General features: G+C 41.7%; 1 protein-coding gene across 2 annotated transcripts; it reads right to left on the bottom strand.

The window, feature by feature from the left end:
• Positions 1 to 28,369: 28,369 nt before the first annotated feature.
• On the bottom strand, positions 28,370 to 123,013 carry LOC132210978 (uncharacterized). 2 transcript variants are annotated; one of them, XR_009447243.1, is made up of 2 exons: positions 122,893 to 123,013; positions 28,370 to 28,655 (listed from the first exon to the last, which is right to left on the bottom strand). XR_009447243.1 is itself a non-coding variant. In XM_059654795.1 (2 exons), the coding sequence occupies exons 1-2, from the start codon at positions 122,903 to 122,905 to the stop codon at positions 78,278 to 78,280; spliced, it is 699 nt and encodes a 232-aa protein (XP_059510778.1). In that variant the 5' UTR covers positions 122,906 to 123,013; the 3' UTR covers positions 76,722 to 78,277. The 2 variants fall into 2 exon arrangements, 1 of the variants encoding a protein (XP_059510778.1); XM_059654795.1 differs by lacking the exon at positions 28,370 to 28,655 and adding an exon at positions 76,722 to 78,963.
• Between the last annotated feature and the right edge of the window lie 21,166 nt (positions 123,014 to 144,179).

Here is a 144,179-nt window from a genome sequence, read left to right as displayed (position 1 = left end):
TGGTCTCTGGTAGTGTTGCTGCTGTGCAAATGGTCTCCTTGGCTCTTTTTGGCCAGCAGTTCTCATCAGAAGAGATTTCCTTCTCCCAGAATAAGTCCTGATGTTGTGAAAGGCCTCAGACTTAAGTTACTTTCACAAAATTCAAAACTTTGAGTTTGTAGAATCATGGAATCCTGACAATGCGAAAGAGGCAATTCAGTCCATCAGCTCAGCACCAACTCTCCGAAAAGCATCCCCTGTCCCTACCTGTCTCTGTAACCCTGCATTTGCCATGTTTAATCCACCTAACCTATACATTTCTGGACAGTTTGGACAATTTAGCATGGCTAATCCACCTAATGTGCTCATCTTTGGACGTCTGTGAATGCTGTTTAAGCCACAGAAGATACTTGAGCACAAAATCGAGCCTAACACTCCAGTGCAGTACTGTGGGGAAGGGGGGGGGTACTCCATTGTTGGTGATGATGTTTTCAGGCTGAGACTTTAAACTATTTGCCCATTTGCCCTTTGAAGTAGATGTAAGGCTCCGAAGCCATATTGGAGAAAAGCTGTTGAATTCACTTTGTTCTGGCCATTAATATCTATTCCTCAATCGAAATCATTAAAATTAAAACTTAAAAGGTGCATTATCCAGTTATTCTTGTTATTAGTGGAACTTTTCTGCGTGGAAACTCATTGCTTCACTTCCAGCAATACAACACTTCAAAATGTGCTTCACTGGTTGTAGTGCATTTTACCGTGCTGCCATAGCATGGAAAATGCTTTTCCACATGCTCATGCGTGTACTGACGCAACAGGTGGCTTTACTGGATTCTCAGCGGTACCCTTCCAATGGAAGAAGCATCCAAAAGAAGAGAAAGTTAACAACATCCCCCTCCAGCATTCAGATTCCAAAAGGGGTCGAAATGGCAGACAGATGAAAGGTGCCCTAGTGCCTGACAGTGCGATGAAGACCAAGTTCATCTGAGCCATTTAAGGAGAAACTGGATTACTATCTTTCAAGGAAGAATGTTGGAGAGTGGCACGCAGTAAATAGTTGCTTTGGGGAGCTAGCACAGATATGATGAATAGTCAACTTCTGCACTGCCTCCAATCTGTGATTCTAAGTTAGTGTTACCCAGCAGATTCGTACAGTAAACACATCCATGGAAAACTCATGGAACAAATTGTGACCTCAGAACCTGCAGCTGTCACGTTGGTTTATCTTCATGTAATCTTGAATTTGTTGAGTATATTGCCACACAGTAGCATGGCACATATACAGGCCAAGTGCTGTATGTCACAGCTGTCGATACACTAAAGGCTTCACCCAGAAAATTCGGCCAATACCCTGTAGTTACATTTTGCATATTCGATTTGTGACTTGTGGGATAGACTGGATGATGATCACAGGGATACCATTCTTTTCTTGATTTTCAGCTGAGCGTTTAAATTAAGCAGAACAAGCCTCGCTATCAACATCAAACTAGTTACTGTTGACTAGAAATTGAACTGGGAAAGCATTGAATTCAGAATAAAAAATTAATGAGTGGTACAATAAATTTTGGTGATTGGGTATCATTTAAATAAAACTGCCAAGCTACTAAGTGAACCACATAATAAGTGCTAATAGCCGATGCTCTGACTGAGGAGGTTGGGCAGGAAACCCAACTTGGTAGTTGATTTTGGAGGGAGAGCTTAGTTGTATGCGATAGCTTAGGGCACTGTTATGAAGAGACCAAAAGTAAATGAGGCACTTCTGGCAGAACCACTCATGCTCCTCTTGACTTAACAGACATTGGCTTAGGAAATGTCTTGGTGCCTTGTTTTTCTAAGCTTGCTCCATTGATTCCTTTTAAGGATTGCTGGCTTGGCAACTCTACATGCAGTTCCACTAGGTGGGGTCTTGCATACTACCAACATAGAGAATGCATTCATTACTGAAGGAGTCATTAATTAGAAAATGTCTTGTGTTATGAGCAGGCAACACCATGAGATCAATAAATCTCCATTCCAGTCCCTCGTCACCCAATGGGGCTAATAGTACAATGCTGAATTGATTCTGCTGCCATAGACCACAGCAAGGACACTTTTAATACTATAATGTTATAGCCACTAAAAAAAAGGTCAGTGAGAAAGGTGCAAATTTATGCCCTATTTTGGAAGCAAATGTTTGTAACTAATTTTTGTTTCAACACTGTCCCTATATGTGAAGTTGGTGTTAGGAGATTGGAACATAGAGGTAAAGAAAAACAGCAGCACAAACACATAACTGTAACTTATTACCATGTGGGTGAAAAGTATTTTTCTGTTGGAAATGTTACTTAAAGGGGCATTGTCTTCATGAATAAAATCATTTGGCAAACCTCTTTGTTGAGCAGGGAAAAGTGCCAGAAGAGCTGGGTGCCATTTTCACCACAATGACGTCATGCACAAGAGATGAGATTATGCTTTTTGGTGCAAATTATATTGCCACCTTGTGTGTTTGTAAACAAAGGAAAAAGGTCCCATTTAAAGCTGGTTAAGAAGGCATGCTGTTTATTTGGAAAGCAGAAAATAAAATAAAGACTGGATTGTTGCCCTTGAATGAATAAGCCAGAAGCTTACTCCCTTTTCAAAATTTCAGCCCGTGTGTAGGAAACACATGCTCACTGAAACTGTAAGAGGCAGAGACTCCAATTCACATCACACGTGCCAAATAAGAACTGATGGATCAATTGTCTCCTGTGCAGATTTAAGCTAATGTTTGGAAAAAAGATAGATTTCCTAATGCTGCTTCTCCTCCACCCCACATACTGTGCAAATGTTGGACTTTAATGCAATGACTCTCATCTCCCCACCCCAAGCACTCTTGCAATTTCTTTAGCAACTCTATAGCCTGTGTCAGTATTGATAGATTATTTAAGTTTGTGAAAACTGTTGTTGACCATAAATCACAAGACATACCACACTGACACAGGTTTTGTGGCAGTAGGAACATTTCAGACTGTAATGGTACTATCACAATGTGTTTGGGGAAATTTCTTTTGAGCAGACAAAGCTAAGAGAAGGTTTGATATAGGTGTCACTTGGGTATCTTGAAGAAATTCAAAACGCAGCAGCCTGTGTCTTAACATACATTAATCATCTCTGTGCATTTCGATCTACACCCAATCAAGCAATATCTTGATTAAAATACCTTTTTATATTTCAAGCTGCTGCATGCCATTGCCTCTCCTAGCTCTGTGATCTTCTCTACCCTTACTGGCCTCCAATATATCTGTGCTAATCTGATTCTTGCATTTTGAAGATCCACAATTTTATTGGTGATTGTGCCTTTGTGGCCTGGTTCTAATGTTTTGGAATTTGATACCTAAATGTCTCTGTTTCAATATATCACTTCTTTTTTAAGGCATTCCTAAAAACCCACCTCTTCGATCAAAACTTTGGTCAAATGTCCACCTATCTCCTTGTGTGATATGGTTTGTTAAAACTCCAGCGAAGTACCTTGGGAAATTTTTAAAATTTTGTTAAATGTGTGATGGAAATATAAACAAATTCTTGTTGAGCAGTGCAGATATTAATGTAGAAAATTGGGGGCTGTGAGGGAAAATATGGAATGAATGCTTCCAATATCAACAATGTTCATTGAAGTCACTCCAGTGGTCAAAATTCTGCCAATCTGCTTTGGATATTTTACATCTGTTAATACTGTGACAAATTGAAATGGGAATTGCTTATTATCTCAGATTGGTGCACATCAAAATAGCCTTGAGAGAATAAAATAAAAATATTATACCTTGGTACTGTGACAATTTAACAGGCGATGAGCTTTTTGGATCCAATTCAATTAACAGATCAGAAATGAACAGAGAACTAAATTGTCTATGTATTTTTCAACTATAGAGCTGTGATCTCAGAAGTCTGTATAATTCATTTCTAAATAGGATCTTCAAACGGTATCTGGCAGTTCAATCTAGAAAAACTCCAAATTGCATAATGTATTAGTTATTAAGTCAGTGTATTATAGAAAAGTATTTCCATGTTCAATATTTGCAGGATTATATGATTCGTATGCTATTTCTAACATAATCAACATCCTTTGAGTTGTGACTGTATTTTTAACATGTTCTTCTACCAATTGGTCTCTTATTTGCCAGTGGGCTGACATGTAATATACACTGAACAAAACAAGCAACAATTTGATGATATGAAAAACATGTAAAATTAAACTTTTCAAATTGAGGTTAAAGTGGAATATCAGATGGCGAACACACATTTTCCCAGACCTTGTTCTTACAATTTATGGAACTCTTCAACTGGATTACATCTGTAAAATGCAGAGTAAAGCTGCGAAAAGGTAACTTGTGTGCAACAGGTTAAAGACTCGGACAATAACTTATGGAGGAATGTGCTTGTCAGCTTTTGTGCAGTAGTATATTATTGGCTACAACACTTTGTATCGTACAGGTATAGATCATATGTCTTGGAAGTGTGTTGTTATAGATCTATTCTAAGGCATAAAACTTTAAAGTAAATTGTGTGACTACATTTCATAGCAAGTTACCTCAACCATCATTCAGTTATTCTGATAATTTTATAACAGCTGTTGCAGGTCCAATGACAGAGGTTGTTTATGATGCACTCCAAAGTAAAGCTGTCAAATACCACATTTACTGACTGAGCTATAAAAGCTAGACAATTATTTCCATATATAGAGTTGAACAATCCACAAATAGCTCAAATACTTCCAAGAATAGTTCAAAGAGAATAATTCTCTATATTGTTCCCAGAGATTTTGGACCCAATGAAGTTGAAATGCTTGTGAAATGCTTCTCATATTTCTTTGTCCCACCAATAGAATGTCAAATGAATTTATCAACTATTTGTTTTGTCTCATTATATGATTAGATTTTGAATGCAAACCACAGAACATTCGTTAATAATGCCATTCTCAATTTCAGTACATCTTGATTTCTGTTGTCTGGTTTGTCAAACAAGCTGCTGATCATGTGAGCCTAGCAATAATTTTTCCCTTATACGATCTTGCTTTCAGATGTCAAAGGAATCCTCTTTGCTCAGCCACAGGAATCCTAGGTTGAGAAAAGAGAGTAATAGGTTAACTCTGATGAAGAATCTATATTGTTTGATCTGACATGCTCAGATACCAGCTCAGTTACTGGGATAATGCACGTAACTTGGAGGTTTCACAGTGTTGGAATCAGCACACAGTAACTGACTGAATACAATGGGACGGCAGCTGCAACCAGGCCAAGAGTAAAGGATGGTTTGTTTGCACTTGTAATAGTGGTTGAATTGACAGACAGGCATTACTGCAGAGGAATTGGATAAGAACCACAATAACGTAATTTGCAGGCGAGTGCACATCTGAGCGCCTGGATACATTGGCTGGCTTGCTGGACAGCCTTGTGTCACTGTCAAGGAACTTGGAGGAGTCTGGCTTTAATTTGGCAAAGAACATGATGCTACAGAGAGAGCATTGAGACAGAGAAGCATTGTTACTGCTGTCCCCGTACCTGTTGCCTTGTGTGAACAGTTGCATTCTCCTCTAACATCCTCTGAACATGTGACAATACCTCTAGCAAATGCACCAAGAAATTTCCAAAAAACCAATTCCGAGTAATTTCAGATACTTACTGACAGGAAAAATTCCAAAAACATTACTCACCTGCATGGCGAACTTATAGACGACATTATTGCAAAGCCTATTGTTATTTCACGATAATTTATTCAGAAATGGACAACTCGGTTGTTGGCGGATTCTGTGTCGTCCAGATTTGGAATCCTGTCATCGCAAGAGTCACTTGGATTATGTGACATCAGATAATATAAACACACTGTGGTTAGGCACGCACAGGAGACACAGCTGCATCTAGCCATATCAACAGAGAGTCCTATTCCCCCATAGAATCTAAGTTTGGTCGTCTTATTTGAGGAAGGATAATTTTTCTATAAAGGGACTGCAGTAAAGGTTTTCTGAATTCATTCCTGGGATGGCAGGACTGACACACATGAAGCGAGAATGAGTCAATTAAGATTGTATTCACTGCATATAGAAAAAAGAGGGAGGAATAACATAAAAATCTATAAAATTCCAACAGCAGTTTAGATACAAGAAGGATGTTCTGAATGGTAGGAGAGTTCAAAGCCAGAGGTCATAGTTTCAGATGAAGGGCGAAACTTTTGAGACAGAGGGGAGGAGAAATGTCTTCACCCAGAAAGTGGTGAACCTGTGGAATCATTACTGCACAAAGTGGTTGAATCCAATATATTTTTTCTCTCAAGAAGGAGGTAGACATTGTGTTTGTAGCTCATGCAATTCAGAGATATGTGGGGAGTATGGGATTAGGGAATTGAGCTTGATAATCAGCTATGATCATAATGAATGGCAAAGCAGTGTAGAAGGGTTGAATAGCCCACTCCTGCACCTATCTTCTATATTTCTGTGCTCTCACGGTGCAATTAGAATCAGCCTCATGTGATTCCATTCCATGCTCAAAGTGCCTCAAGACTGCTTGCTGAAAATCAGGTTTCAGGAACAAATCCATTTCCAGTTTTGGCCATGTGTGGTTGAGGAGTATCCAGAATTTGTAACGGGAAATATGATCACATACCTCCATTGCATGTAAGAAAAATAATTTTAAAATCATTTTTGTGTAGCACTTTCATACTAAGCTATGAAATAATATTAATGTTATAAAACAATATTGATGGAGAAACTGTGATTATCAATTTCAAAAGGGGTCCTTCAAACAAAAATTTTGGAACAACCCTTCTGCTATTAGAAAGCTATATTTAAGCTCTGTACTCTATCTGCTGCTTTTTTTAATTGCTTTTGTATAATTTTGAACCCTAGGAGCTATTGGACAAGAAGTTATGTCTGGAGTTGGATAAATAAATTACCATGATGAGTCTTGCCTTGCAGCATGTACTAGATAACAGAAGCATATAGACCATCTCTGGAAGAGCCCATATTGTGGACCTCTAGCTCCCTAAACATACCTTTCTGTGAATGAAGATCCAAATGCAAACAGCAAAATAAAATTTTGGAATGCCAGTAGGATAATAAACACAACAGCAAAATTTGGTAAAATATATATGGAAGTGTCAAAAGAAGCCAGAGGTACATTTTTTAAATACTTCAGTATAGAATCTCTATTGTTCTGTTGGAGCAGGATTGTTCCTCCTGGTCCGTGGAGTGCCATCAGGCTTTTCCCAAACTTGTATAATGCCAGCATCTTTATCTGACCACTTCCTGAAAACTATCTGTAGGATTGGGGACTACTCCCTAATGGGAATTCTTGTGATTCTGAATTGGTTTCTGCACTTGTCTAATGGCAGTAACAATACTCCAGCTGATTTCAGGTAAGATTTAGAACCATTTTATTGAAATAAGATCAGGGAGTTTAAAAAGATTGGTTACTTAAAAGTAAACCTGAAGAAGCATAGGGCACACGTGGAGATTTTGGGAGTTAGCATTATGGTTACAAAGGTAGTTAGTGAAAAATTATTACTTCTACTCAGTGGATTACTAATAGTAGTGCCAAAGTAATCTTGGAATGAGAAGTATCAGGGGAAGAAATTATTTTCATACAGTAAGTTCCTGGATTGTGGAATTCATTCACACAACAGGCTATAGAAGTCATCAGCAACTCAATTGAAGGGATCTGAATGAACAAATGAGAAAAAAAAATACTGCGAATGTTGTGAGATACATAAAATTAGATGCAGTTACAATTGCAGCATAATATCCCAAATTATAACCCTGAAATTTCATGATTTATGGGCAAAAATATTTATAATGAATACTTTTCAATTAAGGTACTGTAATTTATTCTGTAGATTACATTTCTAAATGTTAACAAATGAAAATATTTACTCCATAGATTACCTTTCTAAATATTAGCAATCACATAAATAATACTGCAAGTACTAGAGCTAGATCATCTATATTTTGTTATACTGTTGAAGTATTATAATGCTGTAGAGGGAGCAAGATTGTTTAAGATCGGCAAGGCCGGTGCTGTTCAAGTATATGTGGGTCTTTTTTCCAAATAAGATCACATTTTGAATACTGTTAATGTGACTTGAAATGCTTGTAAATATGTGTACATTCTGTATTGGCTGTAAGTAGGTTGCATGTACTCTTGGATATATTTGGAATAATTTCTCAATTGAAGCTAAACACTTAAGGTGCAGGTGCTTTCATCTCCTTCTTTTGATTTATGTTCTGGTTGTGTTAACTCAGAAATGTTGCTTATTCATCCCCAATAGTTCTACTTTGTGGTAATTTAATCTGATATTGCAGTCTGAACATTACATTAAACCGGATGTTCCCTTCTGGGAACTCAATGTTCCTCGTGTGGCTGATCCTGTCCAGACAGCACTCGTTCATGTCCCTTTTCTTTGTTCCTGTCATTATGTTCACATTAAAAGTTTTCCCTCAACTTTTTGTTTATAAGGAGTTTATTTAATCTCTTATAATGTTTTCTATCAAGTAAATGTATGATGATATGAGAAGGACCATATTTAATTGAGGTTCACAAGAAGGCTACCAGAATGCTATCTGGTTTCAATGACCTTGATTACAACGAGCAGCTTAAAAGCTAGAAGATTTGACTGAAGCAATGAACGTAACAAAAAAAACTAGACTGTCAACAGATTGTTTGATTTCTAAAAAGAAAAGGAACAAATATTTTCATATGGATACTTCTATGATTCCAAAAGTTTTTACAACTAATAAACTACATTTTTTGAAGAGGATTCACTGTTACTCTTTAGGAAACAAAAAGGTTGGGGAGAATAGAAGCTATTCATTTAATTTACGTATAAAGGAACATTTTTTCTCTCTCTGAATGTCACAAACAACTTTACAGCCAATTAGGCACTCTGAAATTTACTGTAGTTTGTAGTGTATAAATCAATCTGATATACAAGATCATTTTTCATGTTTTTACATATAACTGGCATGTTATTTTCTACCATGACATGATATACTGATCAATAACCAGCCTCAATGTTTTTTTTGCCTCACTAATGAATGTCTCACTTACGTTATAATTGAGCACCGGCATCAGGCAGGCAGTACAGGCTGTTTTGCAAAGATATGTAGTAATTCAAGATACGTCCGCACTGAGCAATCCCTTTTAGTGAATGGCGAAGAGAATCTTTCAACAAAATGAAGGAAGATGAAGCTGATTTCAAGTTTAAAAGTCACAGCACTTGTTTTTAATCAAACAATTTGTCAAACAATTGTGCCTCAGTGAGAGAATTTGGTTAATATTTTAAAAAAACCTCGAGCAAGAACGGAAGTATGTCCTGAAGAAGATGCCCTAAACCAACCGAGTATGTCGTGTGATCAGGGACCAGCTACTAACTTGATCTGATGCAGGTTCTCAAAAAATTATCAGAATGGTTTCAATGGCATCAAAAAATATAATGCATATTTAGTCAGCAAAATGTGGGTCAAATCAACCCTCAGTAAGTTTGTGCAACTACTTTATGGGATAAAAATGCTGAGTGTTGCATCTGAAGGCCAAGACCACTACAAAAAGACCTCAATGCCAAATCATTCAGTGTCCAGTGCTTCATCTTCAAACATTGGCAGAAAAATAGATACCCATTTTGCTAGATTGATAAGTGCCAATAAAATTCAATATGCCTAGAAGCAAACTTTTAGAGTGAAAACATTTGAAAATCATTTCTGAAGAAAATCACAGGGCATTAGAAGAGACGATTCACAATGGTATTGGTCTGTTGGGTTGACAGGACAAAATGAAAGCTGATACAATTTTACAAACGTGGGGTTAAAAAAATCCTGTTCCCTGCAAAAGATTTTAGGAATAGCCATTATTGTTTGAATGTTTGAGTATGGATGGAAGTTGGGGATTGATGATATGTGGAAAAGGAATGCTGATGGCTCGTATGTAAGAATATAACTTATTAGTCTGGGAGATACTCAGATCTATATAAGCATCGCCAGGAGTTGCATGAGAAGAAAGAACATTCAAGTTATAGTTATAAAAGGATCTGACATCTTTAGTTTAAACTAAAGTAGATGGTTGACAGAGGAAAGGGTGAAAATTTGTACGCTGTCCCACTTAATGTGTTATGTCGTTTTGTCATTAAATCATAAGATGTTATTAGTGCACAAACTGTCATCAGCTCATTTTTAAAATGCAGAACATCCTATTCAAGCAATGGAGAGGAAGCTGATTTGTGGTCGAGAGATGATCCTGAAGCTGAAGATGCCACACTTGATCCAGAGTGGAATCCTAACAACGATGCCAAGTCAAGGTGACTTGGAACAAATTCAATAAACCATTCTGTGTTCATTTCACATGAATTACCAGTGATTTTTTTTTCATATTTCAGACTAGTTCACTCATACTGCCAGTTCACATTTTACAGTTGATGTATAAGCATTGACCCCCATTTTTGGAATGAATTTTGGAGGTTTCAAGAGCTAGTGTATCTATCAACTTGTTTGGTATTTGCAGTTGCAATGGAAGAAATGTGGCTTTTATTTTGCACACAGGGCTCAACAAATATGACAAAGACCAAATAAATAGTTCATGGATAATTATCAACCATGACACCGAGCAGAAATTTCCTCTTTTTCTTTACCACGGCACCATTGGCTTGTTTCTGCCCAGTTACCAGGATAGATGGGGCCTTGATTTAACTTCTTATCCAAAAGACCCCACGGTGCTTCCTTACTTATATATTGGCAGCCTTGAATTTGTGGTCAAATCCCTGGCGTGGACTTTGAGCCTGTGAACCTCTAATTCAGAGGTGAAAGAGAGCTCCCACAAAGCTACAGCTGTGTAAGCATAAAACTAGGTGAGATGCCAGGAGCATTTTCTTTTTCTAGAAGACCGTTGACATTTAGAACAAAATGCTAGTGTGTGCAGTGAGTATGGATTTGTTACAAGCATTCAAAATAGAGCTGAATGACCTTCCGGCTGTGACTGATATCACGACATTAAAAAGAAAGGTAAACTGATATCTTGTCTGGTCACTGTAGTCTCCCGGAGTTCACTTTGATTGTCTTTGGATGTTGAACTGGATTTCTCTGAATTTTTTTTTACCCTCACTTAGCCTAGAGATTTTATTTAAATCTGTTGCCTTCCTCAGGAGATCTCCTGGTTGTTGAAGACAGTGGTGCTTACTTATGTCATAACTATACAGGCCAGGCTCAATGGACCGGCTGGCCATTTCTTGGCTTGGTTTATGTATGTTTAAATGTTTCTGATTCCAAAAACCAATATGTTACATAATAAAAGAGGAGATAAAGTCTAGACCATTTGTTGTTTCCCAAAAGTGAGAACAGTGATTTATTTTCTAGGAACGGCATTTAGAAATTTGAAAGCTATTTGATACATAATTGAGGCTAAATAAACAGTTATTTACAACTAGATAGCAAATTGACAGTGCAGTGCCTTGTCAAAAGACAATTTTTTTGTCGTTCCATTTTTGTAACCATTGATAAATGGTACTATTTATTATTTCAGACTCAACTGGCATCATGATTGTGCTGTATCTGTGGGTAAGAGGTATAGGGGCACAGACACTTATTTGTACCACCTTATAATAATGCCATCTCTTTAAAAGAGATTTTGGTGTTTCTTGGTAAATGGTTGAAGCTGAACAGCTGCAAGAGGTGCTGCAGATTGTGCCACCATCAGCGAACATCCCTAATTCTTGATAACAAAGTGTGGAGCTGGATGAACACAGCAGGCCAAGCAGCATCTTAGGAGCACAAAAGCTCATGTTTCGGGCTTTTGTGCTCCTAAGATGCTGCTTGGCCTGCTGTGTTCATCCAGCTCCACACTTTGTTATCTCGGATTCTCCAGCATCTGCAGTTCCCATTACCTCTGATCCCCAATTCTTGATTTTGATTTGATTTATTATTGTCACCACGTACCAAGATGCAGTGAAAAGTATTGTTTAGCATGCTAACCAGTCTGACTGTATGATGGAGGGAAGGTCATTGATGAAGTAGCAGTAGATGGTTAGGCCTCGGACACTTCCCAGAGGAACTCCTGCAGAGATGTCCTGGAACTGAGATGGCTGACCTCCAACAACTGCAAATATCTTCTTATATGATTCCAACCTGATACGCACTGATTCCACTTTTGTAGGGCTTCCTAATGCCATAACTCAGTCGCATGCAGCCTTTATGTCAAGAGCTGTTACTCTCACCTTATCTCTGGAATTCAGCTCTGTTGTCCATATTTGTACCAAGGGTTTATTTAGGTTAGGAGCTAAGTGGTTCTGATGGAACCCAAACTGGATGTTGCTGAGCAGGTGCTACTTGTTAGCACTGTCGATGACACCTTCCATCACTTTACTGATGGAGTAGACTGATGGGATGGTAATTGACTGTGTTGGATTTATTCTGCTTTTTTGTGCTGAGGCAATTTTCTACGTCATCAGTAGATGCTAGTTTTGTAACTGTACTGAAAGAGCTTGGCTATGGGATCGGCACGCTTTGGAGCACAATTATTCAGCACTATTGCTGAAATGTTGTCAGGCCCCATCGCCTTTGCAATATCCAGTCCCTCCAACTGTTTCTTGAGATCAAGTGGCGTGAATCCAGTTTGCTGAAGACTGGTATCTGTAATGCTGGGGACCACTGGCTTAGGCCAAGATGGATCATCCATTCGGCACTTCTGGCTGAAGATGGCTGCGAATGCTTCAGACTTTTTTAGTTACACCGATATGTTGGACTCTTCCATCAAAAAGTATGGGAATTTTTGTGGTGCCGCCTCTTCCAGTGAGTTGTTTAATTGACCATTCAAGTCTGGATGTGGCCAGGCTGCGGAAGTTAGATCTGATCCATTGGTTGTAGGAACGCTTAGCTCTATTACTTAGTGCTTTTCCTAGAAGGCATGCAAGTATTCCTGTTTAGTAAGCCACCAGATTGACAACTCATTTGGGTGATTCTTCAAGTTGACAACTCAGCCTCCAGCTGCAAAATCTATTCGAAGTTTATCTCATTTAACATGGCGATAGCACCACACAACATGATGGATGTTATTCTTAACGTGAAGCTGGGACTTCATCTCCTCAAGCACTGGGGTCGGCCAGTCTTATTTATTACTGTCATGGACCTTTTCAGCAACTGGTCTACAAGGACACCAAATTCTTGGTGCATCTCCTCTTTTTCCAAGTTCTCACTATTTGGATAATAATCTACTTTCCTGTTTTTTTTTCTACCCAGTGGGTAACTTCTCATTTATTCCCTGTACTTTAGGCAAATGCATTACAGTTACTCATCAACCTGTCTAAATCACACTGAAGCTTCCATGCATGCTCCTTAGATCTCCCTCGCACCAAACTTTGTGTCATCTGCAACCTTAGAGATATTATAATTGGTTCCTTCATCTAAATCATGAATATATATGGTGAACAGCTGGGTTTTCCGGCACCGCTCCTTACAATATCCCACTAGTTGCTGGCTGCCGCTAAGAAAAAGGTCCATTTATTTCTACTCTGTTTCCTGTGTGCCAACCCTTTCTCCTACCGCATTGGTTTAGTGTCCCCAATCCCACGTGCTTTAATTTGTTAGACTTCTCTTGAGTGAAAGATAATATTTTATAAATGCAATTTTAAGATAAGGCATTTAATCAGCAGCTTTAGATCACATCTTCAAGGTCCACATAAGCAGTCAGATGTGTTAGCATTTCATTTAATTGGAACAGCTTTTAATAACTATTATTAAACAGCTAAATTCAGCCAGGAGAGAATTTAAAATAGAAATTATTTATTCACAAGTTAATCTTGCAAAGAACATCAAGTGCAATACTGCTTTAGGCACCAAAATGAAAGCAAAGTTGTCACAGATAATGGAACCTTGCTCCTGGCCTGCATATTCATCAAACAATTCAATCTATTTCATGACAGATAAAGGGGGAAAAAATTTAGTCCAGAGCCTTATGGATTTGCGTGAACTGCACATTTAAATAAAAACAAGCTTTGTTGTGAGAAAAATGTAAAGTTTTGGAAATGTTTACAAACTGAATCTAATTTTAATTGTTTGATGTTTGATATTTTTAACCTAAAGCTTCTGGTAAGTAAAATGCAGACGGAAGGCAGTGACTGAGTCATTGCTTCGTAAATGACTTACTTTGAAATTGCTAGTTTATTTGTGGTCGCAAATATCCTGGGTTGAGAGTTGAGCTCGAAAGAAAGAAGAGGAAAGAGGAGCATAGAAAGAAAATAATTCACTGTTGGGACAAAACAAATGCTGTGTGACTCTCTCTAATTTTCTCCCCCATCTTTGGATCAAGATTAGATAAGGGAATGCATAAATTTTCCGCCCAAGAGATCAACAAATATCAAGAATCTAGTTATTGCTGTTGATAATATTAATGAACAGTTTTAATGACTTGGTATGTTGTCCCTGCCAGTTTAATATCTGTTTATTTTAAACGGGTTAGTGCATTCAGTACGCAATTCAGTGTACAATTGTCATATGTACATGTTAAGTATTTGTCTGCCGATATCAGTAAAATTCAGTTCTGACATTTGACTTCAATGCAAACCACTGGGATTTGGCAACCATCCATATTATACATTTGGGAGTTTATAGATGATGTGATGAATTAGCTGAACTACTTTCATTTAATTCCTTTAAATTGAGTAGGTTATTCACAATGATAATTATGTATTATTTCTAAAAAGTGCACTTGAAGAAACATAACAGTCCCAAATCTTCCAATCTGCATTGGAATCACAATTTCAATACAGTTCAGACAAATTGGTACCTTTTTCTTACTCTTGAATGGTATTTCCATCCTGACCTCTGCCAAATCTATCCAAACAGATACAGTCCAATAAATCAAACAGGCAGCATCAAAGTGTACCTATGTAGACGTACACCCCCTTTTTTTATGGCAGTAGCTCCCGCATTCCAGAAAGTAAGTTGTAAGGAAAGGTCCAAAGGCATTTTGGCAGCTACTGAAAGAAGGTCAGTGTGTAAATCAAGTGAATGAGTAAGTAGGGTGTCAGGTGAGCAGATGGGGAGGCAAGGCACCAATCTGATGGAGAGTCTAGGCCCGAAACGTCAGCTTTTGTGCTCCTGAGTTGCTGCTTGGCCTGCTGTGTTCAACCAGCTTCGCACTTTGTTATCTAGGTGAGTAAGGCATAGGGCACCTTGTGGATGAGGGGATTGGATCATCAGGTAGTAAGGTTCCAGGTGAGCAATGCGGTAGGGGGTGAGCTAACACTCACTTTATCTCATCTGCCTAGCTCCCATCAAGGTTCATGCTCTACCTCTCTCATTATTGCCTGAGGTATGTTCCTCCACTCACGGTCACTCACACTCTAATCTCCTGTACCACAAACCCTGAATAGCCTCTGCACTGCCTCCTCACTTGACTGGGACACTCCCCATCTGCTCCAAAGTTAAAAGCTCTGCCACCCACTCTCTTCTCCCTTAATGCCCGCTTGTTTCTTATTCCAGGTGGAAAACAGGATGCAATAGGGCAGAATGAGAGAAGATGGGTAGTGGACTGGATGAGATTTAGCTCATCAACCTTTATATGGCGAGCATCCTGACTCTGACCTCCCCGAGTGGCTGACTGATTTCAAGCCCCAAACCCAAATTGGAGACTGCCCTTGATTTACTGTCTAGTTTTGAAATTGCTGGGTAAGTTTGGCAGGTCTAGCAGCATCTGTGTTCTGAGTCCTGGAGAAGGGTCACTGAACTCAAAATGTTAATTCTGCTTGCTTTCAGTAGATGATATACCTGCTGAGTTTGTCCAGCACTTCCTGTGTTTATTTCCATACTGTTAACCTCACACACCATGTTCCGATATAAAATGATTCCAAGCTTCACAAACATTACAATTATTTATCTCAAAAAGGCAGGACAACACACCTGAAAAGCTAAAATCAACATGGGGGTTAATGCTAACATATTGCCACCAAACTGCCTGAAAGGCACATACCTCAGTAAATAGCACTCCATGGTCTATGCAATACCATCTCACAGTTTATAATGCATCATCAATTCCATTCATGGGCAGAATCAAATAGTGTTAATATATAAGCTCATCTCTGTTTCCCAAAGCCGCCTTTCTGATAGATGCCAACAGCCCAGCAGTGGCATAATTACCAATATGCACAGACCTCAGTATGGACACAATTCATGAGATTCAAATCACACCCATTGTGGTGGAAGAAGCCACGAGTGATGCAATCAAATTGGTCAACAATCTCTAACATCTGCACCCAGACCAATTTGCCTGAACAGCAATTTTTAGTGTGATGCAATTCCATTGTATTCCTTGGAAGATCAATAAATGTGCACATTCAAGAAAAGCATTGAGTGGAACTAAATGATGCAGAATGAAAGGGTCTAGTTCAGATGGGTGATCACCATGCAGATTGGAGTTAGTCCATCAAATATATCTTAAGGAAGAATTCCACATGAGGGTATGTCTGGATCTAAGGTGTCTCAACCTTTCATTTAAAAGGTGCCCATGCCAAAAAAAAAGCCCTGAAAAATTCCAAATTTTCCACTGTTTGATGAATTAGGAACACAACAAATGTAACAGTCACTGACAAAATAAGCACTATTTATGTTTTATCCCAGGTCAGATAGAATCTGATAATGGACTGCAAACCACTGCCAAATGTTTCCTAGACAGCCATACAAACTAATCGGGGATGATCCACATCACACTGTCAGCATGTTATCTATGCTCAGATGGCCTAGCAGATCATACAGCATATTCTATCAAATCAATGATAGATGATCGCATTGCCTTACTGCATTTTCATGCAATGTCGATGGAGAAGGGATTATCATCCTCAACACAACTTTTGTTCAGAAGACCACTGCGAACAAACTTATCCAGAAACAAGTTGTTGAACCATTTTGTGATGAAGGACCTTCTCTGCTTCAGAGACAGAGATGGGTCAGAGGTATATATATATATGAACAAACAGATGGAGAGCCACCATAATTACACACTGGGCACAGTGTGCAAGTTGGAAATCAGAATACATACACTTGGATATCAGTAACAGAGAGCAAATATTACTCTCCAAACTGATATTGATAATTAGAATGGTGCGCTATCAAACCTCTAAAGCTACATTGATACTTCAATAGTCGGTCATGCAAACATTGTTATGCCTATTTACATGATTGATTATGCATGCCTTTGTACAACCTTGTGTATCCATGTGAATTTTTTTTAATCTTTGGAAAATGGGGGACGTTGGGTTCTGCTTCATGGTCATTATGTCAGTATATTTTTAATAGTACGTATTCTCTAAAATAAAAGCAGAGTGCTGAGAATGCTGGAGATCTGACACCTGGTTTTAATAGAAGAGGACTGGGTGCAGCACACAATCATGATTCCCAGGTCAGATTGTCATTGTAGACCTGACTTTCAGCCTCTGTTGACTTTGGTTCAGCTCCTTTTTGCATGCTGATATAAATACTCACATTTGTGTTGGTTTCTGATTTTTTGCCTGTATTTGATTGTCTCTGATTGAACAATGATAAGATGCAGCTCTACAGAGATCAATGAAGACAGGGTAGTACTAACTTAGAGGGTGTTTAGTTGCAATGTAGCTGTGGTGAGGTAGAATGAGTGATGTACCTCCATACCTCTCTTATCCATCTGTCACTTTATCCACTCTCACCTACTTCTCATCTCAGCCACTCAATGACTTGGCATGCTTCCTTAACTATTCTCCTGGTATTCTACCTATCATTACCTACATGGTTCCCCACTTACCTGGTACACTATTGCCTTACTTACTCATCTGGCACCCTTCCCTTTCATTGCCTTTAGTCACTTACCTTCCCACAGTGACTGTCAAATTGCCATTGGGGCCTTTAACCCCTGAAATACTCCAAGTGTAATAAAACGGGGTATGTCTTTGGCTGCAACACAGCACCTGTACTTAGTGGGCTTTTCCCTGGGTATCCCTGGTATGCGTATTTTTTCATTTACTTAAATTTCAAACAGAATCTGTTTAAATTGGGGTTGCGAAGTGATGAATACTGGTAATATTGTATGATGCAGAGGTTCATGTCATGTTCACTTCATGCATGTTACTGACGCCATACAGTGAGGGTGGATTCAAGGAGTTCTACTGCAGTTTTCAGAGGGAGTTAATGTATTTCCCTAAGGTCCAAGTAATTATATATTTTTTGCAATCAAGCAATAAACCATTATGTTTTCTAAGTGTCATGACTCTTCCGTAGACATACTCCTGTAATGCATCCACCCATCACTAGGTAGACCGAAGACAAACATGGAATAGCGGCAGGAAACTACTTCTTGCCAAGTACCACGTATTAATAGAGGTGGCAAATCGTTCAAGGCATCAGCAGTGGTCATCTGGCAAAAGACCATAAGCCAGTGGCCAGGTACATTTCACTGCTGTTCTTTAAATAGTGCTGTGGGATCTTTTCCATTTAGCTCAGTGTGGGTAGGTCAGCATTTCATCTGAAAGATGGCACACAAGGAACAGAGGCATTTTCTCAGTGCTGCACTGAAGTGTTTACCTGGATTATATGTATAAATAATGCAGGGAGTTTTGAACCATTCCTTCTGATGCAGAGACCAATAGGTACCAGGTATTTAATATACATTAATTTAATTGATTTATTATCAAGTCAATGCAAATAATCTTCTCTGTATAACTGTAAGGCAATGGAGCAAAGCATGGCAGCTAAAATAAAAATAGTTTCTGTACGTGAAATACAACAAATAATTGCAGATGCTGGAAATCTTTAAAAAAGCAGAAAATGGTGGAGAAACTCAGTAGTGCTGGCAACATCTGTGGGGGAGAAAAAGCAGAGTTATCGCTTGTTCAGTTCTGAAGAAGGATCGCTGAATTCAAAATGTTAACTGCTTTGTCTGCACAACAGGTTTGGCAGCAATCAATTTCTTCAGCAATTTCTGTTTATGTTTGTTTACGCATCTTATTGTGATTTTTTTTTTCCAATGTGCTAAAGTTGTATATCTGTTGCAGTTGATGGAAAAGCTACTATATTCGGGGACAGAGACAGGAATCATGAGACCTGGTGTTGCTACAGGCCGAACACTTTGAACCAAGTGTAGGGTTTCACGCTGCCCCCCCCCCCCCCCCCGCCCCCAAAAGCATAGCAGAGCAGCCTCATCCCAACCTGAGCATGTTGGTGTCCTTAGAGTTCCAGATCCTGGTTATTGGGTCCTACTGTAGCCCACTGCCTTAGGCTCTTATTATAATTATGAATCTGGACTCAATTTTAATTGCTGCCATCCAGGGGAAAAACTGGGTACCTGAAATTCATCTGAGAATTCATTCCTCTTGTGTCCCCATATTGACCTGATATTTTGAATGGGACATGCAGAGGAGTTGAAGGGATCCCAATTTAAAATGAAGATCGTGTCAATGATATTGGACAGACTTGATGGTGGCAATGTAAATGAATATCACTTGTACCCTCTAGGCACAAATTTATTGTATAGAGAAGAAGATTAGTGGTGAATGGGACATTTTTCTATTTTGAGTTTGCTTAACCATTTGCCAGTCAGTGTTATTCATGGTTTGTGCAGTTGGTATTACATTATGGCCCCAATGAAATTCAAATATTGGGTTGGTTCATTAAGTGATTTTCCACAACTAGAAACATTGAAATCCACCAAAAACCTTTCTGTCTTGAACATTATTTTCTGTTTGTAATGGGTCTACTCTTTAATGGCTATTATGCATGTGAAAACCTCTCTGGTACTCTATTTAACCGCAATCAGAAACTAGTGAATAAGCATGTTTTCTAATACAATGGAGAAAGAACAGTTTCACCTCATTGTATTAGGGTATCTGTTTTCATATCCTTTAATTCCTCTATTGACCAGAGCCTACTGTCCCACAATGCTGTGTATTCCCCTAGCTGACAGTTCATGTTTCATTTCATGCTGAACGCCCCTTATTCACCTCTTCTCTTCCCTTTCCTGCTCACAAGCTGCACTGCCCTTACCTAAAATGGCAATCGACATCAGAAACAGGGAGCTGATAGTTTCTGACATCCATGTACCTCCAGGAAATGGTAGACTTGCATAGCATTTTCACATGTCTCCATCAATATATCAGTATTAAATCTATGACATAGGCGTTTTAGTTCCTGCTCTCCACAAACCCTGACCTGTCGTTGCTAGCTTTAGAATTATGATGCAGCACAGGGATGATAGATGATAAAATAAAAATAATTCTGTGCAAAGTATAAAAATGCTTACGATGGATAATGAGAGTAAAACTAAGAATGTCTTTATAAGAGACATTCTACATATCATCCGTAGAGACAAATTTCAGTTCACTTCACAGATTCCAATCCCTTACATGACCAAAGATCACTGACCCATTAAAGGACAACTTAAAGACTGCAATGATTGGTTTTCAATGTATTGTATGCACTACCATCTATTGTTACCATTCGATGAAAGCTGACACCACATCTTAAATTTATAGCTACATTTTATTATGCAACTTAAATTTTCATTTTTTTTATTTCCATGGATGGTTTTAATTTGTCAAATATACAATGAAATATTTACATTATTGCTAATTATCAATTATATACAAGTTTTTTTTTGTACAATCATAATGCATCTGGATCACTGTTTGAACTGTTCATGGTGATTTCAGAACAGCTGGTATTTTAAATTTCAATTAATCTTTTATGAGTTTGCTGTATTTCCTCACTTTTTTTCTCTATAATTTGACTGGTGTTATAATTCTAGTCTGCCTCATGCTTCAATTCAAGATTTATCCTCTTAGACTGCTGTTTAGTTCCTTGTCCCAGTTCCACTGATCATTCACAACCTGTTTCAACTTCAAATCCTTTCTTTAACTGGTTTGACAAACATTAGCTTGTCTCTTTACTTTGCAGTTATTATATTTGACAACTTTTTCCCAGTGGCTTTTTAAAACGCAAAACCATGCATGACATGATGAGCCAAAACTTTAGGAAGAAATGTCTATGAGGATTCTCCAGCTCTGCTCAGTGGAATAGCTGTGGCAGGATGGAGAATGGTACGATATTGAACAGTTGTGCAACTGTGGCGGAGAAGAAACATATTTGAAACAAATAAATCCTGAGGGATCTTTTTCAGAGTGGTTGCGGAACGGATGTTTCCTCTTTTCGGAAATCTAGAACACATTTAAGAATATGGGGTCAACCGTTTAAGATAAAGATGAGGACAAATTCTTCTTTCTGACGGGAGCATCATGACTCCTTGGAACTCTCCGTCAAAAGGCTGTTGGAGTGGGCTGTTTGAATATTTTGTAAGGATTGCATCTTTTTTGATTTTTTTTCCCGTATTTTTGGTTGCCAATTGAAATTGGGAAAGGGCTGTTTTAACATCTAAATGCTATGGAAGTAATTGCTGCACTTTTAAAAGCACCTTACCATCACTTTTTGTAAATGGTGTTATAACTCTGCTTGTCCAACCAGGGTGAGGGACAGGAGGTTAGTTGCTGAAGAACTGGCTCCGTAGGGTGTGTTGAAAGTGAGAGTTTGGTAGCAACAAGTAGCTGATTGGTCTGTGCAGTGGTAACAAGTTGTCAATGACAAAGACCCTCTACTTGTTAACAGCTGTGTGATTGACATGTAAGTATCTGAAAAGTTGGTGTGTCAAAACAATATGGGTAGAAACCTTCAGACCTCCACAAAGACAGGTAGCCTCTGTCATTGTCTCTTCACCCCACCCCCTCCACTTCTCTATCTCTCTTTAGACAGTTTAAAAAAAACTAAAGCCTGAACAAAGCCAGTTTATCTTCCCTCAGCAGTTGCTGTAGGCATGACATTGAATCATTAATTAACAGGTACTTTAGAATTTGTAAACCAACCAGTCTTGTGCCTCCTGCAAGAAAATGAAAAACGTCTGGATAAGAAATGGAGAAGTGGACTAATACCGAATCTTAACAAGCAAAAGGGTTATCTCTCAAACCCTGTGATGGGGACCATTTGTGCTCCCTTCCTGTTTGTCCTCTCTGTCCATAACACCAATGCTTTGTTGTGTGTGAGTGTGAGCGTAGTGTTTGATAAGCTAATTCAAACTTTTATTGGTCAAGTTATTTGTTGACAGCTCATAGTTGTTTACCTATAGCTAGAATCTATTTATTTTGTAATAAATAGTAATGCTTGCTACGTACTGAATCTTGTCCTGTGCTGTATGTGGGCTGAGATCTAAATCAAAAGATCAATTAGGGAATTACATGTAATTTGATAAAGCCTTTTAACTTTTGAGATGACTCTAGGAATAGTGAGTCTTGATTTTGAGCATGCTACCCGAATATGAAAATCTTTAAGGCAAACCAAATAAATCCTTGATTATTAAGGGGTGAATGTATAACCGGGGTAGATGGGAAATTGGGGTTGATGTTACAATCAGAATATCTGTGATGTTATTGAATGTTGGATCAGGTTCAAGGGGCTGAGTGAACTACTCCTGCCCCTCCGTTGGTATGTTTTTATGTAAAAGATAGGTACAGTAGTTACTTCAGGGCATTTTTAAAGTCTGAGGGCAAAGAGAAAAAAGGACGAATAACTGATATTAATTCCTTTCGTGTTACTTCAGCATTGAAGTGCTGGGCAAGAACCCCATCACCCTGTTCAGACACGTTTTGATGCAAGTTTGGGGCAGGTGAAACTTGAACCCAGGACCTTCTGGCTCAGAGGTAGGGACACTGCCATTGTGTTACACAAACACCCACTGACTCACTTACTGAGGTCTTTAGATGTTTCTAGTCAACCAATTCAGAAATGGTGCTACGACACCACTGGAGCAGGTGGGACTTTAATACAGGCCATCTGACTCTGAAATAGAGACACCACCATTGCACCACAAGAACCCCCACATGTAGGACTTTATTGATTTGCCAGTGATGAGACTGTAAGTAATCAATTAATAGTAACTTAAGGACCTCCCCTCACCACTGATTCAATTGCTTACTTTCTTGTCTGGCATGAAAAATGTTGATTTTCAAATGAGAAACCAAAGATTTAAGTTTGGTCTGCTTGCTGGGGTTGGTTTAGGTCCTCCAACGGTCCCAAAACGTGTTCCCCTAATTTGGGAGCAAGATGGAGCATTTTAAGAGTTTTCATTTCTTTTCTTCTCATTATGATAGTTCTTGGACTACAAGAACCAAATATAGACAACACAGACCTTGTTCCAACTCAGGTTAGTTCTCTCATTGAACTCTTAAAAACACTCCGCTGTGCAAATCCTCCAATGACTCATGGGGAATTTACACAAACCCACAATACACTCTCCCGAGACAAGGTTTGTTTAAACTTACATGAATGACCACTGTTCAAACCTTTCTACAGTGTGACTGCAACTTAAAAATGATTGCAATGCAAGCCTTCTATGATTTGACTTGCAGCTTACACAATGACTCCCATTCAAATATTTTTACAATTGTGCTGTAATTTACAATCATCCAAACAGCTGGTCATTACTGGCTTTAAGTATAAGCCTGGATCTTGAGATGAGCAGTTCCTGTAGATCTTTTGACTGAAGTAACCATGTTCTAGTGATGTCCCTTTTTTATGATGTTTCATATCAACAAGTATATTTCCTGTTGACATGCTGCTGAAATATTTAATACCCTTTTTAGCTTTCATTTATTCCAAATCTTAGGGCTATACAGGACTGGATGGACATGTTACTGTTTGCATTGGAAAACAATGCAATGCTTACTTGATGATGAGGGATACCTGGTTCCAGGTTTGATGCATGTATGAATGCTCCTTCTATGCCATTGTACATGAGTATCATCTGTTGTAATCTTTTAATGAGCCAGAGGTTTGGCTAACTCACCCTTCTACAAGATTACAATGAATCCTTTTATACCTGTAAAACTCAGCTCTGTATGCTATTTGGGGTTGGTTTTTCATATATTGCACACGAGGTCATGTTTGTGGTTTTCGGTATTTTAGATCCCATGACTTGTGCTGAAAATCACCCTCTGTCCTTGCTTCAGTAACCCCTCACACCCTATTCCACCACACAACCCTTGATTCTCTACAATCCCAGGCCATGAGATTTGAAATAATTACCTCTCCGTGTTGGCTGGCTAGGCTTCTAATGATGACATTTAGGACACGTGTTTAGAAAGTGGTTGTGTGGGTGTATTGGACTTTGGAAATCAGAAAGCAACAGATGTGTGTGGCTTTGAGAAAGATCTTGAGTGAACTGTGCAGGAGTGATGTGAGTACGGGGACAGTAATGAATTGTCAAGCAAATCACTCCAAATATTTTTTCAGTTGATATTTTTCTTTCACCAGGTTACTGTATCCATGTAAAATAAGCACACAACATGATATGGGAGCAGAGGTAGCCTTTGGACCAATCGAGTCTGCTCTACCATTCAATGAGGTCATGTCTGATCTGATAATCCTAAACACCAATTTCCTGCCTTTCGTTAACATATCCACCTCTAAACTGTGAACATCCCCAAAGAATCTTATATGTTGTAGTAAAATGTCCTCTCAATTCTCTAAACTCCAATGAGTACAATCTCAACCTACTCACCTTCTCCTTGCAAGAATACCCAGAATCATGCTGGTGAAACATCTCTGGATTGCCTACAACACCAGTGCATGTGACCTTAGATAAGGGGACCACAACTATTCACAGTATTCCAACTGCGGCCTGACAAGTGCCTTGCATAATTTCAACAAAACTTCCCTACTTTTATACTTGATTTTCATCAAAATAAGGGCAAACAGTCCATTTGCTTTCCCTATTTCCTGCTGAACTTAGAGGCAAGCTTTTTTCTGATCCATGCATGTTAACCCCAAATCCCTCTGTTCTATAGCTGTCTTCAGTTTTTTCCCTTTTAAATAATATTCAACTCTCCCAATCTTCTTGCCAAAGTGCATAACCTCACATGTTCCCACATTATATTCAATCTGTCAAGTTTTCACCCACTCACTCAACCTGTTTATATCCATCTGTAGACTCTTTGTGTTATCCTCACCACTTGTCTTCCCACCTATTTTTGTATCATCCACAAACTTGGCAAAATAAAATGTGAAAAGAACTTGCATTTAAAATTATGTACAAGTAATGCTTCCATTTAATTATTTTACTTTTAGTTCCTTGTATCACTATGGAGCCTAAAGCTGATGTTTTTGAGAGTTATTAATCTGTCAACTGAAGATAGATAACGTTACCACATGTCCAAAAGTCACAGTATGCTGCCATCTGAGGGTAGATAGTGAGGTGAATCTACAAACGGGGCATTGTATAACCTACCCTGCACAACAACGTAAACTTGTCTTTTCTTAAGCCATAACAATAATTATGGCTTTGTTTTGAAATCAGCAGAAGAATCAAACTTCAGTACGTACTTTAGAACCTTTTATATGTGTGTGGCATCCGACAGTCTCAAGAGACCGTGGATCTGCGCCTGAAGAGTTTTGAACCTATTATATACAAGTAATTTATTTTATCATTACAAAATGGTGATGAGAAGGAGAGATTCATGGGCAGGGGAGAAAGATTCACAATGAGATAAAATGCTTTTAAGCCTGCTTTGTTGTTTATACAAAGTGGAAGAAATGGCTGTTCATAGAATACATTTGTTTCACAGTGACTCATTTAACAAACTCCATTGAGTAGACAAAACATGAAGGCCACAAAAGTGGGAGCTGTCTTTTGTGTATTACTGCAGTATATGTACTGTTTTTGCAGCCAAATTGTGTCCAGGTTATGGCAGCGTAGCTCTGGCTCAGTTCTTATCAAATGCCATCTTGATGTGTGTGAGCACCCAAAGTTACATGAGCCAGAAGTAAACAAAGCAGACAAGTTGTTACATCAGTCAGCACATAAAACTGATTTGATACCAGCACAGAGGGCGCTTATGAAATGCTGTGGACCTAAAGGGCCTGATTTCAGACAGCATCCCCTCCAGATGGTTGGATTTTCTGAATCAGGATTTTCTGAAGAAGGGTCTAGGCCCAAAACATTAGCCTACCTGCTCCTCTGCTGCTTGGCCTGCTGTGTTCATCCAGCTCTACACCTTGTTTTCTCAGATTCTCCAGCATCTGCAGTTCCTACTATCTTGCTTTATGATATACTGTGGTTTATCAATCTCACTCCTAGAGCAGGTGCCAGCAGCATGTATGATAAACACACTGCAATGTGCTTCAGCCAAAAGGCCATATCTTGAAGCCTAATGAGAGTAGTCCTCAGTCGAGTCTAGAAGGACACCCTTCCATTCAGAGGGCGCTGGCACAGTAAGTCAAGGGTAGCCTTCAGTATCAGTCCAGCCACTTGGACATGGTCATTTAGCCACTTGACACACTCAGGCCAGAGTTCCATGCCTCTGCAGTGCCTGGAGATGTCTGTGATCAACCCTATGGGTCCAGTTCAAACAGTCCAGGGAATTACAGGATGTCACTTCCAAGCTGCACGGAGATCAGTCCAGGGTCTGGTCAGTCATTAGTCAGGGCTGCCTGTCCAGTCAGTCAGCCAGTCACAAAGGTGGGCCAATGTCCATTAAATGTCAAGGGGATTATTGTTGCGGTGGGGAAGTCGGTTGTGAGGATTGAATGCAGCATTGTTGGGACACAGAGGAGTTGCTGATTATGAAGGACGATAGCCTAACATGTACAGGAGGGGAGATGAGAAAGCATTGGCTGGAATGGAATGATGTGGGAGGGGCCAGTGTCATCAACAGTCAGCACTACCCTGACTTCGATGGGGGTCATGTAAGACTATAACAGACATGAGAGTCAGTTAGCTTGCAGATACAGAGAGACACCAACAGTATGGGTTCAATTGCTGTATCGCCTGAGCCAACTATGAAGGTTCCACCTTTTCATCTTGGCCCATCCCCTGATGAATGGTTACCCTCAGGTTAATCTCATGACTCGACATCCTTATGAGACAGCAGCCTGATGGGACTATGACAATTTGATTTTCTTACTTATTGTGTCAGGCATGTTGATTCAAGGTGCCTGGGATTTTGGGATAAAACATGGAAACAAAAATCAAGAGATTGTTGGGTGAGAATCTGGGAAGTTCAAAGATGGTGTGGTTGTCAGAAAGGGATACCAAGAAGGAGCAATATACATTTTGGGGTCGACCAAGTTTAAGTGGTAGACTCTGAGACTCTCTGTGTGAACTGTGATCACTGTTTCCTTTTAGCATGTTGCAAATAGCAAGTGTGCATCTGAAAATGGCTGCCACCACAGCTGGGGTGAGCAGAGTAAGTGTTTCATTCTGTGAGAGAAGGAGCTTTATATTTGAGTGATGTGAAGCATTTCAAGAGGCCGTAGCATTGCACAGGCACATGTAGAACACAACTGGAAGTCACATGAGAACACCAAATATTGTATGTGAACCGTAGGCATTAATCTACTGTGTCGATACTAAATTCTGATCTTAACCTCTCTTGTCCACATCCTGCAGCTCATTAGGAATCAACCCATTAATGGCTGTAACATGCAAGAAATATATTGCAGCCTGGAAAGTTCCCCCTAGTTCCAAGCTCCTTTCAAGGTCCCATTTTTACACATGATGCAGAATCTGCTCACTTCACACTTTGGACCGTGTAAGCACGTAGAGCGTGAAGGATTGCTGTGCTCTGTGCCTTAATTCTTGTAGTTGCAGCTAGACAGACATTCACTCACACAGCTGATGATGAAAAGTGAACATATATTAACAAACCAATTTACAATAAACTTTCATCCGTGTCACCCATGTGTCCTCACAAAATCTTTCTTAAACTCCAACTATGTCCGTGTATGTTATGATCTGCTTGTCTTGGACACAAAACTTTTCACTGTATTTCGGTACATGTGACAGCAATAAATCAGATCAAAGATATCATCTAGCTACTGTCCTAAGGTCTACAGCTGGAATGGAGAGAGCCTGTCCGATAGTAGAGCTCGTTGACTTTGGATTTGGTTAGCAGATCCCAGGGGCATTTGTTGCTAGAAGGCTTCAACATGGCAAGTGTATCCAACACGGAGCAAGTTCATCCTCCCCAGCTGGACCTCCCACAGGACTAAGGATAGCAGGCAGTCTGGAGTAGGAAGGCTGGCTACGTTTCTAACATCGTGTGTGTAGACTTCTTGAAATCCAGTGTGTAGTTCCCTGCTGGTACCACTGTGTCTGCTTGTGTGATCTTGGCACCACTGCGAGGAACAAGTACCTGCATTGAGGTCAAAGTCCCTGGTTCAGCCATTGCTAACTGTTGGTGCTGAGGCGCTGATGACTAGGACAAAACATTGGTGATCAGCGCATATATCCTGCAGATTTTGTTGGTGTTTGATCAGCCTGTCAATGGGAACTCCATGGGCTCCCTGTGCTGCCTGGGACTGAGCAGGTACCTGGTGCCTGGCAATCCTTTGAGTGTCCATGGTTGGCATTTCTTCTTTGGCCAGCTGCATACACTATATATTCTGACCAGAATATGCTCCCTCCCATGTCACTGCAGCTAAAATACCCACTATCTGAGTGTCAGTATCTGAGCTGTTGGAAGGCACAGGAGGCAGCTTGGCTGGGCTGGGCATGGGGCTTTTCGCTCTCTCGCTCGCTGTCTCTCTCACGCCCTCTCTCTCGCGCTTTCTGTCTCTCTGGTAGAGGAGGAGACGGTCTTTAGGGCTGGACCTGTGACTGCCAAGATCATACAGTTGCCACGAGTATCTGCAGGAGACGAAAGGGAGAATGAGTCACAAATAAATGGTAAAAACTTGGGCATGTTAAGTACATACTGAAAGGCAGTAATGAGAAATTAGGACAGCAATGGGCAATATTTCATGGCCTCCAGGTCATGAAGGTCTCTGCATCACCAAATGAATGGTCATTGCTGTCACCTCCTTATAGGGAATGTTAGACACACCTCTGCTTTATTATGGGCCATTTCCTCCACGATTGAATCAAAGGGATGGATTGAATGAGATCAAAGTGGCTGGCCCAGTTGTTAATGCTGGAGCAGTTGGGGGTAAGTTAATGAGGTGTCCTGAACATTGGGTAATCAGTGCAAAGGCCATGCAAGGTTCATATTTTGCAGGAGTTGCGTGCTGGTGATAGTAAGTGAGGGAGGGTGTTGCACACAATACTGAGAGTGGTGGATCATGAGCTTTGCTGTGAAGTCGGTGAAGTAGCAGAGATAGAGACGGTGAGTGTGAGGAAGCAGAGACAAGATAGTGGCACCTCTGCTTGTGGTGCAGAAAATATTTTTGACCTTCTTGTGGCACTGCTGTGTGATCCATTGGATTGTAGATATCACATTGATTTGAGTGGCAACGTTAGACCAGGCTAGCAGGGTCTTTTTTCTCAGTTCTGAGGGACGAAGATGCCGCTCCTCTGCATGTTTCTATCCACCAGAATCTCCAGGTCCTTGCCTGCTTAGCAGGCTGTCAATTTTCCTTTGTCTGCAGGGTCTGGGGCAAGTTGAAAGAACCGTACAAGGCAGCTCCATTCTGCCTATACTTGACCAGGCAAGCACTGGAACGAGTGATTGTGGGATCTCAGTAGTAGCGAGTGTTGCTGGTTTTAGTGAGTGGTAGAATGCTATGAGAGAGGCATCATATGAGCATGTACATAGTTAATGAGGTGGGTTTGGGAAGTTCACGTGGGAAAACTTGCTGTGGCCTGTAGAGAGAGAACCTCTATGAAAATCCCTTGTAATAACCCATTTAATGCTCATGGAAAAGCACTAATTAATCTCTCTATGGAGCTTGCTGAGTATGAGCTCACCTGATAACAGGTTATGGCTTGCCTTACTGGAACTCATCACCTGAGCTCTATCTCTAGCAGAGCGAGGGATGGGTTGGCAGAACTGTGTCCCAGACATACTAGCCTGTGTATGCCATGATCAGTGGCTCTATTTTGGTGTTCAACTATAAATAATCTTTTCCAGTCAGGCTTTTGAGTTATTACATCATCAAAATTGTCACTTTGCTGATTTCTGATAAACTACATCCCGGTATGGTTTTGGTGATGTGCTTGTCACAGTGGAATAGCTGGATGTGTGCGCATTCTTTGATTTGTGGACGTGAAGCTTTCAGCAGCACTAAATGTATGAAAGTGAGGTGTAACTTTAAATGATCTCTTAAAGCATTTTACAGTTAATAAAGTTGTTTTTTTACATGAAGCATGACCACCCCAGAAACAAAAGTTAATGTGAGAAGTGAAAATATCGTGTGAGGGAGCTTGGAAGAGATGTTTGGAGCCCAAATCTTCATGAGATTGCATGGGAGTCCCAAACAAATGGTCTGACCAACAGATATGAAGAAAACTAGTTTCAGCTGTTTAGAGCTTAATGTTGGAATAAATAACTCTTTAGGATAAAATCACCCAGGCCTCGGTTCCTTTATAATTCCAAGTAATCTTTCTGCTTCAGGCCTTCACTGTGTCTGTACCATCCCAGCTTAAAAAGATCCAGAACTTGCGAGATAGACACACAAAGTATCAGCAGGTATAGGGAAAGGAGTACACCCTTACACACACACACTGGCATATATATCCTGGGTTTACCTTCTACTGGTAAGTACCTCCACTTCCGCCAGAACCACATTCTCAGACAGAATGGAGATTGTAATTGAGAAGATGAAGTGAAGGTAGCACTGCAACTGAGGCACCACAGCAAAGCCATTGGAAAGATTGAGGGGCAAAAGGGATCATAAATTTCAATAGCAGTTGGTTTCAGTAGACACCCATGGCTGATTTTTAAAAAAAATCTTCAAGGTAACCATGCCAAATCCTTAACATTCGTACACACTGCTTTGATCCCTGTTCTAAGAGGATGTTATGACAATATGCTATTATTATGCAATGTTGTGCATTGACGATCATCTCAGAAATTAAAAAGATTACTTGTAAATTGAAACAAAAAATTGGCTCATCTGCAAATAAGTGTGATTTTCTTTTCACAACTGCTGACTTTGAAAAGATTTGAGTGAAGATTCGAATTCAAGCCCTAATTCTACAGAATCTGATAAGTAAGAAAGGGAGGTAGAGAGGAAACAGAATGCAAGCTTATTTGCAGAATCATTAGCACAGGCTAAAAGAATGGATGTGGCCAATGACAAATGACCAATAAGTTAAATAAATAATATATTATTTTACTTGCGCTGCATCGTGTAATCTTCGACAAATCATTCAATCTTAACCTTTCTTAAAGGACAAATGTTTGGCCACAGAATTCAGTTCGGCACATCTGAAAGCTCCTTGTGTTTGATGTCTCCTGTCTGCGGAGACTGTTTTGTTTCTGCTGTGTGCCATAGGGGAACAGTGTGTACTAAACCCAAGCAGATGAAGCAGCCTCATGTCAAGCTGTTACAGAGACGAAGAAAATAAGCTGAATTGTAACATGAAGAGCACAGTGTTCTTCACGGTGTGCAAACTTAAAGCAAACCCTTGTTCCAGTGCTGTAGTTAATTAAAAATAGTTGACCTTTGTGTTACGCAGAGTACTACATTGAACAACACATCCAAGCTAAAGTCCTGCGCATACATTTCTGGACCTTCATTATACATCAGGATTTGTGCTTGCCTCTCTGTATCTGCCAGAGAGCTCACTAAGAGTGAACCTTGATCTGTTGGTTGTGTTCTATGGAATGGTTTTATTTATTTAAAACCTTCATGGAAATAGTGTGCCACTAATTACCGACGGCCGTCCTGATAAAGATCCCTTTATCCCTCCTCTTTTTACGCCAGCCGGCCATCCGCGCCAATATCTCGCCCCCTAACACCACGGACTCTGATATTTTTAAGCAGCTTCCTGTGCAGCACCTTGCTAAAGGCCTTCTGTAAATCCAAATACTATCATATCCACTAGCTCTCCTTTGTCTAACCTGCTCATCACCTCTTCAAAGACTTCTTATAGATTTGTCAAATGCAACCTCCCCTTGACAAAGCATTGCTGACTCTGTCCTATGTTACCATGCCCTTCCAAGTAGCCTGTGATTTCATCCTCAACGGTGGATTCTAAAATCTTACCGACGAACCAGGTCAGGCAAACTGGCGTATAGTTCCCTGTGTCCTGCTTCCCAATAGCTGTTTCTGAAATGGATGTGTTATATTAACCATTTTCCAGTTTTCTGGCACCCTCCCTGACTCCAGTGATTCCTGAAATATTACTACAAATGCCTGTACAATCTCCTTAGAACTCTGGGGTACAGTGTGTGTGCTCTGGGTGATTTACTATGTTCAGACCTTTCACCTTCCTCAGTGATGCCCACTACACTGACTCTGCACTGACTCTCTTGAAGATCTGGTATGCTGCTGGTCTTTTCCACTGAAAACTGATGCAAAGTAACTATTCATTTCCTCTGTCATTTCTTTGTTCATTAATACTTCTCCAATCTCATTTTCTAGCTGTGCAATGTCCAGTCTTGTTTCTCTCTTACCTTTCAGGTATCTTGTGTCTCTCTCTTACCTTACAGGTATCTTTATAAAAAAAAATCTTGCGATCTTCTTTCATATTACTTGCTAGTCTTATTTCCATCTTCTTCCCCTTTTTTTTCAGTTGTGCTATACTAGTTTTTAAAGGCTTCCTGATCCTTTGGATGCTCGCTAATCTTCAGCACATTGTATGCTTTTTTCATTTGCTTTTACACTGTCCCTAACTTCCTTTGTCAGCCATGATCATGCCATCCTCTGTTGAGTATGGTTTTTTTTATTTCCTTGGGATGGATTTCTGCTGTGGCTCCCAAATTGAGCCTCAGAAACTCCTGCCATTGCTGCTCTGCTGCCTACCTGCCAGCCTCCCTTTCCAATCAGGTCTGGCCAGCTCCTCCTTCATGTCTTTGTAGTTACCTCTACTTAATTGTAGAACTGTTACATCTGATTCCAGCTTCTCTCTCTCAAACTACAGGGTGAATTCTTTAGTCACTGACTGCTAGGGTTTCCTTCACCTTAAAATCCCTAATATAGTCTGCCTTTTACACATCACTAAATCCACAATTAGCTATTCCAAGTGATCTCTACCGTAAACTGCTCTAAAAATAATCTCATTGACATTCCACTAATTGTTTTTCTTGAGATAGAGTACAAACCCAATTTTCCCAGTCCATTGGCGTGTTGAAGTCACCACGGTTATTGCAAGAGTGCCTTTCTTACATGTATTTTTTATCTCTCGTTTCATCTTCTTCCCAAGATCCTGACTCTTTCTAGAAGGCCTCAGCAGAACTTCTTTCCTCTTTCAACCCGTTTTGTGGCACCCACGTGGACCATGACAACTGGATGTTGCCGCTCCCACTCCAAATTCCTCTGTTGTCCAGATGAGAGATCCTGAATTCAGGCACTAAGTAGGCAGTACCTTCAAGATTCTCAATCCTGGCCACAAAGAAGTGTCTATCAACCTAACTATACTATCCATGAATACAACTACGTATCTCAGTTTTCCCCATTCTTGAATGGCTCCCTGTACCACAGTACTATGGCCAGTATGCTCATCCCCTCCCCTCAGCCCCTGTTCTTAACTGCACACAGAGCAAGAATCTCAAGCCTGTTAGCCAAGCAGAAGAGCTGAGGCTCCTTCAGCACTGCCTCACTGATTGTCAAACCTGCCTAATCCTGACCACGGACAGAATTTGAGGAAGTCAATTTAAGAGGTGTGACTGCTTCCTGAGACAGAGGCCAGGTAACGCTTTCCCCTCCACAATGTGTTAGAGTGTTCAAAGCTATGGGCCAAAAAAATGTAAGCAAGAAGTATCACTTCCTCTCTGCACTGAATTCCCAAATCATCTCCAGATTCCCCAAACTATATACTTCTTCAACAATATATGTGGAAAATGTACTGAAGGACCATAGTGAGAATTTGGAAAGCTGTGCACTAAAGATAATCGTTGAAATGAATTTGAAAATGCCATTCTCATTGCTAATAAATAAAAAACATGGCAACCTGAACTTAGGCATTTGTCTAATTGAATTGATGATACTCATAAATCTTCTTTATTAAAATAAATGTTTGTTTTAAATACTGTATCCACAGCTGATTGAGGATAAGATTTAATGCAGAGAAGCTAGTGAGTAAAAATACTATCTGTGTTGTATCACGCTGACGGGCAGAATCAAGGAAGTAACTGAGATGCAAAACAAGCTGAGAGAATGCAGACTTACTCTAGTCACTGGCTGCTTACAGAGGGAGATTTGTTGAAGACAGGGTCTGCTTATAAAATTTGTTATTGGGAAGAAGAGAACCTACTTTAAAATGAAGCCAAAACATGAGGTCATTCAAAGGAAATCAAAAGCAAAAAATTTCTGAGCGTTCATAATACAGTTCAAAATAAACATAGAACATAGAACAGCACAGCACAGTACAGGCCCTTCAGCCCATAACGTTGTGCCGAACTTTTACTCTAAACCTAAGGACTATCTAACCTCCACCCTTACCTTATACTATCATCCATATGCCTATCTAATAGCCGCTTAAATGTCCCTAATGAGGCCAATTCCACTCCTTCTCCGGCAATGCATTCCACGCCCCTACCACTCACTGCGTAAAGAACCTACCTCTGATGTCTCCTGATATCCACTTCCTTTCACTTTAAAACTGTGTCCCCTTATAAAAGCTACCTTCACCCTAGGAAAATGTCTCTGGCGATCTACTCTATACCTCTGATCATTTTGTACATCTCTATCTAGTCACCTCTCATCGTTTGTCATTCTAAAGAGAAAAGCCCTAGCTCTCTCGACCTTTCCTCATAAGACCTTCCCTTTATTCCAGGCAACATCCTGGTAAATCTCCTCTACACCTTTTCTAATGCTTCCACATCTTTCCTGTAATGAGATGACCAGAACTGGACACAATACTCCAGATGTGGCTGAACCAGGCTTTTGTATAGCTGGAGCATAACTTCACGGCTCTTGAACTCAATCCCTCTATTAATGAAAGCTAACACACCATACGCTTCTTAACAACTCTATCCACCTGGGTGGCAGCTCGCAGGAAACTGTGAACGTGAGCCCCAAGATCCCTCTGCTCCTCCACACTGCCACGAATCTTTCCGTTCACCCTGTAGTTTGCTTTCAAGTTTGTCGTTCCAAAATGAATCACCTCACACGTTTCAGGGTTAAACTCCATCTTCCACTTCTCGCCCAGCTCTGCATCCTGTCAATGTCCCTTTGTAACCTAGAACAGCCCTCCACACTGTCCACAACAATGACCCAGCTTCATATTGTCCTTAACCTTGCTAATCCACCCTTCTACTCCTTCATCCAAATCATTCACAAAAATCACAAATAAAAGAGGACTCAGAACAGATCCTTGTGGTACACCAATCGTAATTGGGCACCATGTTGAATATTTTCCATCCACTAGCTCCCTTTGTTTTCTAAGGATCAGCGAATTCTGAATCCAGTTGCCACATTTCCCCCTATCTGAGGCCTCCTTATCTTCTGCATGACCCTACCATGGGGAACCTTATCAAACGCTTTACTTAAATCCAAGTATACCACATCCATTGCTCCATCTTCATCCACGTGTTTGGTCACCTCTTCAAAGAATTAAACATTGGTTAACAACACAGAATATTTTCTATCAGTGCCTAGTTTGTAATTCACATAACATAATCTGAGGTGGCTAAATAAGTTGAGTGAGAAATCATGCATGGATCCTGGGACAGAGGGCATGTGATTGTTCAGTTGGCAGGATTAAGGTGACCTGTACAGTGAGTAGCATTTTCTGAAGTGCTGCTAATTGCACACAATTCAAAGCATGTACAGTGATTAAGTTTTAACTTTTAAAAATTTAAGGCAATCAATTTGTTCAGATGTTTTATCCATTTTCAATTAGTCTGGGTGCATTCATTCTTGTTGAAAGGAAGACAAAAGCAACAAGATAACGTTTTGGGTTAGTAACCAAGAGGACAAGTTTAATTTTCTGTGCACAAAGGTTCAAATTTCACTGGCAGTTAGTGTAATTTAAATTCGGTAATTAAAACTGATATTGAAAACTAGTGATGTTGCTTGCAAAACTATCGTCATTTGTCATAAAAGTCCATTTCATTTCCTTGTGTCCTTTCGGGAAGGAAAACTGCTATCGTCTAACCTAGCTCCAAACTCTCTCAACATGGTTGGGTCTTAATCACCTGATGAAATGTCAAGCAAGCCATTCAGTTAAAGGGCAATTAGGGATCAACATCTAATGCCTAACTTGTCAGCAATGTAAATGGAAAAAAAATTGTAAAAAATAAAGCTGTAAAATATTCTCAAGGATACTGTTTTTGTAGCTACAGGAGTTGCACGCACCAATGTATAATTTGGTACTGTGTAATGGGACTTTCTGAAATTCTGCTAGGAAATAAGAGTAATGGAATGGGACGCATGATTATATGCTGCAATAATCTTGCAGTCGTCGTGTATGTTAAATCTTAACAACAGTTATCCAACCTGATTTACTACTTTAATGGTAATTTGCTAAATATAGATTTTAAGCTGAAATGCATTAGATTAAATGGATCTTTAAAACTAATGACAAGTGCATTCAAAGAGACAAAATGCCCACTTGTATTTGTGACGATTGTTTTTTTTTCCTGTCATCTTTGCAGAGTAGCGTAGAAAGGGAAGGAAGAGTACCTACACGTTACTGTTTTAATAATGCATTCATATTGTCATAGTTATTTAGGCAACAAGAAGTGGCAGGCTTAAATTACACAGTTAACATTGCAGTTCAACTTAATGCAGTTGTCAACATGAAATCATTACAAATGTACAACACAATGGACTAGTACCTAATTCATTCTTCACACAACACTACACATAGCCAAACAGATTATAAATAAGACCAGTGATTTGGTGCAGAGCAGCATCTCGTGACAAACCTATGAATTTCTATGATAATGGGAACTGCAGATGCTGGAGAATCCAAGATAATAAAGTGTGAAGCTGGATGAACACAGCAGGCCCAGCAGCATCTCAGGAGCACAAAAGCTGACGTTTCGGTCCTAGACCCATCATCTGAGAGGAGGATGGGGTGAGGGTTCTGGAATAAATATGGAGAGAGGGGGAGGCGGACCGAAGATGGAGAGAAGATAGGTGGAGAGGAGAGTATAGGTGGGGAGGTAGGGAGGGGATAGGTCAGTCCAGGGAAGACGGACAGGCCAAGGAGGTGGAATGAGGTTAGAAGGTAGGAAATGGGAGGTGCGGCTTGAGGTGGGAGGAAGGGATGGGTGAGAGGAAGAACAGGTTAGGGAGGCAGAGACAGGCTGGACTGGCTTTGGGATGCAGTGGGGGGAGGGGAAGAACTGAGCTGGTTGTGTGGTGCAATGGGGGGAGGGGACGAACTGGGCTGGTTTTGGGACGCGGTGGGGAAAGGGGAGGTTTTGAAGCTGGTGAAGTCCACATTGACACCATTGGGCTGCGGGGTTCCCAAGCGAAATATAAGTTGCTGTTCCTGCAACCTTCGGGTGGCATCATTGTGGCACTGCAGGAGGCCCATGATGGACATGTCATCTAAAGAATGGGAGGGGGAGTTAAAATGGTTCACGACTGGGAGGTGCAGTTGTTTATTGCGAACCGAGCAGACATGTTCTGCAAAGCGGTCCCCAAGCCTCGCTTGGTTTCCCCAATGTAGAGGAAGCCAAACAGGCTACAATGGTTACAGTATACCATATTGGCAGATGTGCAGGTGAACCTCTGCTTAATATGGAAAGTCATCTTGGGGCCTGGGATAGGGGTGAGGGAGGAGATGTGGGGGCAAGTGTAGCATTTCCTGCGGTTGCAGGGGAAGGTGCCGGGTGTGGTGGGGTTGGAGGGCAGTGTGGAGCGAACAAGGGAGTCACGGAGAGAGTGGTCTCTCTGGAAAGCAGACAGCGGTGGGGATGGAAAAATGTCTTGTGTGGTGGCATCGGATTGTAGATGGCGGAAGTGTCGGAGGATGATGCGTTGTATCCGGAGGTTGGTGGGGTGGTGTGTGAGAACGAGGGGGATCCTCTTTGGGCAGTTGTGGGGGCTGGGTGTGAGGGATGTGTTGCAGGAAATGCGCGAGACACGGTCAAGGGCGTTCTCGACCACTGTGGGGGAAAGTTGCAGTCCTTGAAGAACTTAGACATCTGGGATGTGCGGGAGTGGAATGCCTCATCATGGGGGCAGATGCGGCGGAGGCGGAGGAATTGGGAATAGGGGATGGAATTTTTGCAGGAGGGTGGGTAGGAGGAGGTGTATTCTAGGTAGCTGTGGGAGTCGGTGGGCTTGAAATGGACGTCAGTTACAAGCTGGTTGCCTGAGATGGAGACTGAGAGGTCCAGGAAGGTGAGGGATGTGCTGGAGATGGCCCAGGTGAAGTGAAGGTTGGGGTGGAAGGTGTTGGTGAAGTGGATGAACTGTTCAAGCTCCTCTTGGGAGCAAGAGGCGGCGCCGATACAGCCATCAATGTACCGGAGGAAGAGGTGGGGTTTGGGGCCTGTGTAGGTGCGGAAGAGGGACTGTTCCACGTAACATACAAAGAGGGAGGCATAGCTGGGGCCCATGCGGGTGCCCATGACCACCCACCTTGCCTGTAGGAAGTGGGAGGAATCGAAAGAAAAGTTGTTGAGGGTGAGGACGAGTTCGGCGAGGCGGATGAGGGTGTCGGTGGAGGGGGACTGGTCGGGCCTGCGGGACAGGAAGAAGCGGAGGGCCTTGAGGCCATCTGCATGCGGAATACAGGTGTATAGGGACTGGATGTCCATGGTGGACGCCCTCCACCTCCTCCAGAACTTCCAATACCCTGGCCCCCAAAACCTCATTTTCACCATGGACATCCAGTCCCTATGCACCTGCATTCCACATGCAGATGGCCTCAAGGCCCTCCGCTTCTTCCTGTCCCGCAGGCCCGACCAGTCCCCCTCCACCGACACCATCATCAGCCTCGCCGAACTCGTCCTCACCCTCAACAACTTTTCTTTCGATTCCTCCCACTTCCTACAGACAAAGTGGGTGGCCATGGGCACCCGCATGTGCCCCAGCTATGCCTCCCTCTTTGTAGGTTACGTGGAACAGTCCCTCCTCCGCACCTACACAGGCCCCAAACCCCACCTCTTCCTCCGTTACATTGATGACTGTATCGGCGCCGCCTCTTGCTCCCCAGAGGAGCTCGAACAGTTCATCCACTTCACCAACATCTTCCACCCCAACCTTCAGTTCACCTGGGCCATCTCCAGCACATCCCTCACCTTCCTAGACCTCTCAGTCTCCATCTCAGGCAACCAGCTTGTAACTGATGTCCATTTCAAGCCCACCGACTCCCACAGCTACCTAGAATACACCTCCTCCCACCCACCCTCCTGCAAAAATCCCATCCCCTATTCCCAATTCCTCCGCCTCGCCGCATCTGCTCCCACAATGAGGCATTCCACTCCCGCACATCCCAGATGTCCAAGTTCTTCAAGGACTGCAACTTGCCCCCCACAGTGGTCGAGAATGCCCTTGACCGCGTTTCCTGCAACACATCCCTCACACCCAGCCCCCACCACAACTGCCCAAAGAGAATCCCCCTCGTTCTCACACACCACCCCACCAACCTCCGGATACAATGCATCATCCTCCGACACTTCCGCCATCTACAATCCGACGTCACTACCCAAGACATTTTTCCATCCCCACCGCTGTCTGCTTTCCAGAGAGACCACTCTCTCCGTGACTCCCTTGTTCGCTCCACACTGCCCTCCAACCCCACCACACTCGGCACCTTCCCCTGCAACCGCAGGAAATGCTACACTTGCCCCCACACCTCCTCCCTCACCCCTATCCTAGGCTCCAAGATAACTTTCCATATTAAGCAGAGGTTCACCTGCACATCTGCTATGTGGTATACTGTATCCATTGTAGCCTGTGTGGCTCCCTCTACATTGGGGAAACCAAGCGGAGACTTGGGGACCGCATTGCGGAACACCTCTCAGTTCGCAACAAACAACTGCACCTCCCAGTCGCAAACCATTTCAACTCCCCCTCCCATTCTTTAGATGACATGTCCATCATGGGCCTCCTGCAGTGCCACAATGATGCCACCCGAAGGTTGCAGGAACAGCAACTCACATTCCGCTTGTGAACCCTGCAGCCCAATGGTATCATCGTGGACTTCACCAGTTCAAAATCCCCCCTTCCTCCACCACATCCCAAAACCAGCCCAGCTCTTCGCCTCCACCCACTGCATCCCAAAACCAGTCCAGCCTGTCTCTGCCTCCCTAACCTGTTCTTCCTCTCACCCATCCCTTCCTCCCACCCCAAGCCGCACCTCCATTTCCTACCTACTAACCTCATCCCACCTCCTCGACCTGTCTGTCTTCCCTGGACTGACCTATCTCCTCCCTACCTCCTCACCTATACTCTCCTCTCTACCCATCTTCTCTTCTCTCCATCTTTGGTCCGCCTCCCCCTCTCTCCCTATTTATTCCAGAACCCTCACCCCATCCCCCTCTCTGATGAAGGGTCTAGGCCCGAAACGTCAGCGTTTGTGCTCCTGAGATGTTGCTTGGCCTGTGTTCATCCAGCTTCACACTTTATTACCATGAATTTCTATACTTGCTGTATATAGCGCAATATGCTACCCAAAGCCTAAAAATGTTTAATGGCACTGAAAATGATTCTTTCAGAGGGGATTTGAGTGATAACAAATCACTTGTCCTGGTTATAAATAATCTTGAGTCTACATTGTGGACTTGTTACCTATTGATATGCTCAATGTTCAGTTATGTTGCAGTGTTGATTTTCCAGAAACAAAAAGGATGGAGGGAGAGACACTGACCTTAATTGGCCTCCTGTTTCCCCTTACGTAGCCTGATACCACATTACCAGCCAAGCGTCTAAAAATTAGCGTTGACAAAGTAGATCTCTAATCCACTGGCTATCTGCAGTAGCAAAAAGATAAATCCCACACAATTCCTTTTTCATGTTTTCTGCCCTTTATGTCATTTTCCCTCTTTTTGTCTGGAAACCAATGCTGGGTTATGACTCTTTGGACACTTACTACTCTTCAGTATATTACCCGAGTGGACATTATTTGTACGTGAACCTAAACGGTGAATGTTGCCAATCTATTTGGCTGTGAAGTGTTCTGGGTGGACAATATCGGTGCGCAGTTAGCAAGTAGATAGCAGTTAGAGAAGACCTCATGACTAATTTTTCACTGTGCTAGTATGGATGCATAAAACAGCTTTAATAATATTCATTCTTCCTTAACCAAGGCTTGTCAGGATGATTTGGCTGCATGGAATGCCAACCAATGAAATCGTGGGTAGTTGTAGATGTTCATGTTGCCTGGACAATCACGTGCAGGACCTGTCTCCAGCTATAAAATCTGGTGCTCTAGTTTTTGGAACTTGAGCAGCAAGGGAAGCACTGTAGTGTATCATCAAAGTTGACAAATAAGTGGATAGCATGTTAAACGAAGTGCTCAATCTGAACATTTAGGAACACGAAGGCAGAGAGTGATTGCTAGACAATCTAGAAAGATCGGGCAGAGGGGACAACAGTCTCTTGAGACAATCTCGCTCACGAACTGGTTAGTTGTTTTGGGTTTAAAGGAGGAACGATAGTTTATCTGAGGAATGTAGCAAGACCAAAGTTAGTGGCAGCACAAGTAGCTTAGCTGCACAGGTTGGCAGAAATTGAGTGGAAAGGCATTTGTTATAGGCAAAACACTAGATAGATATCTCTGTGGTATAGATGTCACTGGGGAAGATATGTTGTCTCCCTGATGCCAGGGTCATGGATGTCATAGAGCAGCTGTACGATATTCTTTTGGGTGACGATGAAGAGGCAGAGACCTGGATCCACTCTGCACTAGCATAGGCAGAAAAGAGGTGCTGAAAGCAGAATTTAGCTAACAAGGCAAAGATTGAAATAGTGAGCTTTAAGGAAATTAATAAAACAAAAATCATTCAAAGAATGTGGCCATTGGTGGTTAGTGCAAAAATTATTTTCCATTACTAATTGCTTGGGATTGCTATGGTTTGGAGGCACATGTAGGCCAGAACAGGTGACAATGACAGTTGCCTTCCCTAAAGGGATGAATAAACCAGGTGGGCTTTTACAACAAACAATAATAGTCCCTGGTCACCATTTGAACAGCCATAATTTTTAAAAAATTGAATTCAGGCTTTGTCATCTGCCATGGTAGGATTTGAACCCATGACCCCTGAACATTAATTTGGAATCTGAATTGCTGGTCTGATGACATAACCACCTTCTCTTAGGTCTCTGATTGTTGTGTTATGTCCTCATGCATACAGAAATGAGATGATTGAGCGATTGAACAAGTAGCTGGAAAAATTATGATCGAGGGAAGGCTTTAGATTTCTAGGGCATTGGGACTTTCTGGGGCAGATAAATGGGTGTATGTCCCTGGGTTCACAGTGTCCTTGAAGCAACATTGTAGTAATAGTTGCTGGTGAAGCACTAGAATGAAGAAGGATAACGTAAGTGGATTGGTGATGTGCCGTAATCGTTCTGAGAGCTTGTCACTTGTTGAGTTCCAATATTGTTGGACCTGGAGTGCTTATGGCTGGTGTCCATGGAGCATGCCCTGAGACGTAGGGACAGAACAGTGTCTCAGTGATCAGCACTGCTGCCTCGCAGCACCAGTGACCTGGGTTTGATTCCACCCTGATGACTACCTGTGTGGAGTTTGCACATTCTCCCTGTGTGTGCCTGGGTTTCCTTTGGGTGCTCTGGTTTCCTCTCTCACAGTCCAAAGATGTGCAAGCTGGGTGCATTGACCAAGCTAAATTGCCTATTGTGTCTAGGGATGTGTAGGCTAGGTAGATTAACCATGGGAAATGCAGGGTTAGGGGGATAGGGTAGGGGGATAAATCTTGGTGGGATGCTCTTTGGAGGGTTGGTGTGGCCTGATAGGCAAAATGGCCTGCTTCCACTCTGTAAGGATTCTATACTTTTGTATTGGTCATCGGTATCCAATATGGAAGTATCCTGATGCATTACTGCCACAAAGCTCGACATAGCCCACATTGCTCAGGCCACTTTAAGATTCTACTGTTTGTTTCTTTCTTTACAGAGGAAGGCACAAGACCCTGGTTAAGACAGCATCTGTTTTGCTTCTCTGTATTTTTAATTGTGCACTGAAATAGGAAAAGAACTGTGTAACAACCAAAGGTTATTGAGAGATTATTGCACATTTTGAAAGCTAGTTACCTAAAACTCATTAAGTTCCGTTTACACTGTTGTTTGTTCAAGCAGTAGTCAAAGTGTTGTTTGAAGACAAACTGGAGCTGAGGGATGTGTACAAATCAAGAATCAACTAGCAACAAGTGGTTGATTGGTTTGTTGATGACCAGGCCTTCAGCCTGCCAATGCTATGTGTTTGGTTTCCAGAGAACTGAATAGCTTGAGGCTGCTGACAGGATAGTGAGAACCATATCACCTCTACAGCCTCGGAAGCTGTGTGACAGTAAAGGATATTCTATTCTGATTTCTGAAGTAAAAGGCACTTTAAGCCTGAAGAAAACAGTTCAATGCTCCCTCAGCAGTTGCTGTCACTTTTATAAGTCAGAGATATGTATAGGTGTGAACCAGTTATGCTGTGCCCCTTGCAAACAAATGAATACATTCCAAAAAAGGAGGGCCAAGAAGTAGTCCCCAGATCAGCACAAGAATAGGCACAGTGGCTCGTGGTTAGCACTACTGCCTCACAGTGTCAAGTTCCTGGGTTCAATTCCACTCATGGGCAGCTGTCTGTGTGGAGTTTGCACATTCTCCCCATGTCTGCATGCATTTCCTCCAAGTGTTCTGGTTTCCTTCCACAGTCCAAAGATGTTCTGGTTAGGTGGATTGACTATGGTAATTTACCCATCATGTCCAGAGATGTGTAAATTAGTTGGATTAGCCGTGGGGTAAGTAGGGTTATGGGGTTGGGTGGGGGTGGATCTGGGTGGAATGTTCTACAAAGGATTGTTGCAGACTTGATGGGACAAATGCCAGCTCCCACACTAGAGATTCCATAACATCTCAACAAAAAATCATTGCGGCACATTGCGTAAATAGGGACCACTCTGCTGCTTCCCTAGACTTTCCCTTTTCCCATGACATCTTCGTTTTATTTTCCTGTGTATGTATATGAGGGATTTATAAGGGGGTTAGAATTTTAACTAGTGTATGCAGACTATTATTATTATTTATAATAATTGGTCACTCCTGTTAAGTACAGAAGCCTGGTCTTTGCTTTCTGTCAACCTGGGTCCAAAAGATGGGTAAATTTGTGAATTCTACATACTCTTTAAAATCTTTAACCTTCATTCTGACTCTGGGAATAACAGAGTTAATTCGGGGCAGACTAACCAGGGAAGCATTTGCAGTCTCCCTGAAAAATTAACATGCAAAATTGTCAGTGTATGATACTGAAAGAAATACATAACAGTTAAAAATAAGTAATTTTGGAGAAATTAGTGGGACTGAAAGCTAATAAATCAGCAGGAGCCAATGACCATCACCCTAGAGTATTTAAAGAGTTGGATACAGAGGAGTAGGTTGGTGATTATCTTTTAAAATTATGCTGATTCCTCAATGGTGCCAAATGTTTAAGGAAAGAAAGAGGGAGGAAACAGGAAACCAAAAACCTGCTAGCTTGATGCCAGTTATGTGGAAAATGCTCGAATCTCCAATAAAGAAAATGATTACTGGTTTTCAAAGTTTTATAGTAATTAGTTTAAAAATACTGTGGTGTGTTGAAGTGGTATCAATGCACTCTCTCTCACTCCTCTCCTCTAAAAGCTATTTTCTTTCGTCCAGTCTTTGTCGTTTTCAATATACAGTCGAGTAAATTCCCTTTATTGTGGCTTTCATCACGCAGATTGTTAGTCATTAAGCTTTCCCTAATCACTAGGTTTATGGTCAAAATCATTTGCAGTGCCATGTGTGACTGCTCTTTTGAGGCCACCTCACTCAAATTCCAACTCTATGTCAAACCTAATTGGTACACTAATCAATATTAGTCACAGGTAGATTTCTCTGTGATAAATATTGATTCAAACTTCAGTTCGGTACGAAAAATAAATAAATTGGTTTTGATTTGATTCTTTCAGTGGACAACTCCTTTGTTGTGGTTATTTTGATCTTTAACTTTGAAGTAACTTTGTAGTTAATAAAATAATGTGTTGATTTTCTTTGTAGTATTCCTATTATTTGTCTTGAGTTTCTGCCCATGAATGTAATTCACTGTCATGAAAAGCTAAATGAGTAACCTATTATTAGCATAGAGACAAGAAAATCTGAGACAATTAGAATTTTCTGGTCAGTTTCATATACCTTATTGCTGACTCACTAAACTTCAAGCTGTACTTGAATCATTAAAATTGCAAAGTCCTACGGAAAAGTTATATTCATTTTCCAAGGTCATAAGAAGTACTCTATGCACTCAAAACAAAAGCAGTTACTGCCATGTGCAAATATTTTACAATTACTCCTCTTTCATCTGCAGTAGTACAGCAAAGTCATATCTTGCCACCATAAAAGGGTCAGTACATTTATTTTTCAGTAATTATCCTCTCTGGCTCTCAGGTACAAGTGAAACTGTACCATAAATATATTCAAATGTTTATTCAGCACCACTTAGCTTAGCGTTGCAAATTTCAATGAATGTATTTTAATGCTGTAGATGTATGAGTTTCTGTTGTTTCTACCATTAATGTAAAGACTACTAACTTAAAAAAAACATTGTTCAAAGGGTGTAATTTTGAAAAGGCTGCTGTTGTATCCTCTCTCACATTTCTGGATTAATTGTTTTTTATCGTGCACTTTCTTGCTGAAGTAAAGGTTTGTGAAGAAAAGCAATGTTAGGACATGGTCCATGTATAAATCCCAATGGGAAAATTAGTTGGTGGATCATGTGTGGTTTCCCGAGTAGACTGAAAGTCATTCGTCGGAATGTCTAATCACCAGAGCTTTCAAACGAGGACTGTGTTGCAACTTGGCTGTGGTGAGAAGACCAACACCTCTCAGATAGCTCGTGAGCATCTTTACTCTCAGCACCATTTCACAATGCCCTCTAAGAAATTGTGGCATGCAAGAGACCATTGCGTACTTACTGGAAAGTGCAGTTACAAAGAAGTGCTGGAAAAAGATGCCGTTCTTTTTCTGGAAGTACCACCCCAAACAGCTCAATGTCACAGGACTCTTCCCAGGAACACACAGATACCAACTCTGGAGGAGAAGCATCACCAAAAGGACTCTATTTAGTCTGTCTGAAACTTGTTGGTCCTTTGATGCTAAGAGTTATCTTCTATCCAGAGTTTCTGACAACACCAAGGGGTTGGTAACTGAGTACAACATCTCAGGCTTTGTTCTTAACATTCGGTGTTTATCATAATTATGAAATATAGTGCAAATATACAGAGGTACCTTAAAGGGCAATATGTTCTATGGAAAAAAAAGTTGAATTTGACCACACTGTCTGCAATGTCGAATTTTAAAGTTTGTCTAAGATATATGCTAAGATTTTATGAATAAAGTTTAGTTTTAGTGAAAAAGTGAAATAAATGGTGTTGTCCTTAGCCAGGACAGCTGAATATGTCAGGGGAAACCTCAGCTTTTTGAGTTTTAGGCGATTTTCACACTCATCAGAGAAAATCAACTAACATTTACAATGTGTACAATATTCCCAGGCACTGGATGACACCTGGTGACTCCAGCTCACTGCTTACTCCTCTAGGCCTCCAGCTTGAACAGCAGTCACCAAATTCTCAGGGCACACTCCACAAGCCATAACCACGTCCAAAGATATGGGCATCTGGCATGTACCCGTCTAACTACACACTCGCGGCACATCTTTGGCCTACTTATAAAACAGTTCCGCATTTGAAGCGACACTTTGGAGTGCACTCTTCAGCCCATTTTGACTACGCCAATCATTGAGCACCTTTTCTACCCGAACCTCTTTTCCAGTACTGGGTATGTGGCCTTGTGTGCTATGGCACTTCAAGTGATCATCTAAATACTTCTCAAATATTGTGATGATTCCTGCCTCTGTCATATTTTCAGACAGTGAGTTCCAGTTACCCACTACTGTCTGGATGAAGTCTTTCTTCAATCCCCTCTCAACCTTCTGCCCTTCACTTTATTTCTATGCCCCTTTGGTCATTGATCCCATTATTATGGAGAAATGGTTCTTCTTATTTATTTTATCTATGTCTCATAACTTGTGCACTTCAATCAGATTCCCCTTCAGCCGCCTTTACATAAAGAAAAACAACTGCATCCTATTTCATCTCTCTTCATAGCTGAAACACATTATGCCAGGTAACGTTCCTGGTGAATCTCTTCTGCATGTTCTGTAGTGCAAGCACATTCCTTCTGTAGTGTGGCAACCAGAGCCGCACACTGAACTCAATCTGTGGCCAAGCTAATATCTTGTGCGTCTCTATTAAAAATTCCATGCTCTTTTATTCAACATTTTTAATAATTGACTGAAATTAAATTCAAAGCCAATTTATTGGTGAATAAAAATCAGTGCTATTAAACACTGATCTGATTACACAAATGAAAAGATCAGGTCAATGTTTTTTTATTTTTCATGCAGTGCTTGCTTGAAATCAAGTTCTCTCTCAATCCACTGGAGTAATCATTGATCAATTCCACTGCCAGACAAGATCTCAGACTGACTCAGCAAGTTTATGCATTTAAGTAGCTGAGTCACACAGACCAGAGATGTCCAACGTTCAATTTTCAGTTTTGTTGAGCTGGCTGATTCAGTAATTCTTCATATTGGGAGGAAACTTCTTTGAAGCTGATCCCACTCCTCTGCTGTGACCATAAGTACAAAATGGACTGCATTTCCACAATACAATTTATTGCTTACCTCATAATAGAAACAATTCAATGCCAAATGGCCACTTAGATGAACTGTAATTATGTTAGGTACGTGTGATAGGTGAAAGTATCCTACATGCAGCGTTAAGCATAAAAGATAATGAACAAAAATCTATGGTGCAAAACTAAATGTAAGGAAACAAATACAGGCTTATATGATTCAAAGATAATTCTTCACATCTTGTACTATTGAAGTATGTGATGACATTTCCATTTAATACAAAACAGTAGACTGACATTGGTTATCAGGTGAACACTTAGTATGTGCTTGTCAAATTTCTGTCTTATTTTAACAGGCATGTTAGCTCATTTAATATAAATGTTAATAACATCATTAAAATAGTGGGAATAAGACTTCAACATGACTGTTTTAAATGTCATTTCACATAGTATCAGATCAGGAAATGATTCTCTAATTGGATGCTGCAAAATAATTGGAGATTTGGTTTGCTCTTCTCAAACTATTATTTCAAGAAAAGCAAACCAAACTTTCACTGTAATGTTTGGAATGTTGTTCTGACAACTGATTAAAATCTTGAGGTAATATCAAAATTTTAACTTTAATTCCAAAATGTGTAGCATATAAATTCAGTGCTGTCGAGCAAAGTCCTATGTGACACTCAATATCTCCCCAATAAAGTGTCAGGGAAACTTCAAACAGAGACAACAGCATAACTGAAAATAAAACAAATGTGTGGCTGGTTTTGGGATGCAGATGCCGGAGGGGTGACCAGCCCAGCTTGTCCCTACCTCCCACCTATGCCCTCCTCCCACCTCAAGCTGCAGCCCCATCTCCTACCTACCAGCCTCATCCCACCCCCTTGACATGTTCGCCCTCCCTGGACTGACCAATCCGCTCTCTACCTCCCCACCTACACTCACCTTTACTGGCTCTACCCCTGCCTCTTTGATCTGTCTGTCTCCTCTTCCCTATCCATCTTCTACCTGCCTCCCCCCTCACCCTATTTATTTCAGAATCCCCTCCCCCTCCCCTATTTCTGAGGAAAGGTCTAGGCCCGAAACATCAGCTTTTCTGCTCCTCTGATGCTGCTTGGCCTGCAGTGTTCATCCAGCTCCACACCTTGTTATCTCTGATTCTCCAGCATCTGCAGTTCCTACTATCTCTGGATTTGAGAGCTAGTGTGCCGAGAAGAACCATCTACTCGACACACCTTTGTTGCAGGCAAGAGGACTTCTATGCTTTGGGCATTAGAAGGCAGCTAGATAAAAAGCTAATCAGAAAGAAACAGAAAAAGGACTATTTACACTGAGTGTTACTAGCTAGCAACTGTCAAAGGAAACCGGACAGACAGAATTCATCAGCAAAAGCCAAGAATCCTAAGACTCCAATTTTCAAAGCTCCACTATCTACTCTTCACAAACAGAGAAACATGTTGTTTTAAGTTTATCTTTTTTTGGATTCCCTTCTTATTTCTAATCTGCGGTGCACTATTAATTCTTTCCTTGTTTAGCAACTAATAAACTCACTCTCTTTTGTTAACTCAACAATGCCTGGTTAATTTGGCTCCTTTTAAGACGTAGTCCAGTTGTATCTGGGGAGAGAGAAGCCGAAACAGACACATTACGTGTCCAATAGCACTCTCCTTCAGAACCCAATTTCAGTTCCAAAAAAGGTTCATATCGGACTTAGAGTCATTGAGATGCACAGCACGGAAGTAGACCCTTCGGTCCAACTTGTCCCTGCCAACTTGTCAGGTATCCTAAATTAATCTAGTCTCATTTGCCAGCATTTGGCCTGTATCTCTCTGAACTCTTCCTATTCATTGTGTATTTTGATTAATCTTCACAGTGGTTCAAGGGACAGATTTCCAATAACATTTCAACTTTGAAAGACTATTTACATATCTTTGCTCTGGACCTGAGTATCATAAATTATTTTTTTCATTTAAATAACTTTTTGAACATTCTGGTATATGACAATGCAAGAAACTGTGCAATAATTTCTCACTGGAGACGCAATCATGAAAAATGTTATTATCTGTAATTCAATAGTGCCCTTTGCTCCATTAACCTGTGATATTTTAAGAGTAATTAAAAATACCCTAAGTTATAAAAGCTCCAACTTGTTAAGCTGCTGGGTGAGGAGGGAGGAACTGACTCCCTTCTTGAAACTGCTCTTTTAACCTCACTCCCTTCTTTATTTACCTGCCTTCTGAGTTGAATACAACAATTTTAATTGAGAAAAGCATCCCACACTTGTGGATGTTTTCCTCCTAGATTAAATGAATTTACTTTAAAAGAGGCCAATTTAACCAGTCTTTACTTGAGTTAACAGAACAGAGAGTCTATTAGTAACTAAATACAAGAAGAAATAATAATGGGATATCTACATGCATAATAAAAGCGAGAAATGAATCTAAAGTAATGAATAAGAGACATTGCTCAGTTTCTGAATCATTCATGAAGAGTAGATAGCAGAATGTTAATGGGAGATAATTGGTCTAGGCCCGAAACGTCAGCTTTTGTGCTCCTGAGATGCTACTTGGCCTGCTGTGTTCATCCAGCTTCACACTTTGTTATATAGCAGAATGTTAATGATGGGTTTTGAGATTCTTGGCTTTAGAGTTAGTTGAAATTCTTTTATCTTATTTACTTTTCTTATTGGCTTCCTGGCTAGCTGGCTTATAACACTGAGTAGTGCATAATGCAGTGGTGAATAATGAGTGGTGCTTTGCCTGTGACCTTAATGACACACTAGCACTCAAACTCAGGCTATTACACAGGTACCATAGCACACTGCCACACACAAGTAAACCAGCTCACTAGAATCCTCGATAACAAAGTGTGGAGCTGGATGAACACGGCAGGCCAAGCAGCATCTTAGGAGCACAAAAGCTGACGTTTCTGGCCCAGACCCTTCATCAGAAAAGGGAGATGGGGAGAGGGTTCTGAAATAAATAGGGAGAGAGGGGGAGGTGGACTGAAGATGGATAGAGGAGAAGATAGGTGGAGTGGAGAGTATGGATGGGAGGTAGGAAGGGGATAGGTCAGTCCAGGGAGGATGGGCTGGTCAAGGGGACGGGAGGAGGTTAGTACGTAGGAAATGGAGGTGCGGCTTGAGGTGGGAGGAGGGGATACCTAACCTGTTCTTCCTCTCACCTATCCCCTCCTCCCACACCAAGCCGCACATCCATTTCCCACCTAACCTCATCCCGCCCCCTTGACCTGTCTGTCCTCCCCGGACTGACCTATCCCCTCCCTACCTCCCCACCCATACTGTCCTCTCTACCTATCTTCTCCTCTATCCATCTTCGGTCCACCTCCCCCTCTCTCCCTATTTATTTCAGAATCCCCTCCCCATTCCCCTTTTCTGATGAAGGCCAAGGCCCGAAACATCAGCTTTTGTGCTCCTAAGATGCTGCTTGGCCTGCTGTGTTCATCCAGCTCCACATTTTGTTATCTCGGCTTCTCTAGCATCTGCAGTTCCCATTATCTCTGATCACTAGAATCCTCCTTCCACGAGCAAATACAGACCTGATACTGAACTGGTTTTTAATCCCTGTTCCTACCCATTCCTGAAAAGGAAACGCACAAAGCTTTATCTCAATTCTTTTATCCCATCATATTCATAGTCAGGGATAACTTCCAGGAGATTACTGTTCAGTTTGTAGTGCATTTCTTACTTTTAATTCCATCAGTTTGAAGCTCTCTTGATATCTCATTAATTTTGACATTCCGAGTCCCTCTAACTCGGGACAAACGGTGAACTTACACCTGAAGCCTTGGTTGTCTCAGTCTTCTTTTTAAAAAAAACACGTGAAGATTAAATCTTGATATGTCCATGTATCTTGGAGTATGATCCATGGTCATGACAATATATTAAAAATTAATAATTTACTTTTAAACAGGTTTGTGTGCAGCAGTGAAACTAGAAAATAGCTTGGCATGGCTTTTCTTAAATTATTCTGTGAATAAAATGCAGGTTATTCATGGGAGGACTAGAAACACTTGTAAAAATACTTATTTTTCGTGCTAAACATATTTTCAGCTCTTTTATAATAAAACGGTTTATGTTGTCATGCTTATATTAATGAATATTTTTGCATTGCAGATAGATAAAACAATTACATTCTAATACACAGACTGACTGTGATGGCTTGAGGATTTGTGTTTACTCAATTGGCATAAACTGGATCTTTATCTGCACTGTGTAAAAATAGTGTAATTTACATCCAGTTCCTTGATTAAGTTGTAAGTGGAAAATATTTACCCTGACCTCATCAATTGTTCTCTGTGAGAAAGTGGACAGGCTGTGTGCTGCAACGGCTGTGTTTTTAATTCAATCCACCACAAAACAACCCAGGAATCACCCTCAATGAAAGGTTGAGGAGGCGTATGGTCTCCTTGATCTTTCACACTGCCTGAATCCTCAGAGCCAATAACATTATCTCAATTTGTTTGGATGTAAAACTGAAGTAGAAGTGACTCTATACAAATCCCTAATCCCATTACCTTGAGGTGGTCTAAAGAAATGGAGTGTTGGAAAAATAGTATATAACTGGTGTAGAATACTTTTTATGAACCACTATTCTACCATTTTTTAGCTCATGAATAACAGAAGATTAGTATGCATGCACAGCAAGTAATTAGAAAAGCTAACAATGTTAACTTCCTTGGGATGAAAATTAACTGCAGAAATAGGGAGGTTACTATTGTGATTGTAACAGTGTCAACCAGGTGGACCTTGTAGAATATGAGCTCCCTGATTTGGGCTGTTATTTGGGTGCAATCAGGAAGCCCTGGATGACAGAGATAAACAGGAGCATAACAAGTCTTGTCCACCTGACAGCTGGCTCTGAGGGACGTAGATCATGGTCAAGGACTGTCCACATGGAAATAAAGGGTGACTTAGTGATGGGATACTGGCCTCTGCGGAGTTATTTCAGTGATGCTTCAGTTATACGGAGGCCTTAGGTGAGGCAAATCTGAAGTGTATTATATATAATATTAGTTTCAATTTTAAGGAAGGATCTAAGCATGTTGGAAGCTGTTCGGAGAATAATTACAAGGCTAACTTCAGCTACCTGCTGAATTTGGTGTTCATGTATTACTTGTAGCTGTTAAGGCCATCACCTCTTTCAACACTTTTGCCTTTGATTTATTTCAAGATCCTGTTGCAGACAAAAGTAGATTCTTCCAACTGGCAACTCACCAATATCTAAGATAAATGACTGATGGATTATTGGCCAACATTAACACTTATATTAACCTTGCTAACATGATGCCAGTCAGAATGAACAGGTGCTCAAATTTCATGCTCGGTCATCCCATGGGTGTAGAGTCTTTTTGAGGGCTGAAATGATAGTTTGAGTAGCTGAGAGGCTGGGAGATTTCATCAACCAGAAGGACTTCCACTTCATCAATGTGCTTCCTAAATACAACCATCGGAAGATATTTATGCTGTTGTGCACATGGTTCCCAATCTGTTGCCTTTATACATTCATCCTGGGAGAATGTTCAAAAACCTCTAATCTCTTTGCACCAGAAAGTAAAGTTAATGTATAATGGAAATGAATGTAGTGTCAATCTAGACCATTGTAGTCCATAACACATAGGCAGCCATCTGCACTATTTATTCTTATTTCTTTTTGAAGTGTGACGTGATATAGCTATATATTATTTATCATCTTTAGTTGCTTTGAGAAGGTGGACTGCTTTCTTGATTCATACTGATTATACACTTTTTAACAATTGAGCGGTTTAAGTAATTTCAGAGGACATTAGAGGTTAACCACGTAACATAGAACAGAACACAAGAGCAGACCAGTCCAATGGAGATGGCAGGATGTATTTCCGGAAGGACGTTTACATTTATGCTTGAATTTTTATGAATAATGACAGCAATTTCCTGGTGTGTCAGCCGTTAAATTACTAGACCTGCTTGTTTCAATTTCACAGCATGATGGTCTTTGAACTTAGCCTCTGAATTTGTGGGTAAGTTTCATAACCATTGTGTTATCATAGCAATATATTAGATAATTGGAAGAAGGCCTCTTTTTTGATTTTAGGGTCTTGGGATTAGTGTATTGAGATGCTGAGTAGTCCATGTATTAAACACATTTGGTAATGAGGAACTTTAACCTGACAAGCCACTGTAGATTTTTTCCTCCTGCTGTACAAAGAAGCTCTGTTTCCAGTTCTCGGTGTGTTGATGGATGAGTTGTTCAGTGGTTCCAGTGGTTTTGGAATCTAACCTATTCCCTGAGGGTGGGGTTGGGGCTGGTGACAGCAAAGCTTTGATCCAGTCTTTTAATGTGAATAGATTTATTTTGTGATTTGAATTAATCATACAAAACGCTTTGATCTCTTTTCCCCACTCTGCCCAAAATTTGATTACTTTCAACTTGTGCCTGAGTAATAATTGAGGATGTGCGAGTGGCAGGCATGGATCTTGCTCATTAATCTCAATCCATAACATGGAATTGATGTTGGGCAAAATCACCGTAGGACAGAAGGCATGGTGACCAGGGAATGGGGAACCTGATTGGTCCTTTCCCACAAGGAGACAGGGCAGTGCTAGGATTTAGCTAACTAGATGAGGAACCAAAAGCAGCTCCTTCAGAAGTCTTTACTCACAACACGCTAGAGTGGGGCTCCATGTCTACCCCACCTGCAGCCGTTTGACCGTTGGAAGTTCAAGGCAAGGCCCTTGGCATGTCTGGCACTTCCAGACACAAGAGTCCCAACCAAGGTGTAGTGGGAGGAAGGGGAAGAAGAGAATGTGTAGAAGGTAATCTAATGATATATAATGGCTTGTAAATTATTGCCCTCTTCTGTAAATATTTTCATACTGCCACCATACAGCTGTTTGTAAGTCTCTCTGTGTAGGCTCAAAAGGCCTTGCAACACCACTCCGCATCACTTCACATCCACAGACAAGGTTCCATGGACAGCGGTCTGTGCTGCAAGCATGGTGTATCATTTGGAAACAAATGGAACAACGTGAATACACGTGGGGACAATGCTTTTAGTCGGACCATGACTAGGCACCCTGCAGGTCTGACGCCCGTACAGTGTAAGTTTCCTTCCATTCAAAGTTGTATCATTGATGTGTTGCTGCAGCTGCCTGTGTCATGGATAGAGTTGCCTTTCACACCTACTCTTGAGTGTAATCACAACCATTTTCTGCCCCACTGCAAACTTTTGATTTTCAGCATGGGGGAGGGTGACAGTGAGTGCTCCCCAGCCAGTAGTGTGCAGCCTCTACCTGAATCTGTCAGTGAGTCTCCGAACATGCATATTCCCTTCACAGTAACCCATACGGTAAATCTCATGGGCTTCACAGCGCCCCAAATCCCTAGTCAACCTGTGTACCTGTTCCTGTAGCTGTGTACCTTTCCCTCCCAGCTACTGGCATTTGAGGTGTCGTTGGCTAGGTTTTGTCATACACTCTGCACTTCTGCCACCTCCTTACTTGCCCCCTCTCTTTCCCCCACCCAACACCATCTTAAACGAGGGTTGTCCTTACTATGGACAACCCTGCCACCCCGCATTACTGCCTTTCTGTCCATGTCTTATCAAATCCCTCTTTGGGAAAATTCTGTTACTGCAATCCCCAACCCTCAACCCCACCTCACTATTGTAATCCTCCCTTTGCCAGAACCTGTAGCCTCTGTCATGAACATTAACTTGCTGACTTTCAGATAATCCCCATTTACCTTTATGACAAACTTATTAGGATGAATGCTAAGCTAGGTCTATTTGATTTATGGAATTGGAATCTAGAGCAGAATATGATGAAATGATTATTTCAGTCCAGTTGGATAGATGATTCGGGATACTCGGAATAGAGGGTATGGATATATGTGCATAGCCAAAGCATTTGGTTGAATGGCAAGAAGTATTCTTTTTGTAAAGATTGATCATTCTCTGGAACAGTTTATTACAACATATGTACCAATTGACTACAACCTCTTAACTGGGAAATTGGAAAGTCCCTGAGAGAAGAGGGCATTTCCAGTTGTAGACAGCAACTTGTAAATTATCCTTGATTAAGAATATGAACTGCATAAATTTCTTTGAGCCTAAATTGATAACAGGGAATTGAAGCAGAGTTTACTGTAGTTCTTTTTTTCCTGAACTGTGTCCAATTTTGTTTTTTGCTTCTCTTTGATGGTGCAGTTATGAGTTAACAGTGTAAGGTTGTGCAGATTGGGACAGGTTTCTGAAGCTTATGGTTTTCTCCACTTATCTTTTTCTAAGATTCTTTTATTCATGCCTCACCTTTGATGTTTGTAACTTTAACACACACCGTAATCATCTTCAATTGAACTATCACAAACATCAGTAATTATCTGGTAACCATACATTCACTTTCTTTGATTATTTGGAAATTAGTATTCTCAGCTATGGCTCAGTAATTTATCCTCACATCATCAAGTATGCCAGAGTTTCCCTTCTTGTGAGAGCCATAAGTTACGTTTTGGTTCAGCAGGAATTAATGATATTATCACTGAGATCACATGACAAAAAGTCAAAACTCCAGACGTCTATATTTTTGAAGAGCATTTTAGCTTTTGCAGCCTGTTTGGCGATGAACCAGGGTTCATTACAGTCGGGAATATATATATTAAATACATGCACATGTACCTTAGACAAAAGTAACGCACAGTTGTTTGTAAAAATCAATCAGGATTCAGAGATAGGAATCCTTTGAGCTTTGGGAAGCTCACAGAACTTTTCAACAACAAAGATGACATTCAAAATAATCATTAACATTTAGTTTTAATCATTTTTGAAAAAAAATTTCTATATGCATTCAGTTGGTCCATCTGAAATGTTCTGGTTGATAGTTACAAACTGAAGAATTATGTTAGAAATGGGAAAATGTTCAAAAATTGCACTTAATATTAATTTTTAATTGCTCATGTTTGTCTAACATTATGAAGCAAATTCCATGGGGATCAAAGTTTTGAGGTGTGTTATGTCTGTGCAAGAATCCAATAAACACCATGATACCTGTCAACTATTCCACTGCCATAATCTTTCTTCAAGTATTCTATTTGACAACAACACTGAAACACAGATTGTAAAATGTATGAGATGTTCACTGTACTATCATACAATCAGATATCAGACGTTCATTAACGATAACCATTGTTCACATTTTCTGTGGAAGATTAGCATTTTGGACCGAGTTTACCACAATGTTTAACAAAGTAAAGATGAAATAGCATGTAACCACACATGCACCAGTGTTAAAACTTCAATGGAATTTTAGCAACGCTTCAAGTGTAACATTACAATCCAAATTTTCAAACATCTCCTGAAATTCAAATTGCAAGAGTGCAATGGAACATTGATTATCCTTGTTATAGGGTTTCTCCTTTTCCTTAAGCCGTTAATGAAATAAAACTGATCACTGAGCAGGAGATAATTAGGACTGCAGATGCCAGAAGCCAGAGTCTGTAGGTGTGGGGCGGGAAAAGTGCAGCAGGTCAGACAGCCTCAGAGGATGTTGATGCTGATGCTGTCTGACCTGCTGTGCTTTTCCAGCCTCTCACCTATAGACTCTGATCACTGAACATCTCCAACCACTTAGTCTGACACAATCAGAGCGATTTTGAGCAATGGTGTGAATTGGCTACATTAGATCAGCTGGATTTTAGAAATATCCCTTCAGTTTCTGTAAATCTTAAGATGCGCAGAATTAATGGGTGATCTGTTACTGTCCAGTTTACATTAATATCTGAAGTCAGAATTATGCCTGCTGTATTTCAGGGTTCGATGGTGCTGCCACCATTCTACCCTTGACTGGCTTTAAGTGCTCATTTGGTTTACAGTTGTAGACAAACAACCACTGGTGAGTCTTAACAAGGAGAAGCTTTCCTCTTAATAAGATGTAGTATCTTGCATGATAGGAATTTAATACAAGTTACAATAGTTTGTTACAATAGCTAGTTTGACATTGTTACAAAGACTGTTGAGAGACATAGATGACAAATCAGTCCATTTTGAGAACTAGGGTTATTTTCCCAATTTCACCACCCAGACTATCATCAGATTGAGTGGAAGTTCATTCCAGTCTCCAACATTAATCCTTTCAGAACCATTACTTTCAACAACAAAGTCCTAAGCATTTTTACGGAGTCTCCACTTTGCACAGATAAGAAGTATGTTTAGCCTTTTTTAATAATTAGGTATTCTTGACAAAGTGCAGCCAGCTCAAGCTGATCTCGTTACCCTGCATTCCTAATGCTGTTGGTCCTAAGATGCATGGTTCAATTGAAAAACCACGTTGATGTGAGTTCTCTCAGGCACTGACCATCCAGGTATCAACCTCTTATGTTCTGGATCGATACATTACATTGTGCTACCAGTGTATCTAAATGTGCAACATACTTGCATGCAATATATTTCTTTCTACAGGTTTAAGGTGCTCGAAGTAGTAGCTTCAACAGAGACAAGGTACAGGATTCAGCAAAGGTGAAAGATCTGCACTTCTATTTTGTCAATATTCAGAAGATACTAAATAGGAATGGTGGCATGAATAATCAAAGATCTCAATCCAGCACTTCAGTGAAAGCTGACTGGTTTGATTACAGATAAAGAACTGGGGGTGGAGTGGGATTTGCAACTTTTGTTGGCCACTGAAGGGTTGGAAAAGAGATCAAGCAAGAGGCTTTAGATAAGTTAGCAATGAATGTACAAATAATCATATTCCCATAAAAAATATAAGGGCCTGGAACGAAAAATGTCATCACTTGGATTAAAAGCAGTGAGATATTTGACAGTCCTATAGATAGCAATACAAAATGGAGTGACAGAATAGAAAATTAAGAGCAAAACAAAAGCAAAATATTGTGAAAGTTAAGAGGAAGGGCATTAATAAAGTGGTAGATATAAAGTCCACATCTTTTTTATTACTTTATTTCTGAGCTTTGGAGGTAAAAAAACTACTTTAAATTATAGACACTACTGAAAGTGATGGCTGCAATTTCAAAAATCATGCTTACTGGAGTACCTTTTGAGCACCTGATACACTCTGGAGGCAGGAAGTATGTTTCCACTGATGGGTGAGTCCGGAACCAGGGGACATAGATTAAAAATAAGGTGTAGGTTATTTAGATCAGAGTTGAGGAAAAACTTCTTCACCCAGAGAGTGGTGAATGTATGGAACGCTCTGCCCAAGAAGGCAGTGGAGGACAAGCCTCTGGATACTTTCAAGAAAGAGATGGATAGAGCTCTTAAAGATAGTGGAATCAAGGGTTATGGGGATAAGGCAGGAATGGGATACTGATTGTGGATGATCAACCATGATCTTAATGAATGGTGGTGCTGGCTCGAAGGGCCGAATGGCCTGCTCCTGCACCTATTGTCTATTGCCTATTGAGTTGTAAATAATACTGACTTTTGCTGCAATATCGAGTGTGAAAGCAGACAGAATTAAGCCAATAATTTCTTACCAATAGGACAATTGTTTAACAGCAACATTTGACTAATTCTTAGCGAGGTGACCATGAGTTGTGTGAGGCAGTGTAGTAGGAAACATCTACTCTGCAAAGAGAAAATATTTGAATCTCACTCTCTCTGCACCTCTGTTTCTTCTGTTTAGGGACACTAGAAAGTTTCGAGTAATAGCTCGCTGGCTTTGACTCAACTTTCTCCGAAAATCCCCTGCTAAAAGAGGGAAAAATGCCTTCCGAGACATTGATAGGATAAAGTCTCAGTGACTGAAAGATGGAACATTGATGAGCAAACAACCTTGTTTCAATATCAGAGACTAAAAGAAACCAAAGAAATTAAGTCATTAAATCATATAGCCCAGACTGAAGCTATAGAATTGTATTTCCCTGAGGTTTTACTAATCCATCCTTAATATTTATGTTTTGTCTGCTGGATAGCAAGGGTGGGAATTTAAAAGGAGTAGATGTTTTGCATAAGAGTTGTATTTATACAGATTTATACAATTTTTTTCCCATTGGATTGAAAAAAAAATCCATGGGGAGTGTCAATCTCATACAAGGGGTTCTGGATTTCTGAGAAGAGATTCTGATCAATTCTTCCTCAGAAATACATAGCCACACTCCCATTCTGACAGTTCTTTTGTCACACGTAAATGTCGGAAGAAGGTGAACCCTGCCCTCTTTTTACAGAAGGTAGTTAGCTTTGACAGCATTAGGTAAGTATGATGTTAGTGTGCTGGCAGCTTGCCAGGTGGGTAAGATGCCAGGGTATAAGGTGGCAAGGACGGTGGGTCCAGCAGTTGGGAGATTGGAATGGTTGCGGGGTGTGGTAAAAGGGTGGTTGGGTCCTGCAGCAATGCCGTTGGGTGAGATTGGGTCTGGCAATGAGGTGGGGGTGCAGTTGCAAGGGGAAGGTTCTGTTTTGGGATTCCATCGTGGGGATGGGGATTTCATGGTGGGCTCGGTGGAGAGGGATTTTGGGATCCAGGAGAAAGGTATAGTGACACACTCCAGGAAATGGTGTCATTTTCCAGGGCGGGAGTTATCATAGACTGGGACTGGATTTGTAAGCCTGGGGAGGATATAGGTATGTCTTCTGCATAATAGTTACTCAGGAATTGGAGTGTGTTTTTAATAGTATAACTTTTCCTGAGTACACATTCTCCTTAATTTCATCAAAACCATCTAAGTCTCAATTTTTGTGGAAACTTTGCCCAGAGGAAGACTTAATTTTCCAAGCAAATCCTTCAGTGAGTGCTATGATGGGAATTCCACAAGGTTCCCATACTTAACTCACAGCTACAGTGAAATGACTACTGTCTGGCCAGCCCAACTCATTTGCAATAAATAGGTTATTTCTTGCATACCTAATTTGTCCTCATCCAAGTCAAGCTCTCTCAATCTCTGTAGTGTTTTCAACTCTTCATTTACACTATGATATGCATAATACTGAATACAGTTCATCAACACAGTTTTTCTCTCCTCCTACTCTTCAAGTCTTGGTCGCATGTTTCTCTCTTCTCTGTTGATCTCGGATTAAAAATTACAACCCAATCCATTACATATTCATCTCCTGTTACACTACAGCAGATTTCTCATGAATATCGTGGGGCACACCATCATGTTCTAAAGCAATGGTTTCGCTGCCTGGACCACCCGTGGACCCCTGCAGTACTCAATGAGCTATGCCTCCAGATTAGCAGCGGTCACCGTGTCCCCCACAACCTTGCTTTTAAAAAGGTGAAAACCTTGCCGACAGATCTTTGGCAAGGATCTCAAGAGGAGGAAGAGGCATGAAAAATTGTCTGAAACCTTTTCACTCATTTAGGCTAATTATTGGCTGATCAGAATCCATTCCCCCAAAAGCCTAATCTCAACATCACAAAATTCCTCACTTTTCGATTTCCTGATAATAAACCATCATAGAATGCTCTCAGCAAAAATCCTGTTCTAAGATATAGCATAAAAATACCTTAAGTAACTTCTATATCCAACCACAGTTCTGCAACTTATTCTTACACATACTATCACTACTGGAATTTTGCATACATTTTTTTAAGAGATGGGCAGCTGAAAAATTTGTGCAACATCATGTCTGTTAGCAATTCCCCTCTGTTCTGGACAGCTAAAACTTTTGTACTCCTACTGAGGTCAGTTAAGATTGCTAACAGCCTGGCATTCTGTAGACTTTCAACATTGACAGATGTTGCAGATTTAGGAATTGGCTGCTTCAGGCAAGCTGAAGATAGATAGTAGAGTAAGTCAGGAGTGAGCCAGGGAAGCCAGGTAAAATTCTGCAGGTAGCTGTAGAAGTGCTGATCCCAGATTAAAGGACTTGGGGTAATAAAAGGGTGGAACAGGCACTCAGAAGTCAAGAGAGGAGTCAGCTTGCAGAATGCTGCCACTACAAGAAGTCATCAATCTTCTGGCATCATGTGGGCATTGGTACAGTTGAAATTGAATTTGAGGTTATTCCACATAAGGGGCAGTTAGCTACATAGGCAAAGAAGAAACCCAGACAACAAGCAAACTGAAGGTGAAGAACAAGGGTCACAAAGGAAGAAGACACAATTTACATTCAGAGTTGAAAATATTGGAACAGGACTGAAAACCATGCTCATAGGACACTATGGCTCGCTGGACAGATGATTGCAGGTGTATGTCAATGTGGGGCTCACATGACTGATCACCATGCTCAAGGGTCAGCTGTGGTCTGCTGTAGCATTTCACAGAGGCCCAAGCACCACTGAGTCTTACAAGTTACAGATATCCTTTCACTGAGACTGGATAATACTTTGGATTCATACCTGACAGGCCACAAGGTCTTGTGGCTGGACTGATCAGGTGGTGTTGTACAGTACTACCCTGTAAAGGTCTGTCATTATGGCAGACAGCTGCATTCTCCATAAAATATGGCACGTCTGATAGGTGTGAATCTTGAAAACAATAAGGCCCTGGAAGGAGATAGGACATTCAGGGGATGGGGGCATGGAAAGGAGGTAACTACAAGGAGGAAGACGATGAAATGTGAGTTGACAGTGCACAGAGAGGCGCTTCTGCTAATTGCACACCCCCTCTCCCCCAAGAAAGAAGACATCACCCCTGCTTCCTTATCGCTTACATTACCTTCAGGTCAGCATTGACAGAAGGGAGGGATTGTCCTCCCCCTGATTGCAGGCTTCTAGGTCTCTGTCATGTCTCCCTGCTATCTGACGCTGTGGAAGACTGTGGCATAAACCATAAACCTTTCCTTCCAGTCAATCAGCAGCCTCTATGCTGGCTGCTGTGGAGCCTAAATTAATCCCACACTTCCTCTGACCTGCCTCCAATTCCTATCCTCACTGGCTCAAACAGGAGAGCAATCTTATCAGGATAATAAAATGTGAGGCTGGATGAACACAGCAGGCCAAGCAGCATCTCAGGAGCACAAAAGCTGATGTTTCGGGCCTAGACCCTTCATCAGAGAGACTCTCTCTGATGAAGGGTCTAGGCCCGAAACATCAGCTTTTGTGCTCCTGAGATGCTGCTTGGCCTGCTGTGTTCATCCAGCCTCACATTTTATTATCTTGGAATTCTCCAGCATCTGCAGTTCCCATTATCTCTGAGCAATCTTATCAATCAGTTAAGGCACTCATCGCTGCAGAATCTGAACTTCAGTCAGATTCCCACCAGCGGCAGGTCTCTGATGCAAAGACAGACCCAATTCCTGTTGATTGCCTCCTTCAAAAAAGGTTCAGCTGTTAGTGCCAGTTTTCCTTGCACGTTGCCTGAAGCATGTAGTCCTACCCGTTGCTATCCCAGTGGCTAGGCATGGCTGATAGAAAATTGCCAACTTACAGTGGGGCTGAGTGCAGATGGCCTTGTGTTATGATTTTGAACAGTGGCTTCGGACTACATGACTTTGGCATGACAGCCATGTAGGATGGCAAGCAGGCTGGCAAAGGAAGAACAAATAACTGGTCTGTTGTAGGAGTCTGCATATCCCTTTGAGTACTGGTGACACCATAACGATGGAACAGACTGAATCTGCAATGCACCAAGGTGGGCTTGCATACTCTCGGGCATTAACCTGATGACCTGAGCTTGAGCTGCTCCTGCAGAACTGAGACATTAGGCGGCTTAATGTTGCCTATGCTGCAGTTGAAACTGAGATACTAAATGGCAGACACTAAATTGCAGTTTGTAGATCCAGAATATATTTCATCCTACAACTATGCATGTCCCTAGCCTGGATCTTGATTTTATCATTACTTTGAATCAAATTATTATAGAAGTTTAGAAACCATGCTAAATTAACTGGAATTAATTCTCACTTAGATACCTGGTCTTGCAGATTCAGACTGATTGTTGTGTCTGAGTGCTGGATTTCAATTTGATCCAAATTAATTCCTTCACCTTCACTTAGCACAAACTTAGTTTTTCACTCAGTGAGCCTCTTAAAAGCTTCCCTCAGGCACTAATTATTCTTTTTCTGCATGAGTGCAAGCCTTATAAGATACATTGCAGCGACTTCCTGAGGTTCGTTTGACAATATCTTCCAGACTAGAGACCCCTACCACTTAGAAGGACAAAGATAGCAGACACACGGAACACCAACATCTGTATGTTGCCCTCCAAGCCACACATCTTCCTGACTTAGAACTAAATCTCTGTTCCTTCATTGTTATTGGATCAAAATTCTGGAACTCCGTACTTAGCAGCATTATGGGTGCACCAATCACTAGATGAACAGTAGCAATTCAAGAAGGCAGCTTATTATTATCTTCAAGAGCAATTAGCAATAAGCAACATATGCTGGCCTTGGCAGCATGAGGATCTTCTTGATGACTCGTTCAAAAACAGCTACACATTTACTCCCTACTAACCCATTCCAAGCAAAAGTAGGTATCCTTTGGCATGGCAGGTTATGAGTCGAAATTCTGGAGATTTGATCTGTAAAACCGTAAGACGTAGGAGAAAAGTGGGCCACTCGGCCCATCAAGTCTGCTCCATCACTCGATGAGGGCATGGCTACTCTGGTAATTCTCAACTCCACTCTCCTGCCTTTCCCCATAACCTTTGATTCCCTTACTGATTAAAAATCTTTTTGTCTCAGCTTTGAATATAATTAACAAACCAACCTTGACAGCTCTCTATGTTTAAGAATTCCACAGATTTGCTACACTCAGAGAAGAAATTCCTCCTTTTATTTGACCTAAATGTGTGACACCTTGAATCAGAGATTGAGCCCTCTGTTCCTAGACTTTTTCATAAAGGGAAACAACTTTTCTGCATCCATCCAATCATGTCCTAATAATATTGCATGTTCCAATAAGATCCCCTCTCATTCTTCTAAATTCCAATGAGTACAAGCCCAACTACTTAACTTCTCTGGTTAAGACAGGCCCTCCATACTGGGCATCAGCCGAGTGGACATTCTCTAGACTGCCTCCAGTGTCAGTACATCTTTCCTTAGGTAAGAGGCCCACAGTCTTTCACAACATCACAACATTCTGGCTATGGTCTGACTGGGACCTTGTATAGTTTTGGCACAACCCCTTGACTTTTATACATCATTCCCTTTGAAATAAAGGCAAATATTTCATTTTCTTTCCCTGTTCCCCACTGAACACCAATGCTAGCTGTTTTTGTAATTAATGGATGAGAAGTCCTAAATCCCTCTGTTCTGTAGCTTTCTGCAGTCTTTCTCTATTTAAATAATATTCAGCTGCTCCATTCTTGCTATCAAAATGCATAACCTCATATTTCGTCAATTATATTCCATCTGTTTAGTTCCTGCCCACTTGCTTAACTTGTCTGTATCCCACTATAAACCCCTTATGCCACCCTGACAATTTTCCTTTCCACTTATCATTTGAGTCATCTGAAAACTTGGCTATAATACACTCATTATCCCTAACCAAGTTATCAATATACATTGTTAATAATTATGCGCCCAGTACTGATCCCTGTGGCACATGACAAGTTACAGGTTGCCATTGTGAAATGTCCAACATAACCTAACTCTGTTTTCTATCAGTTAGTCAGCACTGTGCCCATGTTATATATAGTACCCCCAATCCTTGGGCACTTGTGATCAGCCTAAAAAATGATACCTTATTAAATTCCTTCTGAAAATGCAATAATATTCCATCAATTACTTCCTCTTTATCTATCTATTGCATGTTTCTTTTCATCTTGTTTCACAATAGTTGACAAATATCATAATGATGAATTCTTCAAAATAATCTAATTTTGCTTTATTAATAAAATATTTTTGCTCCTGCAACAAAGTAATCAACATTTCTGAAAATGTTTAACAAATGTACAGTACATATTGCTAAAGTAAACAAACCTGCTGATTTATAAGTCCCCCTGTACATGAGTCTTGTTTTATTTCCATTTTCAATGGACAAACAAGAAAAATGAACAAATCCTGGTCAAATTTTAATTATTTACTCAAGTGTTATATCCAAACAGATTGCAAAATGTCATCTGAACCTTCAAACATTATTACAGTGACATGGTGATTTTGTGACATTGGAGGGTCATTTTGATAATAAAACCAGCCATTAATACTCTAGTGGGTTTACTTTTTTGCCAGAAATTTCACCCTTAAACAGCAGGGAGGCTTTCAACAGCTTGACCTCCAATTAACAGTCAGAAGAATAGAATCCCAGCATTTAGTCTGTTTCCAGTTGTGAAACTGCTTTTGCTTTCAATTGACAATTGCAATGGTAAGTTTCACTGCCATGTGCAGGTAGGTTGCTACCTTTTTATGTAGAGCAAGCAAGATTTTAGTAACAAGTTTGATAGATTTGTTATTTGATACAATTTATTCTTCAACTTTTGCCGTTTTATGCATACTACTAATTTGGACCCATATTATTTGTTTCAATGATTTCTTCTTTAACTAAATCCTTAACTTGGAATTTCTTTGCTTTTGGTAATTCATAGTAAATTTAATTATATGTGATACTGAGAACTGTACTCACCTTGTCCACTTTGAGAATTTCCTATGCATATGTTTTATGGTAAATGAATATTTCTTCACCGTACCATTTGTTTGTGAGGATTTTTTACTGGTGAAGCATGACAGTTCAGGGTGTGATTATTTTTTGTTAGGTAACTAATTTAAAAATACTACTTCACAATCTTTGTATTAGTTAAGCAGCAATTTTCAAATCTAGACTTTTTTGGCATATACATTTTATTTTTAAATCTATTCGTCATTGGCATGTCTTGGTTCAACATATAAAGAACTTGATTTGCATTAAGTGTCTCTATGTTGGTGACTGAGCAGTCTCGCATTGACCTATAAATCATAATCTTGCAAGTCAGCCAAAATTAGTAACACATTTTTCTCTGGTGTGAGAGCACCATGTCAGCAAAGAAGAGAATTTTGTTTAGAATTCCTTGCACTATTTTTCAGAACTGTCCCAGAAAACCAAACAAAGCAACAGCAGTGAAAAGCTGTCACTCATCATTTCTAAGAACAGTAGAATGATTTATCCCTTTATCTGGTTGTAGGAGAATTTTCATCACTTTGGGAAAATGAGTGTCACATTTCTTTTAAATTTGTTGTAATGATCACCAGTATGGAAAAAAGTTTCTTTTCAGATGAGCCTTTAAAGGCCCTACTGAGCACATGCATAAGGAATTCAATGGTATCAGATACCCACTTGTACACAAAAATTTAGTACTTGGACATAGAATACACAGATCAAACGTAGATGTTGAGAAGTGAGATAAAGCAGGATAATCTTTACATCTTTTGTAAATGTTACCTAAGTGCACAGAAGCTACAAAGTAAAAACAAGGCTATTGATATGTTTTTGTATGACGGTTCAAAGTTCTACTCAAAAGAAGTACTGCCAAAAACATGCATACTATTTTAAAGCATTGTCAGAGAATGGGTTAAATGGATTGATAGGAAGATAAGCTGGTATTTTGGGGTGATTGAATAACCGTTAAAGTATTTTCCCTATCACTCTGCACTTTTCCAGTCACCCCCACCCCCTCCAGATTGCTTCCATTCTGATAAATAATACATCAGAGGGCTGCTGCTAACAGTGCAGTGCCTTAAACTTCAAAGGCACGATGCCACCCAATTACATGGAGGTACCCAGCTGGTAACCACATCTCACTGGCCAGTGGTAAATTAGGCCAAAATCAGTGAGCCTCAAGCCTACTTGTTCAGGTAGAAGCTTAAGCAGAATATATTTTGAATGTGAGTTGGTTGAGTAAACCACAAGAGTTCCTTACTTCTCCTGGGAAAAGAAAGTGGGCATCAGTATTGGTAAATGGAGAACAATAATGGGGAATACTTTGATAGAATGCAACAGAAATAAGAAAAGGGTGGACTAAACACAGAGGACTTCTTGGGTCAGCCCTAAAGGGAGCAGTTGCTGGCTAGGTAAGAAATTTAAGAACATGCAAGGCAGAATAATGTGCGATAACAGAGAAAATGATGAGATTAGGAGAGAAGTAAAGAGATAACAAGGCCAAAAGCCACTCTGAAATGAAATTATCAAGGAACATGCAAAAGATCAGTAAAGTATTTTACAAGCCTATCAGCAAAGAGAAAGGTTGTGTTTCGAAATAAGACTGTTAAGGGATCAGCAATATGTGCCACAAACTAAAAACTGTCTGCAGTAATCTTAAATATTGGCTTGGATTTTTGATAGCCAGATTTTAAGACCTTAAAACTATAAGACAGAGGAACAGAAATGAGGCCATTTGGCCCATCAAGTCAGCTCCACTATCTAATCATGGCTGATAAGCTCCTCAACCACATTCTCCTGCTTTCTCCCTGTAACCCTTGATAATCAAGAACCTATCTATCTTTGTCTTAAATGTATTCAATAACCTGGTCTCCACAGCCTTCTGTGGCAGTGAATTCCATAGATTCACCACTCTCAGACTGAAGAAGTTTCTCCCTATCTCCATTCTAAAAGGTCCCTTTACTGAAGGCTGTGCCATTGGGTCCTCGACTCTCCTACCAATGGAAGCATCTTCCCAACATCCACTTTGTCCAAGCCATTCACTATTCTGAAAGTTTCAATTATGCTCCCCCTCATCCTTCTACTCTCCAATGAGTATAGTCCCAGAGTCCTCAAACGTTCCTCATATGTTAAGCTTTCTGCTCCTGGGACCATTTTCATGCACCTCCTCTGAACCTGCTCCAGGTCCAGTCCATCCATCCTGAGATATGGGGCCCAAAACTGCACACAGTACTCCAAATGTGGCCTGACCAGAGCCTTATAAAATCTCAGTAGTACCCGGCTTTTATATTCAAGTCCTGAAAATAAGTGCCAATGTTGCATTTGCCTTGCTGACGACAGACTCAACCTGCAAGTTTACCTTGAGAGAATCCTGGAGTAGAACTCCCAAGTCTCTTTTGAACTTCAGACATCTGAATTTTCTCCCCATTTTGTTTTTTGTAGCTTAGATGGGAGTTATATGTCTGGATCTTGCAGAATCCCTGATATAGCAGACTCCCAGGAAATTGAAGATTCCAATGGGCAATGCCCCACCACCTGGTTTCCACTGTACTTATGCATGTGGTTATTCAGGAAAAGTTGGACAAAAAGCTAGTATAACACTCAGGTAACTATTAAACTCACCTCCAACATCCTGCCCAATTACTCCTCCCCCAACCCCTTACGGTTTCAGGGACCTACGCAACCTGATATTCCCATCACCTGGGACTTGCAAACAATCCTATCTCTCCTTTCAGGCACTGGCACCGCGAGCCCTGACAGCCTTTGCCTTCCTGAGACTAAGTATCCCCTCTCAGCCACCAGACCTGACACCCTGCTGCTCCCATCACCAAAACAGTCACATCCTCTCTACCATTGGGACCCAGCAGTCCCCTCGGTCCGCTGGGACCCGTAACCCCCTTTCTCCAGTAATCCGGTCCTTTTCCCCTGGCACCTAACAACACACTCTTCCCCCAAAGACCTGATACTCCATCTCCATGCAGGAACAAGTTCACCCTGCCAGCCACAACATCCCCTCCCACCCAACTCCATCACTTACTTGGCTCCCTTCTCACCTTGCAACCTGGAACTCTATCACCTGGCCTCCTGACAACCTACTTACTGGTCACTTTACCCAACTTACACCCTGGCTACCTACCTCGTACCCTCCTGGAGCCCTATTTACTGGCAATCTGTCAGTAATGTGGAGTTCTTCTTCAACGTACAAACCAAGTGGAGTGGTCATCTGAACGTGATTGTCACTCCTCAGGAAATCTGGCCCATTATTTCACTTCAGTAGTTACCAGAAAGCTAAAACAGTTATATATGGCATACAATGATAAGATAAGTAATGAGAAAAATATATCTAAAATAATTAAAAGTAATTTATTGAATAAACTAAACAAAGTTGAAGACAAGAAATGGTTGAATGGATTATATCCATAGTTTTCAAACAAAAAAAATTCTGGACAAGATTCTTCAGAGTTATTCCTAAATATTTTTAAAGTCAGAAGTTACCAGACACCAGGTTATAGTCCAACACATTTTTTTGAAATCACAAGCTTTCAGAGCGTTGTTTCTTCTTCAGGTGAAATTGACACAGGCACATGATTTATATGCAGAAAGGTAATCGCAAGATAATTCCAGGTAATTAAAAGTGTCAAAAGGTAAGTATGGAATGTGTGAGTGGAGTTTTAACGGCTAAATAACAAATCTTTGCAGGTGATCAGAAGTGTCAAACTGTGTGAGTAAAGTGTCAACAGCTGAATAGCAAGTGAGGGGATGACCTATGATCTGATTAATTAAGGCAGAGAGACAAGCATCTTATTTTTGACTTTTTTGTGTATAAATTATTGGCATCAGTTTTATCTCGGGTGGTATCAGTAAAGCTAGCACATGATCAAGGCTCTTGTGGTGTATACGTGCAGGCCAGAGGGCTTGTGTTCAAGTCCTATATGCTCTAGATATGCGTCATAATATGTCTGAATACTATCTAGCTAAAGGGGTTTGTTATTCTTAAATCCATTTTTTCAGATATATTATTGTATACATCTGACGCAGGAGGGGCTTGACCATGGACCTTGTGACATTAGTTTATTTAATATGGAATTGTGAAATGAAATTACTCAGACTGTTATTTTCAACTAACCTGAATCTCAACCACATCAATATATAAAATATATTTTCTCAATGCACTTTATGTATAGCAAACAAACATAATGAATTTGTGATGTTTTGTCCAAGTTATTTAGAAACATACAAGACTCCAGGTTGTCATTGAAATAAGTTTTAATCGTCCAGTACTTGATGTGGAACAAACTGTCTGATAATTTATAGACAGTGGAGGAGCCGAGAGATGTGGCCATCAGAATTCATGTGGAATCTGGTGTGCTTTAAGGTGATGTTGCTGAGAGGCAGAATAGAGATAAAACTGTGGAGTGGGCCACCAGAGATCATGAAAAAGGGGGAAGGGAAGCACATGTTAGCAATTCTGTGGCTACAATTATAACAGAACCAAATAAATGCAGTCCCAAGTTAAGGTGCACTTGCACTTCCCAGAATCTAGTCTACTGCATTCGCTGTTCACAGTGTGGTCAGCTGGGGAAATGAAGCATAGACTTGGCAACCGCTTCGCAGAGCATCTACATTCTGTTCGTAAAAAATACCCTGAACAGCCTGTTGCCTGCCACTTTAACACACCACCCTGCTCCCTGTCCAACATCTCTGTCTCTGGCTTGCTACACTGTTCCAGCGAAGCCCAATGCAAGGTGGAGGAAGAACACCTCATTTTCTGCTTGGGGACCCTACAGCCCTCTGGACTGAATATCAAGTTCAATAATTTTAGGGCCTAAACTCTCCCATGTCCCAGCCCCCTAGCCCACACACCAGGCCTTTTTACCACATAGCTTGCCATTAGACACCCCCTGTTGTTAGTCACTAACAGTCCCCATTAACAACTATTCCCCCTCCCAACCTGATCGTTCGCAACTCCTTTGTCTGTCCAACCATCTTTCCCTCTCTTTGGTCTCGATCTGTTTCCTTACTCCCTACCCCACCGACCACCCTATTTTCTGCATGTACACTGACGTTTTCCTAGCCGCCATCAGTTCTGAGGAAGGGTCACTGGACCAGAAATGTTAACTCTGTTTTTACCTTCACAAATGCTGCCAGACCTGCTGAGCATTTCCAGCATCTTTGTTTTTGTTCCCAAATTAAGATGGTGTTTGAATTTGAAGGAAACTTGCAGGCGGTGGTGTTCCATGTATCATCTACCCTTGCCCTTGTAATTGGTAGAGGTCATGAGATTACAAGATGTTGCAAAGGAGGCTTAGTGGGTAGAGTGTAAGTCAGAGATAGTACTCAGTGTTGCCACTGTGCATCAGTTGAGATCAGTAGATGGAGCTAATAAAGTAGTATCAGAGATAATGGGAACTGCAGATGCTGGAGAATTCCAAGATAATAAAATGTGAGGCTGGATGAACACAGCAGGCCAAGCAGCATCTCAGGAGCACAAAAGCTGACGTTTCGGGCCTAGACCCTTCATCAGAGAGGGGGATGGGGTGAGGGAACTGGAATAAATAGGGAGAGAGGGGGAGGCAGACCGAAGATGGAGAGTAAAGAAGATAGGTGGAGAGAGTATAGGTGGGGAGGTAGGGAGGGGTTAGGTCAGTCCAGGGAAGACGGACAGGTCAAGGAGGTGGGATGAGGTTAGTAGGTAGATGGGGGTGCGGCTTGGGGTGGGAGGAAGGGATGGGTGAGAGGAAGAACCGGTTAGGGAGGCAGAAACAGGTTGGACTGGTTTTGGGAAGCAGTGGGTGGGGGGGAAGAGCTGGGCTGGTTGTGTGGTGCGGTGGGGGGAGGGGACGAACTAGGCTGGTTTAGGGATGCAGTAGGGGAAGGGGAGATTTTGAAACTGGTGAAGTCCACATTGATACCATATGGCTGCAGGGTTCCCAGGCGGAATATGAGTTGCTGTTCCTGCAGCCTTCGGGTGGCATCATTGTGGCAGTGCAGGAGGCCCATGATGGACATGTCATCTAGAGAATGGGAGGGGGAGTGGAAATGGTTTGCGACTGGAAGGTGCAGTTGTTTGTTGCGAACTGAGCGGAGGTGTTCTGCAAAGCGGTCTCCAAGCCTCCGCTTGGTTTCCCCAATGTAGAGGAAGCCACACTGGGTACAGTGGATGCAGAATACCACATTGGCAGATGTGCAGGTGAACCTCTGCTTAATGTGGAATGTCATCTTGGGGCCTGGGATAGGGGTGAGGGAGGAGGTGTGGGGGCAAGTGTAGCATTTCCTGCGGTTGCAGGGGAAGGTGCCGGGTGTGGTGGGGTTGGAGGGCAGTGTGGAGCGAACAAGGGAGTCACGGAGAGAGTGGCCTCTCCGGAAAGCAGACAGGGGTGGGGATGGAAAAATGTCTTGGGTGGTGGGGTCGGATTGTAAATGGCGGAAGTGTCGGAGGATGATGCGTTATATCCGGAGGTTGGTAGGGTGGTGTGTGAGAACGAGGGGGATCCTCTTAGGGCGGTCGTGGCGGGGGCGGGGTGTGAGGGATGTGTTGCGGGAAATACGGGAGACGCGGTCAAGGGCGTTCTCGATCACTGTGGGGGGAAAGTTGCGGTCCTTAAAGAACTTGGACATCTGGGATGTGCGGGAGTGAAATGTCTTATCGTGGGAGCAGATGCGGCGGAGGCGGAGGAATTGGGAATAGGGGATGGAATTTTTGCAGGAGGGTGCGTGGGAGGTTGTGTATTCTAGGTAGCTGTGGGAGTCGGTGGGCTTGAAATGGACATCAGTTACAAGCTGGTTGCCTGAGATGGAGACTGAGAGGCCCAGGAAGGTGAGGGATGTGCTGGAGATGGCCCAGGTGAAGTGAAGGTTGGGGTGGAAGGCATTGGTGAAGTGGATGAACTGTTCGAGCTCCTCTGGGGAGCAAGAGGCGGCGCCGATACAGTCATCAATGTACCGGAGGAAGAGGTGGTGTTTGGGACCTGTGTAGGTGCGGAAGAGGGACTGTTCCACGTAACCTACAAAGAGGCAGGCATAGCTGGGGCCTATGCGTGTGCCCATGGCCACCCCCTTAGTCTGTAGGAAGTGGGAGGAGTCAAAAGAGAAGTTGTTGAGGGCGAGGACGAGTTCAGCTAGGCGGATGAGAGTATCCGTGGAGGGGGACTGGTCGGGCCTGTGGGACAGGAAGAAGCGGAGGGCCTTGAGGCCATCTGCATGCGGAATGCAGGTGTATAGGGACTGGACGTCCATGGTGAATATGAGGTGTTGGGGGCCAGGGAATTGGAAGTCCTGGAGGAGGTGGAGGGCGTGGGTGGTGTCACGGACGTAGATGGGGAGTTCCTGGACCAAAGGGGAGAAAATGGAGTCCAGATAGGTGGAGATGAGTTCGGTGGGGCAGGAGCAGGCTGAGACTATGGGTCGACCAGGGCAGGCAGGTTTGTGGATTTTGGGAAGGAGATAGAAACGGGCCGTGCGGGGTTGGGGAACAATGAGGTTGGAGGCCTTGGGTGGGAGGTCCCCTGAGGTGATGAGGTCGTGAATGGTGTTGGAGATGATGGTTTGGTGCTCGGGTGTGGGGTCATGATCGAGGGGGCGGTAGGAGGTGGTATCGGAGAGTTGGCGTCTGGCCTCGGCGATGTAGAGGTCAGTGCGCCTTACTACCACTGCGCCACCCTTGTCTGCAGGTTTGATGGTGAGGTTGGGGTTGGAGCGGAGGGCTGCCTGTTCTGCGGGGGAGAGGTTGGAGTGGGTGAGAGGGGTGGAGAGGTTGAGGTGGTTAATGTCTCGACGGCAGTTGGAGATGAAGAGGTCAAGGGAGGGTAGAAGGCCTGGGGGTGGTGTCCAGGAGGAGGACTTGTGTTGGAAGCGGGTGAAGGGGTCAGTGGAAGGAGGGTTATGTTCCCGGTTGAAGAAGTAGGCATGGAGGCGAAGACGGCGGAAAAACTGCTCTATGTCCAACCGTGACTGGTATTCATTGATGTGTGGTTGTAGGGGGACAAAGGTGAGCCCCTTACTAAGGATTGACCATTCGTCCTCAGTCAGTGGGAGGTCTGGGGGGATGGTGAAGATGCAGCAGGGCTCAGTGTGGCTGTCTTCTCTGGGGTTGCTGGCTGTGGAGGTTGTGGGCGGAGCGATGAGTCCGTCGGCCGTGGGCAGGGTTCCGTCGGCCGTGGGCGGGGTTCCATCGGCGTCGACCGTGGGCGGGGTTCCGTCGACGTCGGCCGTGGGCGGGGTTCCGTCGGCGGTTGGAGGATCGGGGTGGGCGGCAGCAGCTGCGGTGAGGGTGGTGTGTGGGGTGTTGTACCTGGACGTGGAGGTGGTGACTGCAGCAGCGGTTCCGGAAGTTCTGTGGCCGGCTGAGGCGGATTTGACGTCATCGGTGGGGTCTCCGGCCGTGTCCTCATGGTCAATGGCGGCGGGTGCATGGTGGGGGAGGGGCAGGGACAGAGTTGGGATTTGGGAGGCGCAGGAATCCTCTTGTGGGTGGCAGGGGCCCGTGAGTTGGTTGTACTTACGATTTTTGGTGTCCAGTAAAGGTTCTTTTGTCTTAAATGATGTTGAGGCTAGTGGAGATTATTCCTTCATACTCTTGATTTGATCCTAGCAGATGTTGGACGGATGTTGAACATATTTAGGGCAGCACTGTGGCTTAGTGGTTAGCTCTGTTGCTTCACAGCATCAGGAGCCCAGGTTCAATTCCACCCTTGGGCAACTGTGTGGAGTTTGTACATTCTCCTCTTGTCTGCATGGGCTTCTTCCGGGTGCGCTGGTTTCCTTCCACAGTCCAAAGATAATCATGTTAGGTGGATTGGCCATGGGAAATGTAAAGTTACAGGGATAGGGTAGGAGGGTGGGTCCAGTTGGGATGGTATTTGGAGGTTTGGTGTGGGCTCAATGGGCTGAAAGGCCTGCTTCCGCCCTGTCTGGATTTTATGATTTAGCAGATAAGTCACTCGTTTCAGAAGTCCAATACTTGTAGCCATAATGTCTACTTGACTAGATTAGTTCAGTTTCTGGTTAATAATAACCTGCAAAACATTGATAGTGGGAAATTCAATGAAGGTAACATCATTGCATGTCAAGGACATTATTTGATTCTCTGTAGTTGGAGATAGCTATTATGTATTTGTATGACTCAATTGTTACTTGCTGTTTATAAATTGAAGCCTAAACTTCGTCTATCTTGCTGCGTATGGACAGGATTTGCTTCAGTATGTGAGACATTGTGAATAGAATGGAACGCTGCAACATTCAGTGAACATCCCTACTTCTGAGGTCTTACTGGAATCTAGATGATTAATAAAACAGCTTAAAATAGTTGGACAAAGAACCATACTTGGAGGAAACTGCAGAGATGTCCTGAGGTTGAGATGACTAATCTCCAACTACCACAGGCATCTTCTGTTGTGCTGGTATGTCTTCAACTGAAAGAGTGTTTTCCACTGATTTACATTAACTTCAGGCTTCCTGGGGTTTCTTGATACTATACTCTTAAATGCTGTCTTGATGCAACTCTTGCTACTTTGAGCCAGTGCTGCAATGAAGTCAGGTGCTGAGTGACCCTGGTGGAACCTAAACTGAGTGTCATTCAACAGGTTATTTTTGAACAAGTGCCAATTTATTGCGCTGTTGATGATCTCTTCCATCACTTTTACTGACAACCAAGAGTAGACTACTGGGGCAGTAATAGGTTGGGTTGGATTTGTCCTGTGTTTTGTGGACAAGAGATTCTTGGGAAATTTCATGCCTTGCTGGGTAGAAGTGCTAACACTGCTGGAACACCTGATAGAGCTGCAGCTATTTCTGAAGCATGCGTCTTCAGTACTTCTGGAATGTTGTCAGGACTCAGTCTGTCCAAAATCCAATGCCTGCAAACACTTCACATTGCTTGAAGTGAATTGAATTGGCTAAAGGATGATGGTGAAAACCTCAGGAGGAGGAGGAGATGGATCACTGACTCATCATTTTTGGCTGAAGATGGCTGTAAGAGCTTTCTCTGCCAAGGAACGTAGTCTGAGGTGATGTAAGCCCTTGAAAGATGTTTAAATGTCAGTAATAAATCAAGGCTATGGCCTTTAACATATTTAATATATTCAACGTCTATCTCAATTATCAAGAAATTATTGATTATATGAATAGTCACAACTCAAAATGTACCAAGTATATTTTCATTTTAGCCTTTAGACAAAATTAAGCAGTTGGAACAAAAAGTGTAACTCCTGTCTACACTGAAGGAAAAAATGTATCCCTTAAATAGCTAAGTGAGCCTGTCACACAAAGTGATCAACATTTATTTCCAATTCCTTGGTGAAATCCTGTAATTAATTAAGAATAAGCAATAATGACACTGCACTTAAATAACTTCTTAAAAAAATTCATTCCAAGCTCTGTGCCATTTATTTCATGAATCCATTTTTATTTCAATGACTCTGGCCAGGCCTTTGTAACATTATAATTATTGTGAAAACTAAAATTAGAAAAGTTTAGAATTTTTAATTACTTCAAATATTTCTATGCATTTTGAATTCAGTACAAAAGGAAAGAATATTTAGTTCAATATTTCACACTTGAAGTATTTCCAATGCTTAGCACATTGTTTAGTGATGCAGACATTAACAGCACATATGAAAACACAGCTCAGACAGCACAGGCGAGAAAGAAGCCCAGTACCACACAGAAACTAATCACGTCAACTTCAACAAGCAACTCACTATACTAAACATCTCAGCACACAGAGAATTCAGTCAGGCTTTAAAATCAAGCCATAAATTTACACAGTTGTACATACTGACGCCCTGCTGTATTGAGGATGACAGATTACATGGTATGCTTTTCTTGGTTGCTACAGTTACGAGTCGTTGAGGTTGCAAACATAGAAGAATAAAAACAAACATGAGGGTTATGATATTAGTCACTGCACAATGCATGTTTTGCTAAGCATATTTTCATTATTGTTCCTATGAAATTCATTTTAGTATAGCGAAAACACCAGCCATGGCTAAAGAAGGGGAATGTGTGCCAAATAAGGTGGTATCAGCTGGAACGAGTCTATAAGTTTGACAGACAACCAAGAAATGTGCTTGATGGGTTTATTTTCCTGAAGTACACAGACAGTCCTTTGCTACCATGGAGAACAAAGAACTATTATGATATTAATAATGGTGTATATAATACATTGGGGAATGATGCACTTAATACAAGATTGAAGGACAAGATTAGTTGCAGTTGCCATATATAATGCACAAACATAACGACTGTTATGTATTAACTTTTAAAGCATGAGATGTACGTAAGTAGGCTTTATCAAGTTAAACTAAAATCCCTTAAAGTACATTTGCTCTGGATGTAAGTTTGCTCGCTGAGCTGGAAGGTTCGTTTTCAGACTTTGTCACCATTCTAGGTAACATCATCAGTGAGCATCCGGTGAAGCGCTGGTGTTATGTCCTGCTTTCTATTTATCTGTTTAGGTTTCCTTGGGTTGGTGATGTCATTTCCTGTGTTGATGTCATTTCCTGCTTTGGTGATATCATTTTCTGTTCTTTTTCCTCAGAGGGTGGTAGATGGGCTCCAAATCAATGTGTTTGTTGATTGTGTTCCGGTTGGAATGCCATGCTTCTAGGAATTCTCGTGCGTGTCTCTGTTTGGCTTGTCGTAGGATGGATGTGTTGTCCCAATCAAAGTGGTGTCCTTGCTCATCTGTATGTAAGGATACTAGTGATAGTGGGTCATGTCTTTTTGTGGCTAGTTGATGTTCATGTATCCTCGTGGCTAGCTTTCTCCCTGTTTGTCCAATGTAGTGTTTGTCACAGTTCTTGCAAGGTATTTTGTAAATGACGTTCGTTTTGCTTGTTGTCTGTAAAGTTTATTAGTTGCTGTTTTAGTGTGTTGGTGGGTTTGTGGGCTACCATGATGCCAAGAGGTCTGAGTAGTCTGGCAGTCATTTCTGAGATGCCTTTGATATAGGGGAGAGTGGTTATGGTTTCTGGGCCCGTTTTGTCTGTTTGTTTGGGTTTGTTGCTGAGAAATCGGCGGACTGCGTTCATTGGGTACCCGTTCTTTTTGAATATGCTGTATAAGTGATTTTCTTCTGCTCTGCGTAGTTCCTCTGTGCTGCAGTGTGTGGTGGCTCATTGGAATAATGTTCTAATGCAGCTTCGTTTGTGGGTGTTGGGATGGTTGCTCCTGTAGTTGAGTATTTGGTCCGTATGTGTTGTTTTCCTGTAGACGCTGGTTTGAAGTTCCCCATTGACTGTTCGCTCTACTGTGACATCCAGGAATGGCAGTTTGTTATTGTTTTCCTCCTCTTTTGTGAATGTTATGCCAGTAAGGGTATTATTGATGGTCTTGAAGGTTTCCTCTAATTTGTTTTGTTTAATGATGACAAAGGTGTCATCCACATAGCGGACCCAAAGTTTGGGTTGGATGATTGGCAGAGCTGTTTGTTCGAGTCTCTTCATTACTGCCCCTGCTAAGAACCCTGATATCGGAGATCCCAGGGGTGTACCGTTGGTTTGTCTGTAGGTTTTGTTATTGAAAGTGAAGTGGGTGGTGAGGCATAGGTCCACTAGCTTGATGATGTTGTCCTTGCTGATGAGGTTGGTGGTGTCTGGTGTATGTGTCTTCGGTTCTTCTAATAGTGTCATCAGTGTTTCTTTGGCCAGGTTGATGTTGATGGGTGTGAACAGGGCTGTTACGTCAAAGGAGACCATTATTTCATCCTCTTCTATCTTGGTGTCTTTGGTGTTCAGGAATTCTTGGGTGGAAGTAGCAAAAGTACATTTGCTACTAACAGAGATAATGGGAACTGCAGATGCTGGAGAATTCCAAGATAATAAAATGTGAGGCTGGATGAACACAGCAGGCCAAGCAGCATCTCAGGAGCACAAAAGCTGATGTTTCGGGCCTAGACCCTTCATCAGAGAGGGGGATGGGGTGAGGGAACTGGAATAAATAGGGAGAGAGGGGGAGGCGGACCGAAGATGGAGAGTAAAGAAAGGTGGAGAGAGTATAGGTGGGGAGGTAGGGAGGGGATAGGTCAGTCCAGGGAAGACGGACAGGTCAAGGAGGTGGGATGAGGTTAGTAGGTAGATGGGGGTGCGGCTTGGGGTGGGAGGAAGGGATGGGTGAGAGGAAGAACCGGTTAGGGAGGCAGAGACAGGATGGACAGGTTTTGGGATGCAGTGGGTGGGGGGGAAGAGCTGGGCTGGTTGTGTGGTGCAGTGGGGGGAGGGGATGAACTGGGCTGGTTTAGGGATGCAGTAGGGTAAGGGGAGATTTTGAAACTGGTGAAGTCCACATTGATACCATTCTGCAGGGTTCCCAGGCGGAATATGAGTTGCTGTTCCTGCAACCTTCGGGTGGCATCATTGTGGCAGTGCAGGAGGCCCATGATGGACATGTCATCTAAAGAATGGGAGGGGGAGTGGAAATGGTTTGCGACTGGAAGGTGCAGTTGTTTGTTGCGAACTGAGCGGAGGTGTTCTGCAAAGCGGTCTCCAAGCCTCCGCTTGGTTTCCCCAACGTAGAGGAAGCCACACCGGGTACAGTGGATGCAGTATACCACATTGGCAGATGTGCAGGTGAACCTCTGCTTAATGTGGAATGTCATCTTGGGGTCTGGGATGGGCGTGAGGGAGGAGGTGTGGGGGCAAGTGTAGCATTTCCTGCGGTTGCAGGGGAAGGTGCCGGGTGTGGTGGGGTTGGAGGGCAGTGTGGAGCGAACAAGGGAGTCACGGAGAGAGTGGTCTCTCCGGAAAGCAGACAGGGGTGGGGATGGAAAAATGTCTTGTGTGGTGGGGTCGGATTTTAAATGGCGGAAGTGTCGGAGCATGATGCGTTGTATCCGGAGGTTGGTAGGGTGGTGTGTGAGAACGAGGGGGATCCTCCTAGGGCGGTTGTGGTGGGGGCGGGGTGTGAGGGATGTGTTGCGGGAAATATGGGAGACGCGGTCAAGGGTGTTCTCGATCACTGTGGGGGGAAAGTTGCGGTCCTTGAAGAACTTGGACATCTGGGATGTGCGGGATTTGCTACTAACATTTCTATTTTCTAAAAATACTAATTTTAACTTCCCATAAGTATCCTCATAAATATCAACATAGTAACCAAAACAGGCATTAACATTAAGCAACACTTATCAATAACCTCTCCACCAATGTTCAGTTTGGGTTTTGCCAGGATCTGACTCCAGACCTCATGATAACCTTGATTTAAATATGGACAACAGAGCTGAATTCCACATTCAAGTTAAAAGTATCAAAGCATCAATTAACTTGGGATTGCACCAATAAGCCCCAGTAATTCTGTGATCAATGGTGACTGAGGGAGTCCACTTATGGCAACAGAAGAGAAAGAACTTGAAGGAATGGGGCAGTGTTGATTGACCTGCGCAGGCACTATCAACAATTATTAAGGGGAAGGAGATTGAAACAGAAAGTTTTTGAGTTATCAGTGGAACAGCAGTAGGCAGTTGTTGCCCTAAAAAAAGACTCTTACCAAATACATAAGTTTCAAGAACGTGTTGCTTTTTAATGTAAATACTTTATCTAGCCATATTAAAATGTTAGGTTTATGTTATCCAAAAAGGAAGTAAATGAAATTACGCCACAGTAGCCAGGATTCTGTCACTAAATCACTCTTTCTTTACATTTGGAAAGTACTTCACACTGATGTAGCTTCCTCAGACTCAGCGCTCAGAGTCACCAGAAACTTATACGTTGAATATTAGTTGACTTTAGGAAATACTGAAACTTCCTGCTGGTAAACGATGGCCTGTTATCTGTGACCAATCCTTCCTGGAGTCTACATATTGCAAATGATGCTCGCAGTTTTTCTGTCATCATCCCTGTGTTTGATGAATGAATTCAATGCATGTCCAGTGTTTTAAGTGGGAGCCCACAATGACTGGAAACACTGAACCCTTGAAAGGGCCTGTATAGTCAACGTATTACCATGTCCAGGGTTTACCCAATCATCCCCACGAGTGCAGGGGAGCTGCTGGCAGTAATTTTTGTCCTTGCTGGCACTCTGGGCACTGTCCCACCAGCATAACTATGTCTGCATCCAATTCTGGCACCAGACAAATTCTTGCTGACATCTTAATATTGGAGACCCTTGGATGACCCTGGTGGAGTTCAGTTAGTATCTGGCAGCAACGTTTGCTCTCAGTCATGATATGTCATCCTCAACAGTGATCTGGTTTCTCCAAATGCAAAAAACGCTTCAATTCGGATTGTGATAGTTCTTTGGTTTTTGGCATCACCACCATCTGTTTTTGTTTTGCCAAGACCAGATCTTTCTGCTTCCTAAGTCTGATATTGACAGCTGTGAATGGAAAGTGTGTCCAGAAAATTTAAAAGCATCACGGACTCTTCCAATGGCGGTACTACCAGTGGTATATCTGCCAGCGGGAGGCAGCTCAATGCTTCTGCATTTGCTACTTGGCCTCCTGATAAATCTTTCTCAAGCAATTTCAACCCATCAAGTTCGAGCCCGAGCATTTACTATAATCAGTGATAACTGAACCAGCTTCTTCTCATATGAGACTGGAACTGAAGTTTTACCCTTAATCTGTCAAGGTTCCCAGTCTAGCCAAGGTCTCATCCCAGTCTAGCACTTGGAGTCCAGAGTGAAGTTTGTTAAAGCCTGGTTTTGATATCACTGAAAAGGCTGCAATTCAACCTTTATTGGAACTGGGTGACTTTTTAAGCAGACATTTATTTTGATTGATTCTCATTTGGATGTCGCCAAGCAAGTTAACTGTTCCAAATCAGGTGCAGGTGGGCTTTCCAGGGTGTGTTCTCTCCTGGATATAGTTCTCTCACTCAATATAGCTCTAGTTGCACACATTTGCTGTCTCGAGTCCACATGCCAGCAGCAACAACAACGGCGTGCCAGACTGGATTTTGAAGAAAATGTTAACCGTTTGACTGAGGCTTGGCTTTGTTGTCAGTTAACCCAGATCTCCTCTGTTCAGGATACAATCCCGAGTGAGGTTATGTAATTGCCTTCACTCAAGTGGTATTCCCCAAGCTCAGTCAGACTGATGAGAATGTCCACTTTCATCAGAATAACTTGCAACTCATTTTATCCACTTGCTGTATTTGCCAATGTTAAAGCCAGTTGTAGTTTGAAGTCCGCTTAGGCTTCAGCTAATGGGTATTTTTGCATGGTTACATCAATAATCCCACATACTAAGCAATATCTCAGCATCTCATTAAGGATTAAGCCAAAATTACATCCCTCTGCCAGTTGTCTTAACGTAGACAAAATTTTGGATGCAGATTTCCCAGTTCTTGAATTACCAAATAAAACCAATAGCATCTTAGAATAACTGGAGTCTTGAGGTCATTATATTCCTTAACTAAATCTGTCAACTCTTGAAAGGTTTTAGTATCTTGTACCTCAAGGAATGTTAGGCTCCTAATAACTGAAAAAGCTGTGGGTCCCGAAGCTGTCAGGAGAATTAGTCATTGCTTGTAGTCTACCCCAATGTCAATTACCCAGGGGAAAAAAAAACTTTCATTCCACATACTATGCCTAGTCATTGACAGCAGTATCGAATGTGTCAAGCTTCTCAAATAACAGCATGATGCCAAAGATACTTACCACCAACTCAAAAACAACTGTTGTGAATGGATTTCTTCAGGAGCATGCTTTTCTCTCATCACCACTGAAATAACTCAATAGAGGCTGATATCCCATCACCAAGTGACCCTTTATTTACACATGGAGAGCCCTTGACACTGACCCAGCTTCCTCAGAGTGAGCAGAACCTCTGACACTTCTGTTTAATATCCATCAGCCAGGGCTTCCTGATTGTACCAGAATAACAGAATCAATAAATTCATATTCTATGTGATACACCTGGCTGCCCTTGTATATTCACTATAGTGAAAGCTTTAGAAGGCATGTTTTATCAGCTTTTTGAAAAAAAATGTAACAATTAACCTGGAAGATTAAATTTTCACATTATCCCCCAAAGCAATTGTCCCCCACAGCATAATTAGATGGTATATTGACACAGGGAGATCCACATAGAATTGGATACAGAAATTTATAACAAGAAATTTACACAACAAGAATCCAGGGAAAATGAAAATGGAAAGATGAAAAGTGATGTCTACTTCTATCACATGTCAAAGCTAGTCAATTACTGACATGGTAAGCAATTTACTGATCGTGAATTGAACCTAGCTACAATCACTTGCAATTTCAAGAAACTTTAATTACCTGGATTTCCACAGGGAGTACTTGAGCAGCGGTCTAAAAGAGACTGAGTAGATTAGCAGTTAAAATTGATGATTATGCTCCAGACCTCAACGTTGCCATGACCAATGCCATAGGGAATCCTCACTGAACATAATTTTACACTTTGTAACCAATCTTCTGAAAAAATAGAAAGCTAGTTCTTCAGACCTGGAACCGAAAGTCATAAGCTAGTGCATTTAACATGTAAGCTCCCACAGTGATTCATTAGCTGCTCCAATTACTTGGATTTTCCTCTTTTTACCTCATACCCACAGGAAATATTTAAACTGTAACTCTAAGGGGAGACAGCATATCAAATAAAACTCTCTTTTGGGCAAAATGTGAGAACTATCCTTCAAATCCAAGATTACTCCTGAATATCGTCACAAGAGCCCTGAAACTGAAAATGATGAAAAACACCTCTCGTGCGCTAAACCTTGTCAACTGAATCATTGGAATTGGGACAATATTTTCCATTTTTGTTTGTTTTAGAATTTGTTGCTTCACTTAATTTAGTTTCTAGTTCCTGGTATAAATTTATCTTTGTGTTTAAGATTGAGACCATTTGCCCCAGCTTTGTTTTCTATTTCCTTTCTTCACTGAGCCAAACCTGCTCTGACCTTAAATCCATTTCTCTGTAGTTTCTGTCCTAACTACTGTTTCACATTCTCCAAAAATGTCTTATCCACACAATGCACTTCATTGTTGGGTTCCACTCTTACTGGCCTAATTGTAAGCAGAACATCACAAACAGATTTTTCTGAAGAAGGGTCCAGCCCTGAAACGTCAGCCTTCCTGCTCCTCTGATGCTGCTTGGCCTGCTGTGTTCAACCAGCTCTACACCTTGTTATCTCAGATTCTTCAGTATCTGCAGTTCCTGCTGTCTCTCCTCATCACCATCAGTGCTTTCTCATCTCACAAACATTTTGGAATGGGGTTACGTTCGTGATTTGACTCCTTTGGGGGAGTTTCATTATTGAAATAATGCATGTCATGTACCAGCAGGGACAATCCCTTGCTGAGTAAATGGGCAACAGCAGATCATGTGAGGCTGAAACAATCCCCTTGATCCCCCTCTTCTCAAATTAGACAGTGCTGGGATGGTGTAACAACTGTACATTAAAGTATTAGAAACTTACATTCAAAACAATCTCTACCAGGGTTAGAATTTGCCTGAGAAGAGCAAATGGTAGACTTCACACTGTTACATCTTCTCAAACAATATAATGTATCTTAAACTGACCTCTTCTGTGTGTTTTATAATGACATAAGGCACACAACAGACTTCACAGTGTGCTGTCAGGAATGTTGGACTTAACAAAGACTACGTGAGTATGCTCAAAATTGTTCAGAAATGAATACTAAAATTGAACCCGGGCATTGCATATCAAAGCTACATTAACACATTCACATATCTGAATATATATTGCTGAACTGCAGAAAAAAGCTCTGTTTGGGCTTCACTAGAGAACACTTAAATCATATAAATTAAGAACAGGAATAAACCATTCAGTTCAGTGCACCAACTCTACCATTTAAAAAGGTTATGATTGAATTGATCAAAACCTCAACTCTGCTTTCCTGTCTACCCTCTGTACCCTTTACTTCTGTTGTTAGTTAAGAATCTAGCTAACACTGGTTTTAATATATTCAGCAAGCCTGCCTCCACTGCAGTCTGGGAAGGATCATTTCACAGACTCTCAATCTTCCGAGAAAACAATTTTTCTTCATCTCCCCCTTAATTGGGAAAACACTTATTTTTAAATGATGTTCCCTTGTTCTTGCTTTCTAACAAAAGAAAACATGCTTTCAGTCATCTAGAAGAGTCATCTAGACTTGAAACATTAGCTTGCTCTCTCTCCCTGGATGCTGCCTGACACGCTGTGATTTCCAGTATATTTTGTTTTTGGTGGAAGAGGATGGTGGTGGTTGGGAACTGTTCAGGCCTTCTTTTATCCAGGTAGAAGTGAAGAGCCCTGAGACTATCTTGGTGGAGGATGAGCATGAAAAAAGATTGTGTCCATGTTAAAGAGCAGCTCGTGAACTGGAAATTGACAACGGGCAAGACGAATCACAGGTGTAAGTGGGAAGGGACTGGATGAGGGGAGAAATTATCATGTTGAGATAGGAAGCGATGAGTTCCTAATGTTCTGAGACATGCATTTTGCAATGTATTTGATTTTGATGTTAATTTACAACTAAATCAACATTATGAATACTTGTTTTATTTGGCCTGTCATCAGAATTGTTATGATATTCAATAAACATTTTATCTAAATCCAACTGTAAAACTTTGAACTCTTCTGTTTCTAATCTACTTGCAAGTTTGGAGTCATTTTCCACATGCACACTGATGACACCAGCTCTATCTCTCGATCACACTCACTCCAACCTTCCACTGACTCTTTGTTATCAGATTGCTTAGGGGTATCCAGTCTTAGATGAACAATACCATTCAACGAAATATCGTGAAGACTTAACACATTCTCTTCATGCTCCAGACTTTTGACTATCTCAGAATCCTTTTGACCTTGTTTCTATAACAAAAATGTTTTATTTCCACTTCCCTTATATCACTTACCCTTTTCCCTAATTCATTCGTTACATTTCTGAAACATTCATCTGTGATACTGCCACTTCAACTGTGTAAATAGTCCTCTCACCAGCCTTCCACCCTTCATCTATTCAACTCCAACTCATTAACACCCTGGTGCCCATTTCCTTTTCCAATCTGTGCTTCTCAACCATTTTGCATACATTCCATCCTTGACCCACCATTGTCAGTGGCACCTTAGCCTGTTTGAGAATTCCTTCCTTAAATTCTTGCCTCCTCTCCCACACACGCTCTTTTTTTTAAAGACTCTTTCGAAAATCTATATCTCTTACCATACTTATGGTCGCTATTATGTTAATAAAAATGGTCTAATAATCAATTGATGGTGAGGAATTGATTAACTCCACAGGTTAGTTTATTTAGAAGGGTAAAACACATTCTCAGTTATGAAGCAGACATTAAACTGATGTCTGTTTGCACAGCTTGCAAACCGAAAACAGTCCATCAGTTAGTCAGAGATGCACTATTATAGACACATAACACATGGAGTTCTTAAAGGCAGCTACAGATACTAGAGTCATCCTTCTAGTAAACCTTTTGAGTCAACATCTCTGTTTGGGGATGCAACTCTGTGAAGTGCCTTTGAAACAATGTTCCATGGTTAAGTTAGTGAATAATTGTTGCTGTTACAAACTATATTAATTGTTGTTGTTATTACTTAATAATCTAGGTGTTGGCTGGAACAATCAATGGTGAAGATTAATATACACTCCACCACTTAAATGACATGAACAAAAAAATGTTTCTTTTGAACCTCACCACATGGTCATTACTTTGCAATGTTTTTCTTCAGAAAAAAATAACATAAGGGGATTGTTTTCAGCTCTTATTTTTAAACAAATTCTACCAATTTTCAACGCCTCAATGGTAAGTCAGAGGTAAGGATGGAACAGCTGTGTCAAGGTGATGCTACACTCCAAAAATGCAGCGCTGTTTCTTTAGGAAATTATTTAATTAAATCATAAATTATAAAGTTACATTAAAAAATTTCTTTGATCATAGAAATAAGGGATTCAATGACTCATTTTACAATCATGTACATCTGCATGTGTTAAAAAAATGATGTTACCATCTGCTCGTTACTTGTATGAAATATCATTGCATGTGTTAAAAAAGTTATTCCTATTTAACCCTAAAATCAAGAAGGAGGGAAAAAAAAGGCACAAGTGAATGATTTAAAATAGGAATAGAATTACTGGAGGTAGGTGTTGATTCTGTCGATATCTGTAAAGAGAAAAGGGAAGTTAACATTTTGAATCTGTCTCTTCGTCACAACATTACCTTTGTCAACTTTGCATGAGCTAATGCTATATTTACAACATTTTCTGTTTTGATTTGAAAAAGGAGTACTCAGTTAGCTAGGCAGCTAGTTTGCAATGCAGTCACACCAACAGTGTGGGCTGCAGTTACTATGAAGGACTTTCCTTCTCAATATTTCCCCTAGCCTGAGGCATGGTGACCTTCAGGTTAAACCACCAGCAGTTGTCTTTCTCTAATGAAAGAACAGCCTCTGGTCTGGGGAGACTATGACGACTGCTCCAGATGTTGGAAATCTGAAATCAAAACAGAAATTACTGGAAATGCTTCACTAACTTGGAAGCATTAGTGGAAAGGAAAATGACAATTCATCTTTCAGCTGATAATCTGTCATCAGAGCTCAAACTCTGATGAATGGTCATTGATCTGAATAGTTAATAATGATTCTCTCTATGGGGATGCTGCCACACCTGTCAAATATTTCCAGAATTTTGTGCTTTTTAGAAGTGTCAGCTGAGTTATTCCTTGTTGTAATTAGTTACTACCCTGATCAAGATGTATTTTAATAAAAAGGTTTTCCTTTTGGCTTGTGGAATTATTCTGGAAATGGTAAAGACGTACAGATTTTGTTCGATCTCCTAACTTCGACGTGTTAGCTGATTTCAGCAGATCTGATAGTCAGGAGGGATAAAATGAACCAAATTTCCTGCTCTTGATCACGTTCCAGTTTAAATACTGCTGGAAATGTCAATTTTATAGACTTTAGTTGAGGATATAAGTCAGGCTTTGCCATGATACCCTTATCAAAAGCACTAATGACATTTACTGACATTTTCAAAAGAATGGGAATTTGGTCATCTTAGTACAATGTGTTTTATTTGCCATTAAACATAGGGAAAAAATAGAGTGGACAATAATTAATAAATTTAATAAAACCAGAAAGCACAAAAAAAACAGTTGAAACTCCAGTCTGGGGCGAACTCTGAAGGAGATCCATGCAGTCAGAGGTGATATCTTTCAAACAAAGCTACCTGCTCTTTCTAGTGAGTGTAAAAGATAACAAGGCAATCTGAGGATGAGCAGTGGGGTTACTCTTGGTCTTCTGGCAAATATTCATCCATCAATCAAAATAGTTAAACAGTCTCCCTGGTCATTATCGCATTGCTATTTTTGGGAGTTTGCTTTGTGCAACTTTTTTACATTGTATTCCAAAAGTACAATAATTAACTAAGTAGAAATGGCTGGACAGGTGATGTGTTGTCGCTGTATGATGTGGGGGCTGACTGATTGTGAATGGCAGTGACCACATCGGCAGCAAGTGTTGGTTGCTTGAGGAACTTTGGCTCAGAGTTGATGGGCTGGAATTTGAGCATCAAACCACTGTGGCCCATCTGGGAGGGGGAGAAGTACCTGGACTGTTTAGTTCAGCAGGTGTTTACACCTGGTAGATTAAGTACTTCAAAAATTCAGTCAGTGATCAGGGACAGCAGGATGTGATTACAAATGAGGCACGTGGGGGGATTCTGCATTCATCAACAGAGGAGCCTCAGCTCTTGGCCTTGTCCGACAGGAATGAGGCGCTTGTTCCTTGCGAGGATGAGGAAAAGGGCTGTAGGGAGGATCAGCCAGCTGTCCACTGCACCATGGTACCGGAAGCCATTCGAGGGGGAGAAGCAAAAAGGCAAGTGGTGATTGTAGGGGACTCTGTAATTAGGTGGATTGATAGCATCCTTTGTCAGCAGGATTGAGAGTCCTGCATGGTGTATTGCCTGCCCGCTGCTACGGTGAAGGACACCTCTGACCAGCTGGAAAGGATCCAGTTGTTGTGGTCCAGGTCAGGCTACACAACAGAGGCAACGATAGGGAAGGAGGATCTGTTCGGTGATTATCAAGCGCTAGTAACAAAATTAAGGAATTGGCATAAAATCTGTGTATTACTACTGAGCCACGTGCAAATTGGTTTAGGGATGAGAAAATTAGGGAAGTAAAAATGTGGCTAAAGGAGTGGTGTTGGAAAGAGGGGTTCCATTTTATGGAGCATTGGCATCAGTTTAGGAACAGGAGGGATCTGTACTGTGGGGATAGTCTCTACCTGAACCGATGTGGAACCAATTTTCTACCAAAAAGTAAAAATAGGTTAGTCACTCGGACTTAACGTAGTGAAATAGAGGAAGGGAAAGGGGAAAACAACAGGAAGTATAATGATAATAGAAAAGAAAGCAGTAGGCTAATGTGTGTGCAGAAGAATTTAACTACACTGAAAACAATGAAAAAAGTTAAAAGGAAGGAAAGTTCAGGAGAGATTATGAATGGAGATGTTAAAATTCAAAAAGAAGGTATAAAAACTAGCATAAAGGCACTTTGCCTGAATGCTGGTAGCATTCAAAGCAAAGTAGATGACTTAACAGCACAAATCATCGTGAATGTGTATGATTTAGTAACCATTATGGAGACTTGGCTGCAGGATGGCCACAACTGGGAATTAATATCCAGAGGTATCAGACTGTTCAGAAGGACAGACAGGAAGGGAAGGGGGTCGGTATAGCTCTGGTGCTTAAGGATGACATCAGGGCGTTCATAAGAGATGACATAGGTTCTATGGAGAATAACATTGAATACATTTGGGTGGGAATTAGAAATTCTAAAAAGAAAAAGTCACTGATAAGTGTAGTCTATAGAGCACCAAATAATAACAACACATTGGGGCATGCAATAAACAAACAAATAACTAATGCCTGTAAAAATGGTTCGGCAATTATCACAGGGGATTTTAATCTACATATCAACTGGTCAAACGAGGTCAGTCAAGGCAACCTTGAGGAAGAGTTCATAGAATGCATCCATGTTAGTTTTCTTGAACAGTATGTAATGGAACAGACAAGGGAGCAAGCTATCATAGATCTGTGTAATGAGATAGGAATAAGTAATGATCTCATAGTTGGGGATCCTCTTGGAAGGAGCAATCAGAATGCGGTTGAATTTAGAATACAGATGGAAAGTGAGAAGATAAAACCCAACACCAGGGTCCTGTGCTTAACCAAAGGAGACTACAATAGGATGAGGGAGGAGTTGGCTAAAGTAGACTAGAAGCAAATACTTTATGGTGGGACAATTAAGGAACAGTGGAGGACTTTCAAATCAATTTTTCAAAGTCCTCAGCAAGGGTATATACCAGTGAAAATGAAGAACTGTTGAACAAAGGATAATTAGCCATGGATGTCTATGGAAATACGGGAAGTTATCAAATTGAAAGATAAGGCATACAAACTGGCAAAGACCAGTAGGAAACTAAAAATTGGGAAAACTTTGAAGGTCAACAGAAAGCCACAAAAAAATGCAGTAAGGAAAAGTAAGAGATTATGAGAGTAAACTTGCTCAGAATATAAAGACAGATAGCAGAAGTTTCTACAAATTTATAAAACAATAAAGAGTGGCTACGATAAACTTTGGTCCTTTAGGGGATGAGAGAGGGCATTTAATAATGGGAAATGAAGGAATAGCTGAGGCATTGAACAGGTATTTTGTGTCTGTTTTTACATTGGAAGACATGAATAACATGCCAGTAATTGATGACAAGGTGACTAATGTAGGTGAAGACCTAGAAACAATCATTATCAAGAAAGAGTTTGTACTGGGCAAGCTAATGGATCTAAAGGTACTCCGGTCTCCAGGCCCCGATGGAGTGCATCCCAGAGTTTAAAAGCAAATGTGCTCGTGGCAATTTTCTAAAATTCACTGGACTCTGGGGCAGTACCAACAGATTAGAAAACAGCAAATGTGACGCGACTGTTTTAAAAAAGGAGGTAGACAAAAGATAGGGAATTATAGGCTGGTTAGTTTAACTTCTGCAATGAAGAAAATGCTTGAATCTATCAGCAAGGAAGAAATAGCAAGTCATCTAGACAGAAATTACCCAGTGTGCAGGCACAGGATGTGTTCATGATGGGGAGGTCAAGTTTAACAAATTTACTGGAATTTTATGAAGACATTATAACCGTGGTGGACAGTGGGGACCCAGTAGACATGGTGTATCTAGATTTCCAAAAGGCAATCAACAAGATGCCACACAAAAGGCTGCTGACGATAAAGGTGCACAGTGTTATCAATGTATTAGCATGGTAGAGGATTGGTTAACTAACAGGAAGGAAACAGTAAAGATAAATGAATGCATGAATCACAGAAGGTTGGTTTGCAGGTATAACTGGTAATTAAGAAGGCAAATTGAATATCATCCTTCATTGCTAGATGGACTGAGTTTAATAGCAGGGAGGTTATGTTACAGCTGTGTGTGGTGCTGGTGAGCCGCACTTGGAGTATTGCTTGCAGGTTTGGTCTCCTTACTTGAGAAAAGATGCACTGGCACTGGAGAGGGTGCAGAGGAGATTCACTGGGTTAATTCCAGAGTTGAGAAGTATTGGTTTATGAGGAGGGATTGAGTAGACTGGCATTATATTCATTGGAATTCAGAAGATTGAGGGAGTAATTTTACAGAGACATATAAAATTATGGAGGAAATAGATAAGATAAAAGCCAGCAGGATATTTCTACTGCCAGTTGAACTAGAACAAGAGGGCATAGCCTCAAAATTTAGGGGGAGCAGATTTAGGACTGAATTGAGGAAGAACTTCTTCACACAAAGCGTAGTGAATCAGTGGAATTCCCTGCCCAGTGAAGTAGTTGGGGCTTTCTCATTGAATGTTTTTAAGGCATTAAGGGTTATGATAAGTAAACAGAGCTGAGGCCACAAAAAGATCAACCATGATCTTGTTGAATGGCAGAGTGGGCTCAAAGGGCCATATGGCCTATTCCTGCTCCTGGTTCTTACGTACATAATTGACTGAATGATTTTTCGAAGTCATGCTAGGTGCCATATAAATGCAAATTATATTTTGGCTTTCTTTAGAATGTAAACACTGCTGAATACAAGTTGTTTTTCTAGCATTATCTAATCTAAGGGCCTGTTTCCCAAACACAGTTATTTCAACAAGTTATGGTGCAGGGTAGTCGAATCGAGCAACAATTTTTGAGTTATGTCACTGAAGAAAGGTTGTAACGTTATAGGAGATCAGGAGATGTGCAGTGTGTAAGAGAGTGATGTGCAAGTTACTGGAGACAGCAAAGTGTAAACTGCTAAAGATTCAGGTGCTTGTATAACCAGAAATTGAGAGCTAATTTTTTTTCCATTTTCAGATATTTTTAGCAAGTTCTAGGAGGGTTTCCCACAATAGCCCATGGTTATTTGGACTCTCTGGCCCCCTTCTAATTCTATCATAAGTCTGCAGAGGTAGAAATGTTTATTGCTGATGGGAGCTAGTGCCATTGACATTGTGTATCTAAACCCCAACCTGCACACCCTTTCAAACACTGCTAACCAGGAACTGCCCATCATCAACTACTGCTCTGCCATTTTTGTAGCTGAGTTGTCACATAATTGGTAACCTGATTCAGCAAGAGGGACCGAGAGGGTGGGTAGGACGTGGTGGTAGACCGTCAAACGATGCCAGGGCAACAGACAGTAGTCCGGGTCACTTTCATACACCAAGGGCAATGTCTAGTGGCAAAAGAAGAAAGTTAGTGTTCAGTTGGGATATCTCACCATGTTTCTTGTTGCTGCACGCCCACAAATAGCTCTTCCATCCACTTTTAGCATATACCATTAAGATTTGTGAGGGCCCCTGACTAAGCACTGCCCAGACCCTAGGCTAATGATTCCGCAGCTCCCTAACTGAATTACCAGAGATTCCCAGATAATAAAATGTGAGGCTGGATGAACACAGCAGGCCAAGCAGCATCTCAGGAGCACAAAAGCTGACGTTTCGGGCCTAGACCCTTCATCAGAGAGGGGGATGGGGGGAGGGAACTGGAATAAATAGGGAGAGAGGGGGAGGTGGACCGAAGATGGAGAGTAAAGAAGATAGGTGGAGAAGGTGTGGGTGGGGAGGTAGGGAGGGGATAGGTCAGTCCAGGGAAGACGGACAGGTCAAGGAGGTGGGATGAGGTTAGTAGGTAGCTGGGGGTGCGGCTTGGGGTGGGAGGAAGGGATGGGTGAGAGGAAGAACCGGTTAGGGAGGCAGAGACAGGTTGGACTGGTTTTGGGATGCAGTGGGTGGGGGGGATGAGCTGGGCTGGTTGTGTGGTGCAGTGGGGGGAGGGGATGAACTGGGCTGGTTTAGGGATGCAGTGGGGGAAGGGGAGATTTTGAAACTGGTGAAGTCCACATTGATACCATATGGCTGCAGGGTTCCCAGGCGGAATATGAGTTGCTGTTCCTGCAACCTTCGGGTGGCATCATTGTGGCAGTGCAGGAGGCCCATGATGGACATGTCATCAAGAGAATGGGAGGGAGAGTGGAAATGGTTTGCGACTGGGAGGTGCAGTAGTTTGTTGCGAACTGAGCGGAGGTGTTCTGCAAAGCGGTCCCCAAGCCTCCGCTTGGTTTCCCCAATGTAGAGAAAGCCGCACCGGGTACAGTGGATGCAGTATACCACATTGGCAGATGTGCAGGTGAACCTCTGCTTAATGTGGAATGTCATCTTGGGGCCTGGGATGGGGGTGAGGGAGGAGGTGTGGGGACAAGTGTAGCATTTCCTGCGGTTGCAGGGGAAGGTGCCGGGTGTGGTGGGGTTGGAGGGCAGTGTGGAGCGAACAAGGGAGTCACGGAGAGAGTGGTCTCTCCAGAAAGCAGACAGGGGTGGGGATGGAAAACTGTCTTTGGTGGTGGGGTCAGATTGTAGATGGCGGACGTGTCGGAGGATGATGCTTTGTATCCGGAGGTTGGTGGGGTGGTGTGTGAGAACGAGGGGGATCCTCTTGGGGCGGTCGTGGCGGGGGCGGGGTGTGAGGGATGTGTTGTGGGAAATACGGGAGACGCGGTCAAGGGCGTTCTCGATCACTGTGGGGGGAAAGTTGCGGTCCTTGATGAATTTGGACATCTGGGATGTGCGGGAGTGGAATGTCTTATCGTGGGAGCAGATGCGGCGGAGGCGGAGGAATTGGGAATAGGGGATGGAATTTTTGCAGGAGGGTGGGTGGGAGGAGGTGTATTCTAGGTAGCTGTGGGAGTCGGTGGGCTTGAAATGGACATCAGTTACAAGCTGGTTGCCTGAGATGGAGCTCGAACAGTTCATCCACTTCACCAACACCTTCCACCCCAACCTTCAGTTCACCTGGGCCATCTCCAGCACATCCCTCACCTTCCTGGACCTCTCAGTCTCCATCTCAGGCAACCAGCTTGTAACTGATGTCCATTTCAAGCCCACCGACTCCCACAGCTACCTAGAATACACCTCCTCCCACCCACCCTCCTGCAAAAATTCCATCCCCTATTCCCAATTCCTCCGCCTCCGCCGCATCTGCTCCCACGATAAGACATTCCACTCCCGCACATCCCAGATGTCCAAGTTCTTTAAGGACCGCAACTTCCCCCCCACGGTGATTGAGAACGCCCTTGACCGCGTCTCCCGCATTTCCCGCGACACATCCCTCACACCCCGCCCCCGCCACAACCGCCCCAAGAGGATCCCCCTCGTTCTCACACACCACCCTACCAACCTCCGGATACAACGCATTATCCTCCGACACTTCCGCCATTTACAATCCGACCCCACCACCCAAGACATTTTTCCATCCCCACCCCTGTCTGCTTTCCGGAGAGACCACTCTCTCCGTGACTCCCTTGTTCGCTCCACACTGCCCTCCAACCCCACCACACCCGGCACCTTCCCCTGCAACCGCAGGAAATGCTACACTTGTCCCCACACCTCCTCCCTCACCCCCATCCCAGGCCCCAAGATGACATTCCACATTAAGCAGAGGTTCACCTGCACATCTGCCAATGTGGTATACTGCATCCACTGTACCCGGTGCGGCTTTCTCTACATTGGGGAAACCAAGCGGAGGCTTGGGGACCGCTTTGCAGAACACCTCCGCTCAGTTCGCAACAAACTACTGCACCTCCCAGTCGCAAACCATTTCCACTCTCCCTCCCATTCTCTTGATGACATGTCCATCATGGGCCTCCTGCACTGCCACAATGATGCCACCCGAAGGTTGCAGGAACAGCAACTCATATTCCGCCTGGGAACCCTGCAGCCATATGGTATCAATGTGGACTTCACCAGTTTCAAAATCTCCCCTTCCCCCACTGCATCCCTAAACCAGCCCAGTTCATCCCCTCCCCCCACTGCACCACACAACCAGCCCAGCTCTTCCCCCCCACCCACTGCATCCCAAAACCAGTCCAACCTGTCTCTGCCTCCCTAACCGGTTCTTCCTCTCACCCATCCCTTCCTCCCACCCCAAGCCGCACCCCCAGCTACCTACTAACCTCATCCCACCTCCTTGACCTGTCCGTCTTCCCTGGACTGACCTATCCCCTCCCTACCTCCCCACCCACACCTTCTCCACCTATCTTCTTTACTCTCCATCTTCGGTCCGCCTCCCCCTCTCTCCCTATTTATTCCAGTTCCCTCCCCCCATCCCCCTCTCTGATGAAGGGTCTAGGCCCGAAACGTCAGCTTTTGTGCTCCTGAGATGCTGCTTGGCCTGCTGTGTTCATCCAGCCTCACATTTTATTATCTTGGAATCTCCAGCATCTGCAGTTCCCATTATCTCTGATACCAGAGATTCCCAGACTGGTTTCCCTTGACCAGCAGGACTGGCCATGGCCCAATTCCTGGACTACGTGGACATCAATGCCTGCACCTGGTCTCAACAAATGTCTGACCACGTTGGTCAATCCACTGATTTAGTAATGGATGATGCCCTTGACTGACTGTGACGGTACTCCTGACTAACAGCTCCCTTTCCCTGTATAAGGATGGATTCCCTTTGACTTCAGACATGGCAATTTGGTTGAGCACGTGCATTGCATTTGCTGTCAGTACATGCTGCAGGAGTAACATTGACGTAGCACAGTGGCATACAGCAATGTGTCTGCCCTCTTAACTGCTCAGTGGGCACAACCATGACTAACAGTCTAGCTTTCTGTCCATGTTAAAAGGCAAGTCAAGCTGATGCATGGAATGGGTGTATGTCCATAAATGCAGAACAGCCCAGCAGATACATTGCAATATAATATGTCAGTGGAGTCCAATTAACAATGGTAAAATGCTGGCGTATAATGCGTTAGGCTGGGATCAGCCATGATCCTGTGCTGAGGCTGTTGTCTTGCTGAAGCTGATTTCTGTTGGCAAAGGGTGAAGGCAGCCATTGCCTATGGAGGATGCAATGAGATATGAGTGAATGGATGTGACCTTGAGACCTGAGAAACAAATGATGAGCTGAATCTGAGGCAACTTCTCTATCTTTCAAATTGTGAATGAGTACCATTTAACTTATCAACAGCACATGGGAGAATTGTAAACAGCGTATCAATGAGATTCGATTAGCTAATAATGAGATGTAGATGCATGGAAATAAGGTGGGCATTGTTTACCAGTGACATCCAGAACTCACCTTTTAAACAGGTGAGAAGCAGACCTTATTTCTGGATTTTGACATTTTTTTTTATTCTTGCCTTAATTTCCAAAATGTCTTTCTGTTTTTCATGCTGCGGAAGGGCTGGGAGCATTCTGCCCTTACACTTTGAAAATTAGGGGGAGGTGGGAAAGGGAATTTGTAACATCTGACCAACACACTAAGTATGAGATTCTGATGAATTTGGTGGCAGGATCTCATTTAATTTTTTTCTCACTTCCTACAGGCAGCAAGGCCTGTGGCTGCTGCAATGTAAAATAACAAGAGAGTTCAAGAGGGGTGGGGTGCGAAATGGACATCTCTGTAAGGGAATATTGTGAGTGAGTGTTGGTCTGTGCATTGTATTGGAAATCAGTGCAATTGATTGCAGCAGGGTCAGACATATGCTGATCTGTTTGCCTGGGAGATTCTTGTGAGGGGATGTGGACCATTACGTTAAGGAGAATCAGCTCTCCTCTACATAGCCCACGACAGGGTTGGGAAAGTACTTACTTTACCGGTTTTGGCAGTGCTAACCTCGTTTCAGCCGACCAGGTTTCCCAACCCCTGGGAAACGAGACCAGCAGCTGTTCAATTAGGAAGGCTGCTATGAGTTGAGGCACACAGTCACATTAGCACAGTGACATTTCTACTGGCATGATAACTGGTTATACAGCTGAGAACCAACCTATCCCATTTATACTGGAGAAAGGCACAATAACAGTGAATTGGTGTCAGATTTCAAATTTCGAAGAATTTATTCTTCTGTCTCTTTCTCACCCATCAAATTACATCCTGTAAGTCAGATGGACTGCTCCCCTCTGCAATCTCTCTTGCCTTTTGAAATGCAATATTTAACAAATTAAATATGGTTGATTTAAGTTTGAAGAAACAAATTTAAAATCAACACCAAGTTCTATTCAAGTCACTTTTTTGCTGCTTAAATACCTTACATCTTTTAACAGATGCTGCATGTTTTGAATTGCTTGTTATGTTTGTTATGGATATTGTGGGATGATATATATCATGCTCAGATGAAAGTTATATTTTTTCCAGATAAAATCAATACCCTGTTTTGCTTTCTCAATTGACAACAGACTTTGTTCCATGGCATGGCAAAAAAAAGGTGAAAGATATCAGAGGTAACCTATTACTCTAATTTTTGTAACTTGCAGCTTTTTGACTGAAAGACTCAGGGATTGCAAGAAAAGTAATGGAAACTGAAACTGTAAATTTGGTCTGTCTCCTCTTCTTTGCTCCTAATTGCCTGAAAGTGATAAGCATGAAATTGGTAGTTATTCAAAATAGGTGAACAAATATTGTGATCAGAGATAATGGGAACTGCAGATCCTGGAGAATCCAAGATAATAAAGTGTGAAGCTGGATGAACACAGCAGGCCAAGCAGCATCTGAGGAGCACAAAAGCTGACGTTTCAGACCGAGACCCTTCATCAGAGAACAAATATTGCCAGGCTGTTTACCATTCTCTCTAATTTCTCCCAGTAAACTCATTCTGCATGACAATCCGTGATAAATGATCAACCGATTTCACACCAATGTAACCAGAACCCTACACAAGATAATAGGAGGAGAAAGAAAGAGAACATTTCTCAAGGAAACTTGGGATCTTTGTATGAATTAGCATGACAGCAGGTGGTGGATTTAGTGACAGATCTTGTAAACCTTTTTAAATAGGAGCTGAGCCAAGGAGAAGTGAAAAAAAAAATAAAATGCCACAGGGCGAGGAAGACAGAAAGTGGAAAGGGAAACAAATCATTGAAGGATAAGAAAAAAAAATGTGCAAAATAGGGAATAAAAGGATCAGAGGCCAATAGAAATAAAAATTAACCAATGAGACCTCCCTGTCATATCACTGCTGGTGACTCCTTGAGATGTACATTTCTCTCACACAGTCTGCCTAACAGTAAGCAATGGTTCGGAGATGAGTGAACACTTTGCAGTGAGCTGCTCCCATGTATACACATCACTACTCCTGCTCCCACATGATGTATTTGCTGACCATAGCAGTCCCCTGACCACTGCGCCTGGTTAATGAGGGGCTATGCCACAGAACGCCTACATTGTCAACAGAAACATATACAGCCACGTGAATGGGGAAAGGCAGAGTGTTTATCAAATCTTGACAAAAAGTTACATACTGTACTATGGCTTGTGAAAGAACCTGTAAAACGAAAGTGTTTTATAATTAAAAGAGTTGGGTAAACAAACTATTTAAATCTGAAATAATGATCAACAAACTGTATAGGTTTCCATCTGATATCCACGCGTGACAATAGTATATTTTGCTGCTCCTCTCCCTCCCACTGCGATGTACTGAGCTCCTCTGATTCCCAGTTGGGCTGGAGGCTCTGCTGTGGACCCCATTGGCCCTGGAGGTTTGGGCAGATCGCTGGGCCATTGGGCCTGGGCTTGCCAGACATAATGACAGTCTTCTATCCAGAGACAAGTTGACTGGTCTGGCTGGCACTTCCATTGGTTTGGAGGGGAGGCAGGTGGGTAGAGATGAAGGATCCAGCTACCTCTCAGTGGAGACAGTCGAGGGATCTGCCTGTGGCTTCTCCTTTGGATGGCCATCACTCTGTCATCTTCTCTTCAGGGGGCATAACCTGGACAAGGGGCAAGGCTCTCTGCCCTGCCTTCAGTGCCAAGGACCAATGCCTGGAACAGTGGAGTGCTGATGATGTTGGCTCTCCATCAGCCCCTGAGAGTGACAGGCCTGTTTCTCTGTGGCACCCTTGAAACTGTTCATAGAGACAGACAGAGGGTCACAAGTCTGGCTGCAGTGTTGCAGCATCTGAGCAGTGAAGGACAGTGACTCTATGTAGTGGCTGCATTGCTTCAGCTTCACAGCAATGAGGGTCAGTGAATCCTAATGCCTGCCTTTCACTGGTGGTCCTCCCTGTGTATCTGCACCAAATCCCTCAAGACTGAGACCTCCAAGTCGTCTCCTGCCGGGGGATCAGCAGGTGCCTGGTCTCTAACAATCCTTCAACTGCCAGTGGCCTGGGACATTTCCCCCTCACCAATGTGCAGACCTTTAGCTGTGGGAGACTCAGTGGATGACCTCACACAGACCAGCGATATGTTGCTGTCCATACTGTTGGTAGGGGCCAAGGGGATTGTGGGGATGAGGAGGCTGGTGTTGGGGCTTAGTGCAGATGATGGTCCCTCTGATACATCCTCATGATGGTCCCAGGTAGTCGAAGACAGAATGGGTTCATCTGCAAGATATAGTTGTAGACACTGGCGAGTCATGGCTAAAGTGACTATGTGAAGGTGTTTCAAGGGAATGAAGAGGTAGCACAGATGTCATGAGGAGCTAGCTTTGTGGGAGGATAGTGGGTTAACAAGAGCAAGCGAGTAAGGTGTTTCTTGCAACAGTGAGTTGGAGCTCAAAGCTGAAGCATTGGTGGAGGTGGATGTGGCAGCACAGGTAAATGTGCGATAGCAAAGAGCAGAGTACTGCATCTACCCTGCTAGGACAGAGATGATCATTAACATTCTTGCCATACTGTTGCCCAGTTCTCCTCCACTTTGGAGAGGGCACTTATCAGGTGGTGACGAGGCTGGTATGGTCAGGAAGTGTGGTCTCTTCTGCCAGCACTCTGGGAAGATGACTCCTCTCCTCTCCACCACTCCATCCACCAGGTCCTTCTCTGAGAAGTATAGTGCCAGCTTCCTGTTCTCTGCCATCTTGCCTGATGCCTAAGGCAGCAAGTGGTTGGCTGCAGTCTTTGGAAGGTGATGCGACCCCAAGGAATGCTGCTTTTATGGGGGACCTCTTCTGAGCAGCAAGTTGCTCTGTGAACACGGTGCAATAAAATTAGGCAGGTTTCTCAATGCGATGGCTTTAGTAAGCGAATTTGGTAAGATACGGCAAGAAAACTCAGTTGGCCCCAACGTAAGAATCACTCCACCATGACGCACACTTAGCTGAGAAAACGTAAGATTCAGCCTATAATTTTCATGCTTCTTCCCTCATAATCATTTTATAGTAAATTGGAGAATATAACAAACAAAGATGACAAGACAGCAAGCTATCTTTATAGATAATAAAATGTGAGGCTGGATGAACACAGCAGGCCAAGCAGCATCTCAGGAGCACAAAAGCTGACGTTTCGGGCCCAGACCCTTCATCAGAGAGGGGGATGGGGAGAGGGAACTGGAATAAATAGGGAGAGAGGGGGAGGCGGACCGAAGATGGAGAGTAAAGAAGATAGGTGGAGAGAGTTTAGGTGGGGAGGTAGGGAGGGGATAGGTCAGTCCAGGGAAGACGGACAGGTCAAGGATGTGGGATGAGGTTAGTAGGTAGCTGGGGGTGCGGCTTGGGGTGAGAGGAAGAACCGGTTAGAGAGGCAGAGACAGGTTGGATTGGTTTTGGGATGCAGTGGGTGGGGGGGATGAGCTGGGCTGGTTGTGTGGTGCATTGGGGGGAGGGGATGAACTGGGCTGGTTTAGGGATGCAGTAGGGGAAGGGGAGATTTTGAAACTGGTGAAGTCCACATTGATACCATATGGCTGCAGGGTTCCCAAGCGGAATATGAGTTGCTGTTCCTGCAACCTTCGGGTGGCATCATTGTGGCAGTGCAGGAGGCCCATGATGGACATGCCATCCAGAGAATGGGAGGGGGAGTGGAAATGGTTTGCGACTGGGAGGTGCAGTTGTTTGTTGCGAACTGAGCGGAGGTGTTCTGCAAAGCGGTCCCCAAGCCTCCGCTTGGTTTCCCCAATGTGGAGGAAGCCGCACCGGGTACAGTGGATGCAGTATACCCCATTGGCAGATGTGCAGGTGAACCTCTGCTTAATGTGGAATGTCATCTTGGGGCCTGGGATAGGGGTGAGGGAGGAGGTGTGGGGACAAGTGTAGCATTTCCTGCGGTTGCAGGGGAAGGTGCCGGGTGTGGTGGGGTTGGAGGGCAGTGTGGAGCGAACAAGGGAGTCACGGAGTGAGTGGTCTCTCCGGAAAGCAGACAGGGGAGGGGATGGAAAAATGTCTTGGGTGGTGGGGTCGGATTGTAAATGGCGCAAGTGTCAGAGGATGATGCGTTGTATCCGGAGGTTGCAACTTTCCCCCCACAGTGATCGAGAACGCCCTTGACCGCGTCTCCCGTATTTCCCGCAACACATGCCTTACACCCCGCCCCTACCACAACCGCCTTAAGAGGATCCCCCTTGTTCTCACACACCACCCTACCAACCTCCGGATACAACGCATCATCCTCCGACACTTCCGCCATTTACAATCCGACCCCACCACCCAAGACATTTTTCCATCCCCTCCCCTGTCTGCTTTCCGGAGAGACCACTCTCTCCGTGACTCCCTTGTTCGCTCCACACTGCCCTCCAACCCCACCACACCCGGCACCTTCCCCTGCAACCGCAGGAAATGCTACACTTGTCCCCACACCTCCTCCCTCACCCCTATCCCAGGCCCCAAGATGACATTCCACATTAAGCAGAGGTTCACCTGCACATCTGCCAATGTGATATACTGCATCCACTGTACCCGGTGCGGCTTTCTCTACATTGGGGAAACCAAGCGGAGGCTTGGGGACCGCTTTGCAGAACACCTCCGCTCAGTTCGCAACAAACAACTGCACCTCCCAGTCGCAAACCATTTCCACTCCCCCTCCCATTCTCTGGATGACATGTCCATCATGGGCCTCCTGCACTGCCACAATGATGCCACCCGAAGGTTGCAGGAACAGCAACTCATATTCCGCTTGGGAACCCTGCAGCCATATGGTATCAATGTGGACTTCACCAGTTTCAAAATCTCCCCTTCCCCTACTGCATCCCTAAACCAGCCTAGTTCGTCCCCTCCCCCCACTGCACCACACAACCAGCCCAGCTCTTCCCCCCCCCACCCACTGCATCCCAAAACCAGTCCAACCTGTCTCTGCCTCCCTAACCGGTTCTTCCCCTCACCCATCCCTTCCTCCCACCCCAAGCCGCACCCCCAGCTACCTACTAACCTCATCCCACCTCCTTGACCTGTCCGTCTTCCCTGGACTGACCTATCCCCTCCCTACCTCCCCACCTATACTCTCTCCACCTATCTTCTTTACTCTCCATCTTCGGTCCGCCTCCCCCTCTCTCCCTATTTATTCCAGTTCCCTCTCCCCATCCCCTTCTTTGATGAAGGGTCTAGGCCCGAAACGTCAGCTTTTGTGCTCCTGAGATGCTGCTTGGCCTGCTGTGTTCATCCAGCCTCACATTTTATTATCTTGGAATTCTCCAGCATCTGCAGTTCCCATTATCTCTGAAGCTATCTTTATATATTTGTTAAGCCTCTGCAGCCTTTGCAGTTTGTCTATGGGGAAGCTTGAGATCCAGTGTAATCTTAGTTGAACTGAGTGCCTCAATTAGCCTGCACAATGAAGCATGCTCTTCCTCTGAGGAGAAGATCTAACTATGAAGGCTTACTCTAGCTTTCAACAGCTGACTCTTTGATTGATTTTCTTTCGGGCTCAAAGCCAATTTAGTTAGCAAATCTTGAATATAACTTCCTTCCAGCCTGTCGCTCTTAGATGTAGAATTAGACATGAATATGTCAAGTTGAGTGGTTACGCTTCAACTATCAAAGACCATATAAAGCCATTGACCTGAACAGAGTCACACCTGATCGTGTATAATGTTCAAAAAGTATGATTCACAAAGAGATGAGAGTAAGAATGAAAGGACCATTAGGTACAGAAGATTTTTTTAAAATCCTAAGGTTTATCTTTCATGTGATTTAAGTGCTTTACAATTTTAACAATGACCATGTCCCTATCAATTGTAATAATCAACTAAGCATTTTGCCACAGGATTTCAAACTATTTTTATACTTTTTATTAATTAGTTTGAGTTGTTATTTAAATAGAGTTTTATTATTGATGTTTATTAGTTACATTTTCAACTGTTGTTCAATCCAACTTTGCTTTGTTCTTATGAGCTCACAGCATTTACTTATGTTTGTTACTATTTTAAACAATAGCTGAATCTCCGACGATAATTAAAATCTTACGCCCAACAACTGAGATAGCAAATGAGGAAATAAAAGATTTTGTCATCAATGTTAACATCAGCAACTGCTTGCTTCAGTACAGTTATCAAACTCCTGGCATGTGTGTTGGTTTTGATTTCAGGCTTCTTAGCATCACTGATGTGATTACTATGGAATTGGCGAAGTCATACTATGGTAAAGGTAATATTATTGGCTACCTGCAATAATGCTGCCTAGACCCCAGGATCTGAAAATGCTCTCCCGAAACCCATCCTTCTTTGTATCAATCTCTTCTCTTTTAACATGGCACTTAAAACCTATCTTTTTGGTGAAGCTTTTGAACAACCATCCTCATATCATTTTGCAACTTGGTGTTTCATACTTTTATTGCAACTTGTTCATAACTTTTACTGGACCTAACCTGGTCAAAATTGAATAATACAATAAGCTCCAACATTCGCACACCTAGAAACTTGAAGTTCCTATAGACAAAAATTGCAGGAGAGTAGGAAAGGACAAATTAACCAAGTTAAAAATGCAGTAAAATACAGGGGCCTATAGTTTGTGCAGAGTGGTGACTTGATTGTGTCAGGCTGACATTGGTGGATATGTTGCTTTTACCTAATACTTCTAATGCTTCCAAATTTGAGGTGGTCTAGAGGTACCAATTTACTAGGTCAATTCTGACAATTTATCAGCTCTGAAGAAGGCTCACTGGACCTGAAACAACTCGTGTTTTCTCTCCACAGGTGCTGCCAGACCTACTGAGTTTTTTCCAGCAATTTTTTTTTCTCTCTTTAAAACAATTTGTCTGATTTCTTTTCCGGAGACAGCCATACTGAGTTTGACTTCTTACAAAAAGGCCTATCTGCAGCCCCTGGAGTCAAAATAATCAGTATTCAGGCTTCAGAAACCTTACAAGTTGGGCACAGAAACAAGGAAAGAGTAAGACAACAGGAAGAGTAAAGAACCCAGTCAGGTTCTTGTTCCTTCAGCAGCTCAGCTGCTACCCTTGTGGTAGCCAAATGACCATGGGATCACCTGACAGAAAATTGGCCAAACGAAATAAAACAGCAGCCAGTAGTGAAAACTAAGATCAAAGAGGTTACAAAGGTTCAAGGGGAACCAATTGCAACCAGCCCGAAGATTACGCATTGGAGAAGTGTCAGTTACACTTCCTGACATCTTGACTGCCTCAGTACATGCATTTACACCTCTCACCATGGCAATAGTGAACGATGTTGGCGTGACCCTAATGGATGATTTGAACCCAATTCATGATCCTATTGACTAAATGCCACATAACATTCTGGAAGGTCCAGTGCAAGAGGCAATAAGAACACTCATACCTGGAAGCCAGTCCTGAGTGAAGATTTAGTGAACGCTCCGCAAGGATAAAGTGAAGACACAGAAGACTTGCAGGGCAGATTCAGAGCAAATCTTGTGGCATTAGATTGTGCAACAACCCAACCCTGACCTATGAGATCCAACTCAGTGGAAGAGACAAAAACAAAGTTGTTGGAAAAGCTCAGCAGGTCTGGCAGCATCTGTGGAGGAGAAAACAGAGTTAACGTTTCGGGTCCGGTGACCCTTCCTCAGAACTTCTCTTCCTCAGTGGAAGAGAAACAGCCTTATGTCAGAGAACTAGAAGACTCCAATGGCCCATCTTTGTGGGTAATATCCTTTCTCAGATGGATAGAGCTAGATAGGGAGTAAATATTGTGAGAATTTGGTGTTTTAAGAAGGAATGTTTTGTTAACAAAATTGAGTAGAATCACAAATTGAATTTGAAGTGCCTATTGTCTGCTTCACTGACAAGGACACTTGGGTAAAGTGTGTTTAATGCAAAAACTTGTCAAAGTGTCGAAGGCAAGGACAATATTATTCTGCAAGTAAAGCAGCTGTTTATAGATACAAAAATGAGGTTGTCACGTGATCTTTTTTCTCACTGACTGCCCAGGGATCCAAATAAGGCCATGATTAGGGTATTCCAATTGTAAGTTTATTAAATTATGTCTTGGAATTGTTCACCCAGTCGGTGTTCCATTGTCCTAGTATTATATATAATGGTTTGGCTTCATTCAGTTGAGTACCCTGGGTCATTGTCTTTGGTACTATATTGTAGGCAGATAGACACTGCCTCATGCGAAAGGTACATCGATGTAAGTTGTATAGCTATGTTCACCTTTGAGACCAACTCATGGAAATACAGCTCTTTCAAGATAAATTCAAGGGTTCCAGTCAATAGATTCACAGAATCATTTTCATAACACTCAAATCACTATAGATAGTTACAACACAGTCAACCATAGAACAGCATCATAATTCTAATCTCCTATTATTCCAGTTGAACTAGATACAGAGACACAAATGTGCAAACCCATTTATTTACCTATTATCTCACCTTAACTTTAAATGTCCTACCTGCCTTATACTCTATTTTTGTGTTTTGGACGGAATTGAAATAATGTTTACAGTGAAGCAATTATATTTTATACTCACTGTGGTAACTATTCCGTACAGTTTTTGTTTTGAGAACTGATGAGTCTCTTTGATCGACATGGATCCCTTAGGGCCTCCTGCCTGGGCATAATTCTCCAGTTGCCCTTTGATTGACAGTTGCACTTAGCTGTTACCATTACAAGGGCAAAGTGAAGAGTAGTGAGGCTTTTATTGCTTTTAGAATTGTAAGTATACTCAGGCAGATAGACTACTGGTTTTACGTTTCTAGGCTTTTACCCAAGGGGCTGGGTAGGATTAATATGCTTCTTGTAGTGAATTTATTTGGATAACTGCAGTTAGGATGCTGGGTCTGGAAAGGATTTGTCAGCTTCCATAATGTGCTCCTATCCTTACCTTCCTTTCCTTACTTAACTGTTAGTAGGCCTGCCCCTGACTAGATTTTGGCCAGTCCAATTTTGCAATGACTGTTCGAATTGGCAATCTATTGGCATTTGCTAATCGCCAATCATTTGTCTCAAGCAACTTTTTTGCTGTCTTCACCAATTAGGCTGGTGTTGAACCTCTTGCAAATAATGAATATGTACACTACTGCCCATTTTGTTAGACATTTGGGTGTCAGTTTTGCATTTGCAAAATAATGGCAGTTCTATTGAACTGTGAGACAGTGATTTCTGAACTAAATCACTCGTGTGTAATTAATTGCCTTGAATTGCTGTCAGATTTTTGTGTGCACTTTGATAATACCGATCATAGAACATAGAACATAGAGCAGTACAGCACAGTACAGGCCCTTCGGCCCATGATGTTGTGCCGAACTTTTACCCTAATCCTAAGGTCTATGTAACCTCCACCCCTACCTTTTACTATCATCCATATGCCTATCTAATAGTTACTTAAATGCCCCTCATGAGGCCGACTCCACTACCCTCTCTGGCAATGCATTTCACGCCCCTACCACTCTCAGAGTAAAGAACCTATCTCTGATGTCTCCCCTATATCTACCTCCACTCACTTTAAAACTATGCCCCCTCGTAATAGCTACCTCCACTCTCAGAACCAGTCTCTGGCTGTCCACTCTATCTGTACCTCTGATCATTTTTTACACCTCTATCAAGTCACCTCTCATCCTTTGTCATTCTAAAGAGAAAAGCCCTCGCTCTCCCAACCTTTCTTCGTAAGACCTTCCCTCCATTCCAGGCAACAACCTGCAAAACTCCACTGCACCTTTTCCAACACTTTCACATCTTTCATGTAATGAGGTGACCAGAACTGGTCACAAAACTCCAGATGTGGCCGAACCAGGGTTTTGTATAGCTGAAGCATAACATCACGGCTCTTGAACTCAATCCCTATAATAATGAAAGCTAACATACTATACGCTTTCTTAACAATTCTATTCACCACTATTCACTTGATAGTTCAAGTCTAATTTCACAGGACGTTTGTACAACCATGTAAAAAGGAATGCCACTCTGGACTGGATTTGTGTAGTGTTACACAACCAACACTTCCTATTCTTCAAAATAAAACTCACTTCAGATTCAAATTGAGAATCGCTCATTCTAAAGCCAAAACGAAGTGGCTCGTTAATTTTGTAGACATTCTTCAGGCCATTCTACTTGAAGTTAACATAACAATGTGAAAAAATCATCACCAACATCATGAATGACAAAGTAGCAAATTGAAAGGAAGTATGAAGTGCAGCCTCTGCAGGAGAAGTCAAAGCTTTTACTGGATCAGTATGTTTTGTCGAGTGGTGAAGCAAAAAGTTGATAAAGAAAATACAGAAATAACTTACCTTCATAAGACACTTACTACAGAGCAAATTACATTACGGATAGTTGAGTACTTTGGACTGCAGTCATTATTGTAATGTAAGAAATAAAATATTACATTTGTGCACAGAAAGATCCCATGGTCATTAATGAATAGCCAAATAAAAACATAACAGGAGGGATAAATTCTTTGTTCTTTTAATCCTGCTCCACCATTCAGTAAGATCAGAGCAACTTGAAAATGTCACCAGGGTCATTTGCCCCAGGATCCAGAAACCATAAATTCCTGCATCAGATGAAAATGAGCAACAACTGATACTATCAAAGAGCTGCTATTTGGGCTTCATGATCTGTAATTATTTGATTTCTTCTTATTTGAAACAGAGGTCCTTGAAATATTGAAGATACTCTCAGGATGGTGTTAGCAAGAAATTTCCAGGATTTTCACCCACTATCAATGGAATCAATGATATACAGCGAAACCATACTGGCGTTAATCAAATAAAAGGCAATTTGGTTAGGCTTTTCTCTAGTTAGAGGTGGCCATTGCTTGGCGTTTGCATAGGATAAATGTTGCTTGCTTCTATCTAGTCAAATTGCCCAGATTTTGCTGCTTGCTGAGATGTTTCATTATCTGAAGCATGGCAACTGGAACTGAACACTTTTTAGTCACAATCAAAAGCTCAGTATCTCCCCTAATGGTTGAACAGACATTATGAATAAAGGAGCTAATACTTAGAACTGAGGGTCTTTTAGAATGATGAACTTTGGCTGAACTAAATGGCCTTTAGTGATCACAATTTTCTTCCTTCCGTGCCAGATATATCTGCAGTAATTGCAGAGTTTCTCCTTTCATCCACGCTGACAATATTTTTTCTGAGGCTCCTTAGTGTTGCATTTGTTTGAATGGTAACTTGATGGCAAGGACTTCATCAGAATAGCACATAGATTTCACAAACGTGTGGCATGGCTTTCAAAATACTCTTTTAAATCCTTCATTAACAATGGTTCATCATCCAGTTTAATGATAATTAAGGAATGATGGTTAGTCAGGGCATAATGTCAAGGATTGTGGTAAAATATAATTTTATTGTTACTGTTAACCTATGTGGCATCAAGGATGGCCATTTAGAACTCTGTTATTAATCTATCTCACATAGTACTGATGTACTACACAGAATGCTACAGGGTATCTTCAGTGAGGACTGTGCTGACATTGCTCCCACTATCATCAAAAATTGATGTATCTATGACAGCTGGATCATCGCAGCAAGGTCAATTAGCATTACCAGCTTACTCAAATGCCTAAAAAAAGCATCTCTTTAAAACACAAGTAACACTATCAGTTTTTCAGTGCGATCATCTGTGTCTGTGCACTGATTATGACCAACGAAATATTGATGATATAAAGAATTCTACAGCAGCCAATAGGATGCTATTACTAACATTATCAGAATGAAATACATTATTACTTTGCAGACCTTGATTGTAATCACACCTGAAATGAAGCAAGCACTCTCAACCACAACGGTAAGATAGACAATCAAATAATTCAGCTGTTTAGAAATACCTAGATCATAAACTTCTCGTCACAAATAAAATCAACTTTTAAGTATAAGATGTATTGGATATTTCATTGCTTGAAGCATTATTATCCAAATGACTGAGTCATAATTTAGCAATAAGACCAACAAGTAGACCAATCACTCTGATTCTATGTGGTGTTGAGACTGAAATTGTGTGATTGAACTCTTTAAGTTTTTTTTGCCTATATTGGGCCCATCAAGATCAAGTGTTTTGAGCAAAATCCAATTTATGTTACCACATCATTTCAGCACTAGCCACTTCCACAATGCACAAATTGTAGAGGCTGAGGGGATGTGGCCTCCTTTACATCAGGAAGACCAAGTGGAGACTGGGAACCAATTCATGGAGCATCTGCGCTCTGTATGCAATAATCAACAACACCTTATGGTTGCAAACCATTTTAACTCCCCCTCCCACTCCCTGGGTGACATGTCCATCCTGGGCCTTCTCCAGTGCCACAATGATGCCAACCTAGAGGAACAGCGCTTCATATTCCACCTTGGGAGCCTACAGCCTGATGGCCTGAACATAGAATTCACTAGTTTTATAATCTCCCCACCACCCAGCCTCATTCCACATCTAACTCTCCCTCTTGTCCCCGCCTCCTTGGATTGACACAGCCTGTCCATCTTCTTCCCCACCAATCCACTCCACCCTTCCCACTGACCAAACCCTACTATCCACAATCTCCAACCACCTATCACATCCCACCTCCCTTCCCCCAGCCCCACTCCTCCTCTCTCAATTTATTTCCCAGCTCCCTTTCCCCATCTCAGTTCTGATCAAGTGCCCTGACACAAAATGTCGACATTCCTGTTTCTCGCAGGATGCCTGGCCTGCTGTGTTCCTCCACTGTGTTGATCTTAGAAGGCACTATGTTGGGTTGCAGAAGCCTTTATTACCAAATGGTAGTAGAATCAAGTTGCCAAAAAAAAAAGAAATAGCTCACCAATTTTAAGTCATGCAATTCGTGTGGTGAAAATAAAAAACCATCAGTTATAGTTTTGAGCCAAACAACTGATTTAACAATCTTTTTTGATGAGCTTACTGTCCATTGAACATTCACAGTTCAGACTTAGGACCATTCTGGCCAAAAATGGAAAGTGGGTCTTTGTTATATCAATGTTCAAAAGGGCCTCGAATCTAAAACAGATTGGCATTTTCAACACTTGGTAATAGGTCCCCTTTAAAATGGAGATAAAATTATGTCAGTGGTGTTAATGGGAGTAAGGCTATTGATCTGTACTTTGAATCTATGAGTGCCAAATAATTACAGTAAAAATTGCCACCCAACATGCTGCAGTTCAACTAAAACAGATGCATTATGCATATCCAAAAGAGGAACTCTACTTTCAATTGAAATGTGGCAAACAAATGTCATGCTCATAAAAACAAAATAGCTTGACTGGCCAAAACACATTCAGCAGATCATAGATAATGGGAACTGCAGATGCTGGAGATTCCAAGATAATAAAATGTGAGGCTGGATGAACACAGCAGGCCAAGCAGCATCTCAGGAGCACAAAAGCTGACGTTTCGGGCCTAGACCCTTCATCAGAGAGGGGGATGGGGGGAGGGAACTGGAATAAATAGGGAGAGAGGGGGAGGCGGACCGAAGATGGAGAGTAAAGAAGATAGGTGGAGAGGGTGTAGGTGGGGAGGTAGGGAGGGGATAGGTCAGTCCAGGGAAGACGGACAGGTCAAGGAGGTGGGATGAGGTTAGTAGGTAGCTGGGGGTGCGGCTTGGGGTGGGAGGAAGGGATGGGTGAGAGGAAGAACCGGTTAGGGAGGCAGAGACAGGTTGGACAGCAGATCATAGGCTTGTTTCCAAAAGTAAGCTCGAGTGAGACAGGTGCTTTCTGGATGTTCAGATGAAGAACTTTAAGAATTTTATTGCCACAAATAGCAGCAACATGAATGACTGGGAGATACTTGCAAGATTGATCAAGGCAGCATTCAACAATATGATACAATTTCCAATATCTTCAACAAAAATACTTTGCTTTCTTATTCCTCGCTGCCATTAATTCCCAAAGATTTCTGCTTCGGTGACTTAAAAATCAGAAGAACATTGATTGACATGCACACGTTCCAGATCTGATTGGAGTTAATCTCTGTTATGCAGCTAGTGAGCAAATAGATTTGCCAGCTGACCAAAATACAAGAAGTTACTCAGATTAACAATACAATGCAATACAATATTGAGCTCAGGAAAAGGAAGAGTGCAATCATATTGCTGGGATTGTAATACAGACCTCCCAGCTGTCAGCGGGAGATATAGAAAGAGATATATAGTCAGATTCTGATCAGATGTGAAAATAATATGGTTGTTGTGGGTGAATTTGACTTCCCTCATATTGACTGGGATTCCCTTAGAGGCAGGGGTTTGGATAGGCAGCAATTTGTTGGGTGCATCCATGGGGATTTTTTGATATGGTAAGTAGATAATCCAATGAGAGTGGGGAGACTATAATGGACCTGATATTGGAAAACGAGCCCATCCAGGAGATCAAAGTTTTAGTGGTGGCGTATTTTGTGAATAATGACCATAATTCCATAAGTTTTTGGATGCACCTAGTTAAGGACAAGAGTGGACCTTGGATGAAAGTGTTAAATTGGGAGAAGGCCAACTATAAGTGAATTAAAGAAGAATTAGAGAATGTGGATTGGGAGCAGTTGTTTGAGGATAAGTCCACATCTGACATATGGGAGACATTTAAGGACCAATTGATTTGAGTGCCAGATAGACATGTTCCCATGAGAATGAAGGACAAGCATGTCAAGATTTGGGAAGCCTGGATGGCAGGTGAAATTATTAGCTGAGTCGAAAAAAGGAGAGCATACTCACAGTCTAGGCAACTACAAATAGATAAAGTCCTTGATGAAAATAGAGAAAGTAAGAAGGAGCTCAAATGAGGATTTAGGAGGGCTAAAAGGGTATATTAAATGCCTTGGCCAGCAGGCTTACGGAGGACCCCAAACTATTTTATATATCTAGTAAGAGCAAAGATGGTAGCTTAGGAAAGAATAGGCCCACTGAAGGACAAAGGAGGGAGTTTGTGTGTGTGGAGCCAGAGGAAATGGGTAAAATCTGTAATGAATACTTCATATTGGTATTCACCAAAAAGAGGGATGTGAGGGATATTGAGATTAGAGAAAGCCATTTGACTACTCTTGGGCAGTTCATAAGAATGAAGGAGGAAGTGCTGGGTGCTTTGAAATGCATTACGTGAAACAAATCCCCAGAGTCAAATGGGATCTGCAGTAGGATATGGGGGTGACGGGGGTGCAGGAAATGATGAGATTATTAACAGGTATCCTTGCATCCACTTTGATCTCAGGTGTCGTTCCAGCAGAGCCCTAACTGGACAATGACAAATTTTGTTCCTTGGTTTAAGAAGGGAAACTGAGATAATCTGGCCATTGGGCCTGACGTCAATGGTTGGGGAAGCTGTTGGAGAAGATACTGACTTTTGGAAGTGAATAGACTCGTTAGTGATAGGCAGCTTGCATTTGTGTGGGAAAGGTCATGTCTCACAAATTGATTGAGTTTTTTGAGGAGGTGACAAGAATGATTGATATGTGAAGAACAGTGGACATTGTCTCCTTGGATTTTGATAAGGCATTTGATAGGGCATCTCATGGCAAGCTGGTACAGAAGGTGGAGTCCCCTGGCATCTGAGCTGAACTGGCCGAATGGATACTAGGCAAGGGTTGCAGTGGAAGACTACTTTTCAGAATGGAGATCAATCACTAGTGGCGTTCTGTAGGGATCAATGTTGAAGTCTTTGTTGATTATAATATGTAAATAATCTGGAGGAAAATGTAAGTGGTCTGATTTGTAAGGTTGCAGATGACATCAAAATTGGTGGAGCTGTCGATAGTGAGATCTGCAAGATATTGACAGATTGCAGATTTAGGCAGAGAAATGGCAGATGGAACTTAATGCAGACAAATGCAAGGTGAAGCATTTTGGAAGCTCAAATTCAGGTACGAATTATACAATAAATGGCAGAAGTCTTAGGAGCATTGGCATACAGAGAGATCTGGGCACACAGGCCCACAAAACCCAGAAAGTGGTAACACAGGTGGATAAGCTGGTCAGGAAGGCTCTAGTGATTGTAACAAGGTCAGCCAAGTGGATCCAGAGCATATGAGCTCCCTGATTGAGGCTATTAATCTGGTCCAATCGGAGAATCTTGGTTGACAGATATAAATAGGCATGTCACAGGTTCTGCTTACTTTAAGAGGTGCCTCTGAGGAAGCTGGATCAGTGACAAGGACTTTCCATGTGTAAATAAATGGTGGCTTGGTGACTAAATATCGGCCACTGTGGAGTTATTTCTAAGGCATACAGCATGCTTGCCTTCGTCGGCCAGGGCACCAAGTATAAAAGTTGGCAAGTTATATTACAGCTTTAGTTAGGCCACATTTGGGATATTGCATGCAGTTCTGGTCACCATACTACCAGTAAGATGTGGATGCTTTGCAGAAGGGGCAGGGAAGGTTTACCAGGATGTTAAAAACAGAAGTTGCTGGAAAAGCTCAGCAGGTCTGGCAGCATCTGTGAAGAAGATGTCAGAGTTAAAGCTTCAGGTCCGGTGACCCTTCCTCGGAACTTTGATTTTATTCCTGATTTACAGCATCTGCAGTTTTATCATTTTTTATTTACCAGGATGATGCCTGATCTGGAGTGTTTTAGGTATGAGGAGAGGTTGAATGCACTCAGATTGTTTTCACTGGAAAGACAGGAGGCTGAGGGGCAACCTGACAGTGGCCTACGAAATTATGAGAGGCATAGATAAAGTGGACAGTGCGCAGCTTTTTCCCAGGCTACAATGATCGACTACAAGAGGGCATAGGTACAAGTTGTGAAAGGAAAAGTGCAGGGGAGGTTTTTCACACAGAGGGTAGTGGGTTTCTGGAACACTGCCAGTGGCGGTGGTGGAAGCAGGCATATTAGTAATGTTTAAGGCGCATCTTGATAGACATATGAATGTGGGGTGAACAGAAGGATAGATGGGGCAAGATGTATTGGGTCTAACTCGGGCCTGTCTGTGTACTGTATTTTATTTTATGTTGTTTATTGTAATGTACTTTCAATTATAACAACCGTTTCTAAATTTATAGTGTATATTTTCCAGGATTTCTGTTCAGATGCCCACTCTGACTCATATCCCATTCATTGATGTTCTATGTGCTCATGCAATTCCATACATCTGCATGCAAATAAATACCTCTTATGGGCCTAATCCATCATATTGACAAAGAAACATCCAGAATTGCTCTAATTCAAATAATCAGAGAAATGTTTGAAGTGTATCATTCAGTGAGAGAGAATGGACAACTTACTTTTATAATTCTATCTTGACTGGTTGGAAGATGTATTGAAAAATTGTGCATTGAACTGCATGATTAGATATGAGTGCCAGGATACTACTTAAGGGCCAATTGGGAACAGAAACCCAGTTGGAAATTACATTGTGTTCTTTTATTCTTCAAAGCAGCAAGCCTCTAAATTCGTTTATGAATATAAACCAACAATGGAAGTTTCACTGAAATGATTGCTCCACAGTCTTTATAGGCATTTATCAACCACTTTGGCTTTAAAAAGGTTCTCTGTGCTGTAGCTCATCCCAATCCAGTGAGGAGATAGTTTGCATATCTGGGTTGGCCACATTGTACGTACAAGACTGTGTCAACTTCAGTGACTTGCTATTTCAAAAAACGCGAAGAGACAAATTTGGATTCATAAAATTTTCTGTCCTTTGTTGGTCCTGTTATTAATAGAATAGCTAGGTTGCCTAGGGAAAGTAATTATTCCTCCACCAGCAACTTCAACCACATCCCAGATCTAGGATGGTTACAATGCAGAAAGATGCCATCCAGCTGTAATGTTCATGAAGGCCCCAACAGGAGTGAATCATCTGGAGCCATTTCTTGACCTTTTGTTCATAAACCTGTACTGTTTATCTTACTTTTTGAAGGCCTCAATTGATCTTGTGTCCACCACACACTCACAGCAGTACTTTCCAGGTCCTATCCATTTGTCTAAGAAATAACGCTTTCATCATGTCATTATCACTTCTTTTATGAGCTTAAATCAGTGCCCTTTACCAATCAGAGTCCGCTTTCCAAGCATCAGCCCCCTTTTTGCAAGCAGTATAAATTGTTGTTCCCTTTGAGATTTGGTATTCCTGCAATTCTGTGCTGTTGCATGAAAAATGAAAAGCACATCTTGTGTTTCAGCAATCCCCAAGCCCTGAATTATCAAGTGACTTAACTTATATTTGCTTGAACAATTTAATGATATGATTGAAGCCTTTTGGACTTTGATAAAACATCATGAGAACCAGAAACCATTAGAAATACGTGCAGCAGTGAGCTATGTTGTTTTTCTCACCTTCTTTGTCATGAAACAAGATAATGGTAGGCGTGGCTGTGGTCTTAACTCCACTTTCTTGCCTTACCCTCAAACCCCTTCTAGTCAGCTATCTAAACTTAGTTTTAAGATGCTTTATGATGAGCTGAAATGGCTTTCCGTCCCATGGAAATGGGGACCCTATAGAAATCTGAATCCACATTGTTAGAATGGGCTCAAAAAACCAGTTCATCAACTAGCCAAGATAATAAAATGTGAGGCTGGATGAACACAGCAGGCCCAGCAGCATCTCAGGAGCACAAAAGCTGACGTTTCGGGCCTAGACCCTTCATCAGAGAGGGGGCTGGGGTGAGGATTCTGGAATAAATAGGGAGAGACGGACCAAAGATGGAGAGATCCAGAACTCTCACCCCATCCCCCTCTCTGATGAAGGGCCTAGGCCCGAAACGTCAGCTTTTGTGCTCCTGAGATGCTGCTGGGCCTGCTGTGTTCATCCAGCCTCACATTTTATTATCTTGGATTCTCCAGCATCTGCAGTTACCATTATCACTCATCAACTAGCCTTGTGATTTTTAGGCCCCTCCACCTTCATTTCTGACATTAGTGGGGCAATCAATTTGTCCTTGATTTCTATAAAACCAATGCAATAGTTTTGTCAGAAAGGAATGAAACTATACACTAACACATTTTTACTGTTATGACAAATAGTTCAATCCAGATTACACCGACATTTTGAAGCCTTAAATGTTAGAACATAAGTAGAAAGATTGGAGAACTGCTTGAGAAGCACAGAAGTCTCCGGTATCTGATCTTTATTTGATTGGCAATATAGCTCTGAAGCCTCAGTGTGTCGGTGTCTGCTGACCAAATCACATTTTTCTGGCAACTTAGTTTGTTGCTGACTCACATGCTTTTGTATTAATTTGGTGAACTACTTGGCTGCTGGCTGATGTGTTATGACATATAATTAGCAAGTCATTTACTTATTGACTGACACAATAGTCGAGAGACTGGGCAGTTAAGACTTGTACCCTTGGACTAGCTGATGACTGCTTTTTGGAATAAATTTCTGAAAAAACAGTCACTCAAGTTCTTTATGCCTCTTTTATTGCTATATTGCATAATTTCGTCACCCTCTCAGTCCAGACGTTTTCAGGACTTGAATGGAATTTGCAATCGTATCCATCCTGCTTATGCAAGAGCTAGCAATTTTGTTCAGATGGAGAATCTTTTTATTTTCCTTGACTTTGTTTTCTCACACTCAACTAAAACAATTGTGATACCCAAGGAGAGTACTTTCACGATCAAGGAGAATCAATTTAGAATTTGATTCAGAATTATAGGAATACATGAGTACAGCGAAAAGTGTAAAAAGTCACAACTTCCGGTGCCATCTTAGATGCGAAGATACCTGCATACAAAATCTTAGTTATAAATAAAAAAAATAAAGTTAAAAGATCAATATTACAGTCCTTATAAACCTAGATAAAATAGTAGCTAGGCTAGAGAATGAGGGAACAGTATGGAAACAAGGTAAAAAATACATCTTCAAAATACATTAATTGTTAAATTAATAGATAATAACTTCTAAAGATTGAAAAATGGCATTAAATGGGGCTTCAGTATTACTATTATGAATCCATATTCATGTCAATAGGTGCCTAGGTATCAAACTGTCACAAGAATTGAAATTCTGTTGAGGGTTTGGGAATGAAATTGGTCTTTGCAAATAGTATGAAGTACAATCAGCAAATTGGCAACTAATTTTGGATCATGCTCCATGGAAAAGGAACTTGGATGTATGGTAAAATAGGTGGCTGCTTCACCTTGTCTGTGTATTACACTATTTTGGAAGATCAATTTCATCCTAGCATATTTGCCCACATTAGGGACATATTCCAATGAAGTACCCAAATAAGGAACATTCATAGAAACACTGAAGCAGCATGTTCCATTCCAGCTTATATTCCATTTCCCTGCTCCACTCTGACATCTCCACCCTCCAACCAAATAACTCATCAAATCATAGAAAAGGTAGCAGAGAAAACCAGGGGGGAAATCAAAAGCTGAACATGAGTGACCAATGAAGACATGGTAATGCCATGTAAGGGCAGCACTTCTAGGAAAACCCCAAATCTCTTAACACTTACAAGGTTGGGCCCTTCAACAAAGATACACAAGTGGTAGCAGTGGACATACCAAATGCACACAACTATAGCGCTGGTCATAAGTTCATTCTCAGTTCACAAACTTGAGACACATGCATGCCCACCTCCATATGTGACCCAAGAAAACAAATTTTCAATCACAGTTATCAGACCTGGATGAGAACCTGAAGAGCTACCTGAACTCAAGTACAGACAGAACAATTATACTCTGCAATCTGTACCCAAACCATCAATGGGATATAGTACAAATCTCTTCAAATTGTTTGATTTCATTTTGAAAAGAAAAATCTTTAAACATCTCACTTTAAACTGAAACTATATCCACTGTTGGACACGTGATGGTGCTGTCTGTTCACTAATGTAGCATAGTCAGCACTGTACTGAAACAGCGACGTTGTAAATGCTGTACTATTTCACAATGCCTACTTATAAATGCTTCCTAAATGTTCTCAGTGAAAATATTTATTCTTAACAAATGAAATTGCAACACATTATTGTATATAAATGTGTCATTTTAAAATAATGGTATAACTGATAGATAAAATTCACAGCTTTAGAAAGGGTTGGATAATTCTGGAGAACGGGCAGCTAGGACAAACACTATCCTCACCCAACTTCCGTAACATACAAAATAAAAACTGAAAGAGCTGAGAATGGTGTAAATCAGAAGAGAAATCAGAGTTAACAGTCCAGTGATCCTTCTTTACTGAAGTCCAGATGAAACTGGACCTGAAACATTAACACTGATTTCACTTCACAGATGCTGCCAGACCTGTTGAGCTTTTCCAGCAATCTCTATTTTTGTTTCCGTAACATACAAGTTCCATCAGAGACTATCAGGAAAAGATTAATGGACCAAAAGGTGCTGAGGTCTCTGATAACAACTTCCCAAATTGTCTGGGCTGGAATCTGCCAACACAGCATTAAGCAGAGAATAAATCTGGAACCCTCTTGTATATCTATAATGGAGAACCCAATGTGGCCTTGTGCACGGGAAATCATGTCCCACTAACTTGATTACATTTTTTGAAGAAGTTACAAAGAACATTGATGAGGTCAGAGTAGTGGATGTGATCTATTTGGATTTCAGTAAGGTTCCTTATGTTAGACTGGTCAACAAGGTTAGATCACACAGAATTGAGGGAGACCTAGATATTTGGATACGGAACTAGCTTGAAGGTAGAAGACAGAGGGTGGTAGTAGAGGTTGCTTTTCAGACTGGAGGCCTGTGGCCAACAGTGTGGAACAAGGATCAGTGCCAGGTTCACTGCTTTTTGTCATTTATATAAATGATTTGAATGTGAACATAGGAGGTATGGTTAATAAGTTTGCAGATGACACCAAAATTGGAGGTGAAGTGGACAGTGAAGAAAGTTACCTCAGAGTACAACAGGATCTTGATCAGATGGGCCAATGGGCCAAAGAGTGGCAGAGAGACTTTAATTTAGATAAATGTGATGTGCTGCATTTTGGAAAGGCAAATCAGGACAGGATCTATATAAAGTATTTGGTAAAGTCCTGGGACGTTTTGCTGAACAAAGAGATCTTGTAGTGCAAGTTCATAGTTCCTTGAAAGTACAGTCGCAAGTAGACAGGATAACGAGGAAGATGTTTTGTAAGCTTGCCTTTATTGGCCAGTGCACTGAGTACAGGAGTTTGGAGGTCATGTTGCAGCTGTACAGGAGATTCTGAGTTCTGAGGAAGGGTCACTGGACCCGAAATGTTAACTCTGTTTTCTCCTTCACAGATGCTGCTCGACCTGCTGAGTTTTTCCAGTGACTTTGTTTTTGTTCCTGATTTACAGCATCCGCAATTCTTCTGGATTTTGTACAGGACATTGGTTAGGTCACTTTTGGAATCCAGAGTGCAATTCTGGTCTCCCTTCTATAGGAAGGATGTTGTGAAATTTGAATGGGTTCAGCCAAGATTTACAATCATGTCGCCAGGTTTGGAATGTTTGAGCGATAGGGAGAGGTTGAATAGGCTGGGGCTATTTTCCCTGGAGCGTTGGAGGCTGAGGAGTGACCTTATAGAGGTTTATAAAATCATGAGGGGCATGGATTGGGTAAACTGGCAAAGTCTTTCCCCCAGTGTGGGATGTTCGAAACTTGAGGTTAAAGGTGAGAGAAGAAAGATTTAAAAAGGGGCCTGAGGGACAATTTTTTCACGCAGAGGGTGATGCACATATAGAATGAGCTGCCAGAGGAAGTGGTGGAGGCTGGTAAAATTACAACATTTAAAAGGCATCTGGATGGATATATGAATAGGAAGGGTTTAGAGGGATATGGGCCAAATGCTGGCAAATGGGACGAGTTTTATTTAGGATATCTGGTCGGCTTGAATGCACTGACTGAATTTTCTGTTTTCATGCTGTACCAAGTTATGACTCTATGACTCTATGATTCTAATTGTGGAAAAAGGTGGATAGGCTACTTCATGAATCTGCTAGTGTTGTGTAGTATTTCCATAATGGGGTAAGGCTAGGAGATGAAATTGATTTTTCCAGGTAGTATGAAATGCATTCTTAGTAAACTGTTAGCTAATTCTAGACTTGGAGGGCCGAAGGGCCTGTTGCTGTGCTGTAATTTTCTTTATTCTTAGTTCTTTGTAGACCACACTTCTTGGAAGAGGAAATTAAGTACACTTAAAAATGTGTGGCTGCTTCATTAAGACTGTATTTCATGCCATTTCAGAAGATTAATTTCATCCATAGAATAGGTCCCCATTTTTACTTATAAAGATGCAAACACCAACAATGTGATTTTAAAGTCGTTAACAGTAGTGCCTTTTAAAACCCAAATTATTTTACCTCCTAGATCTTATTCACATTCTGTCAGAAAGCAAGAAAGAAAGAACTTTGATTTGTTTTTCACCCTTTATGACATTTTCAGGATGTTTCAAAATATTTTACAATTAAGTACTTTTGCATTTATTTAGGGACACAAAGCAAAAAAAACTTGAGTGAGGCAAATTTTCATAAAAAGCATTTGAAAATTACCCGACAATCTGTTTCAGTGATGTTAGTTGAAGGATAAATATTTGCCAGGACCTTACAGGGAGTTTCCCTGTTCAGCCTTAAAAAGTGTCATGGGACCTCTTATAGCCATTGGTGAGGTCAAATGGGGTCTCAGTTAAACATTTCATCCAAAAGACCCCTGACAATGCAGCACTTTTTCAGCACTGGACTGAAATACGAGACTAGATTATGCGCTTAAGCGTTAGAATAGGCTTTGGGCTCATAATTGAGTACCTCAGGGGTGAAATCCAATGACCCAGTTTTGATCACTGACAAAAATGTAAGTTGTGATTTGGAGCTACCAACAGGGACTTGCAGGTGAGAAAGTGGGTGGAGCCCAGATAGTAGAAGCTGCAAGTTTCCTTGTTGATTCTTGTCCCTCTGGGCCTCTCTAAAAAATGTTTAATACTGTTACCTTTATGGGGCCTCTTCGGTCTATGCAGCAGCTTTCCCTTTAGCGTGATAGTTGTGTCAAGCATTAAAAGCATTTGTGATCTATGCGTCTTAGTAAGATCTAATTGCTACAACCTATTTTTTGAAAGAAAGCAATGCATTTATACTAACATTGGAATTATCATTTGCTACATCTGGTGTCAAGTCAATGGGGAATAAGATGTCTAGTTAGCACAGCTTGGAATGCCCACTCTGCCCACTCTCTGCATGCTAATATGTTTACACTTTTTACTTCTATTGCTTAAAATAATATTCACATTTCAGACAGGAATCTATTTACTTCTAACAAAACTGGCACGAAAGCTATTACCACCCACTCAAAGGAACATCACAACCCTGGGTTATATCCAGTGTTAGAAAATTTCAAACTCTCAATCTCCTTTTAATGAAGCTTATGTGTGAGGCAGATAAAACAGTGACAATGACAGTTGAGATTTATATGCACAAGAAAACAAAGCTTCCTACATCGCATCTTGTTTTGCAAAGATTTTATTCGCTAGCTTAACAATTCATTTTACATGACAAGCACTGGGTTTTCCTTCATGTTGAGTGGCATCCAAATGAAAATTTTGCACTTCTGTTATGACTGTTTTTCCTTGCTACAGTAAAAATAAGGCCTATTTAAAATACAATGGATAGCAATCTGACAGAACTGAAGCCTGGTGCAATCCAGCTGTTGCTTGGTTTTTCTGCAGGGGGTTTCATATATGTCACGTAAAAAAGTTGAAACCTCACAAGACATTTTATCTAACAGGAGAATAAATACCACCACTAACACTATCAAAAACAATACCGGGTCATCTCAAATTTCCCTCTGGTGTTTTACAGCGCAACCCAATTTACACATGGGGGAATTCTTTGAATGGGTTAGAAATAGTGGTTTTCAGCATTTCCTGTGTTAGTAGGAATTTTTTCAGTCACTCATGAAGTAAAACAACAGTTACGTAAACCACATAAAAACTCTTCTTTTAACATCACAATGGGGATCCCCTGTGCCAGCGATAGAAATCTGTTAATGCAACTCGTAGATAAATTGAAGAAAAAATATTTAACCTAACATTTTCTGTAGAAATAGATTTTATAGATTTCATGACTCAGGAAACACAAGTATGCAGAAAATATATCAGAATGTAGTTCCTACAATTATTCAATTCGTTCAAAAGGTTTATCAGTAAAGCATTGACCAATTTTATTTTCCTTAACTTTCCTTTCTTTTAGTTGTTTACAATCCAACATTCGTGCAGAAAAGCCACAAAGCATTTTGTTATTTGCTATAAAGCTTATGTTCTGTCAAAAAGTACACAATGTGTCCTTACCAAAAGCTGCCATATCAACAGTTGCACAGGATGCTACATTCAGCTATGAAGATGAAGAAACCCATAGGTATGCAGTGAATGTATCGGTGAGAGATGATAAATTAACATGTTGACAAGCATAACTTTTACTGGTTACGCTTCGGCATGAAGGTCATATGGTTTCAAAAAGTCACGAGAAAACATGACTTACTAGGCCAGTTATATTAAAAGTTTTCTGTTAATAGGTAATGGTTTGGATATTTGCAACAATGCAACTTATGTAAAATAACGCAAAGCACAATTTAACAATGAGCCAAGTTTTCATAATGCCACTTTCAAAAGATTCTCTTACGTTGCTTTGGTTCCAAACCTCACTCCATTGAGTAAATTATTTGACTTTATGCCCCTAGCTTTAATGTTAATATTGTAAAACATCAACATGTACTGAATCTGTTCTATGACTACTTCAAATAATCAGAATTTTCAATATACAATGCCAGTGACAAAGATTCCAATTGGAAGCTCAAAAGTAGAAGTCTACCTCTCGTAAGTGCAATTAACTCAATATTTAATCAATAAATTTCCCAGATAGTTGACTGTGTCTGACTAGCTAGAAGCTGTGCAGATCTAACACATAACTCTAACAACTGCTTCACTATAATGAGGCACAGATCTTAAATGTGAGTTTAGTATAGGGCAGCAATGCAGTAAGCATGTGGGCTGAGATTGCTGCACTTTCAGAACTCATCCCACCATGATGGTGACCTTGGAAGGGCAAAAAATGAAGCTCTCGGTTTGGGTAAACATGTGCACAAGAAAACTATAAATGATAGAAAGTCTTCTGTTCCATGTTATATCTATGCTTTGTTATTCATCTTTGAGAGATTGTTTAAAAGTCAGTTTGCAGGTAAAATCACATCCCTCCTGCCTCCTGACTACTCCCATAACCTCTTTGGAGACATATCAGGGAAGCAAATTGTTCTGTAAATAAGATTTTCTGAAGAAGGTTCTTGACCCAAAACATCAGCTCACCTGCTCCTCTGATGCTGCGTGGCCTGCTGTGTTCCTTCAGCTCCACACTGCATTATCTCTGTCTCCAGCATTGGCAACTGTTACTACCTCTGTTCTGTAAACTGGCTGTTTGAAGGATGTGTCCAAGTTGGTCTTTTCATTTAGTGTACCTTTGTGAAATGTGTCTATCTCCTTTCCTTTCCTTCAGTTGTTGTCGGCCAGTGTTTTAACGATAAAACTATCGGAAGTAATAGCAAATAGGCCAGTCAGCCCTTTGAGTCTATTCTGCTACTCAGTAGGATTTTGGCAGATCCAATCATCCTCAACTCTACTTACCCCTCTTATTCCCATAACCCTTGATTTCCTTACCAATCAAGAGTCTGTCTATCTCAATCTTGAATATTCTTAATGATTCAACCTCAAAAGCTCTAAGGCGTAAAAAAATTCACAGATTCACTTCCCTACAAGGACAGATTTTTCTCGTCAACTTTATCTTAAATGAATGTCTGCCTTCAAAAATTAAGCTGTCTTGATCTAGGCACACCCGCAAGGGGAATCAACCTCTTGTACCTACTCTTTAATCTCTAAGAATCCTACATGTTTCAGAAAGATATCTTCTCTTTCTTCTAATCTCCAGTGTGCACAGGCCCAACCTACTCAAATTCTCGTTATTTAAAAAAAAAACTCTTGATACCTGGAAACCTGACTTTCTCTTGGCTGCCTCCAATACCAACATATTTTTCATGGGATAAGGAAACAAAAACTGCTCATAATATTCTAGGTGTCGTAGGACTGAGCAAAAATCCCCACTATTTAAAGTACTGGACAAAATGCTGGACTTTCCAATGTCTAAAGTACTGGCAAAACCCTCAAAACTTTTAAAAGAAAAAGGATGCAGCTGGTCTGAGCTCTGTGTGAACATACGACACAACCAACAGAATGAAGATTGCTTTCTGGGAGTATTCTTCAGCCTGGAATCCAATTTACACCTTCTCGCTAAAAGAAAAAACAATCAAAACTGACAGACATTAGCCCAAGACAACTCTTATACATCTGGCTACTTGGCGCAGACAGTCTGGGGCCCACAGAAATACTGAACATTGAACCTTGATCAAAACCCATTTGCACATGGTCTAACTTTTGAAAAAGCAACTAACTTCAGAAGAACACATCAAGATATAACTACCAGTCCCGTTCTCAGCAATGTATGGCCTTTGCAAAACAAGATTCTGCATGAACAGCTTCCCCATGGGCATCCCCCCGAGCAGCTTTGGAACCAAGAACCACAGAGGCCGAACCAAGAAACAAGAGCAGTAAAGCCAAACCAAGGGCCTCACAGGGATAATAGACAACCGAGAAGGGGAGGCCAACCTGAAGCTTCACGAACAAGAGCTACCAGACATTAACTTGTTCTGAACCAAGAGAACTGACGGCAATCGACCATGATCAGCAAAACCAAAGATCGACAACTCCAAGGAAAGAAACCAACTCAACCGAAACCACGAGTCCTCAGACATGACCTGAGGTGAAAACCAAGTTCGCAGAACTAGCAGAAAGTAAAGAAAAGTAGGTACTCGCCCGATAGATCCAATACACACCTACCGGCATCAGAGGATTCAACCCACACTGAAAAACGAATGCAGCCCAAAGTCTTCATCCAGGTTATGGTTACAGTGAGCAGGAACAGCCAGGTGCACTTCAAAGCTACATTTCTTATGCTGAGCTTAAACTCCAAAGACCCCAAAATTCTAACCTAGCTAGCAGGGAGGGGAAGGTGGGTGCTGATTGTGCATTGGGACCCCAAGGTAGGAATTCTGATTAAACACTCTGCCAGTAAAACATATTGCTTTCTGTGTGTGTCAGTGGGATAAGGTTCTAATTGCGTTAATCTAGTAAATAGTGTAATTTAAAGTATAACAGTTTTCTGTATAATTAGTTCTGCCAGTTGCATTAACCTATTTTTCTTATATTATGTTTGGCTCTGTATTTTAAATAAATGAAGAAATTCTTTTTTTTTCCTGAAACACCTGTCTACTGTCTTTTCATTTCACATTCCCTAAATAGGTCCAGTGTCCAGAACCAGGGACCTGGGAGCGAATCGAGCCTGTTAAAAATCAGAAAATAACAGACTGCAAGCCAAAACCCTATGGTATGGCTAGTCCCTTGTATCATTTTAGCAATACTTCAATTTGTTTAAAACTCCATTCCTCTGAAATCAAAGCCAACATTCCATTTGCCTTCTCTATTACCCATAGAACATGAATGTTGGCAATTTATGCATGAGGACTCCTAAATCCGTCTGTTCTGCAGCTTTCTACAGCCTCCCTCCATTTAAATAGTATTCAGCTTTCTGTTCTTCCAGCCAGTGTATGAACTACCATGTTATATTCCATCTTTAAGTTTTTGTCCAATCACTTAATAGGTCTATAACAGTTTGCAGCCTCTTTATTATCATTCTTGTGACTTGCCTTCCCACCTATTTGCATGTCATCTGCAGATTTGTCAATAATACATTCATTTATGTCATCCATGTTATTATTAATATATATTGAAAATAATTGGGACTCTAGCACTGATTCTATGGCACTTCAATAGGTAAAGGTTGCCAACCTGAAAATGACGTCTTTATCTCAACTCTGTCTTCTATTAGTCAGCCAATCCTCTATTCATGCTAGTAAACTCCCCAAAACTGTGGGCTTATCTTATTAGTGATAATCGGAACTGCAGATGCTGGAGAATCCAAGATAATAAAGTGTGAAGCTGGATGAACACAGCAGGCCCAGCAGCATCTCAGACGCACAAAAGCTGACATTTCGGGCCTAGACCCTTCATCAGAGAGGGGGATGGGGTGAGGGTTCTGGAATAAATAGGGAGAGAAGGGTAGGTGGACCGAAGATAGAGAGAAAAGAAGATAGGTGGAGAGGAGAGTATAGGTGGGGAGGTAGGGAGGGGATAGGTCAGTCCAGGGAAGACGGACAGGTCAAGGAGGTGGGATGAGGTTAGTAGGTAGGAGATGGAGGTGCGGCTTGGGGTGGGAGGAAGGGATGGGTGAGAGGAAGAACAGGTTAGGGAGGTAGAGACAGGCTGGGCTGGTTTTGGGATGCAGTGGGTGGAGGGGAAGAGCTGGGCTGGTTGTGTGGTGTAGTGGAGGAGGGGACGAACTGGGCTGGTTTTGGGATGCGGTGGGGAAGGGGAGAGTGTGTGGCTTCCTCTACATTGGGAAACCAAGCGGAGGCTTGGGGACCGCTTTGCAGAATACCTCCGCTCAGTTCACAATAAATAACTGCACCTCCCAGTTGCGAACCATTTCCACTCCCCCTTCCATTCTTTAGATGACATGTCCATCATGGGCCTCCTGCAGTGCCACAATGATGCCACCCGAAGGTTGCAGGAACAGCAACTCATATTCCGCTTGGGAACCCTGCAGCCCAATGGTATCAATGTGGACTTCAGCTTCAAAATCTCCCCTTCCCCCACCGCATCCCAAAACCAGCCCAGTTTGTCCCCTCCCCCCACTGCACCACACAACCAGCCCAGCTCTTCCCCTCCCCCCACTGCATCCCAAAACCAGCCCAGCCTGTCTCTGCCTCCCTAACCTGTTCTTTCTCTCACCCATCCCTTCCTCCCACCCCAAGCCGCACCTCCATTTCCTGCCTACTAACCTCATCCCACCTCCTTGACCTGTCCATCTTCCCTGGACTGGCTTATCCCCTCCCTACCTCCCCACCTATACTCTCCTCTCCACCTATCTTCTTTTCTCTCCATCTTCTGTCTGCCTCCCCCTCTCTCCCTATTTATTCCAGAACCCTCTCCCCATTCCCCCTCTCTGAAGGGTCTCGGCCCAAAACATCAGCTTTTGTGCTCCTGAGATGCTGCTTGGCCTGCTGTGTTCATCCAACTTCACACTTTATTATCTTGGCTTCTCTTATTAAGTTGCATTATGTACAGTACCTTATTGAATATAGTGATACCTTGAGTGGGCTCTGTGGTTAAGGCTTTAAGACAGAGATGGCATTGAGGATCATTTGAAGGGGAAATAAGTAGATTTCCTGACCTATAACTGCTGGAACAACTGCCATACACAGATCATGCTAATTTCTTCAGCCTATGTTGATCTTCTGCATAAAGATTTGTGAACATTCAAAGCCTGTGAGCATTTACCAATTTGCTACTTTGACATGTCATGCAGACCAGTTATCCTTGCCTTTCAACTAAAGCTAGATGCAGTAAATTTCTAGGTCATAAACTTTTGTTAGTTATTACTTTTCTACTTGGCAAATTCCATGGGATCATTTACCTCAACTTTACATTGCAATCTTAGGAGTTCCACAATCTTTTCCAATACTTACCCAGCCATAAAATGTGAAGTCAGTTCATCTGCACATCTCCTGGGATTTCAGTCTGACAACTCTTGTACAATTCAGAAATAGTGCACAGGGAAATGTGTTGAAAAACAAAATGGGTTGGTCTGGTAATGAAAGTCTGTGACTTGTTTTATGTTGTCACCAAAGAATAATTTCATTGTCAATTCCATGCTGGTAAGTAACTGCAAAAGATTGGCTTTTAAACTTTAGTAAATGTTTATTGTCTGTTCCTATGTGTCAGTGTTAAGAATATGGGTTCCTTTAAAGATCAACAAGCACAAACCCAAAGTTTCTTGAGATAAAGTGCTGCTTATTTAAGTTGTATCTAAGAGTTGGTTTTGGCTCTGCTTGGGCTTGGTTGGTAGCATATCCACCTCAAAATCATGAGTTTTGGGGTTCAAATCTCACTCCAGGGCTTATATACAAAACTCAGAGCTGACAATGCAGTACTGACAGTGTACTTCCCCATTATAGATGCTGTCTTTTGAATGTTATGAAACTGAAGTTGCATCTGCCTGTTCTGAAAGATGCAAAAGATCCCACGAAACTATTTGAAAGCAGAGCAAGGGAGTTATTCCAGATGTCCTAGTTAATATCATACTTCAATTAACATCTCAACAGAAAAAAAGAGTTGGTTTTGTCCAACTCCATTTTGATTTAGCCCTGTCACTACCTTTCCTGAATCTGTGTTGGTCTGTTCTACCCTTAATGGGCTTTGTGTATAAAATAATCAATTGGACCCTTCCAGTTCTGAGGAAGGGTCACCGGGCCAGAAACATTAGCTCTGTTTCTTTCCTTCACATATGCTGCCAGACCTGCTGAGCTTTTCCAGCAACTTTTGTTTTTGTTCCTGATTTACAGCATCCTCAGTTCTTTCGGGTTTTGTTGAGGACTTACTGGTAGTTGTTAGTAAGTGGGAAAAAAAAACCCTTGGGTGATATGGTGATGGGGATAAAAAATGCATGTCAAGGGACTTCTGGATATAAAGAGAAAAAAGAGATGGCTTTGTTATGGGTTTTAGTAGTAGGGTAGCAATTCCCTACTCCTAGGTTAGGAGGTTTGCGTTCAAGTTCTATCTCCAAATGTATTCCAGATCATCACAGGTTTGTTATGTAGAAGATTTGGAGTAATAATCTTTTAAAAGCTTATAAAGCGTTCTTCCCCACTGGGGAATTGGCTTTCAGACAGGGATAGGGTCTCGGTGGAAAAATTGGAATCTGTTGTTTGTGCCAGATATAGATTAACAAAAAAAGTAAATCTCTGAAAGTATTTTGCTGCCTAATTTAACATGTGGATATCAGTATATTAAACACAGTGGCAGAGGATTAGCCATGATTTCTTCAAGTGGGAAAATGGAGAAAGCAGAAGGTAATCCCTTTACCGACAGAAGAAAATCTCTTGGTGGCGATTCAAAATAAATTGGCTGAGTCACTCTGCAGAATCACGAATCATGATTATCCGCTAGTGTTTTTGGAAGTTGATCCAAATGAGGTGGAAATGTGAAACAAGGTCACTTCTCTAACCAACAAGAAGTAAGGTATGGCTTTGTTTCTATCTTTAACAGGAAGCAGAAAAGTCAGAAATAAAATATTTTTGGATCTCAATGGAACTGACCTAGTTACTAAAGAGGAATTTCAATGTCTAATATGATTTATGGGTAGTGTTTACAAACACTGTTGGAAGTCTATGAGGCAAAATCAATATTTGATAAATTTCAAGAGACGAACAGTCATTCCTTTGGAAAAGCACATCATTGAGTTTGAAATGTTATATAAAAAAAACTAAAGAAATTCAATTGAAAAATTTCAGAGTATGTGCTGGAATTTGTACCATTAGATTGTACACAAATCTTGCACATTGGTACGCATGTTCCTTCTTCAGGAATTATCTGTTCTTTTGTGTGTATGTGCATTTGTCTGAATGGAGAGTAGATGGTTGTTGCATACATTTTATAGTGTTGTGATAAATAAAGATTTATTTTGATTTACATTTAACTAAAGGCTTGAACTTAAAATCACATTAATCAGGGGGTTGGGATTTTAAGAAAATACACCTTGCTGCAGTTAGCCAAGAAGTGAGAAAATGGGGAAAAGTGTTTCTTTTCACACTTTTTACAATAACCTAAAGTCCCAATACAAAAGCAAAATACTGCATATGCTCGAAATCTGAGCCAGAAAGAGAAAATGCTGAAATACTCAGCAGGTCCAGAGGTACCTGAGAAAAAAATAAGCAAAGTTAATGAGTACCATTACCACATCTGAGACTGAGTGGAGGCAGTCTGAAAAGCAGGAAGAACTTCTGCTCATTCGACAGTCAGGTTTCTCTACATGATTACGTTCTTTCAAGCGGATTTTAAGTTCATACCTGGGTAAAATGCCAAATTCTAGTGGCTGGCGGGAAGAGGCTCTGAAGCCCATTGGAACTTCAGGAACAGATTTTTAAGGCACCTGAACAGACTTCAGTCTGCACAACCCAGGGTTATCAGTGGACCAACCACTGTGAAGTCACTACTCCAACCATTCTCTGGAGATTCTGGAAACATGGCAAGGAATTGCCCCTGATATCAGTGATGCCTTCGCAGGAGTATTTGTACAGGGTGTCCACAAAAGAAGGGATATGTTATTTCCTGGGAATGGCAAAAAGAGGCTATTCTGAGGCAGCAGTGCCAATGGCAAGCAGGATGCGACTGGATATTGTGATGCAAGCAGAAGAATGATAGTTTGTGGACTGTTAGGATAAAGGCCACTTTTGACTCAATGCTTCGTGTCTCCATGAGGGTGAGTTAGCACTGCAGGCTTGCCACTGCACAGGACTGTCACACACAACATTGGGTGCTTGGCATCTCCATCAGGTGTCTCATGCAATAGTCTCTGTCACTTCTTTGCACCTACTCCTGATATACCACTTGCACTACAGCATGACAGTGTGCTGCTTCTCTCCCATCTGCCAGGATTCACACATAGAACAGCATAAGAACTATAACACGCAGCAGCTAATGCAAAACCAACTCATTGACGTTTCATTGCAACCACAAGAACATACACCTCATTTTGCTTCTGACTAAATGCTTGAATGGGGTAAGGACACCCTTACTAAATGTAGCTCCAGGTTGAACACCTCATACAGGCATTAGGCTTAAACAACAGATAAAACTTTATTGAACCTGAATTAGCTCTAAATCTTTGACCAGACGTAACTACCTTTCATTCAGAATACTTTTAACTCTTAATTTCACTTATATCAGATTCTTCCTAAAGATAATACATGGAGAATCACAGCTATCAGAGTGCACATAGCTGCATTGACCAATGTCGACAATGTGTTCAATGTATTTGTACACATTATTTATACTTTCCTTGATGTCAATGGTTTGGTGATGAACCACCTTGTTGGTCACTATGTTTTGTTTTGAGGTTTGGCTTGGCCTTTTTAACTAGATTTCTTGCATTTTTATGACCAATGCCTCTTTTGTGCCAGATGCTTTACAGATACCAAGAATAGCCGGACCTGTGACAACAACATTTTAGTTTGGTGCGCTTTGTTGAAGATATCAATTGTATTGTCTGCACCTAAAATATGTAACTGTTTTTGAAAGAACCTTATGAAGTTCAGTGGAGTTGTCTCATATGCCCCCCGTTCTTTTAATTGTCTTTCTTGGTGATTCCCTGAGAATGAAGCATTACAGTAGCTTTAGAAAGCCTTTGAGGCCAAAACTAGAAATAGGCAAAGCGTCAAAATGATATGAATTATCCTATTGTTAGCACATGAAAATACTTCTATCTTAACAACTTTAAGGTGAAAGTGCAATGAATCAAATATATTGCTACTCATTTCTGTCGTAAAACCCATAAATCTATTGAGATAAGTGTTCTCCTGCATCACCATCGGGGTCCAAGTAGATCACTTGCCCATTATAGATCCCATTGAAAATCAGGTGGCATGTATATGTAAATAGGTGGTTGGCTTCTTGCTGCAGATCCCAGTACTCGCAATCAGCACATTTAATTCAAAAGGCTGCTTGAAACTGTATACTGTTATAATAAATGCTGTAATCGCAGAAAAATAACATTTTCTAGCAAAACTCATTACACTAGCAATATTCACAAGATGTTTACAAAGAATGACTTTGAATGGCAATTTTAGTGATTTCACCACTGTGGTTTTTGACACATAATTTTATTGCTTGCAAATAAACAATGTTAGCAAAAATAATACATTTTGAGTTAAAAGAAACACTAAACGTACTTGCAAGAAGCTTGAAAGACATTGATTTTTTTTAGGATGGAGGAAAGATTTAGTTAAAGAAAAAAATTCAAGATGGCATGAATTTCTTTTTTCATCTAACTTTGTGGCTTTAATTTGCCATTTGAGTGCTGCTTTTGAGTGGCTTGAGGAAAGTTGAGAGTTGAGAACAACAATCTAACAAATGCATTTGTCCTAACTTAGTAATTCAGTTTTCTGTCCCGTGCTAACTTTAAATGTATTTGTATAAAACAAAATGAGACAAATGGTGAACTTTGAACAGTGTGCCTCAGGTTTGCCACAAACTCATGTTGTGGTTGACAGGAAATCCACAGTTCCAGTCTAATCCACCCAGCTCCTGATAGCTCCCTCAGGCAGAAATCCTGTGACTTGTTTTAATCTTGTGATCTTAACAGTGGAATGTCTGTAGTCAGGTGCACCAACTGACCCAGCAGCCAAGTTATGCAATATGCTAGGATGCACGGCAAAGTTAGCTGTTAAGGTAAAGCAGTTTTGACAGAACAGACCGAGCTGGATTTTCAGCCCCTGCTGAAACCGCAATTGGAGGCAAACAGTTGAAACACAGAAACTAAGAGTAGGCCATACAGCCCATGAGCCTGCTCCAGCGTTTAATAGAATCATGTCTGATCCTTTATCACAATGCCATATTCACAATTTCTGCCAATATTTCCTTCTGCCTTTAATGTCTAAAATAAATCAATCTCTTACTCATGGCCCAGCCTTCCTCACCTTAGCCCTAAATGGCCTATCCCATATCCTGAGACTGTGATCCTGGTTCTAGATTCCCCAACTGGGGAAACATCCTCCCTGTATCCAGTCTGTCTATTCCATTGGAATTTTATTGATTTCAATCAGCTCCCCTCTCATTCTTCTAAATCTAGTGAATAGAGGCTCAGTCGAACTAATATCCCCATATGACAGTCCTGCCTTCCTTAGTATCAATCTAGTGAACCTTTGCTTCACTCCCTCTGTGGTAAGAATATCACTCAAAGGTAGCAAGAGTAAAACTGCACACTATACTTCAGATATGGCCCCACCAAGAACCTGTATAACTGCAGTAAGTCATCCCTGCTCTGAACTCAAATCCAGTTCTAATAAAGGACAATTTGCCATTTGCCTTCCTATTTGCTTTCTGCACCTGCCTGTCCCCTTTCATTGCCTGGTGTGCAAGGTCACTTCGAATCCCTTTGTACATCCACTTTTCCTAACATGTCAACTTTTAAGTAACACTTTGCCTTTATGGTTTTCACACAGTAAGAATATAACTTCACATTTATTCGCATTGTACTGCATTTGCCCTATGTCTGCAAACACAATCAACTTGATTCAATTTCCCTGAAGTACCCTTGCACCCTCCTCACAAAAATACCACCCCACTGCAGCTGACATGCCATTACCGCCACTCCTCGGCTTTTGCCCCAGCCTCTGAGCAATTTTTGCGCAAGTGGGAGGCAAAGGCACTACACGATCACATTCCTCATCCAGTTTGCATTCCTCATTATGACCCACTTATGGGCAATTGAAGGAGGCTGTTTGCGACTTCCCTGTCAACCCGCAGGTTTGCACAGAATGGGGTGGATGGGGTCAGTTTAGGTGCCAGAAAGTGGCCTCCAAGTGATAGGTTGAGGAGCAGTGGTCTTAGGAGGACTAGTGGCTGTCTTTGTTAGCCTGGGATTGCAGCCGCAGGTCATCCTGTGGAAGGACATCCCACTTTCCCAACCCCTGCAAAGGAGGCATAAGCCATTTTGAATTTAGATTTTTAGCAAGTTGAAGGGACAGTGCTTTCATCTTGAGGTACTCTCTCCCACATGCCTTCCATCACAGCATATGGCTTCTTAAAAGCTGGAAGACACATGATTGCTCCTCCAGCATCAAGAGCCAGCTTGTTATGATATTTGGACAGTGAGCTCATCTCCATGGGAGTACATTTTCAAAGACAACGATAAATGACTGCTTCCCCACAGAGAGTGGATTCAGCATCTGGAACCCTCTGTTTCCCATCCCCAGGGGTAAAATCCTGCCCATTCTGTCTGTCACATCTTGTTCTAATTCTGGACGTGTCAACATGCTTGCAGACATCAATGGACAGTGAGTATACCTTAAAAATACTGGTTTCCTTTCTGCAGCTGAATTCCAGGAGAAGGTGCCGACTGTTGGATGCTGTGAAACTCCCCTGACTTATTTAGTCAATGGTCAAGAGCTTGTCAGTCTTTGCAGTAGCTGATCTTAGATCGATCTTCAAGATATGTTGGATCAAGAATCATCAGGATCAGACAGGCACAGCCAAGCAAAAGACAATGAGGAGAGTAGCTGGGTGGTGGAAGGTGTTATTGCAGCCCTTTCTGAAGCTGTCCTCTATAGCCCATAGAGTGTCTGTAAACAAGGCCCCCTCAAAAGCCCTCTCTGATGAAGGGTCTAGGCCCGAAACGTCAGCTTTTGTGCTCCTGAGATGCTGCTTGGCCTGCTGTGTTCATCCAGCCTCACATTTTATTATCCCCCTCAAAAGCCCACTGGAAGGTCACCAATTTTCATCTGTAATCTTATCACATGTTGATGGGCCTCCTGATACAGGCAGATACCTGTCAAGGCAGGCTATAGCCCTGAATTAAACAAGTTAAGTTGCACATTTGGCCAATCTGCAGATATTCAAGGTAGCAACATTCCTGTCTGTGGAATTATGACATAGAACATAGAACATAGAACAATACAGCGCAGAACAGGCCCTTCGGCCCTTGATGTTGTGCCGACCTGTGAACTAATGTAAGCCCCTCCCCCTACACTATCCCATCATCATCCATATGCTTATCCAAGGGCTGTTTAAATGCCCCTAACGTGGCTGAGTTAATTACATTGGCAGGCAGGACGTCCCATACCCTTACCACTCTCTGAGTAAAGAACCTGCCTCTGACATCTGTCTTAAATCTATCACCCCACAATTTGTAGCTATGCCCCCTTGTACAAGCTGAAGTCATCATCCTCGGAAAAAGACTCTCACTGTCCACCCTATCTGATCCTCTGATCATTCCAGATTCCCACCAACTGTTGAGCAAATACATTTTTTTTCAAATTCCTCTGAAATTCCTACCCCTTATCCTAAAACTATGCCCTCTTATAATTTACACTTCAACTAAGAGGAACAGTTGCTCTCCATTCATCCTGTCTGAATCCATCATAATCTTGATACCTTAATCAAGTCTCCACATGGTGGCAAGTTCTCTTTCTGATATTTTCCCTCCCATTCTGCCAGTTCTTCCACCTTGCAGTCTGTGCCCAAAAGGCCTGAAATTTAATCTGATAAAATTATGTCAAATGTGGCAAGCTGCAAATAATCAACTTGCAAATTCAACCAAAATCTTGGCTAAATTAAATTTCTAAATCTATACTGTAGGTTTTCAGTAACACGTAGATTTGCTCACTGGCTCATCAAGCTTGGGTACAATCTGCAATCATTTTCCACTATCTACATTGGAATCAATTACTTATTGCACTGTTTCTAATAACAATTTTGCTTTAGTTTCAATTCATTTGAAATTGAGTCAGAGAAAGTCGTGAGGAATCTTTTATTAGAGTTCATACTTCTTCAACCTGAAAACTTTTTATCTCGCAATAATTTGTACATAGACCTGTTAATATGCTTAGCACTGAAAAGAGTGGTTGACATGATATGATGCCAAGACATGGTGTAGTGCGATATACCGTTAATCTGCCACTACTGTGCTGTGATTCAGATGTTAGCACCTGTAGCATAAGGAAGAAACATGGGTCATGTAACACTGAAGAATGCAACAAATGTTTATTACAACACCTGATATGTACACACATACATTAGAATCAAAGGCACTTGCATGTTGGGCTTAAGCTAAGCAATTCTGATGTAGTGCAATACGCTCCCCACAGCACATCATGGCGTAAGAAAACAAAACACTAAGATAGACATAGTGAGCTTTATACCATCATGTCTCATGCCACGACATGGTGATGACATCAGTCGCATGTCCCTTTAAGGTATGTTGCCCATCTGTTGCAAGACATAACATTGTCTTTTTTTATTGTGTGCATAGATGTCACCACATTTTAAAGACTGCATGACTGGAAAATCTTAACGGTATTGACACTCTCTCATGTTCTTGGCAGCGTTATTCATGATCATGATCCCACAGTTGGATTAATGTTTTGCAAATAACTTCATATTATTGGCCCTTATATTGCTATCACATGTGGGTGACCTTTCTGTGTTTGGGACCAGCACATACATAATTTATATAAGCATTTTGACAGCTGTGATGGGCCTGTGACAACTCTGTCCTGATGTGGTGGGGTGGGTTTCCACTGGAAGATCCTGCCATCAATCTGGACAGGGGAGTTTGAAAGCTCAGGAAGCTGTAATTTCAGCCAAATATTCGAGTCATCACAACTCTCTGGGAAACAAGCGCAGACTTATAATAGTAGAACTTGTAGCGTGCGCCTCTTTGTTCTCCTCCCTCACAGCCAAGGCTCTGAAGTCATCTTTAAAGTGATTTGCTATTTCTTTTAATCCCATCCACTGTATTCATTGCTCATCACATGGTCTCCTCTACAGTAGGGAGACCAAGTACAGACTGGGTGACCAGTTTTGTGGCAAATCTCTGCTCTGTGTCGAAGAATGATTCTGATTTTCCAATTGCTTCCCAATTCAGTATACCACAATGCTCAAATGCTAATAATCCTGTTCTAGGTCTGCTGCAGTGCTCCAGCGAAGCATGCTCAAAGTGAGGAACAACACCTCATTTTCCATTTCAGCACTTCACAGCTCTCAAGATATGAGTTCAAAAACTTCAGAAAGTTTACTCTGCCCTCTATTTTGAGACCTTCTTTGACCTATATCTTGTTTGCATACTTCTTGTTCTTCTCCTGTTATCCACACCCATATCAATCTTTCAATTATGACCTGGGCCAATTTGGACAATTTTGTAGACCACTCTGATTTCGATTAAGTTAACAATGAAAACAGTGTAAAAGGTGACAGAAAGTGTGAATGTTCACATGGTGATGCACGTAACACTTTTGCACTTAAAATTTTTTGCATTGATCTGGCCAGTTTTGCCTAGGTTGTGTTGGTAAACGTAATGGAAATTGGACCTGGTGTTTGGAATTCAAAATATTTTTAAAAAAAGATCATTGCCGTCAGTTGTGTTGACTGCCTATTTCCAGATTTTTATCTTTGCGTACATACAATTCAAAAGGAGAGCACTGTTTAATGTTCTATTATGTGCAGCAGCAACAAATGGAAATTGCACAGTTTTTTTAAAACACTCATGTACTGATTAAAATTTAACCTACAACATTGTCCTGCTGTTTCAGTTAAGCACAAGCTACTATTTGCAAGATAGAATGTTCCATGAGGTATAGAGACTAATTTAGTAGACCAAGGAGAAAAATGTACTTGTTCGCACTCCTCACCCTTTTATTTTAGTCAAAGAAAGTGTTAATGCTGATGCTAGTCAGACCATGGAAGTTGGATCATGCATATCAAAAATTCTGTTTAATGGCTAACACAGCACATGACTGCCAATGACAGCACTGTATCAACATAAAAGTATTTAATGTGTCCTGCACGGATAAGGTAGAAAACCATGCATTGCAGGTGACATAAGTAGAAAAATTGAAAAGCCCCCTACAGAGCACCAGCACTTTTCCACAAATGTAGCTGGAGAAAATATCAGTCAGCCTCTCAGATGGAAATAAAAACGTATTTCATAGGAAAGCCTTCATTATTCTTATTGTCTGGTTCCTAGCCATTGATCAGAACTGTCAAAATTATGTCTTTAATCATAACATGTTTCAGTAAAATGACCCCAGCATTCAAATCAAGGTTCCTGAAAGATACTATGCATCTTTACTAGAATACTTTGACATATTCTCACTCCAGAAAATGATGCTTTGTGTAATAATTCCAACACTATGGCCATGTAATATAATGGACAGCATTTCTTCTCTGTGCAGAAAAATCATAAAGCTATTTAGGAGTATTGTATTTACAATTATTTCCGATTATTGGACATAGAGAAAATTATACCCCTCTTATGTACATTGTGAGTTATTTGCAACCACTCACCTATTTCAGTGATTGTTATCAGTGTTATATTGTGATCAATCATTTGAATAATAATACCATTACCTTACGGGATTATGAATATTCCCAGATTAAACATTATGAAGACTCCAGCAATTAAGATTTGATCTCAAGTACACTGCTGCAAACAAGCCAGATTAAAAATGAAGCATTATGGTTTCTCTCTACATTTTCTTCGAACACTTTCAATGATTTTGTCAAAGTTTTTGGAGATGTGGAAAAATGGACTCTTTGATCGGGTGGGAGTGGTAGAAGGTGGAAGCCATTTGAAAAAAAACTTCCCACGAGAAAAGCTTCACTTAGAGTTGACAATCTTTACCCCTCTGTCCCCCACCCCAAGGGCCACTCCATCTACCTACTAATTGAAAGAAAATTCACTGAGATCAGGTAACTGAGTTGTAGCAGACGGTCCAAGGGCTTTACTTTTTGGGCTAAAACTTACTTTTTTGGGCTATGCATCAGGTTTTTTCTTTGTAGCTTAGCTTTGTGGTCTTGTCAAGATTTCTTCCCATGTCTTACAAAACCTGGCCTACTCATGGCCTATGCTGTCCCTATGATGTCCTCACAACCAATTCTATCTCCAACTTACCACATGCCATCCCCAGAACAATTCAGCATTCAGTAGATATTTGCTGAAAGATTACCGTCCCATGTGCCCTCACCATCTTTCAGAGGCTGCTGAGCACCTGGTCAAGCATCAGACATTGGCTCTCACCGGCAACGTAATAGCACAAGACATGCTGACACATCCCTGCACGTACAATCCCATTCTCTCACTCCAGTCACAGTTTACCCACCAGACCATACACTTCACCCTTCCTTAGCTGCATACCATCTAACCACCTTCCAGGTCACCGCTACTCTCTTCACAGCATCCAATGCAGATCTGCAACTTGTCATTGTCCAGTGTGGGAGTACAGGCAAGCAATCAGGCAATTTTAAACTTGAGCTTCCATTTACAACCAGCAAAAGTGAAAAACAAACAAAATGAATAGGGGCTCTGCATCATAGCCACAGTGCAAACCAAATGCTGGCATCTTGACAAACTCCAATTTTTGCATTCTATGATGGTATGCTGCATCCAGCTCTCATCTAATGGAGGCGGCTGTCGATCAAGTTCTGTTTGCCTTGTAGTACTTGATGCAGCTGAGCACTGTCATGTACAAGAAGACCTTCCAGTTGGAAGACTGCTCCCATTCCCCCAGCTCCTCAGCAGCTACCACATTAGCCTGTTTCCTGCTCCAATTGAGCAGATCACTACACACTAGGATGGTGCAGTACAATCTATCTGGACAATTCTGGAGGTTTCCCTCCCTAGAACATTATCAAACAAGAGAGCCACATCTTAAGGAGCCACATGCTTTACTCCACCACAGCTCTGGTTGCAGCATAGCTCGCACTATATCTGTGCTATCTATCAAGTCAGGGACTTGTTTAGTGTGCCGTGAGCTATGGTCATATGAATAGTTCTGTCCCCTAGACTATTGCCTTGTAAGGTGCCTGGATCCTCAAACAGACCAAGTATACAAGATTGCTCCAGGATGTAGGAGTCTTGGCAACTGCCATGGTAGTGGACATGTACAACCAGGAAGTGGTAATGGTGATCACAAGTCACCCAAACATTCATGGAACATTTTCCTTGTTGTTGAGCTCCAGATAATTATAATATGGCCATCTCAGTGCAAGCTGAGTGTCGACGTCACTTGTGAGAAATCAGCTTTATTTCTGAAACCTAAAGTTTGGGCTGCAGCACTGACCTCATAATGGGGAATTGAAATGAATTGGTGTGATGTTGCACAATTGGAATTGGCCACTGTCCTGATGCATTTGTGGGTTCGTGAGTGAAAGATCTCACCCATCCTGCCCTGACAGAAGCCTGTTGTAAAGTTCAAAGCAGCTGTCAACTTCACCCGCTTCATTGGAGGGAATGACCTCCTGCAGCCCTCAATAGTATATCTAAAAACACAATATCAGATTTCACAAGAATGCTGATGATGCCCAGTTCTACCTCAACACTACCTTTCTTAACTCCTCTGCTGTCTGCATGTCTCAATTGAATCTGTCTCCACCACACTTTCAGGCACAGCTTTCCACATCTTAGTTGCTTCTTGTTTCTCCTTGAGACTGCATTACTACTTTCAGCAATTAGGTTGAATCTACACCCTCTACTTCTCAATACTTCCACCAATTGGAACATTTTATCCCTATCTATTATTTCCTGCCCCCTCATACTTTTTAACATCTCTAATAAATTAATTCTAAGTCTTCTGTTCTTAAAGCAAAACAGTCCCAACTTCTTCAATCTATCTATGTAACTGAAATAAATTTAGGAAGTTTCCAAGCAGAGTTTGGAACAATTTTTTTTAACTAATTTTGCTTGAGTGATTTTTCCACCATGTATGTGTAGTTATGCTTGTCTCGTTATTGTTGAAATAGCAACAACACTGTTTATGTTCCCTCGGCATTTTTCCATCATTTATTTATAAATTGCAAATTTGGGTCCATTTATAGAATCAATGGTTTACAGTATCAGCTGCTATCCTTAGTATACCAACTAATTTTAGCCATGAAATTAAAGCCTAGAAGTTTGTTAGATATGCTATCTGTGAGATCTAGATATGCATACAATTTATTGACCCACAAAGGTTGTACGTCAATGGTATTTTGCAAACTGTTAATATAGTGAGAAGGAATTGATAGGAAAAAAAATGTTAATTTAGTCCATTCCTACTAGTGGTCACATACTATAGCATCTACCCACAGACTCTTCCTGACCAAATTTATCTACTGAACAAAGACTTTGTATGGTTTCACCTTGATCTCGTAAAACTAAATTGAACAGTCCCCTAGACAAGTGTGCAGAGTGTGTTGCATGAATATTCCGCTGTTGTTCGGTTTAATTTTGTATGATGGCTTCTCATTGTAGGATTTCTATCTGTAGAGTCAGCAATAGCCATTTGTTGATGACATTGGGAAACCTAAAGTCATAGCCCGTTACCACCAATTAAAGCTAGTCTGCAGTTCCTAAAGGGAAGTTGTGTTGTGGTCGAAGCAGATGCACTCACAAGACAAGCACAAGATGATAAATGGGAGTGATTAATTTATAATTGGATGCACTTTTAAGTTTGGTTGGAATGTTTCTTTTAAGGACACTTTTATTTTTACATTGTGGCTGAGCGAATGGTCATCATATGACGGAGTAAGTTATGATGTGGAATTGGTGGTGAATGGGGAATTGGGGTTGGGATTACTGATATTGTCCATGATTAAATTGCTCACAAACAGCTGTACAGAATGGGGCATTCCAGTTTGTTTCCTCCTTTCCTTTTTTCCTCACTTTTCTCCTTCTCCTCACCAACCGAGTGACAATAGAGAATATATTCATTGCAAGGCTAACTATCGAAAAGAAAAGTGAAGGGATAGTCGAGAGTTTAAAAAAAAATCTTCAGAAGTGAGCCAATTTTTAATGGGACCACAATGGGCCTATCTCAGAGTTATCACAGGTTCACAGTTAAAACTGTAACGGAGTGAAACTCTGCCTTTTCAGAGAACGTGGTTCAGCTACATTGGAGACACATTTCGACGAGTTTGGTAATCAAAGCTAGAGTTCTCAGGATGAATAAAGAGCTGAAGAGAGCAAAACAAAACAGAAAAAAAATTATGCTTATGACAAAACTCAGGCTGATAATACATGTGAAAACCAAGCTGAAATTTTAAAAAAATTCAGAGAGGAAGCAAAAAAGCACGGGGAGATTACGTGGTGATAATACACATATCTATTACTATTGTATAGCTAGGTGATAGAAATCATATGTTTCGAAATTGTTGAGGTGTCTTAGTGAGTTGTTTCAGTGCATCTTATAAATGATATATACATTACTGCTAGAGATAGTAGAAACTGCCGACGCTGGAGAATCTGAGATAACAAGGTGTAGAGCTGGATGAACACAGCAGGCCAAGCAGCATCAGAAGCTGCTAGGCCTGCTTTGTTCACCTAGCTCTACACTTTGTTATCTCTATACACTACTACCTCTCTGCATTGGTCTCCCATGGGACAAGTATTTAAAGTATTATAAGAATGTAATAACAGACAAAATAGGAGCTGAAATAAGCCATTTAGCCCCTCATGCCTACTTCCCCATTCAACAAGATCATGGCTAAACTGCCCAGTCCTCAATTCCTCTTTCCTCCCCAGCTCAGCATAGCCGTCAATTCCTGGATATCTCTGAAATCTATCTACCTTCTCTTTAAAAACTTGCAGTGAATCAACCTCCGGGACTCACTGTAGTAGAGAATTCCAGACATTCACTGTCCTCTGGGAGAAGAAATTCCTTTGCATCTCAGTTTCAAGTGAGTGTCGTCTTAGCCTGCCATTATGTCCTACAACTCAAAAATCCCCCATTAGCAGAAGTATTTTCTCAATATCTGCTCGGTTAAGACCCCTCTAAATCAATAATATCACCCTGATTCTTCTAAGCTCCAATGAAGGAAGGTCTAAGCTGTGTAGATGTTCTTAATGGTCAACTGCTTCATCCCAGGAATCAGCCCTGTGAATCTCTTTTGAAGACCCTCCAAGTCCATTATATCTTTTTAATTATGGGCACTAAAACAGTATATGGTACTCCAAGGTGCAGCCTTACCAATACCACGACAATTGGAACAGGATTTCCCTGTTTCTAATCTCCAACCCTTTTGCAATCAAGTACAAAATTCTATCTGCCTTAATTATTTGCTGGATGTACATACTAGTTTAGAAACAGTAGGATCTGCCGATACTAGAGACTGAGATAACAAGGTGTAGAACTGGATGAACACAGCAGGCCAGGCAGTATTGGAGGAGCAGGAAACCTGATGTTTCAGGTCTGGACCCTTCTTCAGAAATGGGGTAGGGGAAGGGGGAAGCGATGATAGAAGGTGGATAGAGGAGCAGATAGGTGGAGAGAAGATAGAGAGGTCAAGGAGGTTGGGATGAAGCCAGTAAAGGTGAGTATAGGTAGGGAGTGGGATGTGGGTTGGTTGGTGAGGAGGGAGGGGTGGGTAGGTGGGATGGAGATGGACAGGTTCATGAGGTGGGGATGTGGATAGTAGATAGGAAGCAGGGGGGTAGGTGTTGGTCAGTGAGGTGGGAGGGGCGAATAGGTGGGACAAAAGATGGACAGGTCAGGAAGGCGGGGACTAGATCGGCTGGCCTTGGGATAAGTCGGGCGTGGGGAGGTTTTGATGGTTGTGAAGTCTAAATTGAGACCATGGGGCTGAAGGGTTCCAAAGCAAAAATGAGGTGCTGTTCCTCCAGCTTTCAGGTGTCATTGTTGTGGCACTGGAGGAGGCCCAGGATGGACATATTGAGTGGGAGGGGGAGTGGAAATGGTTCGCGACTGGGAGGCGTTGTCGTTTATCAAGAACCAAGTGTAGGTGCTCCACAAAGCGGCCTCCAAACCTCCACTTGGTTTCCCTGATGTCGAGGAGTCCAGTAAACCACATTAGCAGATTTGCAGGTGAACGTCTGTTTGATGTGGGGGGTTTTCTTGGGGCCTGGAATGGAGATGAGGGAGGAGGTG

Source organism: Stegostoma tigrinum, chromosome 25 (genome assembly GCF_030684315.1).
Source record: "Stegostoma tigrinum isolate sSteTig4 chromosome 25, sSteTig4.hap1, whole genome shotgun sequence".
Lineage (NCBI taxonomy): Eukaryota > Metazoa > Chordata > Chondrichthyes > Orectolobiformes > Stegostomatidae > Stegostoma > Stegostoma tigrinum.
Note: the sequence above shows the minus strand (reverse complement) of the source record. Positions and strands in the feature narration are given on the sequence as shown.